This window comes from Oreochromis niloticus, linkage group LG3, assembly GCF_001858045.2.
Source record: "Oreochromis niloticus isolate F11D_XX linkage group LG3, O_niloticus_UMD_NMBU, whole genome shotgun sequence".
Lineage (NCBI taxonomy): Eukaryota > Metazoa > Chordata > Actinopteri > Cichliformes > Cichlidae > Oreochromis > Oreochromis niloticus.
Window position 1 is genome coordinate 43,090,439 of NC_031967.2, and position 144,179 is coordinate 43,234,617.

General features: G+C 40.4%; 7 protein-coding genes and 2 long non-coding RNA genes across 11 annotated transcripts in view; 7 read left to right on the forward strand and 2 right to left on the reverse strand.

Moving 5' to 3' along the window:
- The first annotated feature begins 11,222 nt into the window (after nt 1-11,222).
- On the forward strand, nt 11,223-14,069 carry LOC100694726 (tripartite motif-containing protein 16-like). The gene has a single exon (XM_019363376.2). The coding sequence runs from the start codon at nt 11,340-11,342 to the stop codon at nt 13,014-13,016; it is 1,677 nt and encodes a 558-aa protein (XP_019218921.1). The 5' UTR covers nt 11,223-11,339; the 3' UTR covers nt 13,017-14,069.
- A 13,755-nt stretch (nt 14,070-27,824) lies between these two features.
- Nucleotides 27,825-30,686, forward strand: LOC109203666 (tripartite motif-containing protein 16-like). Its single transcript, XM_019363383.2, has one exon. The coding sequence runs from the start codon at nt 27,910-27,912 to the stop codon at nt 29,575-29,577; it is 1,668 nt and encodes a 555-aa protein (XP_019218928.1). The 5' UTR covers nt 27,825-27,909; the 3' UTR covers nt 29,578-30,686.
- Nucleotides 30,687-51,508: 20,822 nt separating this feature from the next.
- LOC109203658 (tripartite motif-containing protein 16-like) lies at nt 51,509-54,335 on the forward strand. Its single transcript, XM_019363358.2, has one exon. It carries the CDS (start codon nt 51,759-51,761, stop codon nt 53,547-53,549), a length of 1,791 nt encoding a protein of 596 aa, XP_019218903.1. The 5' UTR covers nt 51,509-51,758; the 3' UTR covers nt 53,550-54,335.
- Nucleotides 54,336-55,456: 1,121 nt separating this feature from the next.
- On the reverse strand, nt 55,457-76,769 carry LOC112843315 (uncharacterized). Its single transcript, XR_003215596.1, has 3 exons — nt 76,635-76,769; nt 59,093-59,096; nt 55,457-55,715 (listed from the first exon to the last, which is right to left on the reverse strand). It is a non-coding gene; the product is annotated as an uncharacterized LOC112843315 (long non-coding RNA).
- On the forward strand, nt 70,209-71,683 carry LOC109203677 (uncharacterized). The gene is made up of 2 exons (XR_002063430.2): nt 70,209-71,189; nt 71,430-71,683. It is a non-coding gene; the product is annotated as an uncharacterized LOC109203677 (long non-coding RNA).
- LOC106096943 (tripartite motif-containing protein 16-like) lies at nt 74,522-77,102 on the forward strand. The gene has a single exon (XM_019363382.2). It carries the CDS (start codon nt 74,555-74,557, stop codon nt 76,220-76,222), a length of 1,668 nt encoding a protein of 555 aa, XP_019218927.1. The 5' UTR covers nt 74,522-74,554; the 3' UTR covers nt 76,223-77,102.
- A 673-nt stretch (nt 77,103-77,775) lies between these two features.
- Nucleotides 77,776-93,678, forward strand: LOC102078841 (zinc finger and SCAN domain-containing protein 31). The gene is made up of 4 exons (XM_019363397.2): nt 77,776-77,986; nt 89,300-89,747; nt 91,043-91,306; nt 92,414-93,678. Exons 2-4 carry the CDS (start codon nt 89,576-89,578, stop codon nt 93,328-93,330), a joined length of 1,353 nt encoding a protein of 450 aa, XP_019218942.1. The 5' UTR covers nt 77,776-77,986; nt 89,300-89,575; the 3' UTR covers nt 93,331-93,678.
- A 5,588-nt stretch (nt 93,679-99,266) lies between these two features.
- Nucleotides 99,267-124,588, reverse strand: LOC102077079 (formin-like protein 5). Of its 2 annotated transcripts, none has more exons than XM_019363348.2 (13): nt 123,990-124,588; nt 116,334-116,370; nt 112,122-112,162; nt 111,613-111,706; nt 110,407-110,542; nt 110,125-110,290; nt 107,921-109,123; nt 103,632-103,703; nt 101,436-101,661; nt 100,337-100,631; nt 100,051-100,253; nt 99,628-99,686; nt 99,267-99,518 (listed from the first exon to the last, which is right to left on the reverse strand). In XM_019363348.2, the coding sequence occupies exons 1-11, from the start codon at nt 124,078-124,080 to the stop codon at nt 100,161-100,163; spliced, it is 2,454 nt and encodes an 817-aa protein (XP_019218893.1). In that variant the 5' UTR covers nt 124,081-124,588; the 3' UTR covers nt 99,267-99,518; nt 99,628-99,686; nt 100,051-100,160. The 2 variants fall into 2 exon arrangements, with proteins under 2 accessions (XP_019218893.1, XP_019218892.1); XM_019363347.2 differs by having other exon boundaries at nt 100,051-100,256; nt 123,990-124,585.
- A 5,101-nt stretch (nt 124,589-129,689) lies between these two features.
- The window catches only part of LOC100693653 (protein FAM160A1), a 24,909-nt gene continuing 10,419 nt past the window's right edge, over nt 129,690-144,179 (forward strand). Inside the window, exons 1-8 of one of the 2 annotated variants that reach the window (XM_019363414.2) lie at nt 129,690-129,880; nt 130,685-130,775; nt 135,038-135,095; nt 136,795-137,042; nt 138,769-138,970; nt 139,054-139,275; nt 139,881-140,043; nt 140,169-140,280. In XM_019363414.2, coding sequence (XP_019218959.1) covers nt 136,938-137,042; nt 138,769-138,970; nt 139,054-139,275; nt 139,881-140,043; nt 140,169-140,280 — 804 coding nt within the window. In that variant the 5' untranslated portion in view covers nt 129,690-129,880; nt 130,685-130,775; nt 135,038-135,095; nt 136,795-136,937. The remainder of the gene's footprint in view (nt 129,881-130,684; nt 130,776-135,037; nt 135,096-136,794; nt 137,043-138,768; nt 138,971-139,053; nt 139,276-139,880; nt 140,044-140,168; nt 140,281-144,179) is intronic. The other variant, XM_019363413.2, reaches the window with a different exon arrangement.

Sequence of the window (144,179 nt, forward strand, 5' to 3'; positions counted from 1 at the left end):
AGATCAAATTTGGGAAAGAGAAAAACTGACTGTTTAAGTGGAACCTTGTGAGGGAGTCTGAAAAAACCACGAAAAGAAACATATACACAATCACACACACAAATAGAAAATGCGTTAACCTTTGAATACAAAAGAGCTCATGAAGATCAGATAGCAGGTTTAGCATAGGAGTCTGTTTATCATGTTGTCCAACTCGCTTAGTGCGTAGTAAGTTTTCAGAAGAGAAAATTTAGAATTTAGTGATGATGGTGTGCAAGTTGTGTGGTGTTTAACGAGATTTTCTGTGTATTGAGCAGGTGAGATGATGTTAGTTGACCTGAGAGTGTCAGGACCCTGAAGAACTTGTGGCAAAATGTTCTGTGTTTAAGATTGTTGAGGTTGTTGTTGTAGTGATGGGTTACTTCTATCGGTTAGATTTGTGTTGTTTTCTTATTTTAATAGAGGGAGTTTTATCAAACATGCACATGTCTAAGGGGGTCCATCATTTTTGTAACAGTGCACTTAGAAAAACCTGTCAGGTGATTTTGTTTTGTGTTTTGATGAGCTAATAATCAGCTCTCTTCTTCTCATTTTGTTCTAAGCAGGCCTGCAAAAGAGTGAATAACAGCGCTGAAAATTCTCGGTGACCTTCTCCAGATTACAATAGGCAGAGGAGAAGGCTAAGTCTCTGTCTAAAAGGATTGCCGCGAGCCAATCCAGTCTAAAAGCAGAAAGAATTATTTCCCTAAAAACAAAGTAAAACAAATAAATGAGTTGATGTTGCTGAGAGTGAAGACTGAATATTTGCGAGATAGTCTCCACTGTCAGCAATACCTGATGTTAATGCATGTGAGTGAATGTGTGTAAATGGATGGTGACTGGACGGACGAGGCAGACCATAGGTTGGACCGACTGGACACTGAGATAAAGACTGGACTAAGGTTAGACACATGACTGATAACTTTTCTGTTTTAAGTTTTCTTTCTTATAACACAGATTGGATCATAAGTGGGGAAAAAACTGAGTATGAAATGTGAAGTTCTGGTTAACATACAGGTTTTTGTTTCTAGGAAGTTCCAAGGATGCAGGCTGTGGATGGAGCCAAGAAAAGATTTGACATAATGATTAATTTGATTTCATTCCTTAAACACAGGTTTGAAGGGCCGGAGCATGTATGCCTAATATGATATGACTAACCTTTTTCTTTTAATCTCCTAAGCTCAAGTGAAGGATTTTGAGTTTGTAACACATAAGATGTGTCACAAAAGGGGGGAGTTACAGGATTTAAGGTTTAATTAGAAATGGGTTTTAGGATCGTTTTATGACGTTTGGGGTTTTTGATAATTTAGATATGGTAAAATTGAGGCAGAAATTGTTATTTTCATGTTCTTTTTGATCTGTTTTTATGCTCAGATGGTGATGGTTTATATCTTACCCTGGGTGTGTTTAACAAGGCTAACAGTGTTGCTCACACACATGAAGGGCATGGAGATTAAGTAAAGTTAATATAAAGGACAGAGCCCAGAACATGATATGGTGAAACAACTTTGAATGATTAAAGGAACCTTAGATGAATATAGTAGATTAGTGAGGTGTAGCAGAGAGAGGCTGTTTGTTTTCTATCCTTTACAGGAGAAGAGTTCAGGACCACAGCGACCACAGGGGTGGCAAGAATCCTGGAAGCCTGAGATCGAACAGAACCAACCAGAGAAAGGAGAAAAACAGAGCACGAAGACACCTAGTTGTTTATATTACAAAGAAGATCAAAAGCTTGTTAGACATAGGTTATAATGGAAGCATAAAGGGGATGAGAGGAACTTTATATAACATAGAAATCCTGCAACAATTCGTAAATTGCCCAAACACAGTGTTCAGACCGGATATGTGCTACCCGTTAAAGGGGGCAAAGAAATCAGGCCTAAGTTTGAAAAATGAAATGGGTTAACTCGATAGAGGAGGTTTCCAAAGGTTGAGAAAATAATGTAGGACCTTTTACCAGGAGAAAGCTAATTGTATCTTTTACACTTTACAGTGTGCACGGAGGGAAGTCAGGAATAGTTTAAATTAGGATTGAAAAAATTAAACTAGGTGAAAAGGGGGTGTAGCAAGTAGATTTAGGGCAGCTCACAGCCTGGCGTAAACGCAAGGTGCCGTCACACAGCTTAAGTTATTTGTTTGATTTATTTTAAACATTGAAAACATACAACCCGTTGAGGAGACAGATAGGGTTGGGGAATTGAAAGGTTTTGTTTGTTTAGCATAATTTCTTTTGTTATATTTTAGCTTTAACAGGGAACATGCCTCTCTGGAGCTTCTCTCCTGATGCTACCCTGCCAAAGACCCTTATCCATAGAGACTATGTCAGCTCCCAAACAGACAGCAACAAACCAAATCTAGCAATAAAACAACTTAAACATCAATAGTAACAAAGCAAGAACAATACAGAATCCACATCTGAACCGAAGAATAAAACAGTGAAATGTGGATTATTAAATATTAGGTCTCTCTCTTCAAAGCCTCTGTTGGCTCACGCCGAGCGGTCGCAGCAGATGGCTGCCCGTACCTGAGCGTGGTTTTGGCGGAGGTTTCTTCCTGTTAAAAGGGAGTTTTTCCTTCCCACTGTTGCCAAAGTGCTTGCTCATAGGGGGTCACAAGATTGTTGGGTTTTTCTCTGTATCTATGAAGCGCCTGGAGCCAATTTTTGTTGTGATTTAGCGCTATATAAATAAAATTCAATTGAATTGTATTGAAGTAAACTTAATGTGATAAATTAGGAATTAGTTCATTTCTCAAGTGAAAAATGAAAAAGGGGGACTGGTGTTAGGAATAAAAGAAATATTTTTAATGTGTATCTGCTCATTATCCTGTTTTATGTACTTTAATAATGAAGGCTTGTAGAGCAAGGCCACCTTTGACTTACAAACAAGAGCTCAGCCAGACTGAAAAACAGGAAGTTTTAGTGCACAAGGCATATTAATAGATATAGACACAAAAAAGAGGAACTCCCCATATAAACAACGTTCAAGCCTGTGTGACGTGTAAAGTACCAAACTAACACCATATAAGTCACAGCTGATGATTCTAATGTTAGAGAGCTCTTGCAACTGGCGTTTGAGCTGTGCAGAGGTGTCTCACCCCCAGAAGATGATTGAATAAAGAAAGACAGGTACTTATCTATGTCAGCATAAGGTGGAGTCCAACAGAAGCAAGGCACCCTATATGCGCACAGCATGCAGCAGGGGTTGCCAAAATAAGGTAGAAAACAGCACATGTAGTGAGAGAACACTCACTAAAAGTTCTGATTACACATAGTGTGGTGGCATATGTGAACTCGCAGGCGTTCACTATGACATCATTAGCACAACAGAGACTGAGTCTGCAAACAAGGAACTGAATTTGAGCCCACGAGGAGCTCCAGCAGTGGACGGAGCCACGCTGGACTGGTCCTTATGAGGTCGTTGCCAGAACAACTATAGCAGGTCAACTAAAAGGGAAAGGCGATGCCTGGTATCATTGGTCGCAGTGTGCGCCAGCACATGAGAGCTTGCTAGAGGAAAACTCGTCTTTAACTAACACAGGTGTCAACGATAACGAGCAGAGGCAAAATAAATCCTCTCACCTGTGCAACGGGCCAACCAGTAGTCTACCTGGGAGGCCGAAGAGAGAAGAGGAGCAGCGCAGAAGGTCGTCACGCCAGCAGAAAGGAGCGGTGACAAGTTGAGGACTCCACAAAAGCAGGGGAGTTTCATTCCAGGATATAAAGTTTATATAACATGATGCAAACACACGAGTCAGAGACACGTAATGAGAAAACTGATTAGAATGTTCCTTACAACTACATGTTTATTGTATGCAATGATATTAACTATGGCTGTGTTGTTTATTGTCTATATTTTGCAGGGCACTCTGGACCACTTGTCTGAACACGGAGGCCAGTCCAGCACAGCACTTCCTGAGACTGTAGTTGCTAAAACAGGATCGGTAAAAAGACAAAAGCGCGAGGTGTCAGGTAAAGGTGATGAGTGTCTCAAATTTAGTTGATCCAAAGTCTAAGCCGCTCGCAGAAAGCTCAATCGCCACTCTGACTGATCAGATGGTAACTTCGAGAACAGTAGCTCAAAAGGAACAGGAACCAAAAGGGAGAGTACTTCTGACGACAGATTACTCTAGACTGAAGCCTAAGGATTTGATAAAGCGTGCCACCGGTTTCAAGGACAGTAACCTCTGGCTTGATTGGGTGGCTCAAAATGCTAGAGAACAACATGTATCTGACTGTGTTGCCTGTGCTTCAGTTAGGCAGGTAAAGGCTATTCCACAACACAACACACATAGCTTAGCCGCCAGAGGTAAGAGACATATTTTGGCCGAAAGAGGGACCCAGGGTACACATGCATATGACCCTAGGTTAAACTCTCCGACCTGGATAGACTCTATTGGAGTGCACAGGGGAGTTCCAGATGAGTACAAGCTGGTAAATCTGATAGTGGTAGAATTTGAAAGTATATTTCCTTGGGTGACACCTAATAAGAATGTTGATCGCATTAACTATGTTCATTGCAATCTGCTGAGACTCTCTAACCTAACCAGGGATGCCATGATGGGGTTCGCAGAACAATTGGGTCCGAGTTTGCTGATGGGAAATCGAATGGCCCTTAACATGAGAAGGGAGGTGTGTGCGCCATATTCGGAGACATGTGCTGCACTTTTATCCCCAATAATACTCCCCCAGATGGCTTAGTAACCCGAGCTCTGGAGGGCTTGAAAACTTTGTCTAAAACTATGCATGAACACTCAGGTATCGAAAATCTGCTGGCGTCCTGGATGACATCTGTGTTTGGACAATGGAAAGGTGTGGCTATGTCAGTGATGTTTTCTTTGACTGTATTTTTGGGAATACTGGTCATCGCTAGTTGTTGTATCATTCCTTGTGTCAGAGGATTGTTGGTAAAAGTAATGGCGAGGGTTCCTAACCCTGGCTGGGTTGAGGGCATCTACCAGATGAACTTAGAACCCCTAGAGTGGGGCAGGGAGTGATACAACATGACGTATGGTGACATTCCTTGATGGAATGTCAAAAGAGGGAATGTTGGGATTTAGAGATTCTTTTATTGCTGCCATATACTCTGCCTTATGATAAATGCATTAATAACATGTTCTACAGTATTATTTTATCAGTAATATTGTTTACAGGGTTCATATTGCATTGAATATGTTTGTCATCACATTCATTCTATTCACAGGTTGAGTTCATTCTATACACAATGCATAACTGTGCTTGTTTAGAGTTGATGTTCTATCCAAGAGGGTTTTAAGCTTCACTGGTGAGAGTGTCCAGGTGATACATGTTGAGGGAAGATGAGAACATAGCAGGTTGATTGCATGCATGCTTACAATACATAAATCTAGCAACAGGCCTGAGCGCAGGCCCAAGTGTCTTTGACCTTTTTGTAACTGGCTGCCCTTTTACCTACTTGGTAGCAGATGACTGGAGGCGATAACCAGCCGTCAGACACTCCGAAGGCTTAAGACTATGATTGTGCATGGAAGGTGTTATCAAAGAGAGAAGTTATATGTCTGTTTATAGTTATTAGAGATGTACAAGATGTACCCTTGTCTGTAAACAATGACTGGACATAATGTATTTTTGACCTGTATTGACGTGTATGTGGGGGTGTGATCCTCTATGCTATAAAACCAGAACTCAGTGTATTTTTGTCAGAGCAAATAAGCCATATGCTGACGGTTGTTCTCCGTTGTCAATAAACTCATCGTTTGATTGTACTTTTCTGGGCCTCCGTCGTTTGTTGTCTGGTCTACAGTTGATCGATCTCGCTTCAGCATCATTCAACCGTTCAGCGCACTTTACACAAGGAGATGCTGTATGCGAGAGTGATGCAGAGGAAGCCTTTTCTCCGCCCACAGCACAAACAGAGCCGCTTGAGGTATGCTAAAGCACATTTGGACAAGCCAGCTTCATTCTGGAATAAGGTGCTGTGGACTGATGAAACTAAAATTGAGTTATTTGGGCATAACAAGGGACGTTATGCATGGAGGAAAAAGAACACAGCATTCCAAGAAAAACACCATATTTTACTGTACGTAGCAGTAAAATATGGTGGTGGTTCCCTCATGCTGTGGGGCTGTGTGGCCAGTGCAGGGACTGGGAATCTTGTCAGAGTTGAGGGACACATGGATTCCACTCAGTATCAGCAGATTCTGGAGACCAATGTCCAGGAATCAGTGACGAAGCTGAAGCTGCGCCGGGGCTGGATCTTTCAACAAGACAACGACCCGAAACACTGCTCAAAATCCACTAAGGCATTCATGCAGAGGAACAAGTACAACGTTCTGCAATGGCCATCTCAGTCCCCAGACCTGAATATTATTGAAATCTGTGGTGTGAGTTAAAGAGAGCTGTCCATGCTCGGAAGCCATCAAACCTGAATGAACTAGAGATGTTTTATAAAGAGGAATGGTCCAAAATACCTTCAACCACAATCCAGACTCTCATTGGAACCTACAGGAAAAATTTAGAGGCTGTAATTTCTGCAAAAGGCGGATCTGCTAAATATTGATTTCATTTTTTTGTGGTGCCCAAATTAATGCACTTGCCTGACTTTCTGTAAATCCAATAAACTTAATTTCACTTGTCAAATATCACTGTGTGTGTCTCCTATATGATATATTTAACTGACATTTTTTTTATTGTAACAACCAACGATTTATACAGGGAAATAATGACTATTAACAAGGTTGCCCAAAATTTTGCATCCCACTGTATATGCATTTAAAATTGAGGGTAGGGCACCAGCGCCAGAGGTGGGTTTGAATACACAGACCATCCTCTGGATGCTTTATAACGTGCCCACCGCCAAGGCCCTATATGTATGTGTTATGAGAGTATGAGTAATGTGGATGTCTAGGTTGTGGAATAAAATTGAGGCACAGGCGGCCAGAAGGGGACAGAGGGGGAGTGCCTCCCCTGCACCCTGGTGACACACCTGCACCCCAAGCCCTGCATGTGTGGGTGGGTGTGGTGGAGCGGGAAGAGGGAGGCAGCCGGGGATGGGGAGGAAAAGAAGGGAGGGGCAGGATGCAAGTAGCAGTTAATTATATTTCCTATCACCTTAAATCTTCACTCAAAGACAAGTATCTCTGACAGTGTATATACAGATGTATTATATATATAAGAGACAAATATTGTTCTTTCAATATGTTGGCATTACCAAATTTGGCTCAATGCTTACATATATGTGTAAAAAGAAAATGTACGAGCTGTGATAACTGTTTCTGATAGAATGAAGATCAGACTGATATATGAAATATTCCTTTATTGGGTGAGAAAATCAGACCATGTCATAACTGCGTTAAGTCATACAGAATAGATATCAGAGCCTTAAACAGGCTGACTTCTGCTAAATGGGTCAAACTGGGCAGAAAGTATACAAACACATAACATCCTTATAGAATATGATGTAACACTATAGATCAACTTACCTCAGAATATATAAAGCATATAAACAATTACAGCAATATGATGCAACAAACACAGCAGTGCTACTAATCCAAAATACTCAAAGCTTCATAGAACTGAAACAAACATTTATTTTTAGCTCCATTCTGCTGCTGATACATACTTTAGGTTTCTGAATATTAAACTTGTTGCTGCCTTTCATAGTGTGTAACTTGAAGGCCCTGAGTACTTTCTCCCACACTGAAAACACTGGGATGATAACATTATTTGAACATTACCTAATAAGACTGATTCAGGACAGACAATTAGTTATTTTAAATGTTTCTAGCAGTCCTTCACAAACAGGGAACAGTCTGTCTATTCTCTCCATCTGTCAGCTGCTGCTGGCTCTTCCTCCTCCTCTTCCTCACACACTGCTGAGTTTGTCCTGGTGGATCATCAGGGGTGCAAAGCCTCACAGATGATGTGCAGCAGTGGGTCCCTCAGTCTGTCCTCACTCTGGACACTTGCAGTTGTCACACATGGAAATCAAATGTGTGATAAGCTGTAGGATTCAAACACAAGTGTAACTTATAAATACATGTTCATACTTTTATTCCACAATCAGAGAGAAAGAAACAGAGAGAGAGTGCAGGACAGACAGACAGGTGACAGTCTCAGGTGTATACACTGCTACAAAACAGCACAAGAGAAGGAGGATTTAGTGTTTGTGTTATTACGAGTGCTAAACAAGAAGAGTTCCCAGATGGTCCAGTGGACACATGTGTGACTCCTGTGATTAAAGCATCTTTCTTTCAGCTTAACGAGTGAACCGTCAGCTCGTTCAAACACACGTTAAAGTCCGTTTGACTCGACACCACCGAACAGAGGCAGCAATATAACATAGCTAACATTAACAGTGCAGTGAATCCTGCTTGTGCCGTCATATTCAGGACTGCAAACCGAGCAGCATCACTGACTTTCAGCTTGTTGTGTTTGTGGATATATGACTGACTTTAATTATCCATAAAATCATCACATTCTCTGTAAGATTAAGGTCAACTATATATATATTTATAAGTAAAGGCTTTAAAACCAAGTTACCGCTGAAAGTACAAACATCACTAATGTCACATAACTTTCCCGACATGTGGCCAACAGTAATGTTTTAATGTTCTTAAACATTTGCACATAAATAAGTGACATAATATTCAGTACTTACTTTTGACAGTTCACTCTTCGGCCGCTCACTTCTGCCGTATTTTGCGGCAAAATTATTCACACCCACCGCCACGCTATGGATTGTGGGATATATGGGGCCACGAAGCGTGCACCGGACCACGCTTGATATTTGGGGAAATCGACGGCGCATTTGGAGTATGCATTTGAAGTACACTTTGAATTGGGACAGCCGTCGTCGCGTGGCGGTGACGTAATCGCACTTGAAATGCGTACTTCAAGCGTGCATACCCTGAATTGGGACACAGCCTGGGAAATCACACACGGGTGGGAGACACAGCTGGACCTGATTAACCTGACAAACAGGGGAACACTAACACCAGGGACCAACAGAGGGAGCACCAACCCAGAAACCCAGAATCTAAAAGTCCCAAAACACAAACTATCCCAACAAATAATAATAATAATAATAATAATAATAATAATAATAATAAATACGCCAAATACAAAATCACTGAGTCCACGGACTCAGGACCACGACAAAAGGTTTTGGTCTAAGCTGATTGACAGATCCGCTTCCCATTTTGCAATAGGAAGGGATATTGATTCATCTATTTTAGAAAGTGTTCTGTATATTTTAGACAATAATTTGGGGGTTTTTAGATTAAAAAATTGTACCACACTTGGTGGTGTTTATAATTCAGCTTCACTGGGATTAAATTTCTTTTTTACTATGGATTTAATTTGTTTATATTCCAAAAATCTTTTCTTGTTGATCTCATATTGTATAGCTAGTCTGTCAAACAAAATAAAGTCTGTTCCTTCCAATATATGTTCCAAGTATTTGATTCCTTTATAACTCCAATCTGGCAAGTTTATCATATTATTGTGTCCGGATAGTTCCAGATAGGTGTACGTTTGCATCAGATTAATGAAGACTGTTATTTTTAGAAACTCCCACCATGCTGTCAGAGAAGAGCTGATGTTGATGCTTTTAAAGCATTCATGTTGTTTCATGTTTGAGCTGATAAATGGTAGGTCTGAAATTTCTAGATTATTGCATAGTGCCTGTTCTACATCTAGAGATGAACTGAAGCCTGTTGACTAAAAAGTAATGATAAGTTAGGCAGATCTAGTCCTCCTTTATCCTCGGTCTTTTGTAATGTTTTTTAAGCTGATACGCTGGGGTTTATCTTTCCAAAGGAATTTAGAAATATACGAGTCTAGAGATATGAACCAATCTTGTGATGGCTTATTTGGGATCATTGAAAATAAATAGTTTATTTTTTGGCAAGACCATCATTTTTATAGTGGCGACCCTTCCCATGAGTGATATGGGTAGACATTTCCATCTAGCCAGATCACCTTCTACTGTCTTTGAAAGTGGGATGTGGTTTAATTTAGTTAGATCTGCAAGCTTGGGAGAAACATTAATACCTAAATATTTTATATTTCCCGATTGCAGTGGAGAAGAAGAGGAATTATGGAAGGAGCAATTAATCGGAAGGACTGTAGATTTTGACCAGTTAATTGAGTAATCTGATATTCTTGCAAAAGAGTTTATCAGTTCAATCACCCCAGAGATATTGGTTTGTGAATTTTGGAGAAACAGTAACACATCATCCGCATAAAGGCTGATTTTATGTTCCACGTTCTTGCATTTTATGCCCTTAATTGTTGTAGCCTGTAATTACTGCTGCTAGTGGCTCAATAAAAATTGCAAACAGTGAAGGGGAGAGTGGGCATCCCTGCCTGGTGCCCCTCAGGAGACAGAAGCTGGAGGATGTTTGGTCATTTGTTCTGACACAAGCTGTTGGGGAATTATATAATATTATTAACCAGCTTACGAAAGAGTTTCCAAAACCAAATTTGTGTAAACTTGCAAACAGAAATTTCCAGTTAACTCTGTCAAACGCCTTTTCTGCATCAAGAGACAATATTATGGTTTCAATGTTTTACTGCATGTTTTTACTGTAGTCTATTAAATTAAGTATATACATGTATTTGTTGATGAGTGCCTACCTTTTATGAAACCAGTTTGGTCAGGATGAATTAAAAGCTGGGTTATTTTCTGTAATCTCTTTGAGAGAGCTTTGCAGATTATTTTAAGGTCTATTTTTTAAGGACTGCTGACTTTAGACTGTTCAAAGCAATGCAGTGGCATTTATCTGGCTATCATCTTGTTACAGCAACATCTCTTAGTGACTATAACAGGGGGAAAAAATTGGACAACCAGCAATAAAACAGAGTTATTATAGCCAGCATATCTCTGCTAACCTAACACTATTATATATGCTTTCATTAAAAACAGAAACATGACCATGAGACATTTATGTCCAGTGTTCGTTAATGCTGGATTTTAAATTTTTCTTTTCTATTTGACTAAAAGAAAGGGTTAACGAGCTTAAAACTTGAGGTGAGCAGTAAATAAAAAAGGGTTAAACACACAGTTTTGCTCTCAAACTGCTCCTCTCCCAGGAATGAAGCACAGCCTGATAACCCTCCCTCTTCTTCCTGCTCTTAAACACAGCACCTCCTCTCTGTCCACATATTTCTTAATTCCCTCCCCTTCAGATCTGCACTTTGAACATGGGTGTAACCAACATGTGGTGACGTGTAAGAGCTGACAGGCTCCATTCACTGCAGAAACATGTTGTTGAGATCAGAGCTCAGACTAGTTTCAGTTATAAGGAAGAGAAACTCCCACAGTCACTGACACAGAGGAGAAATGGCGCAGAAAGGAGTTCAGCTGGACCAAGAAACCTTCTCTTGTTCCATCTGTTTGGATCTACTGAAGGATCCGGTGACTACAACTTGTGGACACAGCTACTGCATGAACTGTATTAAATGTTTCTGGGACGAAGAGGACAGGAAGGGAATCCACAGCTGCCCTCAGTGCAGGAAGATTTTCACACCGAGGCCTGTCCTGGAGAAAAACATTGTGTTAGCAAGTTTAGTGGAGCAGCTGAAGATAACTGGACTCCAAGCTGCTCCAGCTGATCACTGCTATGCTGGACCTGAAGATGTGGCCTGTGATGTCTGCACTGGGAGGAAGCTGAAAGCCATCAAGTCCTGTTTATGCTGTTTAGCTTCTTACTGTGAGAAACACCTCCAACCTCACTATGACTCTCTGAATTTTAAAAAACATAAACTTGTTGATGCTTCTGTGAATCTCCAGGAGAACATCTGCTCTCGTCATGATGAGGTGATGAAGATTTTCTGTCGTACTGATCAGCAGAGTATCTGTTATCTCTGCTTAATGGATGAACATAAAGACCATGAAACAGTCCCAGCTGCAGCAGAAAGGACTGAGAAGCAGAAGGAGCTCAAGGTGAGACGACTAAACATCCAGCAGAGAATCCAGGAGCGAGAGAAAGATGTGAAGCTGCTTCAACAGGAGGTGGAGGCCATCAATGGCTCTGCTGATAAAACAGTGGAGGACAGTGAGAAGATGTTCACTGAGCTGATCCGTCTCATCCAGAAAAGAAGCTCTGATGTGAAGCAGCAGGTCAGATCCCAGCAGGAAACTGAAGTGAGTCGAGTCAAAGAGCTTCAGGAGAAGCTGGAGCAGGAGATCGCTGAGCTGAAGAGGAAAGACGGTGAGCTGGAGCAGCTCTCACACACAGAGGATCACAACCAGTTTCTACACAACTACCCCTCACTGTCAGCACTCAGTGAGTCTACACACTCATCCAGCATCAATATTCGTCCTCTGAGCTACTTTGAGGATGTGACAGCAGCTGTGTCAGAGACCAGAGATAAACTACAGGACATTCTGAGAGAGGAATGGACAAACATCTCACTGACAGTCACTGAAGTGGATGTTTTACTGTCACCACCAGAGCCAAAGACCAGAGCTGGATTCTTAAAATATTCACATGAAATCACACTGGATCCAAACACAGCACACAGACGTCTGTTATTATCTGAGGGGAACAGAAAAGTAACAAAAATGAACCAACAGCAGTCTTATTCTGATCATCCAGACAGGTTCATTGGATGTTTTCAGGTCCTGAGTAGAGAGAGTCTCACTGGACGTTGTTACTGGGAGGTGGAGTGGAGAGGGAGAGGAATTTGTGTAGCAGTCACATACAAGAATATCAGCAGAAAAAAGGACTTCAATGAATGTTTTTTTGGATACAATGACAAATCTTGGGCATTACGCTGTGACATAAACAGTTATAAATTTTGGCACAACAAAGTCCAAACTGTCCTCTCAGGTCCTCGGTCCTCCAGAGTAGGAGTGTACCTGGATCACAGAGCAGGTATTCTGTCTTTCTACAGCGTCTCTGAAACCATGACTCTCCTCCACAGAGTCCAGACCACATTCACTCAACCGCTCTATGCTGGACTTTGGCTTTATTACTCTGATGGAGACACTGCAGAGTTGATTAAAGTCAAATAGAGAAGACAGGTTCATGTTGATCCCTGACCATTATATGTACTTGTGTAGTTTCTAAATGAGGCTTTACATTTTAGAAGCTAAGAAGTTCAGTGGTCCATTGATGTGTGAAAATAATATTGCACTGATTCAAACTGTACTTACATTTATATACCTTACATCAATATAAATCTGAATTTGTTCTTATGGCTGATAATCATGTGAGTTTAAATGATACTACTCTTCATATTCAGCATGTTTGAAATCTGTCATCAGTCTGGTTAGTGGTTTTATTCTGTAGTTGCTGTAGTGGGTTGTCAAATGCAAAAATATATTGGAGCTGCAGTGATTCATCAGTTAGTCAGTGATTAGAGAATTGGTTGTTTTACAATTATTTTAGTCTCATTTAAAGCTGGTTCCAGTTTCTGAAATGTGAAGATTGTTGCTTTTCTTGATCATATATGACTGTAAACTTAATGTCTTTGAGGTTTGAACTTTTGAAATGTAACAAAAAATTGACTCCTTGAGGCTTTTGATATTATATTATTATTATTGTTGTTGTATCTAGAGTGTTGAAATTTAATGTCATTCTCCAGATGAAACGTTTGATCACACTCGATCATTTGTACATTTAAATATAAACGCTAAATGATACTGCCCTGTATATTGTGGAAGACAGCCATGTTTCTTTGCCCTGAGCTCTGTCTGGCAGGCAGAGCGTCTCCACACTCCTCAAATCTGATGGTTCTGATTTGGAGAAAATGAGCTGAGGGAGACACCTGGTGGACAAACACAGACATGGCAAGAAGAAAGACTAAAGTGCAGAAGGGAGACAAGGGAAATTTCTTTTGCAGTTCGTCTGAAAGATGGACTTGCGCTTTGGGATCTTTTAAACATCATTAGGCGTGTTGCTGCGCGCTGTCAGTCCCGTCTGTGAGCGCAGAACAAGCGCTCACAAAGCAGCAGTTTGGGGATGACGTCACACACAATGGTCCTCTGTCAGAATATAGGAAAACCCGGACATTTTTATCAATCTCGAAAATCCCCCCGGACAGAACGTGAAAAGAGGACATGTCCGGGGAAAATAGCATTTGCATTTTCTGTTGTACAGTTCATTTGCTGTTATGGAGTTCTTGCTATGGATAAAAAGTGTCTTTTTTTGTTTCAAAATAGCTGATAACTATTCGCTGATAGTTGCCAACATCTGTGAACAAATATAATTCTATAAATTGTTCTATATAGTGTGTAACTGTTCATATAGAGCGTTATTAAATTTATTGCTAATGCAATCATATGGCACATTGACTTCTGAGGAAATTTTAGATGGCACTCGTCGTCAGAAAGGTTGCCTACCCCTGGTCTAGGATCTTTGACTGATTCCACTCTTGGATGGCTTCGCGTAGCTCCCGTTCAGCAGCAACTAGGTTAGTGCCATTATCTGAACGCATGACAGATACCTGACCTCTTCTGCACACAAAGTGTCTGATGGCGTTCAGACATGAATCAGTGTCCAAGGTCTGTGCAATTTCAATGTGCACTGCTCTTGTTGTAAGACAGGTAAACAGCAAACATACCTTTTCACTGTGCTGCGGCCGTGCTTCATATTAAACAGTCCAAAGTAATCCACCCCAACATTAGAAAAAGGGGGTTCATCAGGTAGAAGCCTATCCTCTGGCAAATCTGCCATCTTCTGTTCCAGTAATTTGCCTCTAGTTTTCCTGCAGATTATGCACCTTGACAGAAACGTCCTCACCTCTGAGTTAGCGGATGGAATCCAATACTTCTGTCGCAGCCGTGAAAGCATATACAGTCTTCCACAGTGCCCAATCTTCTCATGTATATCCTGCAAGATCAGTGTGGTGATGTGCGAGCCATTTGGGATAATGACTGGGTGCTTCACGTGTTCAGGCATCCCAGCAGCTGCGAGGCGACCACCAACTCTCAAAACTCCGTCCGGTATCACTGGATCAAGCTTCCTCAAGTGACTAGTCTTTGTCACACACTTGCCATTCTTTAACATGGTGATCTGTTCTTGGAATTGTTGACTTTGACAGAACTTAATGATCTCTGTCTGAGCTTGCACCAGATCAGGGTAAGTGTTGTCTGCATTGATTTGTTGTCTTGTTCTTTCTGTTTGACGTATGTCCCTTTCCTTTTTTCACATCAGCGTAGCAGTAAGTCTTTGAGTTTGATCATCCATGCCACCGCTCTCTTCACTCGATGCCAGCTGGAATAGTGATTGATCAGCTTGTTCAACATGTGAATATTCTCAGCTGCATTTGTGAGATGTACCATGGTTGCATGCCTCACTTCGCTGTCATCTTTATCAATCCTTTCCTTGTCAGGTCTTTCTGGCCACTGTCTTCCTGGGGTTTTCAGGAAGGCTGGGCCGTGGAACCAGCTTGAATTCTTCATGAGCTTAGATGGTGCAAGTCCTCTGGATGCACAATCAGCTGGATTGACTGCTGTACCAACGTACCTCCACTGCTGAGGCTTTGTTAGCTCTCTAATGACCGCAATGCGATTGGCCACGAATGTCTTGAAGCGAAGATTCTCATTTTCAATATACTTCAACACAGTTGTGCTGTCAGTCCAGAATGTAGATTCAAGAAGATTCATCTGAAGCTCTGTTCTTAACATTTTGTCTGTCTTTGCAGCAACCATAGCTGCAGTCAACTCTATTCATGGAATAGTGGTTTGCTTCAGGGGCGCCACACGGGATTTTCCCATCATTAACGTACAGTGAACACGTCCATCTTCACTGGTCATCCTCAAGTATGGCGCTGTTCCATATCCACTTTCGCTCCCATTAGAAAAATGGTGGAGCTGTGCTGTTGCGACAGGACCGAAGTCCAATGGTCTCACACACCTGTGTAACGTTACCTCTGACAGCTGGCACAGCTCTTGTAACCACTTGTTCCACTTTTGACTAAGCTGTTCTGGGATCTCATCATCCCAAGCAAGACCTTCCCTGCATAACTGCTGCAAGATCATTTTTGCAGGGAGAGTTCCTGGGGAAAGGAATCCCAGTGGGTCATAGATGGAGCTGGTGACGGAAAGTATACCATGTCTTGTCATAGGTCTGTCTTTGATGTTAATCCTGAACTTGAATGCATCAGACTCAGGGCACCATAGAACTCCTAAAGCCCGTTCCATAGACAGCACATCATGGTTCACGTTCAGGTCTCTGACGTCTTTGGCTCTCTCAAGCTCAGGGATGAATGTGAGCAAGGCATGACTGTTGCTTGTCCATTTCGTTAGGTGAAATCCTCCACCAGAGCACAATTCAGTGAGGTCTGTGTATAACTCCATACCTTGAGTTTCCATGGCAACAGTCGTCAACAGTCGTCAACATTCTTCGCGGTGCATAGTTCGCACAAGTGGGAGAAGTTGCCGCACCGAAGTTATGCACCATCATCCTGTACTCAGCAATGTCTCGATTGAGGTCCCCTGCTGGCCACCACAGAAAGCGCTGCAGGTCAGCATTGTCATCCGGGACTCGCACTTGATGGTACATTGCTTCGATATCTGCGGTAAAGGCGATAGGCTCTTGCCTGAACCGTGTCAGCACTCCGATCAACGAGCTTGTTAAATCTGGCCCTTGTAGAAGTTCACTATTCAGTAAAACTCCTTGGTAGCTGGCAGCACAGTCAAAGACCACTCTCAGCTTCTTTTTTTGTGGATGGTATACCCCATGGTGGGGAATATACCACTGTTTTCCATCCTTGCGGTTTAACTGTGTTGTGGGAACCTCAACGGCGTATCCCTTGCTCAACAAGTCACTCATGAAGGCAGTGTATTCTTCATGGAGTGCAGGATTCCATTTTAGCTTGTGCTGGAGGCTCAGTGCACGCTGTAATACTGCACTTCGATTGTTCGGCATCTGAACACACAGCTTCTTCGTAGGAAGACTTATGGAATAGTGTCCATCAATGAGACGAGTAGAGCTTGACACAGACTCCATGAAGTGTTGGTCCTCTTGAGACATTCCTGCTTTATCATTTTATTCTTTAGTTCCAATGAGAAGCTCCACTTCAGCCTCAATATGAGGCAACCTCACCTCGCGGAGGTACAGCCACTTGTCAACCTCTTTCTGGAGTGGGATGTTCTCTCTGGAAACAGGAATACTTTTCTGTGTAAAGAGCTTTGACAGTGCAATGAAGTTGTTGTCTTCCAGGCTGCTGACTTCCAATTATGTGAGCACATAACTCTCCTCTTGACTGTTGGAATTTATGGTCCTCAACATTAGCTCAGTTCATCGGCCTTGCACCTTCAACTATCTTGCCAAGGCTTCAGTGCAGAAAGATGCAGAGCTACCTGGGTCAATAAAAGCGTAAACCTCCACAGCGTTGTCACTCTTGCTGGACTTAACCCTTACAGGTACAATGGCAAACACGCAGCTGCCTCCAGCCCCAGTACAGGCACTTGTCTCCTTTTCTTCAGACAACCCTGCTGGGGTTTTAGCAGTGCTACCCATAATGACCTCATTGGGAGGCTTCTCTTCCTCATAACTTGAGAAGTGCAACAAACTTGGATGCTTGAGTGAACAAACCTGGCACAACATCTTTTTGCAATCGCTGCTCATGTGACCCTTTAGCAGCCATCCAAAGCAAAGTCCGTTTTTCTTCAGATAGTCCACTCTATCTTATGAGTCTCCTCTCTAATCTTGTGACACTCTTGCAGTGTATGAAGTTTCCCACAGAACATGCACGGTCTTGTGAATGCACAATTGAGTGACAGGTCACTCTGATTCTTACTCACACTGCCTGTTTTGTCCATTTCTGAACCTTGATTAACCTTAATAGCAAAGCTGCTCCCATGTCTAATGTCTTTCTTCAACTTGTTTCCTTGCTGTGGCTTCTTTATGACCTTGTCTGACACTGCTGTTTCAAGATCGCCAAAGAGTGGGTCGGACATGATCTTTGCTTGGCATTCAACGAAGGCCACCAGCTCTGTGAATCTTGCTCTGTTGCAGCGCCGCTCCTGGATGTCATATGCATGGGTTCTCCAACACTCTCTTATTTTAAATGGCAACTTGGAAATGATGACCCTCATAGTTGCAGGGTTGTCCATCTCTTCCATATAGTCAACATAAACGAGCTGTACTCCAGAGGATCTCCGTGGAACACTGCCACATCCCTTTGTGGTAACCAAACCAGCTGTTGGTTCTTTACAAGCATCTCTGTGATATCTGCCTGTTTCTGCATAACTTGATAAATCTCACTTAGTCTGGTCTCCTGAAGTGAGACACCCTCTTGGCGTTGGCTTGGCCCCTGCAGTGGGGTGCTATGTGTCTTAGGTATGGCCCCTGATGCAGCACCTAGATCACCAGGATTCCTCCGAGAGGCAGACCTCTCTATCTCTATTGGCTTCCATGATGTGTTTTTTACGTTGCCATGACCATTTTCGTTGTTCATCATCAAGAGGTCACGACGTGGCGTTACCGTATGTCTGGTTTCACTCACTTGAGACTTAGCCCCTTCACATTCCTCATACACTTTCACTTTGGCAGCAGACACTGCAATGGCTGTTTCAATTTCCAGTCTTCCTTTGCAGCTTTAATTTCTGCTTCTTTTAACTCTAGAGCCTGTTTTTCTTTCTGCTCTGTTGCCTTCTTCCTTGATGCACTCTGATGATGCTGTCGACACCCTTGACGTGTTGGATACTTTAGATGTGTTCGACGCTCTAGATGTTTTTGACACTCTAGATGCACTGTCCATGGGCGTTGCCTCTTGATCACATGTTTGTGCTTCAATCCATGTAGTAACTCTATTAATGAACCGCAAACATCGTTCTGACATTGGCTAAAACCAAAGTTATTGGTCAGCCTCCTTTTCCTCCTCATCTTTAATACACAGCAACACTGCATAATTGCATTCTAGAAACTCTTCATACAACTTCTTGTAAGCTTTCAGTGCCTCTCGTACATCATTTACAGCCGGCAGAATTTCATGGCTCAAAAGTCTCTCAGTTTCATCTTCCTGTGCTGTCACTTCTCCTAATTTGCCTCTTTTCACCTTTGTGAGCTGATGCAGTTTGAACTCCAGACCTTTGTCTGTCATTGCCCTCTGGCTGTCAGCACGCGTAACTACACCCACACTGTCATTAATGTTGTCCGCCATTGTAATTATATAACACCGGTAATCCGCAATGATTTTTCTTCGGCACATCTGTGGGGTGGTGTATTGCACAAACTCCTTTATGCTACTTCCACAGGTAAGATGCATCTGAAAAAACACTTTTACTTAACTGTTCGCCGTGTTGTTGTGCGTGGGCTTCCTTATGCCAATGATCCGGTGACTTTTCTATGACTCATTCGGTGGCTCCACCGCCTAAAACATTCCTCCATTACTCGTAAGTTTTTTGAGTTTTTGTAGTGGTGAATTTCTTTCCCAAGCTTTGAAAAAATCATTCTTCCACTTCTTAATGTGAGCTGTCCAGATTTATTTCTGACTCGTACATACAAACAAATGATGTCATGGTCAAAAAACTATTTGCTGCTATCGCGCACATTTCCATTGCCATCCTGGCTCTTTCTAACCTGGCATCAGCCACAGACAGGAGTGTGGTGGGGGGAGTTGGGCCCCCATACCTGGGAGGGCCTAAGATGTTCCTAGAGAGGTGGAGTCTAAGACCCGACCTGACATATAGACACAGCCGAGGAGGCACACACAGACGCAAACGTGCATTCCCACCCTCATGCACACATATACAAATACTCGGTTCTCGCCCAACATGAAGACAAACATAAATGGACACTGTACACACACACACACACACTGCCCAAACATATTCTATACCCCAGGTCCAAGCACCACCGCCCCCAGAGGGGTGATGGTACCTAAACCCAGGAGATGTAACCCATTTACAGTTTACCTGTTTTTGTCACCTTAGATGATAAAATGATACGAAAGGAGGAAGACCGTGTGATACACATATTAGAATAAGAAATGATGATGCAATAAATAAGTTCAGGCATGATCTTTTGAAAGAAGATTGGAGTGAGGTCTATGTAAATGAGGTCAATGCTGCATATGAGGCGTTCTTAAACATTATTTTGGTTTTACCATTGTCGACTGGTATTATATAAGCAAAAGAAAAAAGAAAATTATTGGAAAACCATGGATGACAAAGGTGTTAGAAAATGCGTGTACAAAGAAAAAAACTGTATAGAGATTATATAAAACTTAAAACAAAGCCTGCCAAAATGAAATATAAGGTTTATAAAAATAAGCTATAATTAATTATGAGAAAGGCTAAGAAAGAGTATTATAATAAATTATATAATAATATAATATATATACATAATATATAATATCATTTAAAAAAAGCTTTTGACACTCTGCAGCAGTCTTTTTTGATTTCCAAGTTGAGTACTTATGGTGTGAGAGGAATTGTACTGAACTGGTTAAGAAGTTACTTAGATAAAGTTTCAGTATGTGCAGTATTTAGGTAATTCATCTGAAAGAACGAAAATAGAATGTGGGGTCCCTCTAGGGTCTGTTTAAGGACCAAAACTTTTTAATTTATATATAAATGACATTTGTGATGTGTCAAAAATGTTAAATTTTATTTTGTTTGCAGACAACACAATTTTTTATTGTTCTGGAGAGAACTTTTTTTTTTCTGGAGAGAGAATTGACTTAAATTATGGCTATCGAAAAATAAAAAACAACAAAAAAAAGCTTTGATGTAAATAAGTTATAGTTGAATCTGGCAAAAATGAAGGTTATGATATTTGTAAATTATATAAAAGAGAAAGAGGTTGTATTATCTATAGATGGAGTGTTGACTGAAAGAGTTACAGAATTTCGCTTTCTTGGTGTAATAGTGGATGACAAGTTAACATGGAAATCTCATATTGTACATGTTAAAAAAAGATGGCCAAAAATATTTACATCTTGGGTAATGTTAGATATATATTAGATTACGGGGCAATGTGAATATTATATTTTTCATTATCTTTATTTTATTTTAGTTATTGTGTTTAAGTATGGGGGAATACATATTTGACTAATAAAAAAACATATTTATTATAGAAGAGATTGCTACGAATTATGCATAATGTCAAATACAGAGAACAGAAAAATAGTTTGTTTATAAAATCAAAATTATTAAAACTAGAAGATATAGTGAAAATACAGACATTACTAATTATGTTTAGGGCAAAAAATAACACATTGCCTCTTAAGTTACAAAGATTATTTGTATTGTGTTCAGAAAATGGGGACATTAGAGGGAAGTTTTATGTTAAATATCAGTTTGCTCGGATCTTACAAAGGCAAATGTGTCCAACAGTTATAGGTATAAGAATGTGGAATTCTCTCCATGATAATCTTAAGGGTTGCACAAATATATATATCAATTTAAAATGAGCAACAAGAATAAAATTATTAGCCAGTATAAAAAAAATGAAAATAATAGTAGATGTAGAAAGAAGTATCCTTTTCAATTTGCTATTTCGTGGCACTGCTCATTTGTTGATTATATTGTTTTGTTTTGTTTGTGTTTGTTTCTTTCGTGTAAAATAGTGTCAGAGTGTATTTTTTGGTTGTAAGTGCCCACTTGCACTATTGTTGTTTTGAATTTAGATAGGGGCAGGTGTTAATAAGAATTTATTCTTCTTCCTGCTCCTTTTCATGCATGGGTGCAGTGTTATATTAACTGAAAAGTTTTGGGGGGGGGGTTGTGTAGGAAATGAATTACTGTTGTACCATGTGTGAAACAAAATCAAATGAAATGAAATATCAATATTACTATGAGTTTCTTGAGCAAACACTATGTCAGCGCATTTAGACTTTAGAAGTTCAAAATACCTCACCCTTTTTTTCATATCCCTTGCACTAAGGTTCAAGGGTGAGATTTTAAAGCTACTCCTAGCCACACAAAAAAGATCCACAAAAAAACAAATATACAGCATCTTATCTAAGGTTTTTTTTTTTCTTCAGGTACAACATTAAACTCCAGTTCTAATTTTCTGCATCAGTTTTCGTAGTCTATACACTTCAGTGTCCCTTAAGTTACCAGGAGTCTTTTGTCGATCGTGGCTCAACAGTTGGGAGTTCGCCTTGTAATCGGAAGGTTGCCGGCTCGAGCCCCGGCTTGGACAGTCTCGGTCATTGTGTCCTTGGGCAAGACACTTCACCTGTTGCCTACTGGTGGTGGTCAGAGGGCTCGGTGGCACCAGTGTCTGGCAGCCTCGCCTCTGTCAGTGCGCCCCAGGGTGGCTGTGGCTACAATGTAGCTTGCCATCACCAGTGTGTGAATGTGTGTGTGAATGGGTGGATGACTGGTTGTGTAAAGCGCTTTGGGGTCCTTAGGGACTAGAAAAGCACTATACAAATACAGGCCATTTACCATTTGTCATTTAGCCGAATCAAGAAACAACTTTCTATCAGAGAAAAAATCCTGTATAATTACTTCTCGTTTCCCTTTGGTTACTTCCAAAAAACTTCTAATCTGTTCAGGACTGTACCCATTACGTCTCTGACCATCAGAAATAGAAGAGTCGGATGCCTCTCTATCACTATCAGAATGAGATAAAACATCCGACTCACTCTCTCTTCCACCCTTTTCTTTCACCTGCATCCTTTTTGGTTTTACCCCTTTAGAGTCTTTAGGTTTTCTTTTAGTATTTGGTATCTTAAACATACTTTCATCCTTGAACAGATTTCCTTCACTATGGACTATTTCTTCCACATCCACTCCCTCCTGCACTCTTTTTTCCGTAGTCATTTGGCAAACTCGCACATTTCAGCATAAGTAGAAGTAAAGGCAACCTCACTGTTTTCTTGGCTGCTAAGTATTTCACACCCTGAAACCTTGGACTAATTATCCTCCCCTACATTAACTGTTGGAGCTCCTTCCTCTGCATTACCTGCAGAAACACATTTCCCCTCCTTCTCTGCTGAAACTCCTGCCAAGTTTTCTGCTGAAGCCCCCTCCCCTGCATTTTCAGAACCCTGCACAATTTCAGCCTCTTTTTACACTCTCAGTGCGTTTACCGAATGCCCTTCCTCATTGCACCCAAAACATCTCATGGTTTCTGTTGTTGCAAAAATAGTGTAATCAAACCCAATATTCTGTCACCTGCGTGCGTGGTTCTGGTACAAGTGACAGAAAGCTAAACATATGGAGTAGGCATGGAAAGCATTGAATGATGAGTCAGACGTGAAAGTAAAGTTGAGGGCTGTTTACTTGTTTGTCTTCGCCAAAGTACATATTACAGTGCTTTCCGAGTACTTGTGAAACTAGAGAAAAATACAAAAAAGAAATATGCTCAATGAAAATAAAGAATTATGCATTTGCTACACATGGCAAACAGATTTAGGCATTTATATATAAATCTCTCCAAATATGCATCAAAACAATAGAATATGCATCGCTTACTACTCATAAAGATGAAACACAATTCAAACTTGCAAACAAATCTTCTCCATGGCATAACACAGATGGATGCTGAAGGATTAAACAGAGAGACTTCTGGTACCCCTCATTGTTAAAATCCCAGTACTAAAATTGCTTCCTACCTTACCCCACTCATGTGACTCTAAACATCCATTAGGAAATAGCTTCCTGTACTACCCTACTCATGTGACCCTAAACATCCAATAGGAAGGAATACAAGCCAAGCCATAGAAAAATTCACTTGATCGCAGTCTCCAAGCTAACCACTAGGAGATGCTACAATGCTCAGTGTGCACATAACATTACACCCATCAACCTTAAATTTCTTCACTAAGTTCAGCTACTGATTCTCATTGTTTGGAATCATACACACCCGTCTTTGAAATTAAACAACATGCCTTAACTTCACAGATTTGAACCCAGAGGGGAGCATTACCATTGCTGACACAATATGACCATGAAGTGACAACTCTTTTATCAATATCATCGCTGATAAAAGGCAGCAAATTAGACAGAATGATATTTTTCGCCGGGTTCATTAGAGGAAAGACCGTATGCATATTTTTCAAAACAACTACCTTCTCAACTAAGCTATTGACTTTGTCAGTAGAATCCAAAAACATAACAACTGCATTATTCATTCTAAATGCTGCCTTCACACTTTCACATCCAAAAACTTCTCCTACAGCCAAACCACACTCCTCAACCGAAAAATCAGTGCCAACCGGTATTTTAACACCATGCCAACGGGAGAGGCTCCAAAAGCTTTCCATCCCATGGTTTCTTCTGGCCACCTGCCGAATAAAACAACAAAGAAACACCAGTGAAAGAGAGTAGTGTAACAGAACAGAACAGTGAATCATCATTGTAAAAAAGCAAAGTTCAAACCTTTAGGAACACTCACTCATTCTCCTCGCCACACCTGCTACAGACGCTCACACATGCACATCCGACAGACAGAGAGAGAGAGAAATGCACAGCTAATGAGACTGAAATTCTTGTGTGCAAGCTTTACAAGTGCCAGAGGTGTGCAAAATACAATACAGTATCACAAGAACAGGCAAAATATAAGAATGGGTGAATCTGAGGATTACAACAATAAATATATGTACAAGTATAAGAGTGTATGCGCATTACTGAGTATGTAATCTAAATATGTATGTCTACGTGTAAAAAAAAATTAAATATAAAGATATATAAATATAAAAAAAACCTTAAATATAAAATTAAATAAAAATTAAAAAATAAAATAAATTAAAGTGTTCATTAATGCTGGATTTTTTATTTATTTATTTATATAGAAGAAAGGGTTGACAAGTTTAAAAGTTGAGCTGAGCAGTAAATAAAAAAGGGTTAAACACATCACTGTAAAATCTAATTAGTTCCCAGAACTCAAAAAAATTATGGAAACTCGTTGCCTCAAAAAAATTGAGTAAAGCTTAGCTAAAAATGACTAAGTTAGGACAACTTATTTATTTTGAGTACTCTGTACAAGCTCATTTGTTCCCAGAACTCAAAAAAATTGGATCAAGTTTACGTAGGATGACCAAGTTAGGGCAACTTACTCATTTTGAGTACACTGTACAGCCTTGTTAGTTCCCAGAACTCAAAAAAATTATGGAAACTCGTTGCCTCAAAAAAACTAAGTAAAGCTTACTTAAGATGACTGTTAGGACAACTTATACATTGCAAGTCTGCAGTATTAAGAATAACTTGATATTTCTGACTGTACAATACTAATTGTTTACCTACTGACAAACATGTTAAGTTCAACTAAATGAAAAAACAATTTGTGGTAACCTGAATATGATTAAAAATAATTAACAACACTTTTTGTAATGATGTTAAAATCAGCCCAACTTTTATTTTCAAACACAAAGTATAACAGCCAACATACTGGACACTGTTCTGCTGAACAACAAACAATTATAATCTTACAATGAAACAAAGTCTCAGATTTAATTATTCTGAAAATAAGTTTAGGTCTACCACAGTTTGTTTTGTACTTACATTACTTATATAATCAAAATAAAATATTTATTGTTCTGTCACAAGTGCAGTCTCTAATTTAAACAACACATTTGTTTTTCATTCAAACACAGGAGCTGGAATGTTGTAATATTTTAAGGATGGCTTGTTTCCAGGCCAGGCATTACTGCCTGAATGACTGTCATGGATCGAGGTGATCCAAATGTAGGTGCAGAAGAAAGTCTTTAACTTCCCTTAAGTACAGTGGCAGTGGATGTGGGTTGGAGATGCAATGAGCTTGAACCTGCAGGCGACCATCTTCACTGACCACACCATCTGTGACGGAGGACTCGTCTCTCCTGTTGTCCTGCAAGCAAACAATCATATTTTTTGGAACATGAACTTAATTGCTTTCTTAAAACATTTTTTTCTGCATTTGGTATAGAACAGACTCCAATTTAGACGATCTCAGGCTCCCTCCCCACCGGAGAGGTGACATTCAATGTCCCACTTGTCAGTCTGCATAGCCCTGACCACCACCCAACATACAATAATGTCATGAAAGCATCATTTTAAAAAAAGAGCTATGCAAACATGGCCAATAATTTTCATTCTAATGATGTGCAAAATGATTTTGGGCACAAAACAGAAACTTGCAGACTTCACTATATACAGTGTAGACCCTCTAAACTAAGTTTGGGGGATGTGATCTTTCAAGAAATGCAGACCAAACTGTTGTTGTTTGTTTACTTACACAGCATGTCTTGTAGAATTAACTGTGGTCACCAGCAACAGCATAGTGCAGTCATATCTCAAGTCTAATAACAGAAGACAGGAAAAGATCAGTAAAGCAACAACTTCCCCAAACCAAAGCACAAATAAAACAATAAGTAAAACAGGCTGATCTAAAGTATGATTAAAGTTCAGCCTGATTAATATAAATGTCACTGACAGTTGCTAATATATTGGAAAACCAAAATACTTACCACTGAGTTGATGTCTTTCTGCCCAACAACAGGAGTGCTGGTCCCGAGCCTCAAAGACAGTAAGAAGCAAGCAGAGGGAGAAAAAACAGAACATTTTTTAGAAGCTGATTTGATCCTTAATGGCTGTGCAATCATTGTAACATAGAGTTTGCTTATGTTGTTAAATAAAGGCTAGATTTGACATTAATAGACGCAACAGATGTTCTAAAGCTGCCACAAAGCATGAAAAAAAAAAAAATAGCCGTCTCCGAAAACGTCTGAGCATTTTTGCAAATATGTGATGTCTTGATAAATCGAGCAGATATTTGAAATTTACACAGCTACATTCTCGCCTGAAAATATCTTAAAAGTTTATTTTGTGACCCAGAAAAAGTAATAAGTTTTTCAGCGGCGGTCCTCCACCATTGCCGCGCTTACAAGTACGCACAGGCTCCGACAACCGTGGCCGACAAATGCGATCCTCCTTTTCCCCAGATTACCCTTTCTGGGTCACAAAATAACCTTTTAAGATATTTTCAGGCGACAATGTAGCTGTGCTATGCTCAAATATCTACTTAATTTATCAAAATATCACATATTTGCAAAAGTGCTTCCACGTTTTCAGAGCGCTCTGTTATCCACCCCCCACATCCCACCCCTACCCCACCCCTAACGGCTGCACCTCCCGAAGAATTTTGTCTGGGCTCTTCTCTCACTTATTTATTTCAAACAATCAACAGAAAATTTCACCACATAGTTTTATGTAAGGTTTTTAAGGCTGTGGTGTTAATTTTTAAGTAACATGAGCCCAGCGCAGCAGCAACGCTAGGCTAACACTAACTAGCTAGCAAGATTTTAAACCTGGTGCTAAACTAAGAGAAGCCACAAAATCAGTTTGAATAAGAGTAAACATTTACTCACCAAGTCAGTGTATCAGGTAAAGATCCACAGCAATGACAACAATAATATCTTGAGCTGACGCTTCTCCAGGTTTGCTCAACATATTCCATAAAAAATGCACCGTGAACATGCGGACTGATCCGAGAGGGAGGAGGACGGTAGTCACGTGGCATTTTCAAAACACATCTTTCATCCTTCCGCACTGAGAAGCAAAACTTCCAGCTTACTTAGTTTTTCTAAGTTAAGACAACTCAAATAAATGGAGTTTATCAGCGTTTTTGCATAAAAAGTACTGGTAACTTATTTAAATTGAGTTCTAATAACAAATTGATAAAAATTGAGTTCAGCCTATTTAATATTTTTAATTAAACACAATATTACATTTTACAGTGCACAGTATCGCTCTCAAACTGCTCCTCTTCCTGGAGTGAAGCACAGCCTGATAACCCTCCCTCTTCTTCCTGCTCTTAAACACAGCACCTCCTCTCTGTCCACCTGTTTCCTCGTTCCCTCCCCTTCAGATCTGCAATTTGAAGATGGGTGTAACCAACATGTGGTGACGTGTAAGAGCTGACAGGCTCCATTCACTGCAGAAACACGTTGTTGAGATCAGAGCTCAGACTAGTTTCAGTTTTGAGGAAGAGAAACTCACACAGTCACTGACACTGAGAGGAGAAATGGCACAGAAACTTCAGTTGGACCGAGAAACCTTCTCTTGTTCCATCTGTTTGGATCTACTGAAGGATCCGGTGACTATTTCCTGTGGACACAGCTACTGCATGAACTGTATTAAATGTTTCTGGGATGAAGAGGACAGGAAGGGAATCCACAGCTGCCCTCAGTGCAGGAAGACTTTCACACCGAGGCCTGTCCTGGAGAAAAACATCGTGTTAGCAGCTTTAGTGGAGCAGCTGAAGAAGACTGGACTCCAAGCTGCTCCAGCTGATCACTGCTATGCTGGACCTGAAGATGTGGCCTGTGATGTCTGCACTGGGAGGAAACTGAAAGCCATCAAGTCCTGTTTATCTTGTCCAGCCTCTTACTGTGAGAAACACCTCCAACCTCACTATGATGCAGCTCCATTAAAGAAACACAAGCTGGTGGCCCCCTCCAAGAAGCTCCAGGAGAACATATGCTCATTTCATGATGAGGTGATGAAGATTTTCTGTCGTACTGATCAGCAGAGTATCTGTTATCTCTGCACAATGGATGAACATAAAGGCCATGAAACAGTCCCAGCTGCAGCAGAAAGGACTGAGAAGCAGAAGGAGCTCGAGGTGAGACGACTAAACATCCAGCAGAGAATCCAGGAGCGAGAGAAAGATGTGAAGCTGCTTCAACAGGAGGTGGAGGCCATCAATGGCTCTGCTGATAAAGCAGTGGAGGACAGTGAGAAGATATGCATTGAGCTGATTCGTCTCATCAGAAGAAAAAGAACTGATGTGAAGAAGAAGGTCAGATCCCAGCAGGAAACTGAAGTGAGTCGAGTCAAAGAGCTTCAGGAGAAGCTGGAGCAGGAGATCGCTGAGCTGAAGAGGAAAGACGGCGAGCTGGAGCAGCTCTCACACACAGAGGATCACAACCAGTTTCTACACAACTACCCCTCACTGTCAGCACTCAGTGAGTCTACACACTCATCCAGCATCAATATTCGTCCTCTGAGCTACTTTGAGGATGTGACAGCAGCTGTGTCAGAGACCAGAGATAAACTACAGGACATTCTGAGAGAGGAATGGACAAACATCTCACTGACAGTCACTGAAGTGGATGTTTTACTGTCACCAGAGCCAAAGACCAGAGCTGGATTCTTAAAATACTCACATGAAATCACACTGGATCCAAACACAGCAAACAGATATCTGTTATTATCTGAGGGGAACAGAAAAGTAACAAGAATGAAACAACAACAGTCTTATTCTGATCATCCAGACAGATTCACTGTATGTTATCAGGTCCTGAGTAGAGAGAGTCTGACTGGACGTTGTTACTGGGAGGTGGAGTGGACAGGGGGAGGAGTTGGTGTAGCAGTCGCATACAAGAATATCAGCAGAGCAGGGAAATCATTTGAATGTTTAGTGGGATACAACGACAAATCTTGGGAATTAGATTGTGGCACAAACAGTTTTCAATTTTGGCACAACAAAGTCAAAACCGTCCTCTCAGGTCCTCGGTCCTCCAGAGTAGGAGTGTACCTGGATCACAGAGCAGGTATTCTGTCTTTCTACAGCGTCTCCAAAACCATGACTCTCCTCCACAGAGTCCAGACCACATTCACTCAGCCGCTCTATGCTGGATTTCAGTTTTGGCTAAATGGAGACACTGCAGAGTTGATTAAAGTCAAATAGAGAAGACAGGTTCATGTTGATCCCTGACCATTATATGTACTTGTGTAGTTTCTAAATGAGGCTTTACATTTTAGAAGCTGAGAAGTTCAGTGGTCCATTGATGTGTGAAAATAATATTGCACTGATTCAAACTGTACTTACATTTATATACCTTACATCAATATAAATCTGAATTTGTTCTTATGGCTGATAATCATGTGAGTTTAAATGATACTACTCTTCATATTCAGCATGTTTGAAATCTGTCATCAGTCTGGTTAGTGGTTTTATTCTGTAGTTGCTGTAGTGGGTTGTCAAATGCAACAATATATTGGAGCTGCAGTGACTCATCAGTTAGTCAATGATTAGAGAATTGATTGTTTTATCATTATTTTAGTCACATTTAAAGCTGGTTCCAGTTTCTGAAATGTGAAGATTGTTGATTTCCTTAATCATATATGACTGTAAACTTAATGTCTTTGAGGTTTGAACTTTTAAAATTTAACAAAATTTGAATCTTTGAGGTTTTTGATATTTATATTATTATTATTGTATCTAGAGTGATGACAATTACTGTCATTTTTTTAAACAATATCTTTTATTGCTTTTGCAGCAGCATACAAAGGTTTGTTTTCACAGTAATATGCCGCAGTAATAAGAACACCCCCCACCCCCACCTCCCAAACCTACATCAAATAAAAACACATTAAATATGCATACATTAGTACAATATGTGGCATTTATACATATTGAAGGAAACAAAAAGAAGGAAAAGAAAAAAAAATAGGGTTAGGGTTACTAACCCTATTTTTAATAGCTAGCACAGACTAAACAATTTTCCCCTCATCCACACTCCTGCAGGAATTGTCCGATGTTTACTTCTTTTATAAAGTTTTTAAATGGCTTCCAAATATCATCCAAATATGTGAACTTGTCTTTGAGAAAATACGTTATCCTTTCCATTGCCATACACTGTGCCAAAGAATTTATCCAAGCACCAATAGCAGGAGGATCTGATTTTTTCCAGTTTAATGCAATTATACGTTTTGCCTGTAATGTACAAAAATCCATAAACTTAATTTGATGGGCTCTTAGTTTAAGATTTTTAGAATAAATCTATAGTAGCAACATTTCTGCATCTAAAGCAATCTTTGTATTTAAAATTTGGTTATTTTGTTCATCACCTCCTGCCAAAATGCACGGACAATTATCCATTCCCATATACAGTGGAAACATGTCCCACGGGCTTCTCCACATTTAAAACATGTATCTGGAATTCTGTTATTATATTTGTTCATTTTCAGTGGTGTTACATATGTTTGCATGATCCAGTTGTATTGTAATAGCTTTAGGTTACTATTAATTGATTGTTTTTGTGATTTTAAGCAAATTGACTTCCATGTCTCCTCAGAAATATTAATATTTAGGTCATTTCTCCAAGATTCTAACTTACAAACTGATGTTTCTGGAGAGGCAGAGACAATCCAGTTATAGAATGTTGAAATTAAGCCTTTGTTGCCACATTTTTTCACCATTAACTCCTCTAAATTAGTTAACTGGGGAACGTTGAGAGACTGATTTTGCATGGAAGAAATAAAGCTTCTAATCTGTAAATACTTAAAGAGGTGTTTTTTGGGGATTTGAAATTTTGAGACCAAATCCTCAAATAAAACCATTATTCCATCACAAAAAAGATCACCCACTTTCCTAACACCTTTTTCTGCCCAACTCTGGAACCCTGCGTCCAGATTTCCTGGTGCAAATAAGGCATTTCCCGAGGTAGGACTAAACTGAGAGAGATTATTCTTAATATTCATCATTTCTTTTATTGTAAACCAAACTTCAATCATATTTCAGACTATAGGATTATTTGTTTCTTTCTTTAATTGTTTTGGCTGTGTACAGTATAAGTACAAGTTTAATGCCATTTTAAGAGAATTTGTTTCCATCCCCACCCAAGGAGGAGTATTTTGGGATAAAAAATAAAACATTATAGTAGCCAGATAGTACCAGTAAAAATTGGGACATTTCATCCCCACTGTATCGAAGGGAAGATACAACAAAGACAAGCGAATGCGGTGTAGGGTTAGATAAATAATTTTACTGTTATTGTCCATATTACTATTGCATTAATAATTAATATTGATATTGCATTCAGATGTTTAAACATATTGGCACCCAATTAAGCTTTATTACAGGTGCAGTTATAACCACTTTAAACTGTTGAGTTGGATTTATAATCTTAAATGTTTATATGCAGACTGCATGGTGAAAGAAAAGGCCTAACGCAGAGTAACTCTGTGCCAAAAATGAGACAGCAAGTTACATGTTTTTTGAAGTTACATGCTTTGCAGGAAGTGAAACCAAAACCAGAGTCTGAGTGCGAGTTATTCTGAGGAGCTAGTCGGTGAGGTGAAATGGGGTGCGATTGTGGTTAGCACATAGACACACACGTAACCACACACATACATACACATAGTAGTAGGCTCATTTTGTGGTAAGGAGTTCAGATTTAATTCTGCTATAACTGCAAGAGTGCCTGCGTACGTGACAGTTTGTTCCAGACGATAAGCGAGCGTCCGGCAGTGACAGGAAGCACCTGGCTTCGAGGCGAAGAGAATGATCTTTTTAAACTGTGTTAAAAGTCATTGTGGTTTTGATTTGATGTATCCATGTAATTTACGCAAGAGGGGGCGTTCTAATACCCCGATGTATAAAACTGTGTTCTGAAGTTTTGGAGATAGAGATCAATGCTGTCTGCGTACAGGATTTATCTCTCCACATGTGTCATTAAATCATTCGTTGACTCCAACTGACTGGGTCAGTGTGTTATTCTAATCTCCACCATCTCTCTCTCCTCAAAATGAACCTTAACAGCGGGGATGCTTCTTGTTCCAAATAAACTCTCTGATTAATGATGCTAGTTTGGTAAACAATCCAGTAGGAGGAGCCAGTGGGACATTCTGAAACATATACAAGAGTTTAGTTAATACATTCATTTTAAGAACACTTATCCTTCCAATAACAGATAACTTGTCAAACACTCCAGATCTTTGGAAATTTTCTGTAGAATTGTATTATAGTTAAGTAACACCACATTTTTTAATGAAGGAACTATTTTAATGCCTAGATAAGTGAATTCAGAATTAACAGTAAAGCCAGATATATTCTGACTTACGTTTTGATTATACGCTTGTTTAAGTAACATTAATGATGACTTTGTTACATTTACTTTATACCCTGAGAAGGTCCCAAACTGGTCTATTAAATCCTTTACAGCAGGCACAGAAGTTTTTAGTGGCTTTTAAAATAAAATGACATCATCAGCAAATAAAGCAATTCTATGCTCCTTTCTACCAATCTTAACACCTTGTATTTGTCCACTGCTTCTAACAGCTTTTGTCAAAGGTTCAATAGCTAAAAGGAATAAAAGTGGAGATAATGGTGAACCCTGCGGGCACCCTCTTTTAATGTCAAATGGTTCAGAAATTATCTCATTAGTCATAACCTGAGCAACAGACTGACAGTGTAGTAGCTTGATCCAATGCAGAAATGATTTACCAAACCCAAATCTAACAATGACATCAAAGAGATATGGCCGTTTGATTCTATCAAAAGCCTTCTCCGCATCAAGCGAGAGAATGGCTGTATCTTCCTGTTCACTTTGATTATGAAGAATGTTGAGGACTCGTCTTACATTATGAAAACCCTGCCTATATTTAACAAATCCATTTTGATCATCTCCTATAATAACTGCAAGAACATTTTCTAATATTTAATGTAATGTACAATAATCCATAAACTTAATTTGATGGGCTCTTACTTTAAGATTTTTAGAATAAATCTATAGTAGCAACATTTCTGCATCTAAAGCAATCTTTGTATTTAAAATTTGGTTATTTTGGTTAATTTTTTCATCTAATTGAATACAATCTATTTGTGTATGATTGTCAGTCCAAAGAGGGAGAGAGGAAAGAGGGGAACGTGAGGAGAAAGGTCAAGAAGAACCAGGTAAGAAAACAGACAGGGAACAGTGACAGGCAAAACAGAAACTGTTAAACTGACAAAGAGAAAAAACCTGATTTTACTCATACAATCTGGAAGTTGTGCTCTCCCTATATTAAAGCTGCTATACAGAATCTGCAAAACAAACTGGGTTGAAACATTTTTGACCCTCTTTAACAACATTTCAACATAACATTATCATTGATTGGGGAGATTAAAATTAATGATATATTTTTATGTGGTTCAACCACAACTCTACTAAAACCTCAGCCAGTAATAGGTAGGCCAACTTTTGGACTGTCCAGTTGTCTGTATGACTGCAGTACATGCACCACATTTGCACACTATCAGAAAGTGCCAAACAGAGCCCTGGTGGAGTGAGGAGCCCAGGAACAGGGGTTTAAATGCACCAAGGAGACAGTCATAGAGAACTCGGGACAACTGGAGACATTTCAGGATGCAGGGACTGACAAAGACATCGTGATATGTAAAGTTTATTTTGCCTGGCTGGGCAGCTCTCTGGGTGCTCAGCACCCCCAAAGCTCTGATCCTAGAATCGCCCCTGATTTGTGCCACTCCAAATATTTCTGTCCACTATAAAGGAGAACATCACAGCCTGATACCTGCAGGTCTGACAGCAGCAGGTGTATCACTCCTGTTTTCTACCTGGAGACAGCAGTCGCCTCATTGTTCTGACACACAACACAAAACTATCCACAACACTACACACTAACTACATAAGACAAAACATTAACTACACACTCCAAACATGCTAAATGTCACAAATCTCACAACATCTCAAAACTCGCTCTCACACCTGGACAAGATGACGCAGGACCACAATCATCCCTGGATGAACAACGCGTGGTACAGATATGTGTACAACCGCACGACAGAAAAGAACTGCTTTGTTTGCTCACACATGCCTGCAACTTCTGTCCATGCAACTATTTATGGGAAGGTTCCGTCACTTGAAACGAGCATGTGCATTCACATGAAAGTCATAAATGGAACTTGTTCACATAGAGACATGTTTATAGTGAGAGCCCTAGCGTTTTCACTGCTGACCTACGACGTGAATAACCTAACAGCTACAAACTGGACGTGTGACGAAGCGCACTGGGTGAACGTGAACGTGTCAAACAAAAGAATAATGACATTTCCAGCTTTCTTGCAGAGTGAAGAACGTCACCCGATATGTTTCGACTTCTCATACGGAAGGACAAAACTTGGTCGAACCAAGAACTGCAGTATAGTCTGGAAGGACAATGCCGATGCAGCTATGACTTTTAAGCGTGGCACATACTGGGTCCAGGGGACAGCTTGGGTGTGTGGACCAAAAACGTACTACATGCTGCCCCCCAACGCAACAGATGACGGCATTCAACTGACACCGGTCCAGAACCACACGATCGAATATGGGGCTCCGATGTCCCACAGGAATTCAAACTCTGGACCACTGGACAGAAAGTGGTACATGCCCTGTTCCCATGGGTCGGAGTTGGGAAACATGCCCTGCGTATCGAGACGTTGGACTATTGTTTTGGACTTTTTCTGAACGCTTCATGTAAAATCAACAACAAACAGAATCAAGAAATTGACGCTCTGCGCATTGCAGTAATGCAACACAGGGTAGCATTAGACATGATTCTCGCTGAGAAAGGAGGACTATGTGTCCTCTTTAACAACACATGCTGCACATACATTCCAGATAATGTACACTCATCCAACATGACTGATGCTCTGAACACACTTAGACAACTCAGGGATGCACAACAACAAGACTATGTTACAAACAGAAGACTGGCTCACGTGGTTTTTAAGTGGCTCTTGGAAGTCCCTGCTGATTAAAGGACTTGTTTTTGTTGGTGTTCTACTATTGTTATTGTGTCTTTCCACTTCATGCGTCATACCTTGTTTGAAGAACATGGTGTCAAAAATGGTAACTGCTTCAATTAATGCTTACATCACCCTACCACAGAATGAAGAAGATGATAATGAGATAGACATTTGGATATAACATATTCACAAAACCCACTAATTAATGATGTCCTGGCTAAAAATGTTTTACAAGTGGCCATAGACTGATACAGTGTTAGTGAGTTGTTATGTATATATATAGGAGAAAAGATCAAACAACAGGAGGGAATGTTGAAAGATTTTATTATGTTTATGTTTAGAAGTACATTTCATTTAAGGTTTTCTAGATGTGTTTGCTCTTTTTTATTAGGGAAGTTACGTTGTGCAAGCTCAGCAGGAAGCCTGCACACTGTGCAGGCTCAGCAGGAAGCCTGCACACAGCACAATGGTATGTTATCTCTTCCTGTATGTTTCAGAGACGCAAACATGCTTGAGTATAAATAAAGGCTGACGACTGCTCCAGGGTGTGTGAGTCTCCTTCGAGCTCTCACCCGTGTGCACGTTAATTTGTAAAACCTGTCTGAGTGTCATTTATTCCAACCTGAGTTGTATTACAGGGAAACTCCTCACACACACCACACCAACTTCAAACATACGTCACAACAACTTTGAACTTCGCCCTAAAATTAATCACAATAAATTTTGTCAAATATCCCCAAACTTTACTTTTATTTATCCCCAATTACCCAAAATTATCATGGACATGTCACCTGAAATCTACTTAACAGATTTTATAATTTACTTTAATTTCCACTACTGAGCCAATTTAACGGTAACGATCATCAACTCGACGGACAAATAATTTAGAATTCATTCAATATGCACAATTTTGCTTTTTCTTTTGTTAAGGTTCAGAAAGTGAGGAGGAAGACCAAAATAATGACCACTGATCCTGCCGGGTGCAATTAGACGACATTTTAATGAATACACATGTGGAGTCCAACACTGTGCAGATTCAGTGTTGAACTGTCTTACAATTGTCAGAACAAAGGCTTTATAGGGGTAAGATAGTACAGCCCCCTTCTGTTGCCAGGCAGACTCAAGATCTCCTACGTCAATCCAAAACCACAACCGTTCAGTTAACTTTTGACACAGTTTAAAAGAACATCGTCTTCGGCTCGAACCCAGGTGCTTCCCCTCAGCTCGCCTTCGCTGTCGCTTATCTCTGGGACATCTGGTGTACTTCCTGGAACAAACTAACACGTACGCACCCAAACTTTGCAAACTTAAGCAAAACACATCTTAACTTTTACCTGTTAAATGAGTCTACAAATGTATGTGTATGTGTGTGTCAGCTTCTGCTGCCCTTTATTTCACCCTTCACTTCATCAGCTAAACCTTGTAACCTTTCCACCAGACAGAAGGCCAGCACGTACACAACTGAAACTATGTGTGTGTATGTGTGTCTCGTCCTTAAATGCTCTCTCATCTCACCCTTTGCACTTCTGACCTTTCACCAGAACAGAGGCTCATCCTTACATGTAATACCCCAATTGGAACTATATATGTAATATGTTGAGTAAATGTTTTAATCAAGAGCCTCTACTAAAAGCTTAATCCAAAGATATAAATGCATAATAAAATAACCTGCTCTTAGCTTGCACTCAGACTCTGCTTTCAGTTTCACTCTTGCAAAGCATGGCGTTTCCTGTCTCCTTTTGCACAACAGGCTTGTGCTTACCTTTAAATCTTTTGGACCAGTCTGTTGTCCGCCTCATATCAGATCGTACCTTAAGCTCTGAATTAGTCCCCTCAGCCGCAAAAGAATCCGGGTCACGGCACCAAGTATTAAATCCCAGTTCTTTGTATTCTTTACGGCCAAAAAAAGACACGGCTCAAAGTGGTCTAATTCAAAAAATGATCTTTAATTTTACATATTCCGGAATATGGAGACTGAGCACAGAGAAGAAGAATTCGCTCCCGGCAGCACGAGGTATTTATATTCTCATCAAAACTATGATTTGGGAGGTAAACTGGTCGCTGGAAAATGTCAAATGTTAGAAATTTTCAGAAAACACAGCAGCCTTGAAGAGCATGTAGAGAAGGCCAGCCCACATCAGCAGCAGTTAAGATATGCTCTGATGAACGGCCTTCACTCACCCATTGCTGATTTTATTAGGAAACAAAATGTTAATCATAACTCTGAAGTGGTCCGTCGAATGCATTAACTGGACCCGCTGTGTGCAGGAAGGAATTAAAGAAACACAGAAGAAGTCACAAAGCTCTGCAGTCGCCGCTTCCTTAGCAGATGAGATCTTTTTCCAGGAACAGGCTGGAAGAGGGCAAAATAGGGGCAGGAATAAAAGAGGTGAAGGCCTGCGGAGACCCAGGTGGAGACAGGGCAGAAGAGATGGTAAATGCTATGCATGTAGAGAAAGGGGTCACTATGCTAGAGAGTGCCCTAACCACAAGCCTGAGTAACCCCAACTGTACCTGTCAACACTGCCAATACACGCATGTTTAGATTATTCTTTAGATTGCCCTGATCAACAGCAGCCTGCGCTCCAGACCATAGATTTAACTGAGGTGGATAATTGTTAAAAGTAATCTGCATTAAGCTTAGGGTTGCTCAAATCCAATGCAATGACATATGAGATGAAGACTACAAGGAAAATAGTTAAACTAATGAAGTGCATAGAGGCACTTGACCTGTTTGAAAAACGGCAAAGCACGCAACCACTGTGTGAGGTTGCGTTGCGGTCTCTTCTGAGCTGATGAGCAAGCTACACATTATCAGAGCAGGAGCTGGCTGAGAACTCATCAGAGAGAGGGAAACAGAACTATGATAACTCGAGTATGCAGCTATCTGTGAGTTCAGCTTCTTCCTCACAACTCAGATGCGCAGCAGTTTTCCTGCATCTTGACTCATGTGTGTAGAGTGTTCGTAGCATCAGCATCATGTTTTTGCTTATTTGTTTTGTTGGGTTGGAAAATAACTAAATAAACTTGTGATCATACTTATGGATCACCATGGCACATACCATTTGCCATATATTTATTTATGCAGATGAAAAAAGTGAGTGTGAGCGCTGTTTAAAAGTAATTGTCTCCAACTGTGAGAGAGGTGATTCTGCAGGTCACCAGCTATCGTAGTGGAAAAACGAATAAAAAAGAAACAAAATTTACATTATAGATTAAAAATAATAATAGGGAAACGGTTTTGTTTCTCAGCCAAGAACAACTACAATCTCATTTTCTGCTTTTAAGAAAGGAGAGTTCAAAAAACAGAAAGAGAGATGTGTGTTGTTTTAAGCAGTGATGATAATAATGAAAATGTCTTAGTTTGTCACTTTCAGATGAAAAGCAGACCTGAATCAATTTTCCACATGCAGCGGTCGGAAGACAGTTATAGTTTAAGATCATTGGAAATGTTCAGGCCAAGTTTCTGGCTGACTTGTTTACAGCGCCATGTGTCCCTCAACCTCACAAGCGAGCTCTCACTCCTCCCTGAAGACAAGGAATGCAGTTCCAAAGAGCAATAACATGGCAGATAAAGAGACAGCAGCAAAGTCCTGAGCAAAGAGTCCCAGCAAGCAGCAGCAGTGTGGACAAACAGCATCGGAGAAGAAAAGCAAACCCATCATCCTGACTGATTGGATGAATATGGCACTGTGTTTCCAACAAGCTGCAACTTCACACGGCCTGTGAAGAAAACTTTTGAGGAGACTGTTGGAGTTTGACTTTTGCCACGTTTGGAGTAAAATGGCAAGAAGAGACAGTGGAACACAGGACAAAGCTGAAGAGAACTGTTTGCCATTGGACTGCAAAAAGTGGGAGAGGAGAATGGAGTGAAAGAAGCAGGTGAGAACACAGAGGAATGCTGTTGTTTAAGGTGGGAAATCAAAATTTGGGTTAGCAATCCTGGGAAAAAGAAAACTGACTGCTTAAGTGGGAAAATTGTGAAGGAGTCTGAAACACTGCATAGAGAAACATACACAAAATCACACACACACAACAGAAAATGCATTAACCCTACTAACACTTACAAATACAACAGAGCTCATGAAGATTAGACAGCATGTTAAGCATGTGAGTCTGTTTATCATCTTGTCCAAGTCACTTAGTGTGATGAAAAGTGATGCAAAGACCAGTGGACTAATAGCAAATTAGTTTAAAAAAAATGATCAAATAATAGCAGAGAAGTGTGTAGGAAAGGCAGCTTTAAGAACATGCCCTGCTGGAGATGCAGCTCCACAGACATTGATTAAACCTGCCTAATAACACAAACACACATGCAATGAAGATCAGCTTGTTATCTCTCATCAGTGTTAAAATAGTGTAAATTTAACAGACACTTGTTATCAAATGCTGAATTTATCCAATGCTGACAGTTAACTCTCTGGGTTACAGGACAACAGTTTAATTTTTGTGGGAAAAAAAGATTCTGGTTTGACCAACCAGTGATCAGACAATAAATTTAGTTGTTAATATAGTAAATTTGGAGATGCTTTCTGCTTGATTGATGCAGCACAAGTAATTTACTGTATGAGGGAAATTCTATTTTTGTGATAATATTTTGAACATGCATTTCTGTTGTCCTGTCAACTTGGTGGGTTAATAGCTGATATGCAAATTAGTTGATCGTTCTTAGATTAAAGAAAGGTGACTGAATTCTAGCACGAGTGAATGGGATGTGTTGGAGTGGAGACACTAAAACACTGAGTTTCCTGTTTTGATGTGCAAGTGAATTCTGCACCCAGATACACAACTCTGAATACATAAGAACAAACTTATTTTGTGAAGTACATGATGACATGTCACATGTTTTAGGATGACGGGGGAAAAAGGAAAACTGAATAAAATGGGTCTGTGGTCTAAATGAGTGAAAAGCACAGATCTGGGGATTAAACTCATATCTAATAAGACATTAGGGTTATGTTGTGTGTTGTGCAACTGATGGATGGATGTTTTGAAATTAATTCAGCTGGTGGTTTTTTGTTTTGTTGCAAAGTTGAGCCTACCAATTAGGTTTGGTATGATTTACCCTCCTGAGATGAGGAGAATGTGTCATGACTTAACAAGGCCTTTTTATTTTGTCACTTTCATAGTGCACTGAAAGTTTTGTTTGATGATCTCTGTCGTTTGAGCAGATCTGCATGATTAGAACAAAAGCGCTATACGACTCGTCGGGAAAACCGTTGCAAGTAAGTTTCTCCAAATTTACAATGGGCTCAGGAGAAAGTCACTTATTTGGGACAATTAGAAAATGAGTCCCTGTCCAAAAAGGATTCAACAAGGTAATCCGATCTAAAATTGTTCTTTTTCTTTTTGAAATGACGTCATTTTGCTGAGGGTGGAAATGAAATGTGACGATAAGTTCCACTATCAGCAAAGAAAGAAAGAATGAATGAATGAATGAATGAATGAAAAAAAAACAAATGGGGAACTGACTGACCGGTAAAAGTTCACAAAAGCTGACAAGACTTGCGAAGTTAACCCCCACCTGACAAAGGTGTGGATGTATATCTGTGTGTGTCTTCTGTTGCAGGAGCAGGAGGAGACCACAGGAGGAAACTTGGGTCACATGACTATGTGAACTCTGCAAATTTAACCTTTTGCTGTAATTTTCCTGGGTGTCTGAATTTACCAGCAGTGTGTTATTCATGACTGAGTGTTGCTCACAGAGATCACTGTGAGAAAGTGTGTATACACCTGCGCAGCGCTAACATTTCCATTTTCTTTTCTACAGCATTACAGTTCTTCATGTGAGTTGATCATGTGATTTATACCAGGACACAACTGGTTAATGTTTTTCTACCACAGTATTTCTGGGTTTATGTGTGAAGGAAACTATGTTTGCGGGCTATGTGTTGGTAATGCTGTTACACTGTGTTGCTGGGAAAATGTTGAAGATTACTTTAACTATGAGTATAACATGTAAGATGCATACTGTGTTGAAACCAGTGTCACTCCATTTCACAGCTACAGATGACTAACTTTATGGCCTTTTTACAGCACCGCGGGAATCTGTTGCTCCAGGACCGACCTCCAGGATGCTTCATGTGTTTTGCTAATGGTTGTTTTTTTTTTCTATGAGTGCATGTAGAGGATTCAGCAAAGACAGACAAGTGACATGAGGAAACAGCTGAGAGGTGCAGTGTTTCTGGAATAGTTTAGTATGGGGCTCATTAGATGACCACTATTGAGCTCGTAAGTGATGTAACGTGTGAGTGACATTACTTAGGGAAAAGTCACCGATTACTGTACTGTTAACTAAATATATGGGATGATCCATGTCTGGGGCAAATTATGGCAATAATTATGGTTTACTGATTTGAGAAACCTGCACATGATACTTGTCTTTGATGCTGAATACTTTATTACTCTTATGATCTACAATTGTTTGCAAGTGTGAAGGTTGATTTCACTCCCAGATCTTGTTTTCCAGGCCATGATGGTGTGTATGCAGGCTCCTGGCAGAGCCAGGTGTTAAGCAAACTTAATATGCAACACACACTGACATCTTTTATTGCAGGGTTATAGGTCCAGAGTGGTGCTGCTCCAGAGGAGACGTCCTGATGTTGCCTGGGAAATGATCTAACTAACCCTTTCCTTTAAGACAGGAATCTAGGTTTGATGAGTTGACTAATGGGACTGTCCATGCGTCAAGAGGGGTCCAGAATTAACATGAAACTATGTTTTCTATGTCTTATATGATTTTTGCAGTGATTTGTGGGATTAACAGTTCATTTACAGGTATTAAGCCTATGCAAGTGGTGCATCCATGTTCAGATGAGGCTTTGATGGCCTATGAGTGAAGTTCACTGAACTAAAGGGAAATGTGGTTTGATGATGGTTGACATGCTTTCCAAATAGAGGTTTTTCCTCCTAGTAAGGAGATACAGGTGCAGCAGTCAGAGTATTACTGGAAGAAATCATCCCAAAGGTCGGAATCTCCTGAGAAATCTTCAGAGGCCCGGTGAGAAACAAGAACCATTTGTCTCAGTTATTTTAAAAAATCAATAACTGAGAGAGTCACTTACATTTTAAATGAATGTTGACAGCATTTCTAGTAAATAAGGGCAGATGGCATGAAGATGAACTGAGGACGTGATTTTGTGATGGCCTCAGTGGGCGCTACCTGTGTCTCCCATGCCAGGCAGATCCCCTTCCACTAATATGAGGCGAAAAGGGGGAAGGAGGGCCACGAAAAACTGTGGTCCCACTCCTTAATGTCGGATAATTTATGTCCAAGTAATTAGAAATAATGTTGTGTAACAGAAATGTATCTAATTTTATCTTTGTTTACTGTCTTATCATCACATCCTGTGACTTACCTGAGCTTGGTCCACCTTGGTTGGTCTCCTTGTTTTTTTTGCAGGTCTCTGTAATGTCTCAGCATAGATGAGGTGATGTTGTTGAATCCAAGCTCTTTTGAACACAACAGAAATTAGAAGAAAGACGTTAGAACACATGATCTGTTGTGTTGTTTATTGGTATTTCTTAAGTTATTATTATTAATAATTTATTACTATGTGGGTATTGGGAGAAATCAGATCAAAATCAAAACAGGGGAAAATCTCCTCTTTCTTGCTGGTTCAATCTCAAAAAGACCATTGAATAGTTTCAAAAGGTTGATTGTGTTCCTTTGGACATTTTCAGTGGGAGAAACGTTTCGTCACTCATCCAAGTCACGTCTTCAGTCTCAGCTGACTGCAGGTTTCCCCAACCTTCACAAAAATCTTCCTGGATTACTCAACACACACTTTGAAGCCTCTAAAAGTGACGTGTGATACCACTGATGTCTTTTCTGAACTGATACCAAGTAAAATTCAAGGTAATGTCGGTGTTACTAATCTGATACTTTGTGCAAAAACCTAATGTGTTCTGCAATTAAAAATAAAATGTAGTGTATTTAAAAATATACCTTCATAATGAATGCAAGACATCAGACTACTTGTTCTTATTGTTTAATTATGAATAATTCTCATGCAAGAAATAAAGAACCTGAAAAGTCAATGCCAACATTTTAAAATATTAATTTAACAATCAAAAGCAAATGTGACTGATTAAAAATGATACTACAGCTGAGAAACATTTTATAGATATAAGCTATTATTCATCTTATGTATGATATATTTTTGAGCTGTATTTGTATTTTTAAAAGCCTGCAGTGACTGTTTTACTACAAGTATGCTGTACATTTTTATGATACCTGGCCTATTTAATCCACTTTAAATGCTCTATGCAACCTTACCTGACTAGGGATCTAGGACTCATGTGTTTTGTTCTTACCTCGGGCTGGCAATCGTCTCGTATCCTCCTGCCCGGGAGGTCCTTATTAATATATTTATTTTCCATGTTATTTTCCAGGATTGTCATTGTTCTCTCTCCCTTTTTCCTCCGTCTCCCCCTGTGTGTGTTTGTTCCTTCGCGATCCCGTAAGGGTTCCGCATTGGAGGCTGCCACACCTGCCACTCATCAGCCATCACCAGCTGCTGCTGATAGCCTCATCAGGAGCGCTTTACTTAAGGGTGTAGCAGAGCTCTGATCATTGTTGTTCAGCTCCAGCCTTGCAGCTGGCCCCGATGTGGTAGCCGCTTGAGATGATAGTGGTGTTTTCCTTTAGTGCAGGGGTCCCCAATCCCAGTCCACGAGGGCCGGTGTCCCTGCAGGTTTTAGATGTGTGCTTGATCCATCACAGCTGATTTAAATGGATAAATTACCTTTTCAACATGCCTTGAAGTTCTCCAGAGGCCTGGTAATGAACTAATCATGTGATTCAGGTGTGTTGACCCAGGGCAAGATCTAAAACCTGCAGGGACACCGGCCCCCGTGGACTGGGATTGGGGACCCCTGCTTTAGTGCAAACAACTGCATGTCAGTTTAACAGTTGGTCTAATTCTTTATTTGTTAAAGAAAATGCAGATTTAAGACACTTTACCATGGCTTCATTTTCCAGACCTGTCAAGTAGATTAATCTTTTTTTATGCAATCGAGGGTTTTACCAGAATTTGGTTGCAAGTAATTCTGAAAGCAAGCTCTAGTTTTGTTTTCATATTAATATTTCACCTGCCGATGTTGTGATTGGAGGCTCCATCTTTGCATTGATCTTTCAGCAAAAATGTTTTTGCTTGACAAGTTATTTTTCTACAAGTGTATAATACGTATAAGGCATGACAAAATTTGAGTGAATTCAAGTATGTTTTTTTAAGTATATATTTTCTAGTTTTGTACTTGTTTGTTGCTTGTTTGTTGCTTTTATTCTCTGGTGTCCCGCTTCAATAATGTTTATCTGACTCTGATATTTTATTGGATCACAGATTCAGTCTTAACTGTATTTACTGATTGCATTAAAATTCATGTTGTCAGTTTTAGTTATCTTGTTTCAAAAGGCAACATCAGTTGTTAAAATGACCAATAATGTTTTTTTAACAAAAAAATATGGCTGCACACATATTTCTCTTTCTTTTAACAATGTGTTTTAACATGGTTTTAAAATATAAATACAAATAAAACCTGTAACGTGATCAACGAGTAAATGAAACAATGATGATTGCTTTAAATGGTCCATTTTGCTATAGAATCAATTATAATTTTAAATGTTCTTAATTTACTTTCAGTGAAATCGAGCATTTAAATACTTTTTCAGAATAGTAGTAATAAACTGAAGAGTGACTTTTTACTGCTTGCTTTATTCTAATTTGTTCTCTTAGAATTTCTCCACCATAGCTGATTGGGGATTTGAACAGTGTACAATCGTCGATGTATTGCATTGCATCTTCTGAGTGACCATCCAATAGGGTCAGTGTGCCTGTACAGGGTACAGCAGCTAACCTCTGAGCACATTCCAATGTTTTGACAGTTTATTCATTAGAGATACTAAATGAGATATTTGCTCTTTTGAAATGCTGTTTCATGGTCAACCTTAATATCCAGTCAGGGCTCTAGAGTGCGACCAATTTGGTCGCAAATGCGACCAAATTTCTCAAAAGTGCGACTAAAAGAAAATACTTGGTCGCACTGGTGCGACCAAGTATTTTCTCGGGAAAAATAAAAATAAAAAGTTTCCGCAACTCTGAAAGTCTCCGTGTGTTCAACAACAGACACACATTGTGCCCATGTCGTGTTCTAAACCAATCAGATAGTCAGAGGCGGGGACCTCTGTGATTGGCCGTGGTCCAGATATTCCTGCAGGCCTACATATGTTTACGTTTGAAAGTGCGGGCAGATAGAGAAGGGTGAGTAGCCAGGTCCGATAGAAGTGTATGAAGTTGGTATTGAGAAAATATGAAAAGAACAATTGATAACTTTTTCGTTAAGTTAAGGCCTGATCAGTCCAAAATTCTGAGCCAGCGCTCTGACACGGAGCCATCAACCTCTCAGTTTTTGTCAAACACTGGTCCGGAGACGGCATCAGAAAATGAGCCACATACGATCGACTCCCAGCCAGAGCCCACTGAAAGTAAAAGTGAGAAAATGTATAAATTTCCAATCGAGTGGCTTGACCAGTTTCCCTGGCTAAGATACAGCCAAGCTGACGCGATAAATGCACTGCCCAAATGTCCCCTCTTCCCACTGCCTTTCAGCGGCAGGCAGCAGTAAACAGGTCATCGGAGGCCGAGATGATCATTAAGTTTAACATCGCCTACAATATTGCAAAAGAAGAAGTTCCATTTACTAAGTTCAAGTCAGAAATAACTCTTCACAAGAAAAATGGCTTGGACATAAACCCCACATACAGCAATGATGTTGCATGCGCCCAGTTTATAGGCGTCATCACTGACACACTGAAAAAAAAGACGTCAGTGGAAATTGCGAACAGTGCATACATGGCATTCCTGATCGATGGAGACAGACATCGCCACAAAAGAATGCGTCATTGTGTACGCTCATATCTTGCAAAAAGGAAGACCAGCGAATATACTGATTGGACACATTGAGGTCGAGCATGCCCATGCCCAAGGTAAGCCATGTCATGTCACGTAGCCTATATAGGTAAATAATATGATCAATAATATTACGTCTTTTTACTGCATTAACCATATGTAGCATATTCTTATCATTGAAAATTAAACATAGCAATAATACATGAATACAGAAACTGAAACTGAAAAAGACTGCATTGTAAACTCTTGATCTGACAAGTAAATGGTATTTTTTTTTATTCGTTTAGGAGTTTATGCTGCCTCAAAGAAAGCATTTGCTGCTCTTGGGGACCAGTGCAGTAACTGGTTGGAGAAAATCATTGCTATGGGGGCTGATGGTGCTGCTGTTAATTTGGCCAGCAAAGGGGGTGTCATAGTCCTTCTGCAGCAGGAGGCAGGTGACCACATTGTGCCATTCCACTGTATGCCTCACAGGTAAGACTAGAAGACAAGAAATGACTGACACTCTAAAGTCACTGTGGGTTAATTTCTTTTATAGAGCAGATATATCTACATTTAAAAGTTTACTATCTTTTCAGATTGGAATTGGCAATGTTGTCAGTTCAGAGGGACATTCCAATGATCAGGCAGTTGTATGACCTTCTCCATTTAATTTGGAAGACGTATCGTTTCAGCCCAAAATCAATGAGAGAGCTCAGGGTCATTGGGGCTGACTTGGGAGTAAATGCGCTGGTGCCCAGTGGGGTGAAGGGAACAAGGTGGCTCCCACATGTTTCAAGGGCCCTGGAGACCTTTCTGAAACCAGGGCAGTTCACTACTGTGTACCGCCACATGGACTATTTGGCAGGTTCCTCTGCCAATGCAGACATTGCAGGCCAAGCTACGAAGGTCAGTGCATTATTTCTGAATATTCTTTTTATTTCAGCAAATTACGCAATTGTTATTGACTTTATATTTTTTAAGAATGTAGTTCATCAATGTTCTAGGTGACTAATTTTTATTGTTGTATCATACAGGTTAAGAAATCAATGGAAGATGCCACTTTTGTGGCCTTTTGCCATTTTATTACAGATGTGTTCAGTGGCATTAGTAAGTTTAGCCTCCTACTTCAAAGGAATGATGTCATCCTACCACAGGTAAGTGAGATAAAGTGGGATGTGTATATTTGAATTGTGTTTGTGGTCATCTTCAACTTTTTTAAAAATACAGCACTGTTATACCCAAACAGGTCGTTTGCAGCCTGGAACAACTGCTGGTGACCACAGAGGTAATGGTTGCAAGACCCAAGCCTCATGGAAGACTGTCAGAGTTCCTGACTCATATGAGGCTGCAGAGGAGGCAGCAGGATAAAGAGGGTGAAATGGCAGTGTACAAATTCCAGGTAGACCTACATATAGCTGTGTCTCGTATTTAAACAGAGAACACTATTTATTATTTTATGATTATTTCTTATTTATATTTGCACAAATATTTCTAATATCAATATCACAATCTCTATTTATCGTTTATGCAATACACAGACAATAACACTTAAAGGAGAGGCATCAAATCTGGCTGAAGATGGTGTTGCTGCCACTAAACTTAAAAAAGTAATGGATGCAACAATCAAATCCACTGTGAAAAATCTAAAAGCAAGATTCAGTAGTCTCCTAGGCAAGTGTATTAAATACATGTAGATAAGAAATATTTTTATTATTGTTAACAGCATTGTTATATTTTTATTTTCATTTATTAAAATGTATTTGTTCTTACAACAGAGGAGAGTGCTTCTGAGTCAGCCACAACCAAAGCTGTCAAATGCTTCAACATTTTCAATCATGATAGCTGGCCAGAGAACAAAGAGGATTTAGTGGACCATGGTGCTGATGACCTTGCTTTTCTCTTGGATCACTTCTCCACAGTGCTGAGAAGGTAGCTGGTGGATTGCTACGATATCATGTGTGCTGGTCGTATATATGTTGTTTATGTGAACACCGATTAGCTGTGTAAACCACATCATTTTCAGAAATGGTGTAAACGCAGAGCTTGCAAAAGAAGAGTTTGTAAGTTTGAAGCTGTTAATTGCCAAGATGTTCAAAGACAAGACCTACCTCAGCCTTTGGGAGCTCATGTTGACCAGAGAGCCGTACTGCTCAGAGCACAAGGTCAGTTTTGGTTGATGTTCTTTCCTAAGATTGTGTGAGTTTTGCTATCTAACACACATTGGTTCAATAAATCTCTTGAATGTATTTTTCTCTCAGAACATCCTGCATCTTGTACACATTATGCTGGTCCTACCTGTCTCAGCTGCGGTATGTGAAAGAGGGTTCTCTGCACAGAAGAGAATTAAATCAGACACAAGAGCATCCCTTCATTCAGAGACAGTGGATGACCTGATAAGAATCAGTGTGGAGGGGCCAAGTCTGGAAGATTTTGATGCTAGAGAGAGTGTGGCAAGCTGGTTCACCCAAGGTGAAAGATCAAGAAGGCCAAATTACAGGAGCTGGCCATCTGAGGGGCATGTGCCTGCAATGGAGGACAGTCCATAAGATATCAAGTTGTTCGGATATTGAAATGTTCAGATTGAAACCTTTGACACTTTGAGTAACTTTTTAATTTAGATGGGTTTTTTTATTTAATATATCTTGAGATGTTTTAAATTTGTTTAATGTTGAAATTTCAGCTCAGTGAAGCACTTTAAGCACAAGCATTTTTAAGTAATCTTTCTTGTAGAACTTTGCTACAAATAAAGAGCTTTGTGTTGAAAGGTTGTTAGTTAATCATTTACAAATCAATATTTACAAATCAAAAAAACGTGAACATGTAAAACTGCGGTGTTAAGCAATGCAGTTAAAAAATTTGGGTACGCCTAACTTTTGTGCTGGTGCGCCTAAAAATAAAATTTAGGCGCACCAGTGCAACCATGGCAAAAAGTTAGTCTAGAGCCCTGCCAGTGATGAGAGGTGGAGGCACCAAGATGTCTTTTCTCGGATGTAATTCTTTGCCTTGTTTCATAAGCAGTCAATAAGGTAGACAGAATTCCAAATAAGGTTTGAATGTGATCACAAGTTCTCTGTAGAGCCTCTGAAGAACAAAAGAATCTGTAGCTTCTCTTTGAAAGTATTCAATACTTTCGAATAAATTATTTAATTAATTGAATCATTTCTGTAACTGTGAGACACTTGCTGCTGCTTATCTTGGCCACGTCTCCTTTGAAAAAGAGGTTTTTAATCTCAATGGGATCTTCTTGGTTAAATAAAAAATTTGAAATGTTCTAATGTCATTTTCATAACTACTTACTCCCCAAATTAAAGACAATATTAATAAAGAAAATGCATGACTTTTAAAAGCTTAATTGCTTGGTTCATCTGGTTCAGGTGAAGTAAGTTTTCCAAGTGTATAATATTTCCTGGTTTAAAAGTGATTCCTGCTTAAGGGGGAGCTTCCTGTGCTAGTAAATGCATACATGAGAATGCCAGAATGCATGTGTGTAAAGGATAAATAATGGGATTGTATGTGTATATGAATATAGGAGTACAGTCGTCCCTCATTATAACGTGGTTCACCTTTCACAGCCTCGCTGTTTCGTGGATTTTTTTTTTTGTTTTGTGCAATTTTGGATGTTTTTTGTTGTTGTTGTTTTTGGTTTTTTTACAATGCATTGTGTTCTGCGTCCTGATTGGCTGTAGACCATTGTAGATCAATCTTGTGCCGTGTCCCCTGTACTGTACAGAAAGCGTTCAGCTTGTCAAATTTACATAAATCTTCGATCGCTAGCAGTGTGACTCTGAAGTGCTGCACTGTATGTTTGTAAGATTTCTCCCCAACAAACACAACAATGTTGCTGCTTCACTCGCAGTTTCTACTTGATATCTGTTGATTGTCTTAGCACTAAAGTTGCTGAGATTCAAGTGAACATCTCATGATGTGTTTTCAGTGCTCTAGTCTGAGAGTAAAACTATATTTAAAACACATGAAGTCAATCACTTATGTAACAGATTCATCCACCAGTCCTAACAGCATCATTTAAAACATTTCAATAGAAAATGTTTTAAAAACAGAGACTATTATTTTCAACACAGAGCAGAATACAGGAGGGATATGCACCATAAGCCCAACCCAGTGTGAGGGTCCATGTTTCCACAGTGAGTAAATAAATGCAGTACTATATGCTGCTCAGCTAATAGAAAAGTTAGTTTAAAATACACTTAATGACAAAAGATACTTGACTGTTGATTTGGTTTAGCATTAATAATCTTGGAAGTTAGACGACCACTGGAAGATGGAGAAGCTTTAGATGAAAACCATTTTCATGTCTCTCCTCTTCTGCTTCTTTCTAACAGCAGACGTCCTTCAGGATCTCTCTCCACCCAACCAACATGGAGTCTTCTGCCTTTAACAGATGCTGCTCTGCACTTAGTTTCCTTATAAACTAAGTGCAAAGTGACCACTGCATGAGAACCATGAAATACTCTTCAGCCTATTACACAAATTTCACTCCAGAATTCACAATGTTTAGTTGCATAAGTATTATATGTCTAAATCATATAACACAGATATTCACTTTTTCATTATCCACAAACATGTCTGCAAGACAAATGTTATTTTCTGCTCTCCCTTTGTCTCACTGAGCAGCCATTTCAACTCTACTACGTTAGGAAGATACACAAAAAGACCAAACAATAGATGTAGGGCGGGCAAAGGCACTTCCATGCTCACAAGTAATTAGAGACAGTAAAGTGAAGATAATACTTAACTGAAATCAGGAAGGCTTCCAGAAGAGCTTTGGAAAGAGAGACAAGAGGAAGAATGTGTGTTTATTAGTGTATATGTGTGTGTGAGAGAGAAATGCAGAGATAAGTACAGGAATGACTCTTAAAAGAACCGTTTGTGTTTGTACGAAGAAGGAACATGTGGAGGCAAAGGGACAAAGGGGACCTCACGACAGGTGATGTTTGTACAAAGAAGGAAAAAGAAGGAAAGAATGGTTATTTTCATCTAAAGTATTGCATTATAAATGCAAAACCAAAACAAAATGCAATATTAACTTATATTAACTTTTGCAGTTATATCTGGAATTACATGTACAGACACTGCTGATTTTAGAGCTCTCATCTTGTTACAGCATCATCTTTTCCTTCTTTCCCCATCAACACACCCGTTACCACTTCTCATTGGTCCTGCAGTTACCTGGCTCTCAAACTGCTCCTCTTCCTGGAGTGAAGCACAGCCTGATAACCCTCCCTCTTCTTCCTGCTCTTAAACACAGCACCTCCTCTCTGTCCACGTGTTTCCTCGTTCCCTCCCCTTCAGATCTGCAGTTTGAAGATGGGTGTAACCAACATGTGGTGACGTGTAAGAGCTGACAGGCTCCATTCACTGCAGAAACATGTTGTTGAGATCAGAGCTCAGACTAGTTTCAGTTATAAGGAAGAGAAACTCACACAGTCACTGACACTGAGAGGAGAAATGGCACAGAAAGGAGTTCAGCTGGACCGAGAAACCTTCTCTTGTTCCATCTGTTTGGATCTACTGAAGGATCCGGTGACTATTCCCTGTGGACACAGCTACTGCATGAACTGTATTAAAGAGTTCTGGCATGAAGGGGAGGAGAAAAAGAAAATCCACAGCTGCCCCGAATGCCGAAAGGGTTTCATACCGAGGCCTGTCCTGGTGAAAAATGTCATGTTTTCAGCTTTAGTGGAGCAGCTGAAGAAGACTGGACTCCAAGCTGCTCCAGCTGATCACTGCTATGCTGGACCTGAAGATGTGACCTGTGATGTCTGCACTGGGAGGAAGCTGAAAGCCATCAAGTCCTGTTTAGTCTGTCTGGCCTCTTACTGTGAGAAACACCTCCAACCTCACTATGATGCAGCTCCATTAAAGAAACACAAGCTGGTGGCCCCCTCCAAGAAGCTCCAGGAGAACATCTGCTCTCGTCATGATGAGGTGATGAAGATTTTCTGTCGTACTGATCAGCAGAGTATCTGTTATCTCTGCACAGTGGATGAGCATAAAGGCCATGAAACAGTCCCAGCTGCAGCAGAAAGGACTGAGAAGCAGAAGGAGCTCGAGGTGAGACGACTAAACATCCAGCAGAGAATCCAGGAGCGAGAGAAAGATGTGAAGCTGCTTCAACAGGAGGTGGAGGCCATCAATGGCTCTGCTGATAAAGCAGTGGAGGACAGTGAGAAGATGTTCACTGAGCTGATCCGTCTCATCCAGAAAAGAAGCTCTGATGTGAAGCAGCAGGTCAGATCCCAGCAGGAAACTGAAGTGAGTCGAGTCAAAGAGCTTCAGGAGAAGCTGGAGCAGGAGATCGCTGAGCTGAAGAGGAAAGACGGCGAGCTGGAGCAGCTCTCACACACAGAGGATCACAACCAGTTTCTACACAACTACCCCTCACTGTCAGCACTCAGTGAGTCTACACACTCATCCAGCATCAATGTTCGTCCTCTGAGGTACTTTGAGGATGTGACAGCAGCTGTGTCAAAGACCAGAGATAAACTACAGGACATTCTGCGAAAGAAATGGACAAACATCTCACTGACAGTCACTGAAGTGGATGTTTTACTGTCACCACCAGAGCCAAAGACCAGAGCTGGATTCTTAAAATATTCACATGAAATCACACTGGATCCAAACACAGCAAACACACATCTGTTATTATCTGAGGGGAACAGAAAAGTAACATTTATGGAACAACAACAGTCTTATTCTGATCATCCAGACAGATTCACTGTATACTGTCAGATCCTGAGTAGAGAGAGTCTGACTGGACGTTGTTACTGGGAGGTGGAGTGGAGAGGGGAAGCAGCTGGTGTAGCAGTCGCATACAAGAATGTCAGCAGAGCAGGGAGCTTCAATGAATCTGTATTTGGAAACAATGACAAATCTTGGGCACTATATTGTGACACAATCAGTTTTCAATTTTGGCACAACAATGTCCAAACTGTCCTCTCAGGTCCTCGGTCCTCCAGAGTAGGAGTGTACCTGGATCACAGAGCAGGTATTCTGTCTTTCTACAGCGTCTCTGAAACCATGACTCTCCTCCACAGAGTCCAGACCACGTTCACTCAGCCGCTCTATGCTGGACTTTGTCTTTCATTTTCTGATGGAGTTACTGCAGAGTTGATTAACCCTCTGGGGTCCACCGATTTAAGACGGCACAGCAACAAGATGCAGCGGGCAGAGTCTCCGTTTCAACGTGTGTCGAAAGCCCAGACTTCAAAGTATATACCAGTTTTTAAATCGTGTTGATTGGCCATGTAAAACCAGAGTTAATTACGATCAAAAATAAATGCAATGGTTTTTCTGAATAAAACAGTGGTGTTTACTGCGGGAAGAAACAGTAAAAACTGTGTTTTCTACGGACATCGCTAGCAAACACTCTCCACTTGCGAGCAAAAAAGAAATAACACCCCTTCTCTATTGGTGTTGAAGTGTACCATGTCAACCAATCAAAAAATTATACCGCAACATGTGGCATTTGGTTGTTTAGGTAGAGGGGGAAGATTTAGGAGAGAGCGAGTTTTCGCATGTGAGACTTTTAGCATGGTTGGAGTCTATAGTTAGTGTGTAGTGTAGACATTGTTTTGTTTTGTTTTGTGTGTCAGTTATACTGCTGAATGTCACAGTTGGTGCAAAAAGGCAACCAAAGACAGACTGCAATGTGAATCCTGTCTCCAGCTAGAAAACGGGAGGAGTGATACATCTCTTGCTGTCAGACCTGCAGAGTTTAGGCCTGTGGTGTTCTCCTCAGTCTTATAATGGACAGTAACTTTTTTTTTGGAGTGGCACAAAAAATGTCTGTGCCTTCTTATTTGATGTAGAACACCTAATTGTCATGTTAATAGTTAGGGTTATATAAAAAACACCTGAGGCCTTGGCTGCATTTTTAGCTAAATAGTACCATATAACTTTGTTGTTTGCAAAACCTGTGCATAATTTTTCAAAATGCACAATTTCTATTTGCAGTGAAATTGATTCATTAACATGTTTGTGGTTTTTACAGCAAAAAATTGTACTTTTTTCTACTCGGATTTTATGGGGTTTTTTTGTCTGAATTTAGATCAATTGTGTTAATACAGTATGTCAAAATGAAAAAATAACTCCTAATTCAGATATTTGAGGTTGTGCTGAAAATAATGATACCAAACAAGGCAAGATGAACAGTTTTTAAACGTGAAATATAGAGGTCAAATCAAAAGTAGGGATGGGTATCGTTTAGGTTTTATCCAATACCGGTGCCAAACCGGTAGTTTTGAAACAGTGCCGGTGCTTAAAGAATGGAGAACACAAACTTTGTCCAAAAACCTCTCATGTTTAGCTGTTTTCCACTTTTTCTTTGGTCATTTTAGCCTTTTTGGCCAGGGTGAAGGGAGTATCTGCCATCAAACAAGAAGACAGCCGCATGTAACTACGACGGTGTTTGCTAGTTCACCTTACATGCATTAATGTAATAACGTGGTTAGCCTACTGAACGTAAATTACACACGAACAACATTAAGCTACTGACCCAGAGAACAACGGCGTCTGCTGCCATCATCATCCGTCATCATTTCTGCTACACTGGCAGGGCTAGGGGCCAGGACTCTCCTCTTCGGGTTTTTGGGGGATGTTGCTAACTCTGGGTCTGATAACAGGCACCACACCTGCAGTAGATGTGCACGGTGTGAGGTCTTGCGGCAAGCTATCAAATACGGTGCATTTCTCGGCTTTTAAAAAAACGCTATGCGTCGCCAGGTGTTTCATCAGATTCGAGGTGTTACCTCCTTTGACAGTATCACAGTATCAGCTTAAAGCACTTGTTGCAGGCTGCTGAGTTTTCATCTTTTGCTGTGAAGTACAGCCAGACTTTTGACCGCTTCGCCTTGGGCATTTTTAATCTGTAGCTCTGCTCTAAAAGAACGTACGTACCTGGGCCCGCCTACTATCCTTGGAAAGGTAAAATGATTGGCTAGAATCCAAAGTGTATCACAGCTCAGGGAAAAAAAAGCACCGAAATGTGCGCTGCTTTTTCGGTCTGGTTACTACTGTTTATGTAAGAACCAGTGCCATAATGGCACCGGATACCGGTACCCATCCCTAATCAAAAGTAGTAAAAAATGGCCAATTATACCCTGGACCCCAGAGGGTTAAAGTCAAATAGACACAGAAGATAGGTTCATGTTGATCCCTGACCATTATATGTACTTGTGTAGTTTCTAAATGAGGCTTTACATTTTAGAAGCTGAGAAGTTCAGTGGTCCATTGATGTGTGAAAATAATATTGCACTGATTCAAACTGTACTTACATTTATATACCTTACATCAATATAAATCTGAATTTGTTCTTATGGCTGATAATCATGTGAGTTTAAATGATACTACTCTTCATATTCAGCATGTTTGAAATCTGTCATCATTCTGGTTAGTGGTTTTATTCTGTAGTTGCTGTAGTGGGTTGTCAAATGCAACAATATATTGGAGCTGCAGTGATATACATATACATATATATACAAAAAACTTGAATCTTACAGTGTTTATTTATCGGATAAAATAAGTTAAATGTCACCGTTATTATTGTCCGGGGGTGTCCAAATTCAAAGGCTGCATCCACCTGAGGACCTTGCCTTCGCGATCTAAGTGGGCCGGGTCCTCCGAAAGCCGGGTAGACCGAAAATGAGTGACTGTGAAATTCTGAAATTGGACGGTCTAGCCTTCAGAATTACGTCACGAGCTCTCTCAGTGGAGTGAAACTTAGCCGCCTGCTCCTTGCTATCTAAAATATAACCGGATGCTTATGGCGTTATTTTTGTGCCACTATTCTGAGTGCACGTAAAAAAAAATTGAGCGCATGTAAAAAAATTTTGCAGGTGCAATTTATTTTGAGCGAAGAACAGGCATCTCCGAAAACGTCAGAGCACTTTTGCAAATATGTGATGTCTTGATAAATCGAGCAGATATCTGAAGTTTACACAGCACCATTCTCGCATGAAAATATCTTAAAAGTTTAATTTGTGACCCAGAAAGAGTAATATTTCAAACTCCGCCACTCTGTGTTCCTCCGTCACTGCCTCGTTTGAGTTTTGGATGAAATAGATTCTGGGATATTGCATTTCGTCATTTCGAGCTGTTTGGAGACCAAAACAGCCAATCAGATATTTTTGCATCCAAGTCTGTGATTGGCTGGTTTTGTGGCACAAATATAACGGTGTACAGAAAGAGTTGAGCACACACAGGCAGAAATGTTGAGAGTGCAAGCAACACATTGCGAGCGAGCGCAAATGCAAAAACTGAGCGAGAGGGGCGGCTATTGTGTGTGTGTATGGATAATAGACGCACGCAGCAATGAATTTTGTTCACTCAAATTTAGCTTTTCTTCACTCAAAATAAATTTCTTCTCAAAATGCAACACTTGCACCTGCAATTTTTTTTTACGTGCACTCAGAATAGTGCACGATCTGATATCGTCGTGTTGGTGTTGTTCCCAGAGCATCATACTAAATGTTGTTCCAGGCTCAACATTGCAAGTGACCAATCAGAATGTTGTGACGTCATACTTTTGCGACTTCGGGAAAAACCGCCGTAAAACAAAAAACTGTACTTAAGCTACGACAAACCGCCTCTGTCCGCCGATCAACGGACCCTGACCCTAACCGTAACCCTTTAATAAACAGTAAGCAGAATTGATATTGACCTTGCAACATTGGAATTTCATAAATGCAGGAATGGCTTGGCGCGCAAAAGAAGAACGTCACAACAATGTGATTGGTCACTTGCAATGTTGAACCTGGAACAACATTTTCATGATGATCTGGGAACAACACCAACACGACGATATCAGATCATCCCAGAATAGTGGCACAAAAATAACGCCATAGACACTGGCGTAAATTCTCGACTATCTCACACTTCTGTTAAATCAGTTTTCAGTTTGACGTTTATTCAGCTGTGTGAAAACCCCAGAGGAACCCTCCTGAGGGATTAATAAAGTTTTATTTAATCTAATCTAATCTAATAACTTTAATCTCAGCCAAACCGATTTACTCACAAACAAATAAAACACTGAACAAGGCCAAACAATAACATGTTTAAGTTATTTAAGTGACTTATATATCATGTTTAACCTGAGTACCGAAAGACTGCGGCGGTTTGAAAACGATGTGCCGGTGTTCCAGATTAACTGGCGTCGCAGATTAACTGGCTGTGGTCGAACAGATGTGTGGCAGTCTTGCGTTTCAGGAGCTGCTACCGACAAACCACCAACAAACGCCAAATGTGTCATCTGTGACACTTGTGAGGTTATCTCAAACACACTCCTTCAGTCTTGATGCTGTTGAACAACAAAATGTTTAAAAATGTCACGAGTTTACCTGGTGATATCCTCATGCGTGACGCGATCGCGAAAACAGCAAACAATTAACACCACGCCGATGTTGCTCACAGGACAGCGACGATCGGGAGAATCTTGTCGTCGTTATCGTTCCCCTCCTACGTTTTATTACTCCGATTTCAGCGTTTTTACTTCACAACTAAAGCGTGCAGTTTACTTTGTGTTCACTCAAATGGAGTCGAGTCAACCAGCGCCACCTATGGCCAAGTGCCACAGCCTACAGCCAGATTAACTTGTGACACACATCTGCACCACGTTTGAATTCGTTTCATGCACAATGCATTTGTAACTTTCAATTGTGTCTATTTATGCGTCATGCAGATAAACTTTTGAACTGAATGAAATGATATCATGTATTTATTTTTGGCCTACATCAGTGAGAAATGCCACATTATATACACAAAGTCATAGAAATCACCACCCCTGTTGTTCATCATGATTTTAATATTTTTGTTGTCCATAACAATGAAATACGCCTTGGACAGATATGACACATCAATATTTCATTAGTGTTGACACATCACATCCTGTAAGCATCGTCTGCCTGTGTCTTTTCTCTGGAAATCAATATTTCCAGCGAATATAGGCAATCCATCAACATGGCTGGAGATGGTAGTTATATACAGTCTGTAAGTGTGGTTAATATAATAAACATTTGTAAGGAGATGGCAGTTACTGTGAATTTACAGCAGTTACACAGTGATTAGTAATAAACAGAGCCAGTGAGAGTGAGTGGATTTAAGAAAGTCAGTGACTCAGGTGTGTCGATTGGTTTGTCATCTGTTCTTGACTCTGGAGGAGACTTAGAAATCTTTTGTTGTAAATGTTAAGGAAGATTCATGTTTTAATACAAGCACTTTTTGTCAGAAATGCAAGAAGTACATCTGCAGAAAGCACACAGTTACATTCTGTTTATCATGTGGACAAAATTGAAAATGTTGAACATTGAAAAATTGAGAACATCGGGCAAGTTAAAAAGAAATGTTTGTATGAACGAAAAACCATTACTAAATTGTTCCTAAACCACTTAATCTGCGACGCCAGTTAATCTGGAACACCGGGAGTTCGCTGTTCTCGCCAGCTCAGATATTTGAAGTTGACACAGCTACATTCTCGCCTGAAAATATGTTAAAAGTTTATTTTGTGACCCAGAAAGAGTAATAAGGGTAATATTAAAACTAAGTAGCTGCAGTAGTAGTAGCCATTGTTGGAAACTGGAATTGGCTGGGCCAATCTGGGATAAGGTTTTTTCAATTTTGTTGTCCGGGTGGAAAATCGGGAGAAATTGGGGAGAATGGTGGCTCCGGTAGATTTTCGGGAGGGTCACTAAAATTCGGGATTCTCCCAGAAAAAATCGGGAGAGTTGGCATGTATGGCCTAGCATAGCCTGTAACGTTATTATGACGGACACATTATATTAGTGAACCTGACTTTAAGTGACTTACAGTTTTCTTTGAAAAATACTTCGTTATATCCAGGTTCTTCCTTTTTGCTGCCATCCTCCTCTCCTCCTTGCAGGTCCTCGCAGCGCAGGCTTGCCGCTGCTAAAACTAAACAGAGCTCCCTGAAAGGCACAGCCAATCACATTGGCCATATTTGTCACATGAGGTAGGACTCCAGTAGACAACGTAATTTAACTCTTTCTGCACCGCTAGGTGAAGGAGACGTTGACAGATCGTTTTTTTGCTTTCTGTCGGTTTTGTTTTTCTTTACTCGAAGAGATCAAATTATTGGTGGGGACAATTCAATAATCGCTGAATATTGGTGGGGACATGTCCCTTCTGTCCATGCCAAATCTACGCCCTTGACACTCAGTCATTAATATATTACATATAAAAACTAAATTATACAGGCCTGTATATTGTGGAGGATAGACATGTGTCATTGCTTTGAGCTGTGTCTGGCAGGCAGAGCGTCTCCACAAATCTGATGCTTCTGATTTGGAGAAAATGAGCTGAGGAAGACACTTGGTGGACAAACACAGACATGACAAGAAGAAAGACTAAAGTGCAGAGGGGAGACAAACAGCTGGAAACACTTGTTGGAAATGATTGTCATGCTTCAGAAAAACACACAGCACACACTCTAACAGTCCTTTATTTGCACTGAAGGAGACACGTGAAGAAACCAAATCACACAATAATGATGTGAACACATTTATAGCCAGTGTTCAAGATGATGGATAGAAATGAAAAATCATGGAGCATTTATGCATTTTTAGGTCTGTGTCTTACAGCAGAAGCAGCATTTACATGAACTCAATGGCCAATTTATTTGAGATGGCTTAAATTAGAAAAACTAAGTATGCTGAAAATTTTACTTTTCAGTGGTGACATATAAATAAGCACATTTACTTTATGCTGTATTTAAGTAGGCTACAAGTCAAAGTTAGCCTACTTGAATTAAGGTTTTTTGATAACCTTTTATCCCTCTCTCCGTTCCTATAGGTGAAGGGTCGATGAGAGGATGGTGATGGCTTTTTATTTTTTTATTTTTTTTGTAATTGAATTTCAAAACAAAACCAATCAGAAATACTATGATGCCAATATTTTAGGGCTTTTACATCCATCCATCCGTCCATCCATCCATCCATCCATCCATCCATCCATCTTTGTCCGCTTATCTGGGGCCAGGTTGTGGGGGTAGCAGCCTAAACAGAGAAGCCCAGACCTCACTCTCCCTGGCCACCTCCTCCAGCTTGTCTGGGGGAACAGCTACATGTGCAGCAGGTGGCAGCTGTCCTGGAATCCCTGAGGCAGGCGGGCTCACAGCCAACCCAAAGAAGTGTGCTATTGAACAGAGGGTGGTACAATATTGGGTTCCACTTGAGAGACAGGCAGGTGTGTCCAAAGATGGATAAATCAGCAGCCATCGCATCCCGTTTACGCCCCCAGATGAAAAAAGTGACAAGGCAGTTCTTGGGGCTGGCTGGTTACTACACCCAATGGTCCACGTTTTGGACCTTGCCATCCCCTCGACTGACCTAACCCCAAAGGTTGCCCCAGATCTGGTTTGTGCAGGTGAAGAAGGCTCTCTGTGGGGAACCCCTGCTCTACATGCCTAACTTTTCTCTCCCTTTTGTTTTGTAGATGGAAGCCTCTAACAGAGGGCTAGGGGTCATTTTGTCCCAGCAGGTAAGGAACGGGAAACAAAGCTGACACTAGGGAGATTTCATCAGTCGATAAAAAACTGAAGAAAACCATGAATCAACATATGAACATTACCTGATGCTGTTGAAGTGAAGCAGAGCAGAGCAGTGAAGCAGAGGTTTTATTAGAGACACAGCTTAGCATTTTGTAATTTGGCATAATCTGCAAAAAATAAAATTTCTTCAGTATTGAACACCAGAAATTAGACTTTCTTGTCGGAGGTCATTTTTGAAAAAAAACAAAACAAAAAAAACAAAAAACAAAACAGCCACCAACAACAGTCTACTGCTGTACACAACAGTAGACTGGTCTGTAATAACCAAGCAAATAATGCAGAAAACAGATATTTTTGATGAAAACTGGTCTTAAGGTACACTGAGAGAGAGAGAGTTGTACAGGAAGTGTGATTTCATTGTGGTGGAAGCAAAACAGCAAAAGTAAGAGGAAATTAATGATAATGTTTTTCAGACGTGAAGTGTAGTTTTGATCTTCTTTTGCTGCTGGTTCAGTGAATTTTGGTCACAGACTGATGAAACCTGCAGTTTCAGAATCTGTGAGATTTCAGCTTTAGACAACTTCAGTGCTTTAGACGATCAAAAGATATCAAGTAGAAATTGAGTGTAAAGCAGCAAAGTTCCCATCATATTTTTTGAAGTGACTGAACTTTAGCCTCAAAAACTTTTTGATGTTGACAATGAAGGCTGCTCATTTTGAGCAGCACTCACCTACATCAGAAGGCTTGCTGGCAGCATCATGACAAAAATATCAGAAATGTCTTATGGCAAAAAATATGGGTAAAATATCAAATATTCGTTTTCTTGTTTCTTATTCATTTATTTTCCTGGATGCTCAGTTGGAGTATTTGAATTTGAACTGTTTTGTCTCTGAAGACTAATTTGAAGACTTGACATCCTAAACTGTGGCATTATGTGATTATTATGTAATATTGTAGGTCTTTAGCCATGTGACTTAATGACTGACCAAAAATAAGGGGGGCAGTCGGGGCTTCTTTGCCTTCCTTGGAAAAAGCTTGCAGATGTTGAAGGGGGTTCCAAGAGGTGTGCTCAAGCTCAAGTGCTCAAGCCAGGTTTTAGGACCAGATGCTGCTTTTCTGCTGGACAGTGTGCCAGAAGACTTGCCAGAGGATAATGCAAATCTTTCTTATGAAGGCTCAGAGGACAATGACAGTAATTCAGAAAAAGGTGTAAATCAGTTGCACAACTCATTTATGTTTAGACCACAGACAGTATAAAAAAAAAAATACATTGAGATTCCTGGTCTGAAAAGCGAAGCCAACATGGAAGTGCATTAAACTATCATTCTTTTGAATGAGCACTGGTGGAACATACCCAGACTTCTGGTCCTGTAGAAGTTAAGAGCGAAATAATCATTTATGCTTAGAAGTATATAATTGTTTGTAGATTGATAGAGGTTTGATCCTTAGCAGTCTGTAAAGACTCTAGCTGTGTCCCAAAACGTCGGCTGCATCCTTCGGAGGACCCGGCCTTCGCGGTCTACGTGGGCTGGGTCCTTCGAAGACCGAGAAGGCCGGAAATGCGAGGCTGTGAAATGGGACGGTCTAGCCTTCAGATTTGCGTCACCGCTGTATCGGTGGAGTTTAATAAACTCGGCCGTCTGCTCCTTGCTATCTAAATGGTAAAAAATGGCCTGTATTTATATAGCGCTTTACTAGTCCCTAAGGACCCCAAAGCGCTTTACAAAATATAAATATATCTAAAATATAACAGGACACTGGCGTAAATTCTCGACCGTCTCGCACTTCGGTTTAATCAGTTTTCTGTTTGACGTTTATTCAGCTGTGTGAAAATCCCGGAGGAACCCACCCGATGGATTAATAAAATTTTATTTAATCTAATAATCTAATAACTTTGATCTCAGCCAACCCGATTTACTCCGGAACAAATAAAACACAGAAAAATGCAAACAATTACATTTTTAAGTTATCCGAGTGACTTATATATCATGTTTAACCTGAGTAGCGAAAGAGCAGGGGTCTGAAAACGATGAAGCCGGGAGTCCGCTGCTCTCGCTGGCTCGAGCGACCATTGAACCCCCCGGCTTGCTATCGAGCGGGTGGGCAACAAACACCTCCGAAAACGTCGGCGCACTTTTGCAAATATACGATGTCTTGATAAACCAAGCAGATATTTGTAATTTACACAGCTACTTTCTTGCCTGAAAATATGTTAAAAGTTTATTTTGTGATCCAGAAAGATTAATAAGACTAATTTTAAAACTTAGTAGCGGCTGCCATTGTTGGCAGCTGAAATTTGGCTGGACCGCGCTATGAATTCTGGGATATGGTGGGCCACGAAGGACACACCCGACCCATCCTTCAAATTCGGGGAAATGAAGGACGCATTTGTCGGCCGCATTTGAAGGAGTCGACGAATTGGGACAGCCTTCGTCGCCTGGCTGTGACGTAATCGGCTTTCAAATGCGGCCTCCGGAGGATGCAGCCGACGTTTTGGACACAGCTTCTGTGTGCCTTCCAGAGTGTTCTGGCATGCGCACACACACCCTAAGGTCATGAGAGAGGTCGTACCTTCTCTTTCTGATTCATACTATAGGAGGACACCTACTCTGTATCTGTTTGAGCATAAGAGCCCTTTGTTTAAGGGAACTGCTGGACTCCATGGCGCCAGCAGGATTGGGGAGTCTTCACAGGGTCACAAAGCATCTTTACAAAATTCTTCGGTCTCAGGAATGTGTATGACACAAAACTAACATAGCAGGACTACCAGCAAACTGTAGCTGAAAAGCTAATGCTTCATCTTGCATTACTTTGCCCGAATGAGTGCTCTGCTAACCAGCAGAAATGTAACCCGAAATCGCGGCAGATATTACAAAATGAAACATGCACACAAACTCCTCGTACTCTCATCAGACAGTACATGAACCTCTCAATAAACACAATATATGCTTAGCAAACCGCCATTTTACACCGTGTGACACTTATTTTTAAACAAAACCAATGCAGTACACCACTGACAGTGCTTACCTTTGCAAATCACAGTAAACACTGAACCAACATGGTGCCCGCGTCAACGAGAAATCTGAACTACGGTGTCCTGCAGAGGACAAATGGTCAAAATTGCTTAGATCTACCATGCATATGCAGCTCAACAGCGACACCTTGTGACTTATTACAGTTAGTAATAGAAAATATTACGCTTTTCATATTGAGCTGAAAAGGAACACAGTTTGTCCCATACTTAGGCTAGAATGGAAAAAGACACAAAGCTGGAGTTATTCTGTGTCTTTACGTTGTCAGCTGCCTCTTCTTCTCTCATTCTCTCCCCCTCCCTCTCCTGTTTCTACTTCAATCATGAAACTGATCAATGATCAGCTGATCGGCTTTTCTCTCTTGTTTGTTTATCGCCCACTTTGCACCAGAAAGAGGAAACCAGCGTTTAAGCTTGATCAGCTGTCGTTAGAATTGATTTAATATTAATTTCTAGTATCAGCTGATGTTTGCTGGAGCCACAGCTGTAAAGCTGCTGGTCATGATATCGGTTTGGTTATCTGGTGAGAGGGAAACATGCAGATGAAACCAGGAGATGTCCTTACTGAATCATCAGAGCTGAACAGGTGATGGAGAAACAGGTTTACCTTTTAGGTGACATGAATGAGTTGAAGGGAAGTTATGAGCTGTTTCTGAGAGACAAATAACACCAGGATCCTTTTCTACGTAGCTGACAGCTGGTAACTGTGCAGGGGCGGATCTAGCAAAGTTTTGCCAGGGGGACAGGTAGGACATTAACAGGGAAAGGGGGGCACAAAGAAATACTTTTCTTTCTTATTCTCATTTAAAATATCTAGCTTTTATTAAATAATTATCTGAATATTACAACCAAAGTTTTTATCTGATGTAAAAGGTATAGAAATCATACATTTACCAACAAGACAGTGTACATCACTGTCACAACAGCGTTTGTTTTCATTCAAAGGCTTCATGGCTTCTCCTATAATACCTGGTGGGCCGGTCTGTAGTCAAAATGCCCGGGCCGATTTTCTGTCCCAGTCCAGCCCTGGGCACGACACGCAGTGAATTAATCTGAGAAGGTGCATTAAAAAAATAAATGGCCGGGCCAGCGGTGCACATCGCAAATTAGCTTGCATAGACACTTTAGTTGTGCCGCTTCTTAATGATGGCATCTTAGCTAACAACCCCAACTATCAGATTCAAGTTATAATTGGCTAAAAATAACTTAGCCTACCAGTGAGAGGGACGTTGCTAGCTTGCAGTTTTTTCAAGCGACGTTGAAATTTCCACATTCCGACACTTCAAATGCTTCAGGAGCTGTCCGCTCAGCGCTGCATCAGCACCACGGAAATACACGGATACATCCGTAGGCTCAAGACAGAATTCACGATGTGTTTTTGGGACTTTCAGGTGTATGGACCAATGTTTTCTTTTCTGATCAAACCAGAAAGCTTTAATGAGCAGCTGGATTTGTCTCGCATTAACTGGCTGGACACAGAGGACATCGATATGCAGCTGATTGAACTGAAAAGCTCGACTCTGTGGGGGTCAAAGTTTGCAGAACTACAGACACAGCTGGAATCTACAGCTGTGCGTGTTCATGGAGCTTGCATTTTCACCTGCTGGACATCACTACCTGACAAGTTTAACTGTCTTCAGAACATTGCAGAGGCCTTATTGACAGTATTTAGCTCTACATATCTGTGTGAGCAGGTTTTCTCTCACATGAGTGTCCTCAGGTAGCCGTCTTAACGCTGGACACTCGGAGACCTGTGTCTCTGAGTGGGAGACCAGAGATCACATTAACATGTGTATCCCTGTATTAACAAACATGCCATATTGGCCCAGTTTATTTTTCTTATCATTGTTTTTTTGTTTCACAATAGCTGATAACTATTCACTGATAGCTGCCAACATCTGCGAGCAAATATAATTCTTTAAAGTTGTTCTATATATATGTTCTAAGAAGAGGCAGCTGTGCAGCCTAAAGACACAGAATAAATCCAGCTTTGTGTCTTTTTTCATTCTAGCTGAAGTACGGGACAAACTGTGTTCCTTTTCAGCTCAATACGAAATGCATAATATTTTCTCTAAATACGGGACGATTCCATTTTTTAAGGAGCCGTTGGCAACTCTACTAACTAACCTTATGAATAAAATAAAGTTCACTATCAGTAACATCATAGCACCCACCCAGCTGTGTAGAAACTCCATCATGCTAGCTAGTACGCAGTACGAGTTATTGTAACTGACTGTAAAAAGTCAGCACAACGAAAATAAACTCCACCTAAACTTGGTTTATATCTGACCCAGATAGACTGCAGGTCATAACTTCTTACCTGAAGTTCAGTTCACCTGACACTCGGACCGGCAGCTGCCTCGGGTCTCTGCTCCTCCTGCCTCCCCTTCCCTCATCCACCTGCTGGCCTCTGTGGAAGCTCCGCCATAGCCACCACCAAACAACTGCACTGCAAAAACAGCTATACTTGAAACAAGCCAAATATTCTTAAATCTGACAAAATTTTCTTGTTTTGAGCAAAAAAATCTGCCAATGGGGTAAGCAAAAGTTGCTTGACTAGAATTCTTAAAACTAGCAAATTATCCTAACTGACATATGCCTTTTAACTAGACAAAATTGTCTAAAATGTATGCTTAATTCAAGAAAATGTGACTTATTATAAGTAAAAGACACTTTTTTATTTAGAAAATCTGTACTTAAAATGAGTATTATGCTTTCTTGAACAAGCTGTTTTCAAGAATTATTTGCTTACTTTAAGATTCTACACCTTAATTTAGATTTTTCACGTAAAAAAAACACCTTACTATAGGACAAATTTTCTTAAAACTGAATTGTTTCTTTCTTGATTGAGCTAACTATAAGAATTATGTTTCGACTCTGAGAACAATAATCAGCCAAAATTCCTGAGAATAAGACACCATCTCTTCAAAAAGCTACTAAAAATAAGGGAATTTATCTTAAATTAAGACATCAAAAGCACTCTTAGTTTTTGCGCTTTATTGACACAGCAATGGGTCAGTAACTCACTGAGGTCTGTTCCAGGAGAATCATGTCTAAAATTATACATTTCAGCAGGGTACTGTGTAACATGGCCAATACAAGAAGTGCATATTCCAGATACTCTTAACACGAATAATAACAGTATAACACACTCATGGCTGGTATCAAAAATAAATTTTGCTGAAGCTTAAAACAATCACTATTGCAAATCCTATATTCCAAAACATTTTAGAAGAACAAGTTTAACGACCACACAAACAAACATGTGTTTTCCATTTGAACAACTTTTCTAGAGAAAAAAAAAAACCAACCTCACTGACTAACACTGAGTCTGATAAACAAGGCAGATGGAGTCTGTCATCGGAGAGACTCACTCAATGAATGACTTCCACTCACCAAGAGCCTTCCTGTAAGAGGGGGTTGAATCTCGGTCATGGATGGAGTCTTTGAGTATTTCAGTTTGCAAGACAGACAGCAGCGTGGAAATGCACTTTGGATATGTGAGGTGGAGGGCGTAGTAATATGCCATCAGATAGAGCAGTCCCTCATTAAGATCCTTCCGGTCAAAAGTGCTCACCGGTGTGCTTCCAACAGCTATCATGCAGTTGCCTTTAGAGACAAGCAGAACTGGACACCCAGGGGTCGCTGACGCAGGTAGCCTTCAGGGTCTTCTGAAGTTTACATGACAGAAAAAAAGAGGATTAGAACAAGACCATAAGAAACACAATTTTTGAATTGCATTCCAGTTTAAAATAGATCAACTTTTTTTGTAGGTTTTCTTAACATCAACATGGGTATCTGAACTTTAAGAATATTTGACTGACTCCACAGTAAAATATATAAAATGAAAACATGAGTAACTGCAAAATTCAACAATATATACACATAGACCATCTCCAGTAGTTGTTAGCATTTTTTCAGCAGCAGTCTTGTTCTAAAATACAGTGTACATAGGGCTAATTTCACATAAAATTGCACAAGAACTAGGTCTCTAAACATGAAAGAAAGTACAGCAAAATATCAGGAAAAGTGTTGAACAATAAAAAATATGTATATTTAATAAATGTGTAGGCCACTTGATTTAAACCAAAACTAAAGAAGATTCTACTGTCTATCTGTTAAGTGAGTATTGGTGGAATTACTTGAAACTGCATAAAACAAGCTGGTGTGTTCACAGTTTTGTCACACAGCGATAGGACAGAACTTACTTCTTCACATTTGTGCACTGCAAGCCATAGAGCCCGACGCCTGAGGAAATGTTCAGGACCAGGAAACAGATCTTTGATGTCATCTCGTGACAGTGATGAGAGCAGGTCTTCTCCAACATATGCTTCTGCAATAGGAGTTTCCAATTATCACTACATTGCATTATCCTCATGTGCAAGCCAGCTGACAGCTTTGCTTGGGTAACACACAGGATACACAAGAAACATAATTTAATATTTACCATTTAAAAACAATACTCTATTTCATTATATTCCCTCCTGACTGCTCCACAGGTTCTAAATTACCTTCCTCCCATTGACTGGAAAAAGTATTATATTTGTGATACATCAATTATATAAGTGTATACATATAAATGTCTCTTTTTTTAACTTCCTGTGCTAAAGTATATAATGAAATAACTTTACTAATGGAAATTTGAAACTCCCACAATTTCTGTAAAACTGGCATTAAATTATGGCATTTTGCACACTTGTTGAATAAATTCACAGACGCTAGGTCCACACCTACCCGGGTATTTTTGAAAAAGCTGATTTTTGTATGCGTTTGCACCTTTCGTCCACACGTAAACGGCGTTTTCGGTCACTGAAAACGGAGATTTCTAAAAACGCCTGCCAGGGTGGATATTTTCAAAAACTCAGGTTTTGCATTTAGGTGTGGACGAGAAAAACGGAGAAGACGCAGCGTCAAAGGTGTGCGCCTTTTTTGACGTCACACTGTGCGCCGCGTTATTGTTTCGGTGAAATTAATTTCTACAATACTGTTACCGTTAATTGTACTCTCTGCAGTGTTTAAATGCTTACATATACAAACACAGTTACTGTCCCTCCACACATAGGACTGGGTTCTGCTTCTATGCCCCATCTTTGTTTGCTATTTCCCACCGAGGCTTCTAGACTTCTGATTGGCCAACATTTCTACACGGTTGGGAATATATCGCCACCTGTTGCTTTGGCATGCTCCTAGCAGCGTTTTCCTTCATTTCTGCATTTACATGTGGACGGGATTATTTTTTAAAACGAAAACGGAAAATCTCAGTTTTCAAAAATACCCATGTACGTAGTGTAATAGCACTAGCATATTTAAATATGCTAATGGAACTAAGCTAACCGCACAAGCTAAGCTAACAACCGAGTATAGCCTGCCATGCTAGCGACTTAACATGCAACATAGCAGAACACAAAACATATAAAAAACAAAACAGTCACATACCTTTCAGGGTGGCAATTGTTATTTCGTCCAGTTTCTCCATAGCGTGTCTTAATTTCTTCACACTGTACCACTGTACCCCAAAATATTACTAATCCTGCAATCCAAATTTGAGGCAAGAAGCTAGAGGCGCGAAGCTGGACTGTACCAACTCAGAAGTATGGGGTTGTGTACAGAAATGGTTTAGTTCGCTCTTTTATATCTATAAAATTCTATATATTTAAAGATTTGACTATTTATTTAGATTATATTCAGTAAATACTGACATGTGGGTACTATTACTTACTACAGCTGTTATAAGGCACCGAATTAGGATAGCCATTCCTACCCCTTAATGGAATAATCCTGGTCATCTTGGCTTTATCCGGTTGTTCAGTCTGACGTCACTAGCCGTGTCTGGGCCTAAACTCTGCTGCAGGTCCATATATCAAATGATCACTGTGGCATTACTGAGAGTTAAAACACTGTCTAAAGTCTTTCATCTTTAATAAAATGATCAGCGTTCTGCTCTACCAGGTGTAACAATTGAGTTTAGCATCCAGGCATCCATGAAAACAGAATTTATGACATTTAACGAAGTTAGAAGGAAGTTAGCTCGCTAGCTTCCATCTAAATACAATATAGCATGTCCTGACTGCGGGGGTTTAGAAACAAATTAAAACGTACAGCTCTGCTATCACTTCCAACATAAATAAAATAAAAGTTTTTAAGATAAAAGTTAACGTGAGGGTTCTCGGTGGTCAGGAACAAATGTAATCGCATGGCAGGATGCTGTAAACGGACCAAACTTCAGCCAGGAGAACAACTGAGATAATCCATCCACAATACGAGGTTAGTTATTCATATACTGCTGCATGGGCTGTGCTGTAGTTACATCTTAAGGTTTTAAAAACTGAGCTTAAATAAATGATTAGCGGTAATAAAAGCCGAGGGAGGTCAACAGTGATCACTGACTGTTTTTAGGAGCTTTTTGAGATTAAATAGAAGAAAATACAAAGCATTAAACATGTTAACAACACAAAACCCAGACTACTTTAGGCCCGGAAGTAGGATTCGTCGCGTCAGCTGTGTTATCTGCTTCGTTTTTGTGGGTCTGACCCTCAAATCCTTACTGAGTCATATTAATTCTGCACATAGCCATAGTCCAGTTTTCCGTGTAGTTTGTGGCATAGATGGATGTGTCAAAGAATATCGTGTTTACAATTACCACATTCGTCGAACACACTCTGACCACCTTGGCAATGGACTATGCAGTGGATCGACTATGACACAAAAATCTGTAAGGTGAGACTGACTATATACTTTGATATCTTTGTAAATAATCATATAAAGTATTCATATTAAATTCCTACTTGTTTTTACAGCTTAACAGTAGATATGTTAATGCTAATTCCTTATGATCCACAACAATGCTATCTATTTATAAAGACTTTCTGAGTGTTTAATTTCTCCTAATAGAGAAAACAGCATTTTTTATTTTTTTTAAACTTTTGTTTTAAATAAACCGATGGGCATGGTCCAGAGTCTCCTTGGTTGTTTGTGTTTATTAATATTCATTGTTTCAGTTAGTTTCCTGGTAATTTGTTAATTATTTCCAGTGTTTAGGTGTTCTCCGTGCCTCCCTTGTCTTGAGTCAAGTGTCCCTGGTTTGATGTTCATGTTTATTCCTGTTTTACTTTGATAGTCCCATGCCCTGCATCCGTGTATTCTGTTGCGCTTCCCCCTGGTCTCTTCTCATCTGATTAGTGTCAGCTGTGTTTCGTACCTGTCTGCCAACTCCTCGTTTCCCTGTGTGTGTGTATATATTAGTGTGTACTTCCCTCCGTTCTTTGTCGGATCGTCTGCTTTTTATCCTCTGTCATCTGTGTCGTCCCCCCCCCCAGGTTTTCATGTCTCATGCTCCTTGCTCCAGATCGTAAGGTTTTTGCAATATTTTCCAAGTTTAGCTTTCCAGGTTTAGGTTTTTGAGGAGCTTTTAAACGACAGTTAAGCTGCCAAATGTCAATCAGCATTAAATTAGTAACAATTTATTAAACTCAGTCTGAAAACATACATATTTTAGAGTAAATTATCAAATGCAGAATAGAATTATTTAGAAATTATCAGTGTAGCTTGTAATTAATATCTTTAACCAGTCAATTAATCTCAATTGCAGTTCTAGGAGGGAACCCTCATCATTGGTGAGAGGTCTGAGTAACATGTGGGCCTACTGATCCAGTGGTCGAAAACCAGCCAACAAGCCAGCCAACAATGGATGCGGCTGTAGACACCAGATTGAACTCAGGAGAAGATGCAGTGATTGAGCAAAACGCAATACAGCATGATCCAGATAGTGTGTGCCCGTGTTGTGTCAAACTTGACAGCAGTTTTATTACACTTTAGTGTCAATAAATACATTTCTTAAACTGAGCAGCTGTTTAAGTGGCCTTACTCTTGAAATGAGAAAAATAATCTTGTTTTTATTCTGGAATTTCAACCGAACCGTTTTCATACCTTGTAACTGGTAAATAAAGCTCAAGATGAGCTGAAATATCCTTTTAAGGAAAAGCTAGACATATTTTCCTAGAATAAGATTTATTTTCTTGTGCAAAACTTGCTTGTTAAGAATATATTTTCTTTTTAGACAAAAAATAAGAAAAAATGTCCATAAACAAGGGTTTTTTTACTTTCTTGAAAATCGTTTTTTGCAGTGTGGGTTATTTTTACACACCAGCCAGCATCTGGTATATCCACCACCTTTCATTGTTTATACCGTTACAAAAAAAAAAAAAAAAAATCAACATCGGCCCACCGGGCAAATGCCCGGTATGCCTGATGGCCAGTCCAGCTATGGTTGTGCCATCAGTTAACCCTTTGCGTGCCAGCTTTGGCACGCGTGCCCATGGTTGCCGACCCCTGATATAGAGCATTCTAAGTGTACCTGTTCCTGTTCACTACATGTTCTCATCCTCAGTGTCCTACTGTCAGTTATGCCTGTGGTAAGTTCCCTTTGTTGTTTAGTGTGTCTACCTGTCATATTTCATGTCTGTCATGTGTTTTCTTTATTGTCAAGTTCATATCATGTCTGCATCTTATTATGGTTCCTGTTTTATTTTGAAAGACTCTGGTGTTCTTTGCTCATTGTACGCTGAGGTTCGCCACAGCGTCAAACCTTTCTGCGCCGTCATCGTCTCCCAGCTCGTAAGTCGTTGCTGCACCCGGAGCTGTCAGGGACTCCCACTGATTGCTCTGCCGTCCACCACTGTCAAGAGAAAGCGGCGTGCTCGTCGCCAACGCTCCGCATTCATGCCAAGCCAATATACGAGACTGAAAGTACTCCTGCCATGGTGCTCAGGAATAACTTTGTGCATCTATAGATGAGAATTTGTGCGTTTGTAAAAATAAATAAATAAAAAATAAATAAATATTTACACAAGTTACAATAATAAAAGTGAAAGAAAACCTGAAAATCAGGCTTCTGAACAAAATACAGCCAACTGTCACCAGATTTCGTCATGTACTTGATTGTAAGGGCTGAATGAGAGAGGAAGCTGTTAACCATTTCCACCTCCTCCCCTGCAGTCATGCCAACAACCTCCTGATTTTTACCACTCCAGATGATCTAATAATTAATTGTGAAACCAATATTTACTATAAAATGAATGTAAACAAAAAAATTCAAATAATATAATAAAGAATGTGTTGCACCTCACACTTGGTAGAACTTCTGAAGGTATGGCCAGTATTTGCAAGCAATATGTACAGTAGAACTGTCCATTTCTGTCTGGATAAAGCTTCTTCTGCAGGAACAGTGGATAAGCAAATATTCTCCCCTGTACATGTTAAGTAGCACTCCGTGTACAAACAACCACGTCAAAACCCTCTTCATCCAGTTTTCTTGCTCTTTTAGCAGTCTCACGTGCAGCAGCTCCCCTGACCGGCTCCACAGACCCCTCTGCCTGCAGTCTGCATGATAAAATATTTTGTTAAAAGTAAAGAAGCATGTATATTTACAGCTAAGTTGTAGCACTTTGGTATGATTGGACACACTAAATGTTTACTTTCAAACTAATTATGCTCAGTATTTCAAATCTTTCCTCACAAACTGTATAAAAACTAAATGTGCAAAAACTATTTTATACAACATATATTTTACCGACAGTTTTCATTTCATTTCTTACGCCCTCAATAACACGGTGCACATCTGACCGCTGACTTATGTAACAGATTCATCCACTAGTCCTAACAGCATCATTTAAAACATTTCAGAAGAACATGTTTTAAAAACAGAGAATGCTATTTCCAACACAGACAAGAATACAGGAGGGATATGCACTACAAGCCCAACCCAGTGTGAGGGTCCATGTTTCCATAGTGAGTAAATACATAAATACAATACTCACTTTTTGGTGAGTCACAAACATGTCTGCAAGACAAATGTTATTTTCTGCTCTCCCTTTGTCTTACTGAGCAGCCATTTCAACTCTACTAAATTAGGAAGACTAACAACACAGACCAAACAATAGATGTAGGGCGGGCAAAGGCATGTCCATGCTTACAAACAATTAGAGTATTTTTGACAGTGAGAAGAGTAATGTGAAGATAATACTTACTTTGGCGTTATTACATTTTTGCAGGAATAAATATAATTATCTGTGAAGACTGCTGACTTTAGACTGTTCAAAGCATTTGTTGCATTTATCTAGCTCTCATCTTGTTACAGCAACATCTCTAAAAGCAAAAAAGAAAGTTTGGACAACCATCATTAAAACAGGGTTATGTTAGCCAGCATATGTCTGCTAACCCTGTTATATTATATATGCTTTAATTAATGTAGCAGCCTCTGCTGTTCTGACAGTTACGGGTTTAGAATCTGGTCATGTGACTACAACCATGAGACATTTATGTCCAGTGTTCATTAATGCTGGATTTTTTTTTATTGATTTATGTATATAGAAGAAAGGATTAACAAGTTTAAAAGTTGAGGTAAGCACTAAATAAAAAGGGTTAAACACACAGTATCGCTCTCAAGCTGCTCCTCTTCCTGGAGTGAAGCACAGCCTGATAACCCTCCCTCTTCTTCCTGCTCTTAAACACAGCACCTCCTCTCTGTCCACGTGTTTCCTCGTTCCCTCCCCTTCAGATCTGCACTTTGAAGATGGGTGTAACCAACATGTGGTGACGTGTAAGAGCTGACAGGCTCCATTCACTGCAGAAACACATGTTGTTTAGATCAGGGCTCAGACTAGTTTCAGTTATAAGGAAGAGGAACTCACACAGTCACTGACACTGAGAGGAGAAATGGCGCAGAAAGGAGTTCAGCTGGACCGAGAAACCTTCTCTTGTTCCATCTGTTTGGATCTACTGAAGGATCCGGTGACTACAGCCTGTGGACACAGCTACTGCAGGAACTGTATTAAAAGTTTCTGGGATGAAGAGGACAGGAAGGGAATCCACAGCTGCCCTCAGTGCAGGAAGACTTTCACACCGAGGCCTGTCCTGGAGAAAAACACCATGTTAGCAGCTTTAGTGGAGCAGCTGAAGAAGACTGGACTCCAAGCTGCTCCAGCTGATCACTGCTATGCTGGACCTGAAGATGTGGCCTGTGATTTCTGCACTGAGAGGAAACTGAAAGCCATCAAGTCCTGTTTAGTCTGTCTGGCCTCTTACTGTGAGAAACACCTCCAACCTCACTATGATGCAGCTCCATTAAAGAAACACAAGCTGGTGGCCCCCTCCAAGAAGCTCCAGGAGAACATCTGCTCTCGTCATGATGAGGTGATGAAGATTTTCTGTCGTACTGATCAGCAGAGTATCTGTTATCTCTGCACAGTGGATGAGCATAAAGGCCATGAAACAGTCCCAGCTGCAGCAGAAAGGACTGAGAAGCAGAAGGAGCTCGAGGTGAGACGACTAAACATCCAGCAGAGAATCCAGGAGCGAGAGAAAGATGTGAAGCTGCTTCAACAGGAGGTGGAGGCCATCAATGGCTCTGCTGATAAAGCAGTGGAGGACAGTGAGAAGATGTTCACTGAGCTGATCCGTCTCATCCAGAAAAGAAGCTCTGATGTGAAGCAGCAGGTCAGATCCCAGCAGGAAACTGAAGTGAGTCGAGTCAAAGAGCTTCAGGAGAAGCTGGAGCAGGAGATCGCTGAGCTGAAGAGGAAAGACGGCGAGCTGGAGCAGCTCTCACACACAGAGGATCACAACCAGTTTCTACACAACTACCCCTCACTGTCAGCACTCAGTGAGTCTACACACTCATCCAGCATCAATATTCGTCCTCTGAGGTACTTTGAGGATGTGACAGCAGCTGTGTCAGAGACCAAAGATATACTACAGGACATTCTGAGAGAGGAATGGACAAACATCTCACTGACAGTCACTGAAGAGGATGTTTTACTGTCACCACCAGAGCCAAAGACCAGAGCTGGATTCTTAAAATATTCGCATGAAATCACACTGGATCCAAACACAGCAAACACACATCTGTTATTATCTGAGGGGAACAGAAAAGTAACATTAATGAAACAAAAATGGTCTTATTCTGCTCATCCAGACAGATTCACTGGATGTTATCAGGTCCTGAGTAGAGAGAGTCTGACTGGACGTTGTTACTGGGAGGTGGAGTGGAGAGGGGGAGGAGTTTGTATAGCAGTTGCCTACAAGAATATCAGCAGAGCAGGGGGTGGCGATGAATGTTTTTTTGGATATAATGACAAATCTTGGGCATTATATTGTGACACAAACAGTTTTCAATTTTTTCACAACAAAGTCCAAACTGTCCTCTCAGGTCCTCGGTCCTCCAGAGTAGGAGTGTACCTGGATCACAGAGCAGGTATTCTGTCTTTCTACAGCGTCTCTGAAACCATGACTCTCCTCCACAGAGTCCAGACCACATTCACTCAGCCGCTCTATGCTGGACTTTGTCTTTGGGATGATGGAGACACTGCAGAGTTTATTAGATAATCATGTGAGTTTAAATGATACTACTCTTCATATTCAGCATGTTTGAAATCTGTCATCAGTCTGGTTAGTGGTTTTATTCTGTAGTTGCTGTAGTGGGTTGTCAAATGCAACAATATATTGGAGCTGCAGTGATTCATCAGTTAGTCAATGATTAGAGAATTGATTGTTTTATCATTATTTTAGTCACATTTAAAGCTGGTTCCAGTTTCTGAAATGTGAAGATTTTCTTCTTCATATAGGAACGCAAATGTAATGTGTTTGAGGCTTGAACTTTTAAATTGGAACAAAAGTTGAATCCTTGAGGTTTTTGATATTATATTGTTATTATTGTATTTAGAGTGATGCCAAGTAATGTCATTTTTCAGATGTAAAGTTTGATCACACTCGATCATTTATACATTAAAATACAGACACTAAATAACACAGGCCTGTATATTGTGGAGGATAGACATGTTTCTTTGCCCTGAGCTGTGTCTGGCAGGCAGAGCGTCTCCACAAATCTGATGCTTCTGATTTGGAGAAAATGAGCTGAGGGAGACACCTGGTGGACAAACACAGACATGACAGGAAGAAAGACTAAAGTGCAGAGTGGAGACAAACAGCTGGAAATGCTTGTTGGAAAGGATAGTCATGCTTCAGAAAAACACACAGCACACACTCTAACAGTCCTTTATTTGCACTGAAGGAGACACGTGAAGAAACTAAATCACACAATAATGAAGTTAAAACATTTATAGCCAGTGTTGAAGATGATGGATAGAAATGAAAATCATGGAGCATTTATGCATTTTTAGGTCTGTGTCTTACAGCAGAAGCAGCATTTACATGAACTCACTGGCCTTTTTCTACTGAACAAAAATCTCTAATAAAGTGGGAACGATGAACAGCTTGTCACACAGTTTGTTATCCTTGTATACAGTCTCTGCTGCTGTGTGCTGTGCTGCACTCACTCAGAGATAAGAGGACATGTACAGTTATCCCACTGACACAGAGAGGAGAAAAATATTTGGCTTCATTTAGAAAATCTGAGCTACGGATTAAAACAACAACAAATATGTAAATGAATCATATTCAAGCACCTAATTTGAACTGTTTTATTCCCCACATACATACTTAATATGGAACAATAAGGACATCCATTATAATGTTTTTGTTATCATACAAAGAATTTCTGGACAAATTCAAAAATATCCATAAAACCAAAAGAATCTGCTGTAGTTTTTGATGCTGTACCAAAAAGTGTCCTCATACTGTTACCAAACTCTGCTGTTGATGATTCAGCCTTCAGGTTAGAAGAATTTGACAGCTTTATATATTTTTGTCACTGATGTGTTGAAAGAGTAATGCTCAAAGAACAATATTAGGAATATAATGAGTTATGTTACTGTCTCTGCTTCTAAACACTCCTGCTCTTCCTTCTTTAACGATATCCAGCAGGAGAATGCATGGAGGACCTGTGATAAATATTGTATCAACAGCAGGAGCGGGCGGGGGAGGGCGACGGTTGGCCGGTTAGTCTATGAATGGACAGCAGGCGGCAGAGCGAAGTGACGGAAGTTAAATGAGAACAGAAGTAGATGGCGGGAAAGATGATGTAGAGGTGAAATAAGATAAAAACAAAGCGGAAAAGGAGAACAACAAGCAGAGTGAAAGTAAACCTGTAATGTGGAGGAAACGGACAGTGAGCGCAGTGTAACCGTGACAACGAGACACGAGGACGGATTTAAAGTGATCATAAAATCGTCTTCAGACGGTCGTCGTTCGGTGAGTGGAACCAGATTCAGCTACAACACTGATAAATACACCTGTAGGGAGATTAAGAGTGCTAAAATCTGGGCCGGTGTTCCAGATTAACTGGCGTTGGTCGAATAAATGCGTGGTAGACTTGCTTTTCAGGAGCTGCTACCGACAAACCAGCAAAAAAAAAAAAAAAAAAAAAAAAACGCCAAATATTTCATCTGTGACCAGGGGCGGATCTAGAGAAATTTTCTTGGGGTGGCATGAGCTGTGGCGTGTCCAGCGGGGTGGCCTGGGGGGCACAGGCCACCCCCCCAACCAGACTGGCCACCCCGAAGCCAAAACAATAAAATCCAATGAAATATGAAATGTACGATTATGTTTTCACAGTGAAGCTCAGATATCCGAGTGTAAGTGAATGCAGCATCGGCTTCTGCGCTATGAGCATCATGTTAGCAAAGGTAGGAGAGCCAAGCACGAAAGACAGCACCACAAACAGTTTTTCGGCGAAAGATTAACAGTTTAACATGGCGGAGCTTCCACAGCGGCTAGCAGGTGGATGAGGGAAAGGGGAGGCAGGAGGAGGAGAGACCCGAGGCAGCCGCCAGTCCGATTGTCAGGTGAACTGAACTTCAGGTAAGAAGTTATGACCTGCAGTCTATCTGGGTCAGATATAAACCAAGTTTAGGTGGAGTTTATTTTCGTTGTGCTGACTTTTTACAGTCAGTTACAATAACTCGTACTGCGTACTAGCTAGCATGATGGAGTTTCTATACAGCTGGGCGGATGCTGTGATGTTACTGATGGTGAACTTTATTTTATTCATAAGGTTAGTTAGTAGAGTTGCCAACGGCTCCTTAAAAATGAAATGGTCCCTCATTCAGAGACAATATTACAGGTTTTGTATTGAGCTGAGAAGAGACGCAGTTTGTCCTGTACTTAAGCTATAATGAAAAAGACACAAAGCTGGAGTTATTCTGTGTCTTTGCTGCACAGCTGCCTCCTCTTCTCTCATTCTCTCCCCTCTCTCTCCTGTTGCTACTTCAATCATGAAACTGATCAATGATCAGCTGATCGGCTTTTCTTTTTTGTTTGTTTATTGCCCACTTTGCGCCAGAAAGAGGAAACCAGCGGATGTCGCGCTAAACAACAGCAGCACGTTTAAGCTTGATCAGCTGTTGTTAGAATTTATTTAATATTAATTTCTAGTATCAGCTGATGTTTGCTGGAGCCACAGCTGTAAAGCTGCTGGTCATGATGTCGGTTTGGATATGTGGTGAGAGGGAAACATGCAGATGAAACCAGGAGATGTTCTTACTGAATCATCAGAGCTGAACAGGTGATGGAGAAACAGGTTTACCTTTTAGGTGACATGAATGAGTTGAAGGGAAGGTATGAACTGTTTCTGAGAGACCAATAACACCAGGATCCTTTTCTACGTAGCTGACAGCTGGTAACTGTGCAGGGGCGGGTCTAGCAAAGTTATGCCAGGGAGCCAGGTAGGGCATTAACAGGGAAAGGGGGACACAAAGAAATACTTTTCTTACTTATTCTCATTTAAAATATCTAGCTTTTATTAAATAATTATCTGAATCTTGCGAACAAAGTTTTTATCTGACGTAAAATTGATAGAAATCATACATATACCAACAAGACCGTGTACATCACTGTCACAACAGCGTTTGTCTTCATTCAAAGGCTTTATGGCTTTAATACCTGGTGGGCCAGTCTGTAGTCAAAATGCCCAATTTTTTGTCCCAGTCCAGCCCTGCAGGTTAATACTGGCAGTGTCACCATGCCAGCTGACTGTATTTCATCATCAGCCAGTGTTGTTCTTTATACATTAGTATTACCAAAGTTTACCATAAGGCAGCATAGAAAGTATTTACTTGCTTTCAGGTTTCATTCAAATGTTAGTCTTTTCATTTGTTTCCCCACTTTTTTCCTGTTTCAAAATCAAACACCAGTTTGTTTTTTTCTTCTTCTTTTTTTAATAGGCAGATAAAGTTTTGCATTGGCTAATTTGGCAATTGTATGTTAAAAATGTTTGTATTTTAATATTCAAAAATGTTTTTGCCCAAAACATATGTGCATTATATGTTAGTAAAAATACTATGCAAATATTGCTGTCCTTGAATGCTGAGTAAACACTGACAAAGCACTGATTGTATCTCTTGTACTTCATCAATGCAGTATCTAAAAACTTTGCACCGTAGTGGTTAAAATCTCATTCTAATAAGAGTCAAAAGCAGATTCAGTTATTAGGTTTACAGGGTTATTGAATGATGGTTAACGGTTGGTAGATTATTTTTTTTTAACATTATCTGCCAATTACATCTGCCACCCTTCTCCAAATCTGTGCCCCTACCTGGCCCCCCCAACAAAAATTTTCTAGACACGCCACTGGGCATGAGGGTGGCAAAGAAATCAAATAGGGTGGCAAAATCAAAGCCTTTTTTTCCCCCCTCAAACACATATACAGGTGGTTACATATGGTTAAAATGATTCAAATGCAGTAAGTATACATGTTTTTCATATAAATATAGTCTATAACTTAATTATTGTCTGTAGCCAACATAATTACACACTTTAGTTACATAAAACATGTGAGTTTTGATCTTATGTATTGTATAGCCTGTATAATAAATAAACATGTAGCCCAATAAGTATAAAATCCAGAAAGCTACACAACATGGGGCGGTTCATTTACAAACACAAGTCTAACTTAAGTTTCACTGTTTTTTTTTTGTTAGAAAACAATCAAATTGTTACAGCTTAAATTACACAAAATGTCAGAAATCTGCACTGTCATGAACAAAAATTTAAACCTAATTTTTCATGATTTGTTGGATTAACCCACTGAGGTCTGAGATACAACCGGCCATGTTTGACTCCTTTTGAGTTTACGTTTGTATTTCACCCTCAGATTGTTTCATTTGATTTTTCCCCCCTTGCCTTGTTTGGTATCATTCTTTTCAGCTCAACTGAATTTACTTGTTTTTTTTCACTGACATACTGCATTAGTATTACTGATCTGAAGTCACACAAAGAACTTAAAATCCTAGTAGTATTTTTTACTGTAAAAAAAAAGCAACTCACAGACATGTTGAGTAAATTTTTATAACTTGAAATGCAAATATAAATTGTGCATTTTGTAAACATATACAACTATTTATCTAAAAATGAAGCCAATACTCCTGCCGTTTTTTTTTTCATTTTGTACAACCGTTTAAAAATATTATTAAAACTAAAATGAGAGAACAATCAGGTGTCACAATAAGATGCCCCACAAATGATGTGTGCCAGTAAAAAAAAAAAAAAGTTTGTCCACCAAAAGACAGAACAGCACAGGGATAAACCTGCAGGCCTGACAACAGCAGGTGTATCACTCCGCTGGTTTTCTACTTAGTGACAGTGTTTACGTTGCAAATGTGCCTTAGTGACATTCATTAGTGCCCTCACTGACACACAAAACAAAATTCAAATTCAAATTCAAATTCAAATTCAAATTTTTTATTTGTCACATACACAGTCATACACAGTACGATATGCAGTGAAATGCTTACACAACTGCTCGTGACCTAAGGAAAAAAGAAAGGGCTATGAATAAGATAGGAAATAAATATGAAAATTAAAAAGGGTAAATTTAACTAGGAAGGAATAAAATAAAATATATATATGAATTTGTTGAAAATAAAATAACTGTACAACACAAATTAGAATGAAGGGTAAATTTAGCTGGGAAGGAATAAGATAAAATATATATGAATTAAAGTTTAAAATAAAATAACTGTACAGCAAAATACACAATACACAGTATAGAAATATATAAGAATGTATGAAGAAATATAAATATATATACAATAACAGCAGCATTTTACAAGTATTAAATGGAAATGGAGAAATATAATGTCCAGTGTTGTGCAAACCACATTGTAGGTGTCTTGTGCAGTGCAAATATGCTTAAAGTGATTAAGTGTAAACAAAGTCCAGACTGTCCAGTGTGTGTGTGTAAGAACCATATATGTGGGTCCGTTCTATGTGGTGGTGTGATGATTGAGAGACCGTATCGCCTGCGGGAAGAAGCTCCTCCTCAGTCTCTCTGTGTTGGTCTTCAGGGAGCGGAATCGCTTTCCTGACCTCAACAGAGAGAACAGTCCGTTGTTGGGATGGCTGAGGTCCTTCACGATCTTCCTGGCCTTGGTCCAGCACCGCCTGCTGTAGATTGAGTGCAGGTCAGGGAGCTCGGAGCGGATGGTGCGCTCAGCTGATCGCACAACCCTCTGTAGAGCTCGTCTGTCCTGCATGGTGCTGTTCCCGAACCAGGTTAAGATGTTTCCCGTCAGGATGCTCTCTATGGTGCACGTGTAAAAGTTCCTGAGCACCTTGGAGGGCAGTCGGAAGTCTCTCAAGCGTCTGAGGTGGTAGAGACGCTGTCGGGCCTTTTTCACTATGGTGTTGATGTGACAGGACCATGACAGGTCCTGCGTGATGTGAACTCCGAGGTATTTGAAGCTGTCCACTCTCTCCACTGGGCACTCGTTGATGACGGGGGTCTGGTAGTTCCTCTCCTGCTTAGTACTGAAGTCCACTATCAACTCCTTTGTTTTACTGACGTTTAGAAGGAGGTTGTTCCTCTGGCACCAGGTCTCCAGATTCCTAACCTCCTTCAAGTAGGCCGTCTCGTTGTTATCAGAGATAAGGCCCACCACGACGGTGTCGTCAGCAAACTTGATGATGGTGGTGGAGCTGGTAGTGGCCACACAGTCATATGTGTACAAAGAGTACAGCAGGGGGCTCAGAACACACCCCTGGGGGGCTCCAGTGCTGAGAGTGGTGGAGGCTGAGACATGTCCGCCCATCCTTACTGCCTGTGGTCTGCCAGTTAGGAAGTTGGAGATCCACTGACACATAGATGAGCTGAGTCCCAGGTGCTCCAGTTTGGTGGTGAGTGTGGAGGGGATTATGGTATTAAATGCAGAGCTGTAGTCGATGAAGAGCATTTTAACATAATTCCCCCTTCTAGTGTCCAGGTGAGTGAGTGATGTGTGGAGGAGATGAGAGATGGCATCGTCTGTGGAACGATTTGGACGGTAAGCGAACTGTAGTGGGTCCAGTGTGTCTGGTAGTGAAGAAATGATGTAGTCTCTGACCAGGCGTTCAAAGCACTTCATCACTACTGAGGTGAGGGCTACAGGGCGATAGTCATTGAGAGAAGCAGGGTGGGGTTTCTTCGGGACAGGAACAATGATGGACTCCTTGAAGCATGTGGGGATCACCGACTGAGATAAAGAGATGTTGAATATCTCAGTGAACACAGGTGCTAGCTGGTATGCGCAGTCCCTGAGGATACGACCTGGGATGCCGTCTGGTCCTGCTGCTTTCCTGGTGTTCACTCTCTTGAAGGCTCTCCTCACGTCATGCTCAGAGATGACGAGCACGTTTCCGGTGTTGGCAGTATCTTCCTGTCTGCAGCCGTTAGCGCCGCTAGCGCTAGCATCGTTGTAGTCCTTAGCTGCAGCCTCGAAGCGAGCATAGAAAGTGTTCAGCTCGTCTGCCAGAGTCCCGTCCGCGTTCGTCAAACCGGTTGTTGGTGCTTTATAGTCCGTTATTGTCCTTAATCCCCGCCACAGGCTCCTAGAGTCACTCTGTTGGAGTTGTGACTCTAGTTTCCTCCCGTAGCGCTGCTTCGCCTCTTTCACCGCCTTCCGCACGTCATAAGACGCGGCTTTGTACGGGTCCATGTCCCCCGTCGCGAGTCCCGTGTTGTAGGCAGCGGTGCGGGATCTCAGAGCGTCGCGGATGGTTTTATCCACCCACGGCTTCTGGTTGGGAAACGTTGTGATGGTCTTTGTCTCCACGGTATCATCCGCTAGTTTCCCGATGAATCCCACCACCGCTTCCGTAAACACGTTGACGTCATCATCGGAGCTGTTCCTGAACATGTCCCAGTCTGCGTCGTCGAGTGCGTCCTGTAACGCGGCCACCGATTGGTCCGTCCAGCGCGACTACACAACAGACTACACAACAGAACAACTACACAAGACAACACAACACACTAAGTATACACTCCACACTAAACGTCACAAATCTCCCACATCTAAAAACTCTCTCTCTCTCTCACTCGCTCGCTCTGTCTCGCTGCCGTTACCGTCACTCCCAAAACTCTCCCCTCTTCCCAAACAACCAAATTCCACATGTTGACTTTTTTTTTTTTAAATTGGTCGACATGGTGCATTTTTCCACCGACAGGAAAGAGGAGCCTCTTTTCCCCCCCTTTCTTTACTGTTTTCGCGCTGTCCTTAGAAAACGCTTAAAACACACACACACAAAAACGTGACGACAGTATTTAGTAAAAAGCGTGGCTTATATATATTATCATAACTCTGGATTTACTGGCCTGTAATTAAAATTTAAAAACTTTGAAGTCTTAACTTTCAGTGTGGGCTGAAATAGAGACTCTGTGTGGCTGCAGCTTGTTGCTATGTCAGCTTAGATCAGTCATGTGATTTGTAGGTGCAGCGTGTCCGTGGACCACAGAGGGTTAATAACACTCACCTTCCTTCCATTTCCAGAGTGTAACATCCAACCACCTGTGCAAAATCCGAAATTCCCATGGTGTTGTTCAAAATGTGCTCTGGCACAATCATAAACATTGCTCACTACTGAAAACAAGAAAAAAGCCGGTCCTGCTATGGGCTGAACCATTTGTTAATGGTGCAGGGGGGAACACTATGCAATATATTCAGTTTTAGCATTTATATTCACTGTTGACTGTAACTACGCTCAAAGTGTTAATACTATCTTAATTTATTAAACAACACTGTCATATGCAAAACTGGGGTGGCACTTGGGGTGGCAAGGGATCATTTTAGGGTGGCACTTGCCACCCCATGCCACCCTTCTAGATCCGCCCCTGTCTGTGACACTTGTGAGGTTACCTCAAACACACTCCGTCAGTCTTGTTGCTGTTGAACAACAAAATATTTTAAAATGTTGCGAGTTTACCTGGTGATATTCTCATGCACGAGGCGATCGCGAAAACAGCAAAATAATTAACACCACGCCGGTGCTGTTCACAGGACAGCAGGAGTAAAGGTTCCGCGTTTTCGTTTCATAAGTAAAGCGTGCAATTTACTTTGTGTGGACTCAAATGGAGTCGAGTCAATTATCGCCACCTGTGGCCAAGTGCCAGAGCCTACAGCCAGATTAACTTGTGACACACATCTGCACCACGTTTGAATTCGTTTCATGCACTTTCAATTTGTAACTTTCAATATTGACTATTTTTGTGTCTTGCAAATAAACCTTTAAACTGAATATGATATTATGTATTTATTTCCGGCCTACATCAGTAGAAAAGACCAAATTATATACACAAAGTAATAGAAATCACAGCATGATTTTCATTTTCTTTACCATAACAAAGAAATACATCTTGAACAAATATATGACACATTAATATTTCACTAGTGCTGTAACATCACATTCTGTTAGCATAGTCTGCCTGTGTCTTTTCTCTGGAAATGAACATGTAACAAGGAACGCCACTGAAAAGAAAATAACATAACAGTTAACACATGGTTAAACCAACAACTAATAAATTACCATCGTGAATATTATGAACCCCACCACCCGTCCTTGTTGGAGGACGCTGAACAGACAGTGAAACTGACTTGGAGGGGCAGAACATGGCTGTGATGATGAATTGGTGCTTGTGGGTGGAGTTGGCAGACAGTACCAGGAGAGGATGCTTTAAGTGCATGTGATTATGCATAGCAGATGTTGACAGATGTTTGACATCTCTGCCTCTGCTGATTTGACTTTTGCACACATTACATATCACTTTGGTTTCATCTGCAGCACTGGCTGTAAAATGCTTCCACACAGAACTTGAGAAATTTTTCTTGCTGGTGGGGACCAAGAGATGGCTCAGCAGCAGCAACACTCTTTTCTATTTGGTTGCCCAAATCCATGTGGGGAGTTTCAGCTAAGTTAATGAATGATGGGAAGCTATGCTAAGGTTAACTAGCCTATAGGCTACATCTTGCTGTCTGCAAAACTAACTTAAACGTACCATATCACTCCCACAAGTGCAGACAATTTGACACAACTACACAAGCATTGTTTTATCCTTTTAAATAGAACGTTAACGTTACTCTTTCAACAGCCTATTGTCTAAATTACTGAGCTAACAGAGCTACTTAAACAGAGCGAACATGAGAGCACCCGACTGCAGGTGTCAATAGTGCAGCGCAATGGGATAATCCCCCAATCTTCGTGAAAGTTATAAACTACCTCTGGAACCCAGTTAAGATACAAAAAAATCTATGCAACAAAAATAGTGATGCAGTTCAGCCTTTCTTCACTCAGCCGAGCTTTCTCTGTTGCTGTGTGCAGCAGCCTGTGTCAAGTCACCCCTTTCACACGTCACTCACTCATCCGGTCATGCACTGCGGTCTCATAAGGAAACTCAGCTTTCTGATATAAAGTTTTTCTTGTTCCCGAATACAAATATTTTTTAAAGTATTTGTTTGAAATAAGTATTCGTAAAAAACACGTTACGCCTTTCCGAATACCGTATTCGGGTTCACCCCTAGTAGTTACATCGTAAGGGTTTAAAAACTGAGCTTTAAAATGAACAGTGGTAATAAAAACCAATAGAGGCCGACAGTGATCACTAACTGTTTTTAGGTGCTTGTTCAGATTGAATTGAACAAGATACAAAGCATTAAAATATGTTAAAAACACAACAGCCTTAATAAATGCAGAGTAGCCTATATCAAATATGACAATAACACTTCTCACAAATGTCTTGATGCATTCTCAATCATCCAGGTAAGTAAATCTCCAAAAGTTGATTCTGTTCATCTGGACGTAGCGTTTTGTGGGAGAAATGTTTCGTCGCTCATCCAAGTGACTTCTTCAGTCTCAGCTGACTGCAGGTTTCCCCAATCTTATAAACAGTACATTTGCATAATGACTGAAACCAGCCCACTGAAGGAACAATGGGCTGGGAGGTCATTTCCTTCATCATAATTATGCAAATTCTCATGACCATTGATCAACAACCACTGACCAAAACCCACTGATCAATAACCATGTGTACCATTCACAGAGAGTTGGGGAATGGCTGCAATCACAGCATTGTAAGATGGCGAAAGATGTACCCTTAGGCCCCCTCCTCGATTCAGAGATGGTCTTTCCCTTTTCACGTAAATGGCCTCCTTGACTCCGCGCTCAAACCAGCGTTCCTCCCTGTCCAGTATGTGTACATCCTCATCGTTGAAAGAGTGTCCACTGGCCTGTAGGTGTAAATAAACTGCAGAGTCCTGGCCTGACGAGGTGGCTCTTCTGTGTTGTGCCATCCGCTTCGCCAGAGGTTGTTTGGTTTCCCCGATGTATAAATCCTGACAATCCTCCTGGCACTTAACAGCGTACACTATGTCACTCCCTTTGTGTCGGGGGACCCGATCCTTGGGGTGGACCAATTTTTGGCGCAGCGTATTTTGGGGTTTAAAAGCCACAGAGACCCGGTGTTTAGAAAAAATGCGTCTCAACTGCTCCGATACTCCTGACACATACGGGATCACTACAAGTTTTCGCTTAAGCAGCGGTTGTCCTTCTCTCCTGGATCGGCTGGAGCTTTCTTTAGGTGCCTTTCCAGCTTTGACAAAAGTCCAGCTGGGATAACCACATTTACTCAGGACCTTCTTTATGTGCTGTTCTTCTGCTTCCCTGGCCGCTGTGTCAGTGGGGATGGTGTTCGCTCTGTGTTGTAGCGTCCTGATGACACCCAGTTTGTGCTCCAGTGGATGATGGGAGTCAAACCTTAAATACTGATCCATATGCGTAGGTTTCCGGTACACATCAGCTTTTACATGTCCCCCATTACTGATGGAAATCTCACAGTCTAAGGAGGCTAACCTGCCACTTTTCATATCCTCCCTGGTGAATTTGATGTGTCGGTCCACCGAGTTAATGTGATCCGTGAAATGTGGTATGTCCTGAGATTTGATTTCTCAGCCAATTGCCAATATTAACCAAACTATAAGGGGTTGGCCAAGTTATTAAAAAAAGTAAATTCACCAAATCTTGAAAAATAAAACTGAAAAATAGAATAAAAAATAAAATATAATATCCATCCAGATATTTACAACTAACAACATAAAATTTGACTTAATTGGATAGTGTAATTCAAATAAATAACCCCCTAACTAAAATCACTGTGATTACATCAGTGTATGAAATGAGGAAACTGAGTGCAGATCTTAAAGCTGCGACTGGGCTCTGTGTCGGGGTCTGACAGACACAGGTCCTCCAGTCGGCTCTGTGCAGCAGACAGACTCACAGTGCTGTTTGTGGGATCGAGAAAGAAACTCTTCTCTACCAGACTGAAACTGTGAGGAGAACAATGGACTAGTCCCCCTCTGACTGTACTAATATAGACGTATTTTTGAGTTTGTAGTTATCTCACGATTAACTATGTGGATGTGGTTCAGCAAGGTAAAGACACACGACTCAATAACCTGCTGCCTGATCCATAAGGTAATAATATGGTGTGTATTAATGATGAGAGGGGAAAAGATATAATAGTTCACAGAACAGAGTGTTACTGATATAATGTGCTTGTCAGCTGTGACAGCAGGTGTTATAAATGCAACTGATGATGAAGAAAAGGCTGAACTTAAAGTAAAGATGCACAGTCTGATCATTTATCTGTAACAGCTAAACAGAGCAGAGATGACGGCCGTGCTAAAAACCCAGAAGTGTGGAAAGAAAATCAGTGTCAGGAGGAGACCTTGACTTACCTTTGACTTTATTTCATTTAAACACACAGTCAGAAATGTTTTGAGGTTATTTAAATAAATGTACTATTTGTTTGTAATATTGATTAGTGTGTAATTAAATCTTCCAGTAAATTGATGCGTTCACATAAACGTGTTGAATGATTCCAGTGTGCATTTTAAAGACAACAGTAAACTAGTTAAAAACCCATCGTATTGTTGGGGAAGACCATGGAGAGAATGAAAACAGATGAAGCTGATTTTTAGATACTAACAGTCTCTTCTCTGGGGATCAGAGTGGGTTTCATAAAGAAAGAGGGACGATGGATACTTTATTATGTTTGGAATCAGAAATCAGGAAAGCTCAAACAAATAAGAAAATGATGATAGCTGTCTTCTTTAATACAGCCAGACAACATGTACTGGAAAGAGAGACTCCTCATTAAACTCAGAAATCTAGGTGTAAATGGTAAATTGTACTATTGAATTATAAGATTGATGAAAGAATATAATTATACTTGTTTTTCCTGCTATTCTCCTGTTCACACTCCAGTCCAGGAGGTGGGATTAATGCACCTGTAAGCTGATTTGTCAAACGCCATCAAGCCCCGAAGAAGAACGGAGGAGGACAGCACTACTGTGGTAGAGGAGCGGTGTGTGTGCAGACATGGCTGCTGTTGATGAAGCGAACTGAACTTAGAGGAGAGACACAAACTAAAGTATCCATCCCCTCACGTCAGTGTGGATCTGACACCAACGTCTGTATCGCTTCTATCGATGCTTGTATCGATGCTTGTATCGATCCGCTCAGCTGATTGTTGAAGCAGCAATGAGTTCAGTTCAGTATCTGAGAGAGTTCATCAAGGAGAGACTAACTGCTGTTTGTGAAGAAATCTTCTCAGAGGTTCAAAAAACCATCGTCCAGTATGAGGAGGAGATCAACCGTCAGCACAGACTGCTGGATATCAGCCGGAAACCCGACAGAAACTCACACATCATAGGTATGGACATGTTTTTAACTCTGTGCTGTTCAAGCTCAGATTCTTCAGTGTGACTGACTTTACTAGAAGATGTTAAACTGGGTATTTAACAGTGCTGTGGGTCAGTGTCCAGTGATGGACTATGTTGGACTGGTGCAGGTCCATGGTCATCAGGCGTCAGTGTTTTAGATCCTCTGTAAACACTGAAACTGTGCAGTAAAGATCTAGGCCGTTTCTCAATTCTCAAGTACGTGAGTACGTACTCGCGTTCTCGGTGAGTACGTACCCGCCGAGAACGCGAGCACGGACTCGCGATATGTACAATTGGAACACCTGCGTACGTGATGATGTCACAGGTCCAGAGTTTTTACTGCCGTCCCCTCCTAATTTAACTGTGAGTAACATGTTATGAAGCTTAACTTTAATCACAGCCAAACCGGTTTACTCAGGAACAAATAAAACACTGAAATAAACCAAACATTAACATTTAGAAGTGATCTAAGTGACTTATATATCATTTTTAACCTCAGTAGTGAAACCTCTATTAATAAAAATAGTGTACATGTACATACGTGTACATACCTTAATAAAAACAAGCAGGTGAGATGTTAGAACACTTTTATTTCTATTTTAGTGGACACTCAATACTATAGACAGCTGCTGGGGTTTCTTTAACCTGAGTAGTGAGAAGACCGCGAGGGGGGGGGTTGAAAACGATGTGCCGGGAGTCCGCTGTTGAGTTTTGGACGAAATGCATTCTGGGATATTTAGCTGTACCAAGTCCACACCGATGCATGCTCGATAAAACGGGCGGAGCGAGAACACATCCGGGACTTTTTCGCGTTCTCGGCTTGATGCGTACTTCGAATTGGAACAGTACTTGGTCTCCGACTGATGACGTATCACGAGTACACGAGAACGCAAGTACGCACAAGTACGCATATTGAGAAACGCCCCTAGTTAGATGTCAGCAGAAAACACATTTAACAAGTTGTTAACAGACTTCTCTGAAGTTGAAGTGAAGCTTCATTTAAAGAAGGATTTCACACACTGATGTTTTCATGGTGTCACCCTGCAGTTTAGTTTGGTGAACTTTGTGTCTTTGCTCACAGTGAGGAGCTTCAATGCTAACATGTTAGCGTGTAGCTGTGAGTGTGCACAACTATTTCCCTGAGCTGTTGTGTGTCTGTGGCTCATAATGGGTCATATGACAGGATGATCACCATTTATTCAGTTTTGATTCATGCTTTAAAAAATTCATTTTTTTGTATCAACACATTAGTGATTATTGTTCTTCTGTTTCTTTTTTCCTCAAGACCTCCCACAACAACATGACTGTGAGGAAGAGGAGGGTCTGGATGAGCAGCAGGTCTGTAACCAGGAGAGGAACTCCAGTGTGGACCAGGAGGACCCAGAGCCTCCACAGATTAAAGAGGAACAGGAGGAACTCTGCAGCAGTCAGGAGGGAGAGCAGCTTGGACTGAAGCAGGAGGCTGAAGGCATTATTGTCTGGAGTGATGAAGAGCAGCTCAGACAGATGGAGACCATCTGGAAACCTGTGATAAAGTTACACAGAATAGGTATGTAAAACTCTGATGTTTTAATAAAAGTGAATATGACTCACAGGCGTCACAGTGGAACAGTCAACACTGGTTAGCACTGTTGCCTCACAGCAACAAGGTTTGACTCCACCATGTGTCCGGGCCTTTCTGTGTGGAGTTTGCATGTTCTCCCCTTGTTCACTCTCCAGAGACATGCAGACAGCTGGGTTAGGTTAGTTGGTGATTCTTAAATTGCCCATAGGTGTGAACGTGAGTGCGAATAGTTGTCTGTCTTTCTGTGTTGGCCCTGCGACAGACTGGTGACCTGTCCAGGGTGAAGCCTGCCTCTCCCTATGGTAGCTGGAATTGGCTCCAGCCCCCCCATCACCCCAGACCCTAATAAGGTCAAGTGGAAGAGAATAGATAGATGGATGGATGTAAAATCCTAGCCACATTTTCTGATTTTCTGTTTTCATTTACATAAACACATTTCCATCATTAACTCATGCAGAATAGGAGAAAATTAGTGCATAAAAATGCAGCAGAATGAAAGACGTGAAATGTCTGAGTTTCAAATTTCCACCCACTGCTCAGACAAAATCTACAGAGACACAAAACCAACAACACAAGTTTTAAGTTAAAGAATTACATGTTTCCTCTGCAGCATTGAAATGGTTAGATTTGAACAGTTTACAGGTCTGGGTAAGTATGAATAAATATTTCTGTTCTGTTTTTGAAAATATTGAATTCAGAGTTTCTAAACTGAAATTTATCAGACAAGAAGAGAGTTTTCATGGCATTTCAAGCACAGCCAAAACATTTACCACTATGTAATAGAGCTGTGCCCCAGCATGCCTTCTTATTACTGTAGCAAATCCAGACATCCACATTTATTTAACAAAAAACAACATCTATTTATTCCATACATCAAAGACTTTTACATATGAAGCTGAACTTTGAACTTTGCTAATAAGCAACTAAACATTTGCATCAGTGCCCGAATAATCTCTCAGATTTTACACTTTATATTTCAGTGGTATACGTGAGCAACATGCTCAATATGTAGAGACCTGCTAATAGTTCAGACCAGTAAACATTTTCTCAAATGTTTGTTTTGCTATCATTTTTTCCCTTTTGTGCTTTCAGATGTCCAACAGCAGCATGCTTTTGAGGAAGAGGAGGTTTTTACCGACCAGGAGGTCTGTAACCAGGAGAGGAACTGCAGTCTGGACCAGGAGGACCCAAAGCCTCCACAGATTAAAGAGGAACAGGAGGAACTCCGCAGCAATCAGAAGGGAGAGCAGCTTGGACTGAAGCAGGCGACGGATGCCTTCATGGTGACATCCGCTTGTGAGGAAAGTGCACACAGTGAACCAGAACCAAACAGTGAGCAGCTCCTTTCTCACAGCTCTCCTGAAGCAGAGAGCCAAGACCATAAAAAAAATCAGCATGTGGACTCAGGATCTATTAGAAATGCAGAGCTGAAGAAGAGACGTCACAGAAAGAGAATAGACAACACTCCTGTGTCATCGAGTCAAAGTAGAACGGACACAAAGAACAAGTCTGTACAATGTGACATGTGTGGAAAAATTTTACAGAATAAATACTTAATGACTACACATCTAAGAATTCACACAGGTGAGAAACTGTATTCTTGTAGCACCTGTGGGAAAAGATTTACTCAGAAATCACATTTGGACTGTCATGTAAGAATTCACACAGGTGAGAAACCGTATCCTTGTAGCATATGTGGGAAACGATTTATTCAGAAATCAGTGTTGGACTGTCATGTAAGAATTCACACAGGTGAGAAACCGTATCCTTGTAGCATCTGTGGGAAACGATTTATTCAGAAATCAATGTTGGACAGTCATGTAAGAATTCACACAGGTGAGAAACCCTATCCTTGTAGCATCTGTGGGAAACGATTTATTCAGAAATCACAGTTGGACTGTCATGTAAGAATTCACACAGGTGAGAAACCCTATCCTTGTAGCATCTGTGGGGAAAGGTTTGTCCAGAGGATACTATTAAAGAAGCACATGAGAATTCATACTGGTTAAAATGTTCATACTTAGAAAATGTGGGAAAACCGTGAGTCATTGCTGAACATCTGAGTTAAAGGAGGATCCATATTCAAGTGAGTAATTTTCAGTCCAGAGCAGTAAAGTTCAGTTCAATTTATTACGTTATTCTATTAATTGTATGAGGGAAAATGTGATCTTACATTTCATGAAGGTTAAAGTTCAGCACCTGTTCTATTGGTTCATTGTTTAGCTCTGCTATTCATAGTATTGCTTGATATACTGTAATTTGACAAATGGACCAAAAACCAGTCCAAATCCTCTGGTTAAGATTTTTAATCTTTTGCTCAAGTGAGTTTTTGTCACAATAAAAATGAACAAAAGTGAGCAACAGTCAAGAATTGTGTTTATTCTTGTAAGGGAGCAAAAGTATCAAATACAAAGTTTTATGTTTGAAGGGCGAAGTCCCCAGTACATTTTGCCAGTCTCACCCTCCTTTATCTTAAAACTGTCACACAATAACACTTTTCCTTCTAGAGGTTTCTCACATGGACAGTTATGAGTGTGTGCAGTGCAATGAGCAATTTTTTTTCTTTTTTCTGCAAACTGGGAGTACTTCCAGGCACTAAGTGTGTCCTTGACTGTCATACAGCTAACACCAATTAGAACATTGCATAACATATTTTTACCACGAGATGTAGGGCTGTGCGATATGACGAAATATATATGATGATGATATGAAAACATCTATCGTTTGATATTATATACTTGTCATATTAAACACTGTCGTTTGTTTAATGGTGTTGGAAAATATACAGTTTCCTGCAATTTTTTTTCTCTTCTATCACCTACGTAAGCATCACGTGAAAGGTTATGGATAGAGTTTATGGATGAGAAGCAAAAATGAGCCGTCAAGTGCTCAAAATAAACCTTAGACTCAAATGTTAGCACAAGCTTTTCCCTGCAGCACGCCATATAATAAATACCCACAAAGAAAAGGTGGCCGTTACAACTTACATCTAAAAATATACAGTTTTAGGCATCGGTAAAAACACTCAAGGTACGTGATGCCCAGCCGAAAAAGATTTACTCAGGTCGATTTGTCCAAGATTCACAGAATTTACAGAAAATGCATTATTTTGTGATATATGTCATTATCGGGATATTAGATTTTGTTCATTGAGTGCAGCCCTAATCAGCTGTCAAATCCAAATAATAATTGGAGCTGCAGTGATTCCTCAATTAGTCAATGATTAGAGTTTAATTCAGCTGGGAAATATTAACTGCTGTTTTTGAGATGTAGTGTTTTTGCATAGGAAACATTGAAAGAAAATGTGGGAGAGAAAGAGCTTAGAGCTTTTCTGCTCCGGTTCAAAAACTTCCTCCTGTTGGAGCAGTTTAACTGCAGCAAACCAAAGGTGAATGCACACGGGTAGAAAATAGGTTTTAGTTTGTTAAAGTCAACCTTCCGGTTTAAAGTTCACCAGGAAACTGTTGTTCCTGGTTTATTGGAGCATTAAACCACAGTATATTTTAATCACAGCGAAGTATTTTATTGACAGTTATGACAGTGAACAGTGAGGAAACCTACATAACACTGTCTTGTTATACTTTTCCATGTGTTGTACAGTTCAGAGACTTGATTAAATACTGCATAGGTCAGTATCAGTATGAAAATGTGGACGTTCATACTGACTGCATAAAACACAAGTTAGCGCTAATGTTTGCAAGCCAGACTGAGCCAGTCCTTTATTGATGTCAATGATGAACAAATGGTGAGCTAATTTCTAATCTATTTTAGCTGGTTCTGTAGAGGGTAAAAAAGCAGACAAGAGAGGCAATGGACTGGTGGTGTCCAAGAAGAAGGGAAGGTTGGATCAAAATCAATTCATCAATTTTTGTACTAATCCAGTAATGTAATAGATTATTGTACTAAATTCAGTAACTATATAAAACTTACAATTTTAATGGGACACGTGTGTTGCAAAGGTACCTCAGTCACACAGGACGGATGGCTTGTACTACAATCAGCTGATTGCAGTTTGTGTGCAGGGAGGACAGTAGTGGAGCGGTTACAGGTTTGAGGAGCGGAGATATGGGAATTATTTTTGTTTTTATTGCACATAAGGACAAGAGCACAATGGTAAATTACAGACTGGATCAATGACACAAACAGATTATGCTGCTAACAGAACTTTAACTCTTCCTCTGTACAGACGGCATGTTAACACAAAGCTAGTCAAGAACCCAGAGTGATGATGAAGCCAAGCGCATGCCGATCCCAGCCCAGCAGCCAGATCCTGATCCTGATCTCCAACAGGTAGTCAGACTTGCAGCCTCCATTTCTACCCGTTCATGTTTCCACAGCAGAGTCACCGTGGTGATTGCTCTGAAGTCTTGTTCAGCTTTGCTTTGTGTTCACGTGTAAACACTAAAAGAGAGATGTTGTGTGTCCTCATTAGGATAGAGATTTGTGTTGATGTGAACGACTGTAGCTTTAGGTATATATTGTTAACTGGTGATTATATGACAATGCATTTCAAATCATGTTACAGAGTAATGCAAAAGTAAGGTAACAAGCAGTGTAACAAATTATTTTCTCTGGCGAGTACTTAAGTAACGTACTGCATTAATGTGGTACACATTACTTTCTTTGAGTGGCAACACCGACACTGTTAGCAATTCATAGTTTAACACATTAAAAAAGCTCAGATCACTTTAAAGACTCTTTGTTAAACATCTGTAGTCAGATACAAAGATCTAAAAAGTGGCTCTTTGAAGCAGACGTCCAACCTGGATCTGTTTTGTCCATCGATCCAGATTTTAACTGATTTTCACAAATACCAAACAGAGTAATGTAAAAAAAAAAAAAAAAGAGAGAAAGGTCAGAGCCAGTCCATGGCAGATGAAAATAATCACAGCAGGATGACCGTGAGAGGAAAATCCACCTCTTAATCATCCAGTACGCAGATATCACGACCACAGACACTTCAAAGACGTCATCAAACCACCAGCATAATCAGAGTTGATTTTATTCTCTTAAAATGTTCAGTTTTTCTCACAAACACTGGATCAGATTCATGTGCGTGTCCATGGGAGCACCAGCACTCCCTGTAGCATCGACAGGTCGGAGGTTTCCAGTTCCAGACCTCCAACCTGTTCAACAGAGCGGCAGCAAACAGCAGTTTCATTCTTTGTTTTCCCACATCAGCCGTTTCAGGATATCCCTGGTCACAAAAGTGAAATGTAGTTTTTAGGCACAATCCCATGCTTCCCGCCCACAACGCCCATAATCCACTGCTCATCCACAGCCTCCACCTGTGTGATAATGTCACCGACCTGCACAGTAACACAGAGAGAGAACAGACATGTTATTAACCAAAAAAATCAAGACCAAAAACTAAACACATGAAATCTGACAGAGTATTTTATTTAGATCTGTAAGTATTTGTCAGTGATATATTGTTTTCTGTAGTTTTTCCCGCGTACACCACCAGAGTGGATTTGAAATCATCCAGTCAAGATGTGATTGAAGTGCAGTCTTTCAGTCTTAATTTAAGGCGTTTAACAAAAACACTGGATTAACAACTGTTTTTATACTTGTGCCATAATTCTGAGGCTCAAAAATACCTGAATAGTTGACTGATAGTTTCATGGCCAGGTGAGGCCTGTTCTCTCATTATCCAAGGACAAACTCATCAGATAACTGGAACTGTCAACATGAAGTCTACAGAGGTATCAGTGCCAGTGAAGGAGGGATTATGTATAAAAACAGCACTTTGAAAGTGTACAGAGCCAAGACTACAGTGTGTTTGTGTCTAAATACTTATGGCTCCTCACACACCTTCAGTGTGAGCTCATCCTCGCTTTCTGCTGTGAAGTCAAACAGAGCTTTGGCCATTCCTTTAGCCACAGACTGCTGGCCTGTGATTGGCTGAGCTGGAGAAGAGAAAAAAAAGAAAAGTTTGATACAGTGTGCGTGTTTATTTGTGCATTTTTGTCATGTTTGACAATCTCTCTCCCAGACTTTTGTACCTTTGCAGGGCTGTGTGAAGGCCACAGGGTAAAGACCCTCTCTCCCCTCCACTCTTCCTCTCCTCCACTCTGCATCGATGTGCTCCGTCACTTGGATCAGCGCCCCCTTGTGGAAGGACAGATCCTCTGGGGTCTGACCGGGGAAGTCAAACAGAGCTACAGCCCACTCCTCAGTCTGCACACACACAGTTTAACAAATCAATAACTGAGAGAAACACTTACATTTTACATCAACCATAAATTAAATTATATAATAAAACAATATAAAAAGAGCTTCTTGCATTATTTTAAAAATCTAAATCAGCGCTAGTTAAGACAATTTAAGACTAAACCACATCAACACAGTGGATTAAATTCTTAACTATTACATTGATGTTAATGAATCTCTGCAGACAAATTCAGCCTTTATTCTGATCCCAGTGCAGCTCCTACAAGCAAATATAAAGTTTTCAATCCAGCTGCTGATTAAAGTGAATAAAACCTGTTGCAAAGCACTCGACAGCAGTGAGACGCTTTTCTTTACAGCCCAGGTTTTACTGCTCAGGAAAAATAACTGAGCGGAGAACATGTTTGTCCAGTGTGTTGACTGTTTACCTGAAGCATTTGTTACTTATAACATTTATAATCACTATATCAACAAACGTGCACAGAAATGGATAAGAAAACATGTTAATCAAGGAGGTTATTCTAAAGATTAGGGACGTCCACCAAAAAGGCTCTTTTCTTTTCACTTTTCTTTGGCTGAATGTGATTGTGCTGCTGATTTTAGTGCATCTTAGTGAGCTGGATGTTTGACAGACGTGATGAACAGGATAGCTTTGATGGACGCCTGTGCTGATGCTGGAAGATTACTTTAGCTACCACTGCACTGAATTTTAGGTTAGTGTTGTGTTGTCAGGCTGCTGAATAGATCAGATGTATGTCTTTGCGGTGTAGACACGACTTTACAGCACTCTTTGCTCATGATTGGCCCGAATCCAAAGTATTTTCAAACAGCAGACGCAGACACGTCAGACACTTACTTGGCTCCGCTCGATTTTCTTTTTCAATATTGCTCAATCAGGTTCATTAAATTAATTGTGCAGCCCTAATATGAAACATGTTGATTAATTGCTGTTTAACAAAATAACAATAGAAAATGAAAATTCACTCACCTCTGAGTTTGAGCCCTGTGAAGTCTTTATTCCTGCAGATGATACGTGAAAGAGCATCATTACAGTCACGTCCAAAACAGAGAACATTTCTGTCTTGTAGCAGTTTTAAAATGGCCACAAGGAGGCGCGAGAAGACTGATCAGAAGTTGTGCATAAATGAAAAAAAAAAAATGAAGTTCACTTCCAGCATATTCTAGTTCAGTCATTTGAAACAGTTTTTTTTTTTTTTTTAGAACAGCTTCATCTTCGAGTTCATCTTCCCCTGAGAACAGGCATGAGTGTGTCTTTTTTTTTTTTTTTTTTTCTTTAAACAGTGCACACAGAGAAGCTGTTGTAGCTTGTTAGGAGTCTTACACCATCACTTTGATTCATTTATGTAACTGCTCCAAAATGTGAAGATAAAACCAGCACAAACAGATCTTGAGAAGCATGCATACTGCAGATATAAAATGTTGGCGTTCACCAAAGAGGTTTTGGCTAAATCACCAGGACAGTGATAAAAATGTTTTACCTTTTTAAGTGTTAATTTTGCCATCATATAACAGAGTCATTGCAGAGTCATGCAGACGGAAGAAGGAAAACCCAGAAAATGTGTGAAATTACCAGCATTTTAAGAAACCAGATACTAAGATTCACACCTTCTTTTAAAGCAAAGGTGACATTCAAAGCTTTTTAAAACTCTAAGCCCCCTTTGATTTAAAAAAAAACAAAAAACTTTTGTTAGCAGTCATCCACAGCAGTGACGCAAGGAGATGTAGCGATTATGATAATGCAGTCTTCAGCTCACCGGAGTTTTCTGTCATTGCCGTGTCCATCAGCGCCGGTTTGTCAGTTTCCCCCAGTTCAGTCACTGACCTTGGGAGGGGCTCCACCACCTCTGTGAAGTTCAAGGGGAATTTACCGATTCGGCCGTGGATTTGTCCCCGCCCCCACTCCTGTCCGATGAGCTCCAGGAGAGCAATGACATCACCCTGGGAAAAGGTGAGCTCGTCCTCTTCCTCTCCCTCGTGGTCCAACAGAGCAACGCACCGAGGGCCGCTGCAGAATAACCGGCTGATTAGAACATGTGGCTCATAGAGTGAGTGAGTGTGTGTGTGTGTGTGTGTGTGTGTGTGTGTGTGTGTGTGTGTGTGTGTGTGTGTCTGACCTGACAGGAGGAGAGTCTGGTTGCTCCTTCAGTTCAGCAGGCTGCACCGGAATAATCGACTAAAGGATAAACAAAAACATAAATGTCATTAATATTTATGCATTTAAAAACAGTTTAAAAACTTTGCAGTGAGTCGAAATAAAAAATTAATAACAAAAATAATTAATTAAAATAATATTCAATTAAATGCACCAAATATAAATATGTATGATGGCAATGCAAATGCAAATTATTCATTAAACTAATGTTATTGTGGTACCGTTCCAGTTTCCTATAATTCATGATTTTTTGCAGTTTTAGGCCTCCGTAATCCAGAGCTACAAATCTGTCTGGTCTGAACCAACCCACCACTCCTGACAGGTGACCTCTGAACCTTTTTCAGAAATGATTTGAATAATGAACTAAAAAAATCTGAAGCTGTACCTCTGAGCCTGACAGGCTGCGGTCCTCCAGGGCAGGTTTTGATTGGTTGTCCTGATCAGGGACGGACTCTGGCTTGGGGTCCAGGTCCAGCAGACACTGTGATGTGTTGATTAGGGGGGGGTGGTATTCTGATTATGCCTCTCGCCTGGAGGATGCTCCGACGGCGAGGGACTCGGGTCATCCAGGACGATCAGCACTTCCTGCTTCTGAGAGATAAAGTGGAATTAGAAACGTAATCAGAACTGTGCTTGTATCTTTGTGCATGCATGTGTGTGTGCAGGTTTACCACGTAGCTGTTGTACAGAAGGTGCCCAGGTTTAGGGCGTGGAGGCAGAGGTGGTCCTCGCTTTGGTGCCTTTTGTGCCTGTGTCTGATTGGCTGTTGAAGGAGGAGGAGGACTGGAACTGGTCTGTGAAGGTGTCACCTGACTAGCAGCTGAAAGGGAGGGGGCGGGAGTAACCTTAGCTGGAGTTGGATTCTGGCTAGCTGAGGAGGTGGAGTTGATGGCTGGCGGCGGCGGGCGCCCGGGGATAGATTTGATTGGTGGTGGACGAAGGGGGAGGAGCTTCACACTGGATGGACTGAAGGTAAAAGAAAGAGTATTATTAGTCAGGTAAAGATAAAGAGGAGGTGTCTTCAAGCGAAAACAGCAGCTGTAGCCCACCTCTAACACCTACTACCTTATCTTCTTAATTTTGCTGGACCTCATTTAGGCTCAGGTTCAGAGGCAATCATGTACGTAGACACAAAAATGCTTTAGCTCTGGATCAAATCCAGTTGGATTTGTTTGCATTCACTGTGAAATGCTGCTGCTTTATCTGTTTGCGTTATCTACAGTGAGAAAGTAGAACAAGGTGGAGTTTTGGATGTGTACGGCTCTGGGGGTCGACTGCTGTATGTAGCTGAAAGAAGAGGGGCTGCGTCGTCCTGCACCAGAGGTTAATCAAAATTCAACTGAAACCACTCTCAGTATGTGTATGTATTATATGTTTTGGGATTTTCAGCCTTTTTTTTTTTTTTTTTTTTTAATTGTGGTGGACCTGAACCTGGGCCTCTGCATTAGCCTTACAGCATATGGATCACCTGCTCAACCCAGCGAGCTAACATGGTAACAGTCCTACTTTTGTCATTAGACCAAGAATTACACGTTCATGTCCAAACAAGTTTAAACAAAGCCAAACTGAGCCGTTTTTCTCTCTTCTACCTCTGCTGAGTTTTTCTGTGATTAGTATCGTCTTCTAAATATGTTGACCAAAATAAACTGCTGGAATTTCAATGATGTGAGAACGCAGCTCTGCCCCATCAACCCAGAGACACCACAGCATGGAAATTCATTGCTTTGCAGCAAACTTCCATCTTTCCTACAGCTTGGCTCCCTTTCTTACCGTGGAGGCAGAGGAGGGTCTGAGGAGTTTGGTTTTGTAGTGTTGGCAGTCTCAGGTTTGGTCTGGACCACAGGCCCCTTCCTCAAGGCTGGAGCTGGAGCCAGGCTCGGGGGTTTGGCTGGGGCCGGTCCAGAAGGTTTAGGGGCTGCTGCAGGTTTGGGCGGGACCGGGTTTGGATCCAGAGGAGTTGATGAGACTCCAGAGGGTTTGGGAGCCAGATTTGGGGCTGCAGGCAGAAAGCAAACATAATTTGCTTTAATTAAACGCATACATGAGATAGAAACCACTGAGATTAAAGCTGATTTAATAATCTGAGTGTTTCGATTAAACTGGCAAAAAGAGCTGCAGTTTGTAATGTAGCACTTACATAAAAGAAGAGCTCACCAATGACCAAGAAAAGGTGAACCAACATTACAGAAAACACACAAAAAAAATTCAAAATAATTTTTAGAATAATTTGAACAAAATCTTGAAATTTTTCCTACAATGTCAAGATTAGACGTTTAAGGACAATCTTTTTATTTTTGAATGACTTAATATGTTTTAGCCAAATTTTAGTGTGTGATGGTGCCATGATCACAACAAAAAACAAATAATTTTTTTTCAGTTTGCATTTCTATTTAAACCTAAATCAGGGATCAGTAAGGCTTTAAATGTCCTTTGTTGCCCTCTGCTGGCAAAAAACATATGTGCTAGTATGTGTGCTTGAACTGAGAAACAACAGAAACATGGCAAACTAAACATGGTTAACAACTTCTAGAGGAAAAACAGGCACTAACATTTAATTTGCACAGTGCTTCAAAGTAACTTCCCAGATAAATTCCCAAAGCTGTTTTTAAGATGGTTGCCTGGTGGTGAGTTTACTGTTGCTGGACCTCCATATAAAGTCACCGCCTCTTTATTAGCACACTATATTAATACTGAGTGATTCGGGCCTTCATTTGCTATCAAGCCTCAATTTCCCATCTCTTCTGCTGCTGTATCCCTTCTACGACAAGCTCAGACTAGTCGCTGACATGCTCTGATTATCTGAGTCACTCCAGCCAGTCTGCATTCGATTTGCTTCCTAAATAAGTTGTTTACATGTTCTGGCTTTTGTTTTTCCAGCAATCCAGAAGTGCTGTTATTGTTCCAAAACTCCAGGAAATCTGCAGTTTAATCAAACTACATGATGTTTGAGGTATGACAGATTCACTACAGCTATGGTCATGTAGTTAATGTATGGCATACACAGAAGGCGTAATGACGACCAAATTCATTTAAATTTAAGTAACACACACAGAAGAATCATACTGCTTCATTGCAACACAGCAGCAAACATCCTGAGTAAGGACGGGAGTCAAGAGGAGTTTCCAAATGGTTGAATAAGTCAGAATGCCTCCAAGCCGATGAGCTCCCTTTTCCAGTGCTGTCATGTGTTTTTTTCTGACAGCTCACTGCCAAACAGTGACGTCAGACTCACATCGGTGGAGCTTGTTACACCTGAGTCACAAACGAGCCCTTTTTCTACCGTTTCTACTCTGTGTTCAGTCTAGTGGAGACAAAACGGTGACCAAAGGAAAACCGCAAGCAGTCTCATACTGGGTTTTTGTTTTTTTTGTTTTGTTTTGTTTTTTTTACACGTTTTGGTAAATAGAGTAGTAAACATTTTGCACTGTGACAAAAAATACTGTCGTGCCCTCAGAGACGAGCAGAACTGATAAGGGCGTCGATATCCCTCAATATGCACTCGTCAATCTGAGGCTCACAGCGCACGCGTTACACAGCTGAGAGAAGGATAAATATATTTAATGAAAGACTATTAACTGACCACTGGTTTGCACAACTTCATGCTGCAGCCAATATCATTACACACTTAAGCACACACACACACTTCTGGTGCATCAAACTCACAGCACACCACCACAACAACAGTGGGGTCTTGTTTCTCCTTACACAATCACAGTCTTTTTCTTTCACAAGGTTTGGATTGCATAATGCAACACCCTCCCTCCCTTCAGCACACACAGACACACACTCACATGCAAAAACACACAAACCACAGAAAATCTCTCTGAAAGTTTGCATATTTCTAAGCAGGACAGATTTGTGTCTCTAAGCTCTCAAACACTCTATTGTGCTTCAGCTCAGTGTCCACACACACACACACACACACACACACACACACACACACACACACACACTGTTGTGTCTTACCACTTGCTCTGCGCGGTGCCATCAGTGCTGCTGGCTTGTTTGGGACGCCTGGACGAGAACTTCCAACTTTCACTGAAATGACAAAAAAAATTAATTAATTAATTTAAAAAAATCAGAAAATAAACATGAAAATAAAGTTGTTGATGGAGATTTAATAAAATTCTGTAATTCTAAAACTGCTTGATGCTGAGACACATTCATTACATTCATGCAGTGCTTGCAGCTTGATGTGGGAGAATGTCTGCTCATCTTCATCCTGTGTTATTATAAATCATTTTTAATCATCAGGATTTTCTGGGTTCTGACTTGTAGATAAGCTAAAAGAAAACAACATATTCTGTCAGTTCAGTGTGGGCTGTAAGAGTCACAACAACTGAGAAAAAATATCAACAGATGAAAAGACAATGAAAATACTGACAAGTTCCAGCTCTGTAAGAGTGCAAGACACGGTGAAGTAAGGTGAGATTTGCTGTTTTGTTGTATTTTACATGTAAGCGCTGTCACCATCAACCACAACAATAAATCCCTAATAACCTTCTATCACCTCAGTTCAGTGGACAAATAATTAAACAAGAAAACAAAACCATGTTACATTTTTAGCTGTTTGGGTAATTTTTTCAGATTTTTCATGGCTCTGGACAAGAATTCCTGCTCCTGCCACCTTATTTTTGTTTTCATGAACGCAATTTTTCATGAAACCGGTCTCACATCTACCAATTCATGTTTAGATCATGCAAGGAGCAGAAGTAGTCAAGGTAGGTGAATTTAAATACCTGGAGGTCAAACATCGAAAACAGCAGACGGTGCTCAAGAGAGGTGAAGAAGAGAGTGCAGGCAGGGTGGGTGGAGATGAGTGTCAGGGGTGAGTTGTGACACTAGGATAGCAACAAGAGTGAAAGTTTACAAGATGGTAGTGTGAAGGAAGGACGGTGGCCATATTAGACAAAGGATGTAGAAGCTGCAAAGCAGGAAAAAAAGAGGAAGACCAGAAGTTTGTGGATTTAGTGAGGAAGGATATGCAGAGGGTTGGTGTGACAGAGGAGGTTGGTAGGAATAGAGTGAGATGGAGGCAGCTGATCTGCTGTGGTACAGCAGTTACCATGTTTTTCACAGCACTGTTATCTTGGTTGCCATCGTTATTTGTGACTATTTCACGGAGGGTAATTAAATGTCTCCAGTCAGTCCTCCTAGAAAGTCCCAGGCATTCTTTATTTCACCAGTAAAACCATTTTACAAAGCAGGAGGAAACATCCTGTAAATGGTTTATATTGGAGCTTTGTGCGATTAGCACTGATTCCAAAGTCAACATCTGGGCTGATTTAGGGAATGTCTGCTCCCTCAATGTCTTGGTAGACAGTACATTAGGTTCAATTGGTGTCATTTAAAAATAGGTTAGTTAGTTTGTCTCCAGACAGGCCGAGACAGAAAGAACTTCACTGGTCCATGGAGGAGGAGTCACTTCCTCGAACGACTGGTTTTCTTCCAGGGTGAGCTGAGACGCTTGCTCGTTGTGAATTCTAAGATCACAATGAATATGTATTCAGCAGTCAGCGAGAAGGCACCACAAACACTGACGCCACTGTAAATCCCTGACGGAGGTTTCAGGGTAAACAGCGGATTGTATTTCAAATGTCAACATCAGCACAGGACTGGCTTCTCTTTAACGGATAATGCTTCAGCATACACAAAACCAGAGGCGTGCCACACACCTTCAGGTGCTCCTTTAAGTGTTCAAACACTTAAAACTTGATCAAAATACTGACCTCAAAAAGTTTGCAGAAATATATGACATCCCTAAAGTAAACGTAACTAAGCTGAGACTGATGGTTTGATATTAATTAGAGGCAAGAGCTGCAATACAAAGGTCTGGAGCCAAGGCAATAAAGTCTAATTTTACTGCAGAAAAATCTATAACTATGCAATTAATGCCCAAAAGGGAAGGGTTCCTCTCATTTACAGATGCCAGTACAGCAGCTTTGCATGATTCACACTTCAAAATAATCAATTTTTATCTAAATATATCAAATAAGCTAATTTAGCTCCTATGTCTTTTAAGCCAACTTCCTTCTGATTGGCTATCACTGGCAAACAGAAGGGTTAGGTGGAGCTGCTGTGCCTGAAATTACATCATCACGGTCCAATAAACACTGCTTAGAGCCAGCCTGGCCTCACAATAAAGAAATCGATTCATCCCTGCTCATGGACATAAAGGTGATTTTTTTTCAGTGCAGCTGTAAGCAGCGATAATGGCAGAATATTCAAGAACGACAAGCCACGTCTCCCTGTCTGATCATTTCTTTCCTGTTTACAGGACACATATATAGCTGTCTACAGGTGCTGCCACCTGGTACCTGTAACATATAGTTTGTCCAGGCTCTTCAGAGAAGCTGTGTCACCGTGGCAACCACAAAAATAGAGCTTTAAAACTTTAAAACTAAAATAATAACCTTTTTTAAAGCAAACCTTTTACTTTTAAATGCTGAAATTTATATTAGTATTTTATTTTATGCCCAGGCCTTAGCCTAATAGATTTTAATGTCTAAACCTAAACAAATAGGCACTCATGTGGTCATGAAACTGTTTGTCGTCTATTGTCCAATTAATTTTAAGCTAATGAAAATGGGTAAACTGTGTATAAAAAGGTAATTTCTAAACAGTTGATATAATGCTTTTATAAGAACCCTGCATTTCAGTTATATTTTGATGAATTTAAAATCCAAATTGGTGGCAAAATTGTAAAAACGTTTGTTTTATCCAAATACAGTCCTTAAACAGACCTAAATGTATAAGACTGAGAAACAGAAAAAGCATACAGAAGTTCCAGCTGCTTAGCTTTTATTTTCGCCCTGTTATCTTTGAGTCGTCACGCTTAAAACTGTGAGTAGAATTAAAAGGAAAATGTTCCCATTTACTATCAGTAACGGCGATAGCAGATTATCACAGTGTAGTTCTCAAGTTCAGTCAATGAAACTGAGCTTATCAGCCGTTGCTACACAATCGGGTTATCTAGTAGATAAGCAGCACGCTTCCCTCTTGTAAATATTTGTGAGCTGAGCTGCACTTCTGCACATGTGCAGAAACAAAGAGGTTTTTGTTTTGATTTTTTAAAGGACGAAGTTTCTGTGTTCAGTTTACTGCTGAGATATGTGAAAAAAAACAAACAAACAAACAAAAACAGGAAATGTAGGTCAGTGCAATTTAAAACCTTTGGAGCAAAAAAAAACTGTAAAACAGCTGAAGTGACACATGGTCAGTCCACACCTGTCAGTAGCTGGAGACTCTATTCATTTCCAACAAGTCATATATAACCAATTTCTGTAACAAGAATCCCCAAGTCAACGTAATGAGCTCAATTCATCAATCTTCTTAAATCATATCAAGCACTCATGCTGCTCCAGCCATGATCTTTATCAATTACTGATTACCAAGAATTTTGCTACGACATTATGTACCCCTATGTACCCCATTTCTGTGCCAAGTATAGTTTTCCCACAAATATATTTTACTTTGGCAGGACACCCATGTAAGTATTTTTGGGCTCTTATTTTGAAGGTTTAGTGACCGATAACCATGTCATTTATTTAGCAACAGGTTGCTCCTGTGGTGGTCCTCCATATCATCTGCAAACTCATCCTCTGTCTGTGACTACAGAAATGTTTATTTCTGTTAGGCGGTCACTTCAACCAGAACCTGCACCAGACGGAGAACTAGTTCACCAAGACTGCAGATTAGTGCTATTATTAGTACATTCTTATTCTTCTTCTTCTTATTATTATTATTATTATTATTATTATTGTTGTTAATATTGTCATCATCATCACAACCTATATAAGTAAGCATGGCTGCACGTCCTTTGTTTGCTAATAGCACAATTCTACTTTTATCTGCTTCCTTATTCACAAGCGGTCACTGAAGCAGAAAAGCTCTGGATGTTTACTTGGAAGGTTTCCTGACACAGCCTGGAATCGAACTGGGGATCTTTCGACTTTTTAGGCAAATGTGTAAACCACTACAGTATGGGGCTAATCTCTAGCTACTACCACAAATGCTAATACTACTATGTGAAATGTGAAAAAAAAAAAATACAGCTGACATTAAGGCACCAGTAGGTCATTATTTTTCTGCCACAACACACTTCGGTAAAGAAATCGTAACAAAGAAACAATTATGAATTAATAGTTATTCATTAATAACAATTATTAATTTTTTATATTGTTTATAATAACTGTAGTAGTTCCTTGGAGCTGCCTGTAGGGGGCAGCAGATTGTGAATTGTGTTAAAAACTCACCAGTTTGGTTTGTGGCGCTCTGCGTCGCTTCACTTCCAGTCTGAGTCTCTGTCTGTGATCCACCACCAACTTCCACCAAGGGCCTCGGGGTTAGAGTTGGGGTAGTGCGTCCATCGGTGGTGCTCTTATCTGGGTGTGTAGCACCCATACTGGCCCTGGGGGCGACTGGAGGTCTGGGTGGGGGTTTAGGGTCACTGAGACAGGGGGTTATCTTGGGTGGAGGGGGCCGCGGGGCTGGGACAGGAGCAGAGGAGACTGTTTCTGTGCTGGACTGGGGTTTGGGTGTTATTGTGGGTTTCTCTGTGGGTTTAATGGGCTGTGGCTCCAGGCCTGGTGCAGATTTCAGTGATGGTTCTGCCGCTGTTTGAGGTTTAGAAGAGGGGGCTTCAGTCGAGTCTGCTGTGAAACCTCCATCTTCCCAGAATAACTTGGTGGACGGTTTAGGACCAGGTGAAAAGTTTTTGGGTTTGGGGGCAATCGTGGGAGGGCTAGATTTGGCTTGTTGCCCCTGGAGACGAGGGCGTGGTCGAGGCTCTGGCCTCTTTGTGGGTCCACTTTGTCTGTTATTACCGTCTGCACAGCTCTCACTGCTCACCTGCTGCTGCTGCTCAAAGGCTTGTATCCTCGCTTTCAGTGTTGCCATGTCCTCCCCGTCGTCTTCGTCCTCCCCTTCCTCACTCTCTGATTGGCTCAGCCCGCTGGTATCGCCGCGGTTCTCTGGGAAGCCCCAGTCGTCTGAACTGAAGGCCTCGAGTAACTCCTGAGAATATTTCCCTTGAGTGACTTGTTGGTTAGCAGCGTCACTTGTTGCACGGCTGGCTAACGTGGCCAAACCGTCCTCCCGTAGCTTCACCAAAGTCTGAACTTTAACCTCGCTGCTGATTGGTCGAAGGCCAGGCTTAGAACGAGGGCGTGGTCTGGGTCGCTCCAATGGGACTTCAAAGGAAGTGGTGGGAGAAGTACGAGGAGGCGGCACATCCACAGTAGCAGAACACTGATCCCACTCGTCGGTCTGAACACCAGAGTTCGAGGTTGAAGATGAACTCAGATCAGTGAGGAGGTCACACGTCTGTGTGGACGTGTGCGTGTCACTGTCAATGGGGCCAAGTGCTGATTGGCTGGCAGTGCTGGTGATGTCATCAATGTGAGATGATCTAGGAGGCTGGGGGCAAGGCGGCCGAGGCGGTCTCACTGGTCTTCTTACTGCACACAGAGACAGAAGTTACTTCTTCATTACTTATAAAATAAGCCTAAAGGCAGTCATTACGGCTGGGTGATACAGACAAAACAGATAACATCCTGCTACTTTATGAAATGTAAAATAACAGGGGTATGCTGTTCTCTAGTCCCCAGGCACAGGCTGTATTGTATTGTACTGTATTTAAAAGATGCACATAGCTACGGTGACATTACCCACTGAATATGGCATTTTGGCTGTCACAATATAGGTTTTTTTTGTTGTTGTTGTTGTTTAGGGGTTTTTTTTGGATGAAATGGTGGAGCGCATCAGCTAAAGTTAGTGAACTTCAATGTAACAAAAATTTATCTAACAGACTAATAAAATTCTAGAAGTCACTAAAACTCAAGTACAAGCCTCTTATGATCTGCACCACACAGCAAACCACATTATTTGTCAGATAATACCATTAAAAATGTTGTCAAAGTCACCAACAGCATAAACATTAAACAGCGGTCCAGGTACATTCCACACTTGCTGTGAAAGATATAATAATAAATGAAGAATATATAAAATAAAACACCAAGAGCCAATAAAAGTGCTGAAAGCAGAGCAATGGTGCAGAAAATCATGAACCATACTCATTTATTTCAACACTTGTTTATGTCTAATATGAACAGACTTTACTGAAACTTTAAACATTTACTACGAGTGTGTTGACGTCTGACCCCACAGCCCAACGATGGAGATGTAGAAATCAGTTGAGTTTTTCGCTACAGGTGAAATTCACGCATAATAATTTTTAATGGTTTAATATTCTCCATAATAAATAGCTTACAAGCAGCAAAGGCCATCTCCCTGAGATTTTGTTGCAGCTGGAAGGTGGGGGCGGGGCAACACAAATGCAGATCTAAACACTGTTTAACTCTATACTGTACTGATATGTTATTGATATATTATTTATATTAGCCGGCTTTACCCAAAAAAAAAAAAAAAAAAAAAAAGCAAAACTCGAGTTTCCTCCTGCCTTGTGGTTCTGGAGGATTGGGGTCAGATCCTGGATCAGTCTGTGTGGAGATGGTTACTGTGGAAACAGGATGTGAGGGGGACGCAGAAGCAGAGGAGGAGGAAGAAGTGGAGAGAACCTGCTCTTGTGTCTTCTCCCTGATCACCTCCTCGTAGGAAGGAGGCGGCTGAGTGAGAGAAAACAAGCAAACATAAGACACATGCACTGAACCCACAGGTGGGATAATGAAACTTAACAAAGCCAATTATTTAATACAAAAACACCCCTGAATAAACACCTCACCTGTATGGCCGGAGGGATCGTGGGTCCCCAGATCTGTGCGGGAGGAGGAGGGGGAGGTGGGAACCCTCCAGAAGCTCCAGGAAACCAGGAAGTGGAGGTCAGCGGCTCAGCTGACAGGATGGTGATCTCCGGACGCCTGGAAACACGCCACATGTTAAAGGAAGGTTATAAAAAGCAAACTCTAAACAGGACAACAGCAGGCAGGAGGCTCTGATAGCTACACAGGTGCAAAGCTAAGATACAAAACAAACATTACCCACATTAAGAAGCAGGTATTGAAAAATACAATTCATCTTCACTAATTCAATAAATTCATTAAATATAAATGTATGAATTTTCCTGACACATGGAAATTAAGCAACTTCAAATCACAAAATAAAAATCTTTTCAAAAGGTTATCATTTTCAGTTTCACTGAATGCAGATGGTTGTTTCCCTAAAATGTATAAAAATAAATAAAAATCTATTATTTTTATGTTAATTTACAAAAAGAAAAACTGTTTTTCAAAAAACATTTCCTGATATTAGCTTCAGGATTGTAATGATTTTTTTCCTATATTTTTCTAAAATGATAAACTTAATACAGTTAGGTTTTGCAATTTTGATTTTACTTTTTATAGCATTTTATAGCCCACACTTTTTAATCAGTTAATTAAAAAACAGTTGAAAGGTTTTAATTTCCCTATGGTCACAGCAAAGATGTCAATTAAAACATAAATGAAAACATAACTAACAAAAAAATGCTCATTGTAGCTTTAAAATGAGCCTTTTGAGACATAAATATAATTTTGTTTCATTAATTAAAAACCCAGATGAATCTCAGAATTTTAAAGGTTTTAAAGTACCTTGTTAAAGAACAAACAGGCAAACACACGCAGCTCAAAGAGTACACAACTATTTTTAAATGTTTACACAGGCTCAGATCCAGGAACCATCCAAGTGTTTAAATGTGACGCAGGAAGGAGCTCAGCGATGACTTCCCCTCACATACACACCCCTTACATGAAGCTCATTTACTCTAAAAGTGAAGACTAAAGCTTGTCTGTTGACTAAAGTATTAACATATTATCCTGACTAAATAGAGTGACAATAACAACAGAATTCACAGCTGGATTGTACTTTTCTTTTCCCTGTTTCACTTCATGAAACATCTGCATGTTAAATATGAAACGGTGATGATGATGATGATGGCACAGTAGAGTCGTACCTCCTGTCTCTGTCTCTTTCCCGCTCTCGGTCTCTCTCCCGGTCCCGCTCTCTGTCTCTGGGAGTCTCAGACAGAGAGGTCGACCTGGAAGAGGCTGATAGGAAAACAGAAGCCAGTTTAGGAAAGAAAAAAAAAAAGCATGCAAAACAAAGCAGAAAAATTCCCACTGCAGAGAAGATAACAGTGTGGACACAATCAAAATAGTCAAACGAGCCAAGAAGATGCTTTTCATCACTGCTAAAAGAAAACAAAAAGTGGATGACTCCAGCCCGACCCCCTCAGAATCAACTGATTTTTATTTTTCTGTACAAAAACAAACAATAACTCTGTCCTAAAACTATGATTTATTTTTAGAGTTAAAGCCTTCAAAAAAAGTGGATGGAAATTTGGCACTTTTAGGAACCGTAAATCCGAGGTACAGGAAGTATCAACTTCACTCCAAACACTGTGCACACATTTTGTTTCATTCTTTCTCGGTTCTGTGTTCATTTGTGAGAGAGAATACTCACTTCTCTTGATGACTGCTCTGATAGATGACAGAGGACCCTGGCTGCACAGAGAGGACAAAAAGGAAACAGTGAGTCACTTTATTTCACCTCCGCTGCTGCCACCTCCTCACTCTCTCCCTCTGTTTTCCAGTGACAAACATAGCTCGGTCGTCCCAGACAGTCCACGCTACTGGAACTCCACACATGAGCTAAGTATTCGCTGCCTTGCTCCTGGGAATCGCCACAATACAGGCAAAGCACAGATCTAAATGATGGCTACAGTTTTCTGATTACAAACAATGCATCTGCTGTTTGTGCAGGAAAGAGGTCAGAAACCTTTGCCTCCCCGACAGCTGAGCACCATGTAAAAACATTTCCACATTTGACCTCATTAATGAGTCAAGAAGAGTGAAAGATTGGGTCTTCTGGAAAGGCAGGATTTATGACTACAAGTTTGTTTTTCACATCAAAATCAAATACATCTGTAGACATTTTCAGTCCCAACAGTTCTGGGACACAGAGACGTATCAGTTAAAAAAAAAACACTGTTCGGGTCATATCTCAACTTTTCATTCCGATGTCATTTTCTTTTTTCCTCCCAGAATTGTTAAACCCTACTATGACCTCTGATGTCACCTTTTCTACACACTTTGTGTTGGATGCTTGACTTTCGAACTTCTCGTGACTTTTACGATGTACTTCCTCCATCAAACAAAGACGTGGTAAAACCTGGACTTCACTTATAGTTGGTTCGTCCTACTTTGTTTCATTTCCAAAATAATAATGTATACTTTATTGATCCCCATGGGGAAATTACTCTCTCTGCATTTAACCCATTCACTCAGTAAAGCAGTGGGCAGCCGCAAATCAGGCACCCAGGGAGCAGTGTGCAGGGACGGTACCTTGCTCAGGGGTGCCTCAGGGTAGCCGTTCAGTGGATTAGAACCCCCCACCTTCTGATCATGGGTCGACCACACTACCTACTGAGCTATCCCTGCTCCAAGACTAACATTCAAAAGGTACTGTTTGTTTACATTAATGTTTTACTAAAGGTTATGTCCATTAAAGGACTATAAAAAGTGTGTTTTAAGAAGTATGATGGTCTCCAGTCCCTCCAGATTGGGACCGAAAAGAGAAGTATGATATGCAGTAGATACCAGAACCAGAAGTAGGTACCAGAAAAGTTCTTGTAGTTAAAAAGCACCTCTTTGTTGCTTACAGCACCTCAGCTCTGTTACAACAACACTGTCTGTGCTGTGATTAAAGGGACTAATCAGTTTGTGTTACTGCATGTGGATGTTTATGTCTCGAGTGTAAATGCTGCATCTGTTTTCTCAAATACTGGACGATGAAACAAAAGGACAGAATTCCATGATACTTCCTCCATGGCTTCAATAATTTGCTTCAGTGGCTCGTTCAAATATGCTAAAGCTTCCAAAAACAGCGTCAGGTTATCAAATAAATGCAATGATTCTTACATTGCATTCTTTGCTGGCTATACTTTAAAGAGCCACATATCATATAGTCCAACTGTGCAGCTTGGGGGGTTAGAGTTGGAAACTCAGACCCTCTATGCTTACACTTACATAATAATGCATAATGATATGATTCAAAGCAAAACTATGTGACTCATCCCTCTGCTAAAGGGTGCAGAATCAGTCACTTTCATGGCAGCTCCCTAAAATGAATCGTATTTGTCAGTTAAATGTGTTTTTTCACCTTTCACAATCTTCTAGAGCCACCCAAGGACCCAGTCTGCACCACTGGATGGCCAGATGTGTGAAAACTGCAGCAAAATCACTAATAACTCCCAAAGTAAAAAAATATATACGGTTATTCCTGCTGTGTGAATACTGGCATTATTACACAGTAGGGAGGATATTTGAAATTTTTCACTGTGATCCATACATTTCAATACAATACATTTACTGGACTCGCCCACTTTGAGGTCACATTGCTCAGATGAGCTGTTGAGCAAAGACTTTGCTGAAGGCACATTTTGCTAAAATTCCATTACAAAAAAATAAAAATTTGGGAGAATTCCTTGGTATTCCCAAAAAGGGAGTGTGTTTATCAAGTTGATAGTCCATCTGTCAGCCATCACATCTATCACAGAGGTCTCAAAGACGTTTCAGAGAAGTTGAGCCAAAGCTCTTCCTGTTTAAATGGAAAGGAAGGTTATTGAGCCAGACTCACCGAGACGATAACAGGACCTGAGGACGGTTCTTTCACTCTTTTTGTTTTAGATCACCCTGTCTTCTGACTCTCTCTGCTGCTCGCCCTCTCTCTTTCTGCCACGGAGCTGCTAACTATGAACAGACACACATGACTCACCCCTGACACTGCCCAAACACACTGCTTTACTTTAAACACTGGTGGAAAAAATGCTCCTTCTATCCTCCTCTTTCCACTTTCTCCCTGTTTACTCCAGAGAAAGGTTGAAAACACTACGCACTTATTAAATGTCAGTGAAATACGCCTCTGCTCGGCCAACTTTGTTTAGACCGTCAGAGGTGTTGGTTTGACTTGGAGGTCATTTTTAAGGCTATGATTTGTAGTTTTTAGGTCGACGGGAACAACGAACCTCTGTGCTAATGTAACTTTTCTACATTTCAAAAAAGTTTTTACTGGTTTTCTTCTTTTCCCATTACATCATTGTGGGGCGTGTGTGACTGATTGCTCAGCAGTTAAAGCCAAAAAACATGTAAATGCAGCAAGACAAGTGAACCACTTGTTGTCAAGCCAGCAAGTGTTTTTAATGGCTCCTAAGGGCCCAGATTCCTATGTGGATTTAAAAGCCTGCTGGCACAGAGACAAACTGTGCAATAAAGAAAATGACAGATACTTCTGGACAACAGCTAATTCATAGATGGTCGTCCAAAGGAAAGGTGACGATTAGGAGGATTTACTCTCACCCAATAAGACAACATTTGACAACCTCCCCGTGGCCTCAAAGACAAGTTTTGACACCTCAGTTTATACCAGTAAAGACGTGGTGTCACAACCATTAGAACATGTTCTGGGTTTTTTCAAGGCTAGCTATGTTAAGGTGAATAGGCAGAGACCGCCCTCGCCAACATCTGATGCACACCCACCCATTTTGTTCTGGAAGTCTGACAAAAAGCTTTGCAAATGTTTTAAGAGAACATCCAGAGGTTTACTGGCCGTCTTGAGCACCGTGAGGTGGGAGGTGCCCAGAGGTGATCTGATGTTATAAAAGCAAGCGTGCTTCTCTCTAATAATATAAGCCAAGTCCCCGGCATAACAGATGGTCTTTCCTGGTGATTTTATGGCCTCAATCACTAGTTCCAACTTGCATTGATGTTAATATAATGTTTATTTTGTAAATTATGGCCCTCTTAGTGTCTAATAGGACAATAAAGCTCGAGGCTACATGTAGTGACAATAACAAGTCACTACTGTATGAGCATCCCATATCCTGTGTCTAAACTGACCTTAAGAGAAACTACTGTGTTTGGCACTTCCTTGGTTTTAAGTTTTTATTCAGTGAAAGTTTGAAAGACAGAATCAATTTTAAAAACTTGTTCTGCTTCACGTGAAGAGACTTGGCCAAACATCAGTCGGTCAAACACAAAATAAAGTCTCAAAAGTTACTTAATGGAGATTATTTGACTTTCCAATCGCTTCTGTACTCAGTAATAAACTTAACCTGCCATACATTTGTGCATTTGGACCTTGAATTCATTCATTCACAGCCTTCTCACAATCACTTTGGATTCTTTGTTCGACGTCTTTTAAGTGATACAAGCTCAACAAAAGCAACACTTTGTTCCCTCCGCGCGCGCACGCCCGCACGCACGCACGCACGCCTGCACGCACACACGCACACACGCACACACTTTTTAAACCCGGTGACTCCCCCAGCTAGTTGCCATGCCCACCGGCCAACAGCCAAAATACTTTCAGGAGTGTGTCAGGACCACAGACGAAAGGGAAGAAAAGCATTCCCTGGAAGTCTGCAAGGATACTGAAGAAAATCCCCCAAAGCTGAGCCGTCAACCCAGAGACGTGCTGATTCGTACTGTAAGGTAAATCCTTTGAAAGGGTGAGATCAAAGCGATCAGACCATTTACCTGGATTCAACTTCAAACACACCTCTCCAGGGCAAGCTGTCTGTTACATGTGGGACAGATTAGACGCACCCTTCCTCAAAGCACTTAGTCATTTTTGAACACACTGCCAGCAGAGACAGTGAAAGGTGAAACCTCCTACCTGTGACGATGCTCTGGCTTGTGTCTGTCAGGACGACCTGGGGAGAGAAAGAGTGATTGTAAACCAACAGGCACTGTTTAGTCTACAGGACTCAGCAGTTCATGTGGGCAAAGAGCTGGAAAGACTTTTTTTTTTTTTTTTTTTTTTTAGACAGTTACTGCCTAGTAAAGATAACTTTTTAAAAATTATATCTTATCTATCACAAATAAATAAATAAACAAAAAGCACAGCTGTGTCAGCACAGCTTTTTTTAAATTGTTATTTTAAACATTAGGCTGAATGTGCGTGCATATAGAGTTTATATGGTTACATGTATGCACATACTTATCTATGCATTCTTTCTGGTTTCCTTGTGGATCATATGACCACATTTACACCGACCAGTCAATTTATTGGGTACACCTGTTTAACTGTTAATATAAACATCTAATTAGATAAGCACATGGCAGCACCTCAGTGCATTTAGGCATGAAGACATGGTTAACACGGCCTGCTGAAGTTCAACCTGAACATCAGAATAGTGAAGAAAGGCGAATTAAGTGACCCTGAATGTTGCATGGTTGTTGGTGTCTGATGGGCTTCAGGTGGCTGCTTTTAGCAGGGTTAGCAGGCACCATGTCACAAACCTCAAATCATCTCAAACTGCTTAACTGAATGTGACAATATGTTCACTGTACTAAAATGAGCTCCACAGTCACCAGATCTATTCAATAGAGGACCTTTAAGATGTGATAGAAGCAGGAGATTCACATCATGAACGTGGAGCTGATAAATCTGCAGCAACTAAGTGATGCCAACATGTCAACATGGAACAAAATCTCTGAGGAATGTTTCCAGCAGCTTGCTGAATGTGAAGGAAAAAAAAGTGTTTACATTGATCAAACTACAGTATTAAAAGTATTAAAAGTTCCTCTGACTATAATTTAACGTGTCCTACATTGAAATAAGAAACAGAATTTAAACTTTGACCTCAATAACGTCGTTATGCATTCCAAAGTTTTAGGCTGAAAAGATGCCGACAAAACTTTTTCCATCTTGGTTGGAAAATACAAAAATAAAGAATGATTAATCGTGGTGGAGTGCAGACGAAAAATAGTGCCACCTATAGAAACTAAGTGAAGATAATAAAAGGAACAGGATGTCACAATCATCCTGATAAGTCATGTGATCACTGCAGAAAAAGTTAAGGGAACATTTAAATTTGGAAAAATATGAACCTCCTCCTATAACGTCTTCAACAAGATGAAGAAAGACAGGAAAAAGAGAACGGAGGGAGAGAAAAGCCAAGAGAAACCAGAGCTGTATTTTTCCATTTCCTACCTCCGTTCTTCTTCTTCCTTCCCAACCCAAACTGATAACCAGATCAGTATGACCGGTCCAGAAAAACTAGATGCTGACGTGTGTGCACAACTTGCTGCAGATAGTTCTTCTTTTCAAAAACTCAAAAGAAAAAATTCTCTCTTCTCCCTTCAGTGCTTTTTCTTCTTTTCCTCTACTTTCTCTGTCTCTGAACTCCAACTGGACAGCCCGTCAGCTCTGGCTAGGTTCTTGATTGGCAGAGGGCATCCAGGAAGTGAGGCTGCGATTGGCTGCAGAGGGATTCTGCTGGAATCATCAGAGTTTTAACATTTCCAGATGTTTGTCCTGCGCAGCAGGCTGGCTCAGCTTTGTGCTGGAGCTGCGTTCAAACACGCAAGATGCACACCGCAGCAGATTTCACTCAGCGTTCGTCATCCACTGGCTTTCTTATGTGCCACGAGGAGGTCAGAGGTTAGTGAGGTATAAGGGATTTAGGGGGGTTTTTCCCCAAGGAAGCTTCATTAGATAGTTAGATGACAGCAATCAGCACTCCTTTAAGTGGACATGAAACACTAAATGTATTGAGCTCATTTACACCATGGAGCCCTATTCTAAAACACTGCCACAGATTTAAAACTGTCCATGAAGCTGGATTTTCAAAAAAAAGTTCAGGATGTTACAATCTACACTGACAGTCTCCAGTAAGGATGTTCTCAGAGACTAGTTCATTATCTTTAAACAGGAGGGAAAAACCAGACTAGCCTAGTAGTAGGATGTAGATGGTGTCTGGATCAAGCTGTTAGTGTGTGCAGACGGCTGTAATGTAGGCTGTAATGGCATTTCATTAAAAATAATTTTTAAAAAAAGCTTTTAAAACAGTATTTGGGGGCAAAGTTGCCAAAAGTTTGAAGCATTTTTTTATTCTAATTTGATCTTTGACTGTATTTAGGCACTTTCTTTCTTTCCAGGTGACAGCCTTCTTCCTATTCATTTACATCAGGGAGGCTTCTTCCCAAATAACTGCCAAAAGGTTTTGCCAAGATGGCTGCCAAGTGGCTGAAAATTCAGTTATAATGCCAGTTTAAAGTCTTCAAGAGGAAATGTTTATCCTTGAAAACTGGGACACTCACATGAGGCATTTATCACCTTTCACTCTCACAGATGAGCCTGTGTGGAAAACATGTGACTGCTCAATAAAGCCTTTAAAAATATGCAGCTCATTTTTTTCCCTTTTCTTCCAAAAGGTCAACTACTTCCGAACGTATTCTTTTTTTTTTTTTAAATATTTGCTGTTCACTTTAGCTTCTCATCTAATGTACAAAAACACCAAACAGTGCTGGTAAAGTAACTTCTTCATTAAGCTGCATGTCCCACAGCTAAGTAAAGGCTAAACACGATCCCTAACCTCAGATGCCAGAAAAATTATTAACAGACTGTTGTTAAACCCACAGAGAGACAATAAACCACAGTCCTGGAATGCTGCACAGACAGACACACACTGTATTTGTTGTTCTGACTGTAACTTAATGTCCCCATATTGTTTACAATTTTTAATAAACAATGTCTTCATGTTGCAAAATATTCCGCAATTCAAATTCTCAAGTTAGAAAAAAAAGTATCTGAAACACATTTAATGAAAACCAAGTGAGCTCAGCTCATCAGATGGTTGGGTTTCATTGCACAACAATAACAACAACCAACTCAGACTCTCTCTAAACCAGCTCTTGACTCTCTTATGTGCTCCATGATATCTGCATTAGCTTATATTGGTTGATGAGTTGTGTGGGAATCGTGGGATGTCTTCTGTTGTAGTTCAGTACAGAACACAATTTGGACCTTTGGATATGAACTTCAGTTGTGGCGCTGCTCGATATCATTCACCTGTTTCCTCTGACAGGATCTTATCTCACAGTTAGACTCCACCCCCATTTTAGACTCCAGCTGGCAACAGGAGGACCAGTCTAACTTAACCGCAGAGAACCGGCTCATACACCGTTATGCACAGCAAGACTTCCATCACCAGCTGTAGTCCAAGATGGTCAATGCGTAGTTTAAACTCAGTATGCAAAACTCACCGATTTGCAAAAAGTGGAACATGTGGGAAATACTTATCCCTTTTTTTACCCTACACACAAGCTGTTCACCTGCATGCAAACACAGCTTGCTCAAACATGTTTGGCTGATAAAACTACAAACACAAACCAGAAGCTTCCTGCACAAAAATCCTGTCCCTTGCATTCAGATATTTGTATATTAAAATTCAGAATATGTTCACAGAGATAAAAGTAATCCTAACTTCCCATTTTCTCTGTTGTTTCCTCTTCCCTAAACACCATGAACAGAACCTGAAGAGGTAGTAGCAGGCCTAAAAGGAAACTATTTAGATGAACAGTATCTGACAATCATCTCCTTAAGAAACAGGGGGAAAAAAATCCACCAAAGACCTGACACATGACCTGCAAGATGTCTTTTGGACTTTCAATTGATCCATCTACTGTTTAATTAAAATATCCTCAGTGGAAGAGTGGCTGTCAAGAAGCCATTTTTAATAAAAGGAAACAGGAAGACAGGGTTGAGATACACAAAACTACACAAGAAATGGGCTGAAAATCAGGGGCAGCAGGTCTCATGGAGGGACAAATCCAAAACTTGAAGTTTTTGTTTTCACCGTCATCAGTATCTATGGAGGAGGTCAGAAGGAAGCTACAACAGTCAGTGTCTGCAGCCATCTGTAAGACACGGTGGAGGCTCTGTCATGGTTTTCGGACTGCATTTCAGAAATCTTTTTATGGCTGATGGAATTATTAACCCAGAAAAACACCATCAGATTTTCATCCATCATGCTAGAAAACATTTGATTGGCTTCATCTTTTTCAGCATGACGATCCCAAACACACTGCCAATATAGTAAAAGCATACCTCCCTAGGGTGTGAAGTTCAACATTATTGATGATAACGGATGCAGTGTGGCTGTAGCTCAGAAGATAGAGCACTTTAGCTACTGATCAGAAGGAGAGTAGTTCAATTCCTGGCTCCTCCAGTCTGCATGCAAAGTATCCTTCGTCAAAATACTAACCCCAAGTTGTGCATGAATGTTAGTTAGGAACCACTAAAGGCTTAGAAAAAGTGACTGGGTGAATTTATTTGATCTTTGAATGTGGGAGAGCAGAAAAGTGCTATATAACAATCAGTCCATTTACCATCACGTTGCCAGAGAATGGAACAAAACACAGCCAACAAAGAAGAGCTCTGTCTTTCATGAAGCCTGGAGAACTATTCCTGAAGACTACTTAAAGAAACGACAATAAAGCTTGCCTAAGAGACTGTGTTGAAGAATAAAGGTGGTCACCTAAAATACTGGCTTTCAACAATTGTACAAACTCTGTTTTTGCCTTGTATGCTGTGTTTTCATTTTTGTTTCTACATTTCAATAAACTGCTGAATCTATTTCCCATTTTTCTAGGAAATTATAAAGAAATGAGGATGGTTCAAGACTTTTGCGCCGTATATGGATAAAATTATTCGGCCACACTTTTTGAATTCAAGAGTTTTCAGTCAGACTGCCACAGAAAAACAAAAATTAAATAAATGTGCCCTTACAAACATGAAAAGGATGGCTCGCTGTAAAGAGTTTAATGAATTTCTGACCGGTGATGTGATATGACGCCGCTTATGGAATAAGCCAGTTGCTTTCTAGATCTTCCATCATCAACTGTAAGTCGTGTTAATGCAAACTGGAAGTGTTTAGGAACCATAGCAACTCAGCCATGAAGTGGCAGATCAGATAAAGTTACAGGGCGGGTCACAGAGTGTGTAAAGGTCATCAGCGCACTGCTGACTCAGTAAATGCGGTACTCCAGTCTTCTTCTGACATCAACATGAGCACACACACTGTGCACTAGGAGCTTCATGCTATGGGGTTTCAATGTTCAAGCAGCTCCTGTATGTGTCTCACACAGCAAAATTGGTATAGCCCGGATCGGTCTCACACAATGTGCTTACACATGGCCCACATACCTCAAAGAATGACGGCCCTTTGGTGGCCCAGATCAGGTTTGCAAGTGGTGGCCCACACATGGGCCAGCACAAGGCCAGTTGCAGACACACTGCTGGCCCTGTGCTGGCCCAGAACACTTTCAGCTCTGGCCCCAGATGTCAGCCTAATGTGTACCTTAATCAAGTCATGTAATAACAACATGTGCCGGAACATAATAGTGCAAAAGTAACATGACGAAACTCTTTTTAGATAGTAAATGGACTGATTCTTATATAGCGCTTTTCTACTGTCCCGGATTACTCAAAGTGCTCTATGCAACATGCCACATTCACCCACTCACACACTTTCCCTAAACTGAGTGCTTCCTAACTACATTCATACCCATTCACACTATTGACTGGAGGAGCCAGGGATCGAACCACTAACCTTCAGTAGGTCACCTGCTCTACCTCCTGAGCTACAGCCACCCACTGGCAAAGATGAGTAAACCGTCACTAGGTTTTGGATAAAGTGTACACTCACAAACCTGTCAAACCTGCATTTGAAACGTTGGCTACCATATCAGTATAGTATTGCAACATGGCATTTGGGTCTTCTAACTAAAATAGGAAACGAGGAACATAAATAATTATGATCACCCCATCCACCTTTTCCACCTTCTATTGCGTATGATGCAGCATAAGGCTGCTGATGAGGAATGTTTGCTAAATTAGGGCAAAAGATGGGATGATCTCACATTTAAATGAACAGTCTTGCTTTGTTTTGGTCACAGATTACAGTCACATTGTGCCAACACTTCCTGAAAGTACAGCATATAAAAGTTGTTTTGTTTCTTGTCTTTAAAAAAAAAAAAAAAGGTATGCTATATATATTTTTAAAATCTAGGCCTTCTGGCTGTACACATACATAAACAGCCACTTCCTTGCCACAGGACGGTTAGAAAACATACAATTATCTATCCATGTACTATAAATAACCATCATTGTCATGTTAGTGAGTATTTAGTACTTTAAAGTCAAAACAACTATGTAATAATTATAATTACCACTTACAGCTCCGTGTTTAGCAAATGAAATCATAACAGCACCGGTATTCCTCTCTAGCCACCACAAAAATATCACCCAGGATTAACTCTAATCTCACGCCGTCTAATTTTTAAACCTGACATTACTCCCGGGATGACTTAGAAACTTTACATAACAACCAGAAAAAGACACAACACAGGTGGCATTGTGTCAGTTAATCATGTCAAGAAGCGGTGGTAATTTTCCCAAAAATGTACCCCGCCCTAACCACAGGGCAGAAGCGAATGCATCATCTGAAGAGTTTCTGAAGAAGACTCACTTTACTCACGCACTAACTGAGAAAAGCCTAGAAGAGTCAGGACAAGTTATAATTTAACTTCCCCAAGAGAGAGACAACGAGGAAGACTTGTTCATTAAACTAATGGTTGGAAGTCCTGGCACAGGCATACACAAACTTTGACCCCAGTGTCGGCAAGTTCACATCATGATATAAGAATTTACTACCCTGAGTTCAACCAGGCTACACACACACACATCTACATCACGGCTTTCTAAATATTACAAACCTTATCAGAAATGTGTTTGTGATTTCCCTCGATACACTAAACAAAAGGTGGTCTGGGGAAAAGGTGACAAAGCAGTCAAGAGCTGCCAAATCTAAACTGCCTGCTTGGTCTGAGATTAGAAACATAAAAGAAAGTTAGCAAATATACACATGTTCTAGCGTTTATGCTTTAAAAATAACTATCAAAAAAAGTTGCCAACTAATTTTCAATTTGATAATCAGTTCTAAACATTAACAAGCTTCATAAAACTTCTCTTATTTAAAGGTTTTAGACCTGAAATGTACACCAAGTATCATAAACACTGTCCACAATGGATCCAGGCTTCATATGTTGCCTCTTAAACCACTAGGTGAGCGGTATTTTGAGCCTACACTGCACATTATGTGCATGTCAAGGTGCAGTTTTATCAGTGCTGTGATAGATTTTACAGGGATGCTAAACATTCACAGATGAAGAAGGGAGGGGGGGGATCCGGGATCCCAGAGCTGCTAAACAGTATGTTAAGATACATTTAAATAGAGCAAAAGTGAAACAGAAACATTACCAAATTGTGAAAATAAAGAACAGCAGAGAATAAACCTGGCAGTTTGTTTGCTTTGAGCTTTATCGGTGGAAATGTGGTCATATAATATCAAACCTTGGGGCTTGTGTTTCCTTTCAGACTCGTGACAGCTTATTTCTTCCTTATGTATTAATGAACTGGATGTCTATCAGGTGGAAACAGTTTAAAACAAACACATAAAGATGATGTTTGTGGCTCTTTCTTTACCTCTGGAGGTGTTGGGCTGTCGTCGGACCACTTGCTCCCGAGTGTCCCTCATCACGCTTTCCTCCTCTTCTTCTGAGCGCGCCTCGGCCATTTCTCCTTTTTCTTTTACTGCCTTACCTTCTCACTTTCTGTCTTCCTCCTTCAAACGGATTCTCCTGAGTGTCTGTGGGAAACTGGAGCTGTGTCAGAACAGAAGCAGCGGCGGCGACAGGCACATTCTTTATTCTTCCTCTTGTTTTGGCTTCGTCGCTAACATGCACCGCGAAAACTCAAACACCGTCAACTTTAAAGCCCAACATGACTCCCAGGGTTAGCTGAACCCTTCCACTGCGTGTTCGGAAGATTTCGAGGCGAGAAAAAGCAGTCTGTAAAGTCTTATTATACAGACAACAACTATCTTTGCGGCGAGTTTCGGATGACACTTTCTCCAAGCTTCCCTGTTTTCCCTGGTCGCGAGCTCGCCGCTCTCCGGCGCCGTGACGTCACCAACAGGGAAAGAAACGCGGAGAAGAAAAATAAATAAATATGGAGGACTGAACGGTTAGTTTACATAACTTAACGTCATGATGTGCGGCAGTATGTGCTGGGAGAAGTACCCAGGTAGAGAGGCGGAAGAAGAGGATGAACATGGGTGGAGAAAAGGTTAAAAAAAAAAAAAAAAAGAACACCTGACCTAAACTGTAATATACCATCACGCAAAACGGCAAATATATAACTGCAAAGTAACAAAGGGGCCCAAAACAACTAGAGAAGCCTCAAAATGTCCTAAACGCCCAGAGACAAAAAGTGGGGAAAAATGTTCCAAAACATGTACAAAGAAGCCCAGAATTTGGACAAAGAAGCACAAAAATCATTCAAAGTGACACAAAATAATCTGAAACATCTTCAAGGGGGCTCAAAAGTAGTACAAAGTGGCACAAAATAAACCAAAATGTCTTAAAATAGAAACAAAACTTTGACAAAGAGATGCAAAATGCCCCAAAACACCTTCAAAAGAAACAAACAAACAAAAAATTACACAAAGTGACACCAAATGCTCTGAAACCCCATCAGAGCCACAAAAGTTGGACAAAGACACACTAAATGAACCAAAACTTCTTCAAAACCTCAGAAATAAAATCCCTCTGAAACAGTTACAAATTTACAAACAGATATGACACATACATTTAGACATAGGCACCATAATATTTACGAAAAGGCATAAATTGTTTGACAAAAGTGTGGGATAAAGAAATGCGAAGCACAAAAAAGAGAGACAGAATGACCACTGTTAGGGGCAAAATAACCTCCATGAGGTGCAGAAAATGTAAACATGCTCAAAAAGTCAGACATAAGAAAAGACTACAGTGATGTAAAATAACTACATAGAATGCAATGCTGCTACAGCTACGCAAACATCTACAAAAATAGTAAGTAAAATCAGTACTAAGACATGCAAAGCTGCCACTAAAAGTAGCTACAAAGATACCAAAAGAAAAGAAAGAGAAGGAAAAGACCACCAACAGCTGTCCAACAACATAAAAGAAGCCCAAATCACAAATGTGTAACTACAAACTTATAATGTTGAACAACGTAATCAAGATCCACAAAGTGACAGTAAAAATGTGGAAAATTGCGACAAAAGTTTAGGAAATAATATTAAAGAATTTAGCTGACAACAGCATACATACTCTAAATACAGTCATGACTGAACTTGAATTGGCACTTAGTTATACTTACTGGGAAAGTTTACTTACTATTAGTCACCTACCTACTTGATTTCCACTTGACATCTGCAGAGACTCGTTGGATTGTTAATGTTTAACATGAATCCTGAATTTATTAGTGTTTGCATCATTAATTCAGTTACGTCATACTTTGATTCTTGTCAATGTGTAATTGGTTTCCAGTGTGCGTGTGGGCAGGAACAGTGTAAAGGTCTGGCTATAAATAAACAACCATGAGTGAGACTATTTTAGTGTTAAATGAACCATGTAGTGGTAAGCTTCAGAAATCTTATTGAATCCATAACATACACTTTTTCATTCACCGTGTGTTTATACATTACTCTACATTTAATGATTATTATTATGATGAGCCTGGCTCTGGCTGAGGTTTCCTCCTTTTAAAGGGAGTTTTTCCTTCTCACTGTCACCAAAGCTCTTGCTCACTGGGGGTCCTCTGGTTGTTGTGGTATCTCTGTATTATTGGAAGCTCTTTGCCTTACAATATTAAGCACCTTGAGATGAATTTTGTCATGATTTGGCACTATATACATAAAATTGAATTGAATTGAATATCTGCCTCTTAACACATTATCTTAATAACAAGTACTCTGAACTCTCTACACCTTTCTGCTGGATATTTTTTTTAACTCACAAGACTCCAGTTACCATTACTTCATATTTGTGAGGTAATGAGTTTGCAACATGTTTGTTAATTTAGCCAACTTAGAAAATTTTACAGTGCTGTAGGATTGTAATTGCACAAAACCCCAGACATACAAATGACATACAAATACAGCTTGCAGGCCGGCTTTCGAATGAAATATGCAAATGAACACTACAGGAAGTTCTTTATACTGTAAGCGCCTGTGTGCGCTGAGCTTCGCTGCAAACAGAACCTTCTTTATGGACGGCAAATGTGAACTGAAGTAAACTGAAACTTGGCACAAAGCAGCTAAAAATCTCTCACATGACTAACACAGTGCAGAGATCAAGAGCCTGAGTCAGAATAACAGGTGAACACACAGGAAGTATGTAATCAGATATTAACAGGGTCTAGAATAGCAGTGAAGCTAATGTGTTTTCTTTTGTGCTTTGGGATTTTCAGAGATCTTTTCTATTTTCTGTCTAGCTCCATTGATCTGGTGACTGCCTTTCATTTAACCCTAGAACACTATCGCCGGGTGATTTACACCCGGGAAAATACATTTACATGATTTCTCTCTCCTGCAGCTGTTTGCGTGTCGGGGAGCCTGTGCCTTCACCAGGGAAGTCTCAAATTTCCCAGGAATGGGTGGACCAAAGACCAGCTTTCCAGAGTCATTATTTTGTTTTAGGAGGGTTTTTTTTCATTTTGTTAGACATGGCACAGTTGAAAGTAAAAGAAGACCACTCTAATTTGTCATGTGTTGTCATATTTTGATATATTTGATTACTTTTTATTGGTTATATTATATCAGGTAAAAATCACCGGGCATTAGTGATTGTGTTACCATTTATAGCGATAGTGTTCTAGGGTTAATGAGGGTGATTTTCCAAGATGACAATTTAAATCATCACAATGAAATTTGTGTAGCAATTACACACTGCAACACTTGAGCAAGTTACTTTATTAAAATGCTGATCATTATCAAGAATAATACACCGTCAGTCCATAATTAATCAAGTGCAGTTCCAATAGTTTGCCACAAGAGGGCACTACTGATAAATGTAGAGGAATGTTTAACCAAGATATGGAACACACTGGTGTCAAAACTTTGGGGTAAAAGCTAAAGTATTAAAATATTTGCACGGCTTTAGCAAAGGTGCTCCTTAAAGGAAAAACCAAACAACAAACAGACAATCTATAAACATCAAGGTCTGCTCCATAAGCCCAAAACTGCCAAAGTAAAACCTGCATAAAGAAAAAAAATGTAATGCAAAAATGCAACAAGTATATTATTGAAAATAAATATTGGCAGCAACACATCTATGAAATGTGATTCAATTTTTATCTTTAATTGTCATTTTTTATTTCCTCCATTTATATACTTTACCATATATTTATTTAATTAATTTATTTTCACTTTCTGTTTGTTTATTTATGATTTTGGTTGATTTAGTCCTCCATTACTGTCACTCTGTCAAGAAAGATCACACTTTAAAAAATTGAAAATAAATCATTTGATTCCTTTTATGGTGTTTTATGAAAGTGTCAAATAACCTTTGAGGTGTTAATAGCACCATCGTTACTACATTCATTCATTAAGCTTTCTGACTTAATAAACTTTTTACCATCTTATTTATTTATTTTAAATAAACTGCAAAGCATCTGATGTGGAGGAGGTTGGTAGGCTGGTTTGGATCCAGATGACCTGTGTGTGCATTGTTTTAACAGCTCAGATTAACACTTCCTGCTGTCCTCAAACACCCGGCGTTAAACTGTGGTGGCACGGTGATTAACGAAGCTTCATTAAAGGAATCACATGGGTGAGGCGGGAATACACTGTGTGTGTGTGTGTGTGTGTGTGTGTGTGTGTGTGTGGTGTGTCATTGAACGTTTTGTGTTCACGTTATTTACATTTGAGGAAAAAAGCAGGTGGACTATTTTGACTTTATCTAATACTTTCAGAATTAAATTGTAATATTTATAATCCTACTTTAACAATTTAACAAGAAGACATCCCTAGTGACCGGCGTGAATAACGGGTAGAACAATTACATTCTCTTCCACTAGAGGGCAGTACAATTACCAGCTCTAATTAAACGGGTTCCTAACTGCCAGTAAAACAGAGGAAGACGAAGAGCAAATTACATAATAGTCATGCTGTGAAATAATGCAGCTCATAATAGCAATAGATAAACATTTGAAGAGAAAAAAATAGTCAGTCTGACCTGGGACCTGGAAAAATTCCAACCTAGATGAAGGCCCTCATGAGTAGTAGTCAGAAGAAAGCAAAAAAAGGTATACTGGGGATAAACCGAGCCAATTCCACGCTGCCTGGTGCAGGGAAAGATTATCACTATGTATTTTGTGATATTTTTGTTTGGTGTGCCGTGGCTCCAAATGGTTGGGAAAACTGATTTAGAACAATAATTATTTGTTTTATTGTAAGAGTACAAATTGAAAATAGATAAAGTTAGTATCAAGATTTCAGTGACCTGCATGAACTGGCTGGACTTTTTTACTTTGCTATGAATATATCAAAGGTGCAAAAATGAACATTTAATATAAAGTTCTAAAGCTCCTATACAAAATGATGAATGCATTTGTCAGTCACTCACCCAAGATCATTAATACAAGCAAACAAACAAGATTACGAGACTACATTTAATAATAATTATGAATCAATTACTGAAATAATTATTTTAATAACAATTTATTTATCTATTGATTCAGACTTTCACTTATTGAGCTCCTTAAATTTATTTCAGATTTTCTTTTTTCCACTTTCCTCACCTTATTTAACTATTTTATTTTTGTAATATTTAATCGAACTATTTTGTTTTATTTAAGTTGTTTTATTATTGTTTGTGTTTAATGATTTAGCTAATGGCCACTTATAATTAGACAAACTGAAGCCTTTCATGGTTATTAACACTTGTTGACTTTATTCTTTATGTATTATTCATGTTATTTAGCATTTTAGGTTGTTGTAGCGGACACCATGTGAACCTATCACTGTGTAATATATTTCTAATGGATTTTTTTTCTCTAAATAGTAAGTTCTGCATTTTTACGAAGAAAAAGATGAACTGATTAATCAGGATTTCTTAAATAAACAACAGTGAAAATGGTGATTTATGTCATATAAATAACCATAAAGTAGTTGCCAGTAGTCCACAGAATGATAAACAGAAAGAAAAAAGCTGCACAGACACGCATATGTATAGATAACCCTTTAAACATGTTATATGAACTGTATAAAACCGGTTTAGTCTCTCGCGCGCTCTGGTTCTCTTCCGGGGGCGTGGTCGTGTAACGTCTATGGGCGTGGTTAAGTGCCACCTAGCGCCCAGCAGCTAAGTGATTGACAGCTGAGCCGCTTAAAGCCTCAGAAACTCCGCAGCGCTCAGAAACAGCACAGCCGGGCCGCTTTAAAACCGCAAACCTAAGGATTTACACACGTTTCTGGACAGTTACACGCGTTTTAACCGCTTTTCTTCTCACTTTGGGAATAACGAGCAACAGTTAGAGAGGCAGCCGAGGTAAGAAACGCCTGGTTCAGGTTAACCGACTAAAAGTGCAGAATATGTTGTGATTTCAGTGTTTTCATGCTGCAGTGTAGTGTAAACCCAGAGGAGGGTTTACTCTGAAAAGACTCTGGATAGACAAAATATAATAGTTAAAGGAGCGCAAAGTAGGTCAAACCTGGCTTAATAAAACTTAATAAAACTGCATTCATAGAATAGATTATTGCTTAAAAACTGTTATATGAATAACAAGAATTTTAAAAATGATTTTATTTTAAGGAAACAAGCATTTACTGGAGAGGAAAGCATCTCTTAAATATGAAGTCTCTTTTTAATGCTCTGTATGTGTCCAGGATTTATTTATTTATTTTTGTTTGTTTTTACCTGTTTTTAATGTCTAAGTAAGAACTGGTGTAGAAAACATTGTGGCCTCATACAGATGGATGAAGTGAGACGTGACACTGAAAGACAGCCTGAAACTACTTTTATTGAATAACTGTTAGCGTTAAAGATCCTTAAAATATCAATAGTAAATGCAGTCATTAAGCAGAATCATACATGTTATATTTGTATAATAATTATATATTTAATTATTGATTTATTAATTGGTGTTTCACGTTAATGTTACAGCTGGGGGTGATTTTATTAACTTATATACATGCTGCACAGTTTTGTTTGCAACAACAGAGCAAAATATATAAATAGATTTGTAAATGATTGATTGCAAGTATTGTGTGAAGAAACCAGAGGCAGAGTAGCATCAAAAACTCAAAAAGGCAGCTAACTTATCTACACCCAACTATTTGATTCTGTTATTAGGTTTCATCCTAACAGGGACAATGCAACAGAAACATCTGAGTCATGGCGTCTGTTGTCTTCCTGGCAGTTTTAAAATCTTCCATGTCTAAGGGTGAGAGGAAGGAAAGGCCACTAACCTCCTTTGATGTCACTCTGATCTCTAGTTTCAGTTTATATGGGTGTGTGTTTATACATGTATTATATTTTTAATCTGTAAAGCAGTAAGTAAGCAAAGCTTTAAAATAAATGGTATGGAGTACACAGTAAAACGTTTTGTGTCAAAGATGTAGTAGAGCAGAAGTAGAAACATAAAAGTAGATTAAAGCTGTACTTCAGTAGCATAATTGTGTAAATGTGTTATGGTACTTTGCACCTGTGGTCCGATCCATGCTCTCATCCAGTGAGGCTGCACGTTTTAAGATATAAACAGTACGCGAGTCCATTTGGATCGCTGGGATGAACAAGTTTGGACTCATTCGGAAATTACTGTTCAGGAGGCTGAGATGAATATTAGACACATTACAAGAAAGAGAGATGAGGTGCTCAAAGAATCCTGAATTGAATTTAATGCAAATTTCTGCACAAACCTCCAGGAAGAAAAAACGTTTCCAGAACCTTATTTCGGGGCAAAATCTACAAACCTTTTAGTTGTTTTCCATAAAATCTGACTGTTGATTCTCTGTATGCAGTTGGTGAGCATTTAAATTAAAGGAAAATTGCCTAATGCCTTGACATAGCTGCCCAGAGCCACTGCTGGGATTGCTACAAAGTGGTGAACTTGCTTCTGGAGGGAAGGGAAAAATATCCACTCGTGTTGCAGAGGGTATCCTGAGTTCTGAAGCTCTAATCTCACACATAGTTTCATATATCTGGTCTTGCATCTACCCTCCAGATAAGAAGGCACACAGTGTGTGCCTGCACTGTGAAAAAGCAGCCAGGGTATCCTTGAAGCTCGTCGTAAATCCAAAACAAACAGAAGAGAGCTCATTGTGCTCCAAAAGGCTCCCCATCCTGTGACTTCTCTTAGGCCTACTTTAAATAATGTAACCTCACCAAACACAGGTGAGGCTTCACTCCTTTACAATGCAGGTATAAACAATGAGCAAAGACAGCCGCTGGGTCACAGATTACATTACATGACACTGTGTGACATCAGAGCACCTTTTTACACTCTGTCCATCAATGTTATCATTGTCATTGATTCAAGGGGCCCTACTCTGCAGCCCCTCATTTCATCTGCTGTCATGGAAACCAGCCATTTTAACTCCAGATTTTTTCTGATTGGCTGCCCCTCGCATAAAAGATGATGGTAACATCACTGACATCATATGAAGCCCTGATGTTTAGAGCAATCTGAGCCCTGAGCTTTTAGCTAGAGGCTGGCCATGTTTAATATGAACATTCACTCCTATAACAGCATATATGTGATAGGAAATAAGGAAAGGCATAAGAGCCCACCTTCTAATGAAGTTCAATGTTGGCAATGGCAAGTTTTAGAAATAAAACATGAATTCATTGGGAATACAGAAGAAAAAACTTGTTTCTGGGCCTTATTTACACTATGTAGAGAAAAATACTGGACCACTACACCTACAGGAGCTGCTCAGTTTGTCTTGATGTTGATGCCAGAGGAGGTTTGGAGCTCTGCAGTTGCTGAGTCTTTGACAACTGTGCTGTGATTTCTGAATGCTTCCAGTTTGCAGTAATGTCACTTACAGCTGATCCTGGGCTATCTAGGAGGGAAGCAGCTTCACAAGCTGTTGTGAAATGTCACAGACTTTTTTAACGGTGGCCTCCTGTTACAGCACCACACTTGAATTCAGTGAGCTCTTTAAAATGACTCAGTCTTTTACACATGTTTGTAAAGACTGCATAGCTAGGTCCTGAAAACACCTGAGTGCAACAACTGAACTCAACCCGTTAAACAACACAGCGAGGTGTGTTATTTTCACGATTAAATCTCAATCAGCTAAATGCCTGAAATGATTTAAAAACCAGGTCAGAAAAGACTTCAGGTCAGTCTGCTTGTGCGTGTGTTTAATCCCTGGTTTGTGTGATGGCATGTGACCGTCTGACACACACATAAAGAGCCGGGCTGGGATTAAACACCACTGTCTCATCTGAGATTACCTCTTTTTTTCTGTCGTGCTCTCAGTCACACACACACAGACATTTGTTCTTCTGTCTTTGTGAGGACAAATGGTGAAGCCTTGCACTCGGCCTTGCATACACCAAACTAAACCTGACTCCTAAAATCGGGTTTGAAAGTAAACTGGAAACTCCAGGGCTTAAAAATGAAGTGTCAGAAACTGCATTTCCTCTAATGACCACTCGAGGCTCCAAATGTGAGCATATCTCCAGAGACTCCCATTATAAAATGCCCAAATTTAGAGCTTCAAGCTAATTTACCTTTCATAATCACTCTGGCTGTTTTCTTTTCTCCATTTATCTCATCCATCTGGATACTGTTAAAGTTAGGCGCGTGGCTGCTTTGATTGACAGGTGACTGACTAGGTCAGTACCTGCTATCCGTCACCTCTGTCTATCTACACTAATTCAACTCAGTGAACTGGACCTTTGTGCACATTTGTGCTATTGATGCCTTATATTTATTGTAAGAGCTACTTTTGGCCATTCTGCATGTTTAAGTTGGGAGATTTTTAAACTGTATTCTCTCAATTTATGCCCCCTCATTGAACTTATCTAGGGATGGTTTGCTTATTACACAAATTTCTAAGTCACCACATTATGGAGCCAACTGGAGCATTTTATTGTAATTATGTTAAAAATTATCTGTGTACAGTTTGTACATTTTTCCGTGTAAAGTTTATCAATGCACCTTGCTTGGTTTAGCTGGTAACTTAGCAACACACATTTCTTGACATATGGGTCGTGTCCAAATTCATGGGCTGCATCCTCCTGAGGACCCGGCCTTCGCGGTCTACGTGGGCCGGGTCCTCAGAAGGTCGGGTAGGCCGGAAGTAAACGGCTGTGAAATTGGACGGTCTAGCCTTCTGATTAACGTCACCGCTGTCTCGGTGGAGTTTAATAAACTCGGCCATCTGCTTCTTGCTATGTAAAATATAACAGGACACTGGCGTAAATTCTCGACCATCTCACACTTCTGTTTAATCAGTTTTCTGTTTGACGTTTATTCAGCTGTGTGAAAACCACCCGGGGGATTAATAAAGTTTTATTTTATCTAATCTAATCTAATATCTTTAATCTCAGCCAAACCAATTTACTCACGAACAAATAAAACACTGAAAAAAGCCAAACAATATATTACGTTTAACCTGAGTAGCGAAAGTCGGCGGTGATCTGAAAATGATGTGCCGGGAGTTGTGCCGTTCTCGGCGGCTTCAGTGACCTTCGAGCTCTCGGTTAGCTATCAAGCTGGTGGGTAACAGACGTCTCCGAAAACGTCGAAGCACTTTTGCAAATATGCAATACCTTGATAAACCGAGCAGATATTTGAAGTTTACACAGCTACATTCTCGCCTGAAAATATGTTAAAAGTTTATTTTGTGACCCAGAAAGATTAATAAAAGTAATTTTAAAACTTAGTAGCGGCCGCCATTGCCGGAAACTGGAGTTTGGCTGGGCCGCGCTATGAATTCTGGGATATTGTGGGCCACAAAGGACACACCCGACCCATCCTTCAAATTCGGGGAAAAGGAGGACGCATTTGTCGGCTGCATTCGGAGGAGTCTACGAATTTGGACAGCCTTCAGCGCGTCGCTGTGACGCAGTCGGTCTACAAATGCGGCCTCAGGAGGATGCAGCCCATGAATTTGGACACGACCATGGACTCTTCCGGCTCGACAAACGCAACACAGGAGAGACCAAAGTCCTTTATTGATTGTTTTTACCTTCTGCTATTGATGGTGTGATGTAGTTTTTTATAGGCAGGTTCAAACTAAGACTATGATTATTTCAGTGTCACACATTGAAGACCCAGATCTAAACACAAAGAAAAAAATAAGGTGTCACAAAATGTTTATTAAATTCATCAGTGTCTCCACAAAAAAAGAAAAATGTTGATACTTCAAAGGCACAAAAAACTTAAATGAGTACACAAAAATAAAGAAACACACACACACACACACACACACACACACACACACAATAATATCAACTTGACAATCCAGGCCGGAAATTGGACCAAAATCCTGCTTTTCATCTCTCTCTCACACACACACACACACACACACACACACACACAGATTAGAGTCCCAGATGGTTAAGGATATAAACTGTGTGTTTACTTGTTTTACTCATGTTGTGAGGACATAAATCAGGCCCTGATAGTGTAAAGCGTTACATTTAGTACTGCTCTGTGTCACTGCGTGTGTTTCTCTCTCTCTCCATTAGGAGTGCAGACAGCAGGCTCGCTCATCCATGACATCACAGCAGCAGCAGCAGTGCAAAGGTAGGAATACTGCCGGGTGATTTCCTCAAGACCTCCATGGGAATTCACGGAATGTCCTGGAACGCCCAGGGTGGGCCTCGTTGTCATTTTTCCTGTTTGCTTGTTTCCACTGAAGAGCCTTACTTCCTGCTGCTGCTGCTAGTTTACACACACACACACACACACACACACACACACACACACACACACACACACACACGCACACACACACACACACTGACACAGAGTAAGGAAATAGCTCTGTGATTGTGAAAGTCAGATATATACACAATTAAACTAAGAGGATTTCCTCATGAAAAAGAAAATCCTCTCTGTTCAGCGACCTCTTGTTGGAGAGAATCAGTGCTTTACATAAGACATGAAGACTTAGACAAAAAAGCACACGAGTGGATGTTAAACAAATGGTTTTAGATCATCAGTCAGATGGGTAAAAAGTTGAAAACAGGTTTCTTGCAGTGCTGTTTCTGTGTTAACTTTAAAGTCGGACATCACAAATTTCTGTTACATTAACAGACATGGCTTTACTAGAGCTATGCAGCCAGCACAGCTAAAAATAAATGTGGATTACTTTCCTGCAGCCTCAAATCTCTGGGAGTTGATTGTCATAATGTAGAGAAATGAACAGAATCCGGCGTCTGCCTGGAAGGAAGAAAACTAAGCTAAAAATATTTGTATTCTTTGGACAATACGTCACTATATTTATTTATTCCAGCACCCTGCACATGTACAGCCTGTGTGTTTTAAGTTAAAAAAAAAAACATATAGAGAAATCCACACTTTACACAGCTACATATGCACATACCAGGAATGGAGGAATCATAATTCCAGAGTGGAAAAACTGCAACTCCTTCCAGTGCAGCTGCTGTTCTTACATTGCAGTCCTTTTATGACCGCTTGCACTGGACCTTCTACTGTTTCATCACAGACAAATCATATTTTCATCACAAATTTGCTGCGCCTCAGGACCCAAACAGGAGCTTTTAGTCAGTCTGCAGTGTCCAAGCCCTGTGATGGAGCATCACACTGCCAATGCTGTCTTCTAGTTTAGCATCCTGAGTCATCTGAACATTTTGGAGGAACATTCAATGATGTTTGAGGATCATCACACATGTGAGTTGGTTCTCTAGCCAGAACTTGGACAACCAAACAGAAACTTTGTAAAAGAAGCTTCATAGCCCAATCCTGAAGCTGGTGTATCAGCTCAGGAGCCTGATCTTAAAGTGGGTGTGCACCTTAAACGTGTCCCTCATAGTCACACTGTCAATGTAGAGTTCCACTATAATAGTGGTTCCCAAACTTTTTTTGCTGGGCCCCCCTTTGTTTTACAAGAAAAATGTTCGCGCAGCTAATATTGATCCCACTGATATGTTGGTCAGGCTTGGTACAACAACCCAAACTTAGCATCTGGCTAAGAGTAACTGCACTGTTCTCCAAAGAGAATATTCATGGTAAATGCATTCTGTGTGTAAACACTGATGGAGAGCCAGCAAACACATAGGTACAAGTGGTCAAGATGGGACTCCCAAAGTAATCTGAAAAGAGCAGCCACACTAGGAATTATGTATGTCATTAGGAGGGCTAACAACACCAGCAACAACTGTAGTATAAAGACAATTTATACGAAAGGACAATTTATTAAATTTAGACGAAAATACGAAATGAACAAACTTTCCACTCTGTCCAACTCCATATTCTGCAGGCTAGCGGCTAGCTGCCCACCAAGCCCGGGACCAGAGACTGATCCTGGGCTTAGGGAGCCAGGTAATGACCCTCAGTCCTTCCATCAGACAGCCTCCACGCATTGAGCCGGATCATGCTTTAGCTCCCTGACAGTCAGTCAAAATGATGGCCTCGGTGGTAATCGGGGGACATCGGAAGAAGTCCCTCACGTTGAGAGGTGTGGACCCAGAGACCTGCATGATCGTATTTAAGAACCACTGGGCACAGGTGATCTTTTTATCTGCTCCTGCATCATCTTCATCTTCACTGGTTAATCGATGCTTTGCTTCACAGATAAAGTCACTACTGACATGTTTTTTTAGCTGCTCTTTGTCTCTTCTGCCTGTCTGGCCTGGCCTAATTTCACTTATAATGACTGTGTGACTGTCTGTGTGTGTATGAATGTGTGTCAGCATTACTGGCCAGACTCTGGCCCTTAAACACAGGATCCATTTAGTACAAATCACTCTCCACAGCTGCCAAGAAAACCCCCACACACTCTGCATCGTCTGTGTGTGTACAAGTATTTTGTGTGTGTTTGCAAGTGTGTGCATGTGGTCCTTGTCTGAAGCAGCCAATGTCAAAGGTTAACACAAGTCCAGAGAGTGAATTGCATTCTTGTTTCATTCATCTCTTTTTCATCTCTCCCACAGCTATCTCTCTGTTGTGGCATCTTAAATGTTTTACAGAAATAAAATTATTTTCTTTATTAGAAAAATTTAAAAAAAAAAGTTTAGTCCATTTTATGTGAGCTCCAGTTAATTTTCCTCCTTGGCGCGTTTCATATGTAGACTTTTCAACACAGTCATCGCACTTGGGTGAGGACAGATAATCACATTCACATCCGTTGGCGGAGGTTGTCTCGGTCTAGTTCCAAACAAACTCCCAAGCGGTTTATTTATGATGAGAATGTGATCCCACCTCAATCTGCACATCGTACTCACCAGGTTTCAGCTGAGTTTCAGTTTCAGAAATTACGAAGAAATTAAATACGATGATTTTGGGAATAAATTCTCCATGTTATCCATTAGTCTGCCATGCAGCACCCTCTTCCTGTATTTCTTTTCTTTGCCCCCGGCACAGACACATTCTGGCAATATATGGACTGAATGGCCTTGCGTGGTTTGTAGCAACACATTTTGGTTTGCTTGGAATTTCTCTGTGTTACAAAAAGCAAAAGTACAGGAAATAAACTCATTAACTGATTCAGACTAGAGTAAATAAACATAACACCCTTTTTCCAAAGGCTGATCGAGATAAGCTCAACTTTGTCCACAAATTCTAGGGAAATGAAACAAATATACACAGGTCAAAATTGCTCAGAATTACAAAATTACTCCTCAAATAGAACACAGAAATTGCCACTCCATGAGTTTTGTGGTACCTAGTGGTCATTAGAGGAATTGCAACTGTAGTCCTTTAACGTTCAGCTGAGAAGGGTCCAAGACAGCTGCATATGAATATTATTTATAATGCATTGAGGTAAAGAGGTGATGGCAGTAATGATCCAGTTTGGTACCATTAGAAACTAAAGGAAGCCAAAATAAAAACACGATATAAATAATGCGTTTCTGTTTTCTTTTTGCCCCAGTGACGTTTCTAACCTGGAAGCTTGAGAGATTATTAAGTGACATGCATCATTTATGCCATATTTCATTTAATAAATCTGTCTCCAGCTGTTATGTTTGTGTTTGTACCAGGATAAGGCTTTAGTTTAGTTAGTTTAGTTTTTTAACTTTTCCATGCAGAGTTTTAAAAACATTCATTGAAAATGTACTTTAAAAAAATCTGATCACGCTTTGATAAAACAGGTATAAAGTCTGAGTATCTACTGTTGTATAGATTTGTCTATTTCCTTTAATCACTCTCATTTTAGGTGTTTGTTTTGCTTGCCGTATAAAGATGGCTGCAAACACATTGTCTTTTACATCCTTGTGTTTCTGTTGTTTTTCAGGTGGTGAAGATCCTGGAGAAACACGAGCCGAGTCGCAGCAGCACCAGCGCACTGAGTTTCCTCACAGGTCATGGTAGCAGCGGCGGCAGCAGCAGCTCCGGAGCGCTACGTCTAGGCCCCATCCCGGCCGACGAGGCCAGCGCCGTCCAGAACTACGTGGAGCACATGCTCTTTCTACTGATGGAGGAGGAGGCGGGCCAAGGTAGGAATAAAGAAATCATCCCTAACTGTGCAACCAATGCAGTAGTATACTGGGACTCAGGAGTGTTTGTGCACCGGTACCAGGGGGAGCGATGGGTCCGATCCTGGAGTTTGTGGTCCTTGAGGGCGTGATGGAGAGGCTGTTTCTGTGGAGCCTGAGGAGGCAGTTCACTGAAGACATGAAGCTAGAGCAACTCAGGATGTACCAGATGCTTTTGTCTCAGGCCAAACAGCCTTTGCTGCACCATAAACCGGTTCTGCGGCCGCTCATGATGCTGCTCGCCTCCTGTGCTGGAGCTGCAACCGGTGAGTCGGAGGTGAAAGTGTTGAAATGTTTTAAGATTTGACTTGCCAGGCCAAATAAAGGTTTTGCTGATTACTACACCATCTAGTGGTACAATGTGGTATTAAATTACAGTGCAGCCCAGCCCAAGTTCAAGTTCAAGTTCAGCTGTTATCTCTTCCATACAATACAATATATATATGTATATATATATATATATATATATATATATATATATATATATATAAAACAGATGTTTCTGACATAAAGTAGGGGCAATTGTTTAACTGATAGCTTCAGTTATTAAGGGACGTCTTTAGGTTTAGATTTTTACATTAAGTACCTGAAGTGTCACTTTAAGCCTTTTGCAGATACCATGAAAAATAAAAGCAGCAGTACACAAAGTGTAACCACAGCAAACAAAGAATGGTATTTCAAATAAGATGATTTTTTCCCCCCTCGTCTTTACTTGAACTCTTTCTGCACCCAGTCCTGCAGTTTGTTTAGCTGTCTAATTACATCAAAATGGGTTTAAGTGGTTAATTATGAGGTCATTTCTCAAGCTGGAGGTGTAACCACTAGCCAGTAAGACGTTTAATTGGTTACCTGGCCCTTTAATCACCTGCAGACACTGGCGGCGTGGTGGAGGCGGAGCTAGTCCTCCTGCTGAACCAGCTCTGCGTGGCTCTGGTCAAGGATCCCTCAGTGCTTGAACTGTTCTTTCACACCAGCGAGGACCAGGGAGCTGCTAACTTCCTGCTCTTCTCCCTGCTCATCCCATATACACACAGGTAGGTACACACACACAGGTGCATACACTCTGCTGGATAAAAAACGGTAACACAAATGTACACAGGTAATGTATGTACTTCAGAAGTGCACAAAACTCATAGCCTGTGTTATCTCTGTCTCTCAGGCAGGGATTGGTAGGTCAACAGGCCCGAGATGCTCTGCTGCTCATCATGTCTCTGTCTGCCTCTGAGCCTCGAGTCGCCCAGCACATTGCAGAGAACACATACTTCTGTCCTGTAAGTAAATGCACAACATAAAAAGATAACTGTTTAAGAATTACAGACATTTTCATACACAGTCCCCCATTTTCAGAGGATGAAAATTCTTTGTGGTTAATAACCACCTGAAGTCTAGAGTCCATGAACATCACCAAATTTCGTGTTCCCTGCCTCGAGCTGCTCTGCTCAGTCTTTACTGCTGCCACCTTCAGCTGCTGCTTGTTTGTGGGTCAGTTCTGTGTTTAAAAGGTTGGGTTGAGATAATCTGAATTACTTGGCCAACGAAGATTATTCCATGTCTTTGCCTTGAATAACTCTTGGGTTGCTTTGGGTCATCAGCTGTTTGCACTGTGAAGCTTCATTTGTGCAGTTTTGCAGCATGTGTCTGATTCTGGACACTTTACACTTCATCCAGCTGCTTTGATCAGCAGTCACATAATCAGTAAACATTAGTGCCACTGGCAGCATACATGCCATCACATTACCTTCCATATATCTTACACACTGTGTAAGATACAGTGAGATGTAGGGACAGTGAAAATGTAGGGAACAGGAGTAAGATACTTGCTACTATGTGTGTGTGTGTGTGTGTGTGTGTGTGTGTGTGTGTGGTAGACTTGTAGTCAAGACCACCTAAACCGAGACCACGACAAGACCAAGACCGAGACCAAGTCGAGACGAGACCAAGACCAAGACAAAAAAGTCTTTAAACTGCAGCCAGATGCTGCTTTGTTTACAGGTGTCAGGCATATTTATGTGTTTTTGCTTTCGCACAGCCCTCCTCACCGCTGTCTACTGTCTCACTCACTTACTGAGAGGACAGACACATGCTCCACTTGACTGTCACGTCCATCACCCTCTCTGTTTTTCACATAATGATATTATCCTATATCCTCGCATGTGATTGGCCACAATATAGAGGGATTGGAGCACAGCTGAGCCACTGTGTGAGAGCTGAGCAGCGAAAGGAAATTAAGTGAGGGTAGAAATGACTGAAAGATTAATAGGCTCTGTTTTGAGTTTTGTTCAAAAAAGAATGACTTCATATAGGAAAAAAATATATATCACATATGCAGGACACCTTAAACTAGTTTTTAATTAAGCAGCAAGGCAGAACAAAGTCGGGCTGTATCAAGACACGAGGACTGAACCCCAGTTCAACCAGACCCAGAACTGATCCGGAATTAAAACAGGACTACAACAGTTCAAAATCAGGACTACTTAGGATTTAACCAAGACAGAACCAGAATCAAAACTACATGATGCACTAAAAACTAAAAATCATCATAGACCTGCACTACACTTATTTTTTTAATTCTACACTATTTAGATTCAGAAACGTTTATATAATTATTTAGCCTTGTTGTGCAAACAAGCCTGCAAAACTTAATAAATATAGAATTTGAAAAATAACAAACCTAAAAAGAAACACTAGGTACGAGATACATGTTCTGATGAGTTTTGGCAAACAACCATTTGACTAACAGGTCTGTGTCACCTGCTCTTGTTCCATCTCTGTTCTGTCCTCATTCTCCTCTCTCTCCCTCTCTGTTCCTCTCTCTCTCTCTCTGTTCCTCTCTCTCCCTCTTTGTGCTGACAATCAAGCCAAACACCAACATCATCAAATATACAGTTGAAACCAGATATTTAAACACTCTTCAGCTCAAAACACAAACACTTTTTTAATTGTAACATCAAATCAGACTAAATGTTTATTTTTTTTTAGATTGATAAATATAAAAAATATATTTGTTAACTTTAAGAGTAAAGAGAGAAATTGTCTATTTCTTAATTGCAAATGGAACCAAATTCAAAACTGAGCCACACTTATGGAGCTCCACAATTCTTTTCCTGGTGTTTTGTTGACATCTCTTGTTTTTCCCATGTCAAAGAAACAGGCTCTGTGTTTTGCCTTATATGCATCCACAGGTGTGCCACCAATTTACTCACATGGACTCTACTAACCTATCAGAAGCTTCTTCAGCTCAGAATGGAATCGTCTGGAGTTTTCTTATTAATTAACAATAAACTTAGTGTATATGTACTCCTAAATTTGATGAAAGTGATAGACAGCTCTGTCTCTCTTTATTCTGACATTTAACTAATTCAAAAGATATTTCAATATTTATTTATCCAAAACAAAACAAGTTTACCCTAAATTGATGTTGTACAGTAAAAATTTTTTTTTATGTTTTCTCCCTAAAGTGTAAATATCCAGTTTCAACTGTGAATATACTGCTGTGTATTGAAATTCCTCTTGTTTTGCATAGAAATATACTGAACAACATACAAAGCATAATATATAAAATAACATCTACCTGAGTTTTTTCTTTGAAAGAAGCTCCTTATGTCCATTCTTGTATGTCAGTGCATTACTGAAACAGATTTATTTAGCCGTGAAGGGAAACAACTGAAAATATGAAATAAACACACATGTAAGCTAAGACTCTCTAAAGAAACAGCTTTGTTGTTGTTTGACTTTTCATTTCGCCATTTGTTGATTCACTTGAAGAGCAAGTAACGTAATATGGGCCAAGTGATCAGTTTGATATCAATCTTTTGTGATACACCGTCATATTTACATTATTTGTACAGTACGAATGATTTGCTTTGGTATCTGGTCGAACTTAAGCTCTCCTCTGTCTGCAGCTAACTCGCAGGCAGCAGCTTCTCCCCCCTCGCTCACAGGCGTAAGTGCTGTGCTCAGTCGCCTCATGCCTGAGCTCAGATCATACCAAAATTAGGGGGAATTTATGAGCGCTATGTGCTTCGAATATTGTGTGTAGTTTTTGTTTTATACAGTTGTCAGTCAGGCATCTAACTATGAAACAAATTACACTCCAAAAGGCCCCGGGCTTCTGAAAAAATGACCTGGTCTTAAGCCCAGTAAGCTACTCCCCCGCTCCACCGATGGTTGAAATCTCCCGAACACTATGTCGATCTGAGAGGGCAAGACTGAGACCAAAGTCCGTCGAGACCAAGACCACGTACAAGTGGTCTCGAGACATCCAACTCTAGTGTATGGACATACTTCCTGTTCTTGAGTGGAACCGGTTATTTGCACATTGTTGTGAGCCTTCTGTGGTTGTACTTGTGAAGGCGTTTCCTGACTGTAAACCATAATGATGACACACCTACCTGTGTTCTTGACTCGGCTTGATGTTGTGATGGGATCACAGTTTTCTTTTGGTGTTTCAGCCAAACGATGACCTCATTCACTGAGATTGACACCTGACTGACAATCAAATGGAGAATTCCAGTAAAAAGCTAACACAGACAAGTTCAACTCTCTATTTTTTTTATCTGTTTTAAACAAAGGAGCAGGCCTCACCTGGCCATAAACTGCTTGTCAGTCAACTATTGAGTTATTTCTGGGCCTTTGAAAATGACAGACAGTGAAAAAAAATCTCTGACTTTTGTTAAATCCTTTGAATGAAAGTCTGCACTTTGATCACATGTTGATAGTTTGCTGTGATCTTTGGTGGTGCTTTGAGGCAAAACTACATAAACTGTGTCTTTGTCAAAAAAACGTATGGACTTAACTGGATGTGTACAAGTGTCAAAAATGTAAATGACGGTTGAATGTGTGTAAATTTTAGATAGAAAGCACTTAAGTGTAGAAAAAGGTGCTTGTGTGAGTGAGGCATAAAAAGCTCTAACAGAGCTCAAAACTGCGATATAAGAACCACTTCATTTAACACTGAAGAGACGACCAATCAGGGTAAAGGATACTGCTGATTAACGAATTACAGTGTAGTTAATATATTACAGGGGTACCCAGGTAACCAGAGCCTGTTTTCTTGGTTTTCTCAAAGACATTGTGAATATGATGAAAATAAAGTGGTGTTAGGTTAAGACTTCTGTGTGTGCATTATGCTATGAAACTTTAAATATGTGAGATTTATGTCACATCTGTA

Bases quoted from the DNA above. Each gene is read 5' to 3' on its own strand.
- LOC100694726 (XM_019363376.2), top strand. From the start codon at position 11,340: ATGGCGCAGAAAGGAGTTCAGCTGGACCAAGAAACCTTCTCTTGTTCC.
- LOC109203666 (XM_019363383.2), top strand. From the start codon at position 27,910: ATGGCACAGAAACTTCAGTTGGACCGAGAAACCTTCTCTTGTTCCATC.
- LOC109203658 (XM_019363358.2), top strand. From the start codon at position 51,759: ATGGCACAGAAAGGAGTTCAGCTGGACCGAGAAACCTTCTCTTGTTCC.
- LOC106096943 (XM_019363382.2), top strand. From the start codon at position 74,555: ATGGCGCAGAAAGGAGTTCAGCTGGACCGAGAAACCTTCTCTTGTTCC.
- LOC102078841 (XM_019363397.2), top strand. From the start codon at position 89,576: ATGAGTTCAGTTCAGTATCTGAGAGAGTTCATCAAGGAGAGACTAACT. The intron at 89,748-91,042 runs GTATGGACATGT...TTTTTCCTCAAG, and splicing joins CAGAAACTCACACATCATAG to ACCTCCCACAACAACATGAC. The intron at 91,307-92,413 runs GTATGTAAAACT...TTGTGCTTTCAG, and splicing joins GATAAAGTTACACAGAATAG to ATGTCCAACAGCAGCATGCT.
- LOC102077079 (XM_019363347.2), bottom strand. From the start codon at position 124,080: ATGGCCGAGGCGCGCTCAGAAGAAGAGGAGGAAAGCGTGATGAGGGAC. The intron at 112,163-116,333 runs GTAGGAGGTTTC...CTCTCTGTGCAG, and splicing joins AAGCCAGAGCATCGTCACAG to CCAGGGTCCTCTGTCATCTA. The intron at 109,124-110,124 runs GCAGGAGGAAAC...CTCTGTGTGCAG, and splicing joins CAATCCTCCAGAACCACAAG to TAAGAAGACCAGTGAGACCG.